Genomic DNA, 144,179 nt, shown 5'->3' on the forward strand with positions numbered 1-144,179 from the left:
ACCTGGCGAATTGAAGGAGTTGAAGGAGCAGTTAAAAGATTTGTTGGAGAAAGGTTACATCAGGCCCAGTACCTCACCTTGGGGTGCACCAGTACTATTTGTGCGGAAGAAAGACGGCTCGCTGAGGATGTGTATCAATTATAGGTAGCTGAACAAGGTAACTATTAAGAATAAGTATCCACTTCCAAGGATCGATGACTTGTTTGATCAGTTGCAGGGGGCTAGATGCTTTTCAAAGATAGATTTGAGGTCGGGGTACCACCAGGTCAGAGTTCGGGAAAAAGATATTCCGAAGACAGCCTTCAGGACCCGATATGGCCACTTCGAGTTCCTTGTCATGTCCTTCGGGTTGACTAATGCACCCGCTGTATTTATGGACTTGATGAATAGCCTATTCCGGCCATTTTTAGATCTGTTCGTGATAGTATTTATTGATGATATTCTGGTTTATTCCCGTTCAGAGGATGAGCATGCGGACCACCTGCGAGCGGTACTCCAAACCCTCGGTGATCGTAAGTTGTATGCTAAGTTTTCTAAATGTGAGTTCTGGTTGAAGTCTGTAGCATTCTTGGGGCATATTGTATCAGATGAAGGGATAAAGGTGGACACGCAGAAGATTGAGGCCGTGAAATCTTGGCCTAGACCTACCACTTCGACAGAGGTTCGTAGCTTTCTAGGCTTAGCAGGATACTATCGGAGGTTCGTAGAGGGTTTTTCTTCCCTTTCGGCACCATTGACGAAGTTGACGCAGAAATCAACTAAGTTTCAGTGGACGGAGTCTTGCGAGCGGAGTTTCCAAGAGCTTAAGAACAGGTTGACCTCAGCGCCAGTTTTAACACTTCCAGAGGGTCCAGAGAGTTATGTCGTGTATTGTGATGCCTCAGGTGTTGGGTTAGGATGTGTCCTGATGCAACATGGGAAGGTAATTGCTTATGCTTCAAGGTAGTTAAGGAAGCACGAGAAGAATTATCCAACCCACGATCTCGAGTTAGCTGCGGTTGTCCATGCACTTAAGATATGGCGGCATTATTTATATGGTGTTCATGTTGATGTATTTACTGATCATAAAAGCCTACAATATATCTTCAAGCAGAAAGAGTTGAATTTGCGACAAAGGCGATGGCTTGAGTTATTGAAAGATTACGATGTTAACATTCTCTACCATCCAGGGAAAGCTAATGTTGTAGCAGATGCCTTAAGTCGCCGATCTATGGGTAGCTTAGCACATGTAGAGCCCAAGAAAAGACAATTAGCTAGAGAGATTCATCAATTGGCTTCGTTGGGGGTTCGGTTAGTAGATTCTGAGGATGGTGGAGTTGTACTCCAAAACACTACAAAATCATCCCTCATAGCGGAAGTCAAGGAAAGGCAGTACGAGGACCCAGAGTTGGTCGAGCTGAGAGAGCGAGTTCCGCAGCAGAAGAAGCCACTGTTAGAGCTAAAGGGAGATGGGGTTCTCAGATATAGGGGTCGTTTGTGTGTTCCAGATGTAGTAGGGCTACGAGACATGATTATGTCAGAGGCACATTATTCATGGTATTCCATCCATCCTGGGTCGACAAAGATGTATCATGACATTAAGGATGTGTACTGGTGGAACAATATGAAAAAGAACATTGCTGAGTTTGTCGCCCAATGTACTAGTTGCTAGCAAGTGAAGGTAGAGCACCAGAAGCCTGGAGGGCTAATGCAGACTATAGAGATCCCGACATGGAAATGGGAGGCGATAAACATGGACTTTATCACGGGTTTACCTCGTTCTAATCATAAGTTCGATTCCATATGGGTGATAGTCGATAGGCTCACGAAATCAGCTCACTTCCTACCGGTCAGATCTACATATAAAGCAAAAGATTATGCAAAGTTATATATTAAGGAGATAGTGCGGCTACATGGAGTACCAGTTTCTATTATATCTGACCGTGGGGCTCAATTTACAGCACATTTTTGGAGGTCATTTCAGAGAGGTCTAGGGACTCAGGTGAATCTCAGCACAGCTTTTCATCCACAGACTGATGGACAAGCCGAGCGTACAATTCAGACGCTCGAGGATATGTTACGAGTATGTGTGTTGGATTTTAAAAGAAGTTGGGATGAACATCTACCTCTTATCGAGTTTGCATATAATAACAGTTACCACTCCAGTATTCAGATGGCTCAGTACGAGGCTTTGTATGGGCGTAAGTACAGATCTCCTATAGGGTGGTTTGATGTTGGGGAATCTGTGTTATATGGGCCAGACCTGGTTCAACAGGCCATAGAGAAAGTAAAGCTTATCCGGGAGCGACTGTTGACAGCTCAGAATCGTCAGAAGTCATATTCTGACGTGCGGCGACGAGACTTAGAGTTCAGGATTAACGATTGGGTATTCTTAAAGGTATCACCTATGAAGGGCGTGATGAGGTTTGGAAAGAAAGGCAAGCTTAGCCCACGGTATATTGGGCCTTATAGGATCATTCGGAGAGTGGGTCAAGTAGCTTATGAGTTAGAGTTGCCCTCAGAATTGGAGTCTATCCATCCGGTTTTTTACGTATCTATGCTACGGAAGTGCATTGGCGATCCTACCCGAGTGGTGCCCACGGATGATGTACAGATTACAGAGGACTTGTCATACGAGGAAATTCCAGTTGCCATCCTAGACCGACAAATCCACAAGCTACGAAATAAGGAGGTAGCTTCCGTGAAGGTTTTATGGAGGAGCAAGAATGTAGAAGAGATGACGTGGGAATCGGAGGGAGAAATGAAGTCTAAATACCCCCACCTATTTCAAACTGAAGATATGGCTCGAGATGGGATGCTACAACACACCTCTATTCAGGCTAGCAGGTCATCAGGTAAGCTTTTATTTTTAACTTTTAGTATTTATGATTTACGGTTGGTAAGGCAAAGTGTTGCTATTTATAAACATTGGCCATGTGTGGCATGCATAGTATGTTTTCTGGCTACGTGCAGGTTGGTTTTAACCTAGTGTACGAAGGATACTCTGGCAAAATTTTCCAAAGTCTCTAAGAGTAAACATTCGAGGACGAATGTTGCCAAGGGGGGAGTGATGTTACACCCTATATTTTCGTACGTAAAAATGCGTCGTAAGAAAACTAATGTAGGACCAAAAATGAGATAATATTTAAAAGTATATAAAGTAAGTTAATAATGTTACCTATGAGGTTACAAATATTGAAGATCATGAACAACAAGTACAAAGAGGGTTGGACAGTTCAGAAGCTAAAGCAATTGAATAAAATAATGTTTCGTCGAAAGTCGACAAGTTGGGAATGTTATAACATGTACCTTTGGGGTGAGACTATGGTTATTAACATGATAAAGAGATTATGTTATGATTTATATTAGTCGTATGACATCCGTGTGTTATGTTTTAATGTCAAGCGAGTTGTGGAACAAAAGTCGATGAAAGTCATCACAAGTTACATTCATAAGTTTTACTCAAACTTTAGGTCAAATGTAACTGCGATTTTCTCCCAATATACTTAGAGTTATGGGGTTTTCCACCCATCAAATTAAAGATCTATGAGTCTATTTTCCAATGTATTAAACCGTTTGTCAATAAGACATCGGAGTAGTGAGATATGGGCATTTTTGCGATACTGCGCAAGCTGCTAGGTGACAAGTAGGTGTGTCACCTACTTGCTTAAATGAAAGCCCAAAAATGGGCCATTTCGGGTCGTCCAAAGAGGCCTTTTAAAGGCCTATTTTCTTCATATATTAGACTTAAAATAGAGCATAATAACCAGACATAAGCTCTGCAAAGAATCCTCCCAAAAAATTCCCACAAACCCTAATTGATTTTCTCTCCCTTTCAAGTTCTAATTGGAGGTAAAACCTAGAGTTTGAAGAACCAAGATAGGAGCTGAGTTATCCAACAAATAAGGTGAGTTTACTGCTCTCTTTCATCCAGTTTTTCTTCTATAAATTCATGGTAAGTCGTTCTATACTTGTAAGAACTCGCGGGACGGTGATCAGAAGCCGTGAGTTCGAGTTATTCACTTGTAGCGGACAGTTTTGTGGACTGTTTTGTGTTGCTGTTGGGCTGCGTGTTTTACTACTGTTTTGTGGAGTTTTGGAGGAAGAAGGGGATGTAGAAACACCATATAAATGTAGGGTGGTTGGCTGGTCGTTCATCATAACATTTCCGGGTCGTTTGACACTACTACGGTGGTCGTTTTGTGTATGAAGAGATTGGGGTGTGTTGGGCTGTTTTGTAGTATTTGATGGCGTATATAGGGCTGGAAAATGATGTATATATGTTGTTATTGTTCTGTTCTTGTATTGTTGGTGTTATCTTGAATTTGGAGGAAGTAAGGATTATAGGGGAGATGCTGCCCGTTTTAATACAAAATAAGTTTGTCGTTCGTTGTGCGATAGTTGTAACTTTCGTAACTTAACGATAGTATTATCATCATTCTTGTAGATTAAGGTGCGAAGAGGTGAGTTCAACTTGGTGATTGGAAAGATTGTGATAAGGTATGTTAAGGCTAAGCCCTTCCTTCATTTTGGCATGATCTCGTAGCTACATGTGTTAATAATGAGACATAAAGAGAAGTTCGTATTCATGAATTTATTCACATTATTCTAGTCTCATAAGTTACAATATTATTCCTTATCGAGACTTCATATTCAGTTTAGTTTTGTCTTTATTCAGTCAAGAGAGCAGAGGGTCTATATATATATATATATTTCACTATTTTCACCACCATCGAGCTATAATCGGTGGGCAGGTCCCTATTGGGCAACCTCTGATCAGATGGTAAGTTATATATACCGAGCCTACTGTGGCCGAGCGCCTATGAGCGAGCCCAGGATGGCCGAGATACAGAGCCCAGTATGGCCGAGCACCTATGAGCGAGCCTACTACGGCCGAGCATTTACACGTACCGAGCCTTATAGGGCCGGACATTTATTTTACTTACTATATTGAAGGAGTTTAGTCACTATCAGCAGGTAAGTATATCTCCAGATCATCTTTGACTCCCAGTTACTTCCAGTTATTATATTATCAGTTCAGTTTTGATTTTCAGTTATGTTATTGCCTTACATACTCGGTACATTATTTCGTACTGATGTCCCTTTTTCGGGGACGCTGCATTTCATGCGTGCAGGTTCAGACAGACAGACGGGTAGACCTCCTTACTAGGTGTTTCCCGAGTTCAGCCTGATCGGTAAGCTCCATGTCTTTCGGAGTTGCCAGGTCTAGAGTTTTTATGTATATCTGTATATATGTTATGGGTAGGTCGGGGCCCTGTTTCGATCATAGTACATCTATCAGTAGAGGCTTGTAGACATATCCTGTTGGTTAGTGCAGTATGTTGGGTTTGTAGGCCTGGTATGTATATTTGATGGTTTGTCAGCTGTAGTAGCTATGACGACCTTGTCGGCCTAGCTTTATATTGATGTTTAGTTAGCGCTAGTTTCCATTCAGTTTTATATTTTGCTTCGCAAATTGTCTTGCAAGGTGGCCCCATGGCCAAAGTATGACATTATATGTTCAGAGTCCCTTAGTCGCAATTTGGTACGCCAGGTTAGGTGAGGCACCGGGTGCTTGTCTCGCTCCTAGGTTCGGGGCGTGACAACGAGGTGCCGTGGTTAAATGATGATGATATTGGCATGTGAGTTGTCTGTGCGGTTGTGGTAAAGAAATTGGCACGAGGTGTCGTGAAAATATGAAATTGGGCTTAGACCCGTACTTTATGATTTTGAAATGAGGTATCACAGGGTGACTTTTATTCGAAAGATACTTATTTGAAGGAATTATATTTTGAAAGATATTTATTGAAGGAATTCTATTCGAAAAAGATTTATTTAAAATAATTATATTTGAAAGATATTTAATTGAAGGGAGTATATTCAAAATATATTTATTAAAAAGTATTATATCCTGAAAAGTATTATTTGAGAAGCATATATGCGAAAGATTTATATTTGAAGGACTTGATTTAATTGGGTGTACTTGTATTTATTATTTTTTGAGCAATATTAATGGTGTTTTTATTGCCCTGTTGTGCATATCACTGGTTGATTAGTGTTGCCATTATTGTTATTTATTTTTTATTATTTTATATACTATATTACACAGGTTATTAGACTAGTGAGTGTCTTGACTGTACCTCATCACTATTCCACTGAGGTTAGTCTTGATACTTACTGGGTACCGACCGTGGTGTACTCATACTACACTTCTGCACATTTTTGTGCAGAGCCAGGTATTGGAGCTATCAGACTCGGACAGAGTTAAAATGTGATCACAAGGATTCAAGGTAGAGCTGCTTGGTCGTCACAGTTCCTTGGAGTCTTTCCATTTTATTGTACTGTTAATTATTATTCAAACAATATTGAGTATTCAATCCTTGAGATCATTTCATGTATTCAGTTAGAGTTCGTGACTCAATATTACCAGTCTTGGGAGGTTGTTTGTAACTATTTTCGCTGTTAGTTTCTATTTTTTTTTAAATGGCTTGAAATGTAATTGTAATCGACTTACCTAGTCTTAGAGACAAGTGTCATCACGACGCCAGTGGTGGGATTTTTGGGTCGTGACAAAACCTTTTCTCCAGTAGCCATGCTTAAATCCATTATGATTCTCTTATCCATTGCTGCTCATTACGATTATGAGATTTGGAAAATGGATGTCAAGACGGCTTTTCTTAATGGAAGTCTTGATGAGTGCATCTATATGTCACAACCAGTTGGTTTCATAAAAAGTGGCAATGAGCACATGTTGTGTAAATTAAAGAAATCCATTTATGGATTGAAACAAGCTTCTAGAGCATGTAATACTTGTTTTGACACATCGATTCAATGTGAAAATGAGTCTTGTGTCTATAAGATATGGGATAGAGATAAAATTATATTTTGGGTTTTGTACGTGGATGATATTTTGCTCATAGGAAATAATGTGAGCATGTTAAATTCAGTAAAGGAATGGTTGTCCTCACGTTTTGATATGAAATACTTGGGACAAGTGGCACATATCCTTGGGATCAAGCTTATGCGAGATCGAAAGTGAAGGATATTAGGCTTATCCCAAGCACTTTATATTGATACTATTCTCACCAGGTTTAGCATGTAAGATTCCAAGAAAGGCTTTCTCCCTTTTAGATATGGAATCTCTCTGTCAAAAGATCAGTCCCCAAAAATGACTGATGAGATAGAAAAGATGAAGGCAGTCCCTTATGCTTCTGTTGTAGGGAGTCTCATGTATGCTATGCTATGTACTAGACCTGATATCTACTTTGTTGTTGGCATGGTTAGTAGATTTTAGTCTAACTCTGGATGAGAACACTGGACTATCGTTAAACATATAATCAAGTACTTGAAAAGGACTAGGGATTATATGTTGGTGTATCACTCAGGTGATCTTGCACCCATTGGCTATACTGATTCAGATTTCCAGTCAGATAGAGATTCTAGAAAATCTACCTCAGGATATGATTTTACCTTAGGAGGTGGAGCCATAAGTTGGAGGAGCATCAAGCAATCATGTGTTGCTAATTCCACCATGGAAGCCGAATATGTGGATGCATCTGAGGCAGCTAAAGAGGCTGTTTGGCTCGGGAACTTTCTAAATGAGCTTAATGTAGTTCGTTCGATTTAAGCATTGATTGTACTTTATTGTGACAATAGTGGTGCAGTTGCAAACTCGAAAGAACCAAGAAGACATAAAAGGAGTAAGCATATTGAGCGTAATATCACTTAATTCGGGACATAACTTAGAGAGGTGATGCAAGAGTGTTGAAGATTGCGTCAGAGGACAATTTGGCAGACCCGTTTACAAAGAGCTTGCCACAAAAGACTTTTGACAAGCATGTAGAAGGAAGGGGTATTAGAGTTGTAGACGCATGGTTATGAGTCTAAGTGGGAGATTGTTGGGATATACTATTAACCATGCGGTTTAAACATAGTATTGTGTTTTATTATTTATAGAATAATTATTTATTTAATTTATTCAATTCAATAAAGTACTATTTTAAATAGATAATTTGTTACATGCATGTCCTTTAGTTATGTAGTAGACAATTTAGTGTATGGAGTCTTAGCTCATGCACAGAAGATTAAATTGCCGGTTCTCATAATTAATAAACTATGTTCATAATCGATGATATTATTAGGCAAAATATCTTGATGATTGTAAGCACAAGATTATAGTATAATTTGTCTTGATTATGGGAGTGGTTTTACTCCGACTTCTTGTGACAGTATAACAACAACAACAACCCAGTAAAATCTCACTAATGGGGTCTGGGGAGGGTAGTGTGTACGCAGACCTTACCCCTACACCGAAGGAGTAGAGAGGTTGTTTTCGAAAGACCCCCGGCTCAAGAAAACAAAAAGACAAAATGACAATAGAAGACAATATTAGTATCACCACAACAATCATAGGAAAAATAGGAACACCGTAAAATCTGGAAGAAAGATGCAAAGCAAAAGCGATAGCAAGTAAATAGGACCTGCACTGAAAAGCGAAATAGTAAGTCATAACATTGCCACTAGCTATCTTAGACAAAACCCCTACCTGGCTAGTCCTACAATGGTACGAAGTAAGGCAAGATTCAACTACCTCCTAACCTACAACCCTAATACTCGACCTCCACATCTTCCTATCAAGTGTCATGTCCTCGGAAATTTGGAGCATCGCCATATCCTGCCTGATCACCTCTTCCCAATACTTCTTAGGCCGCCCTCTACCTCTTCTCGTGCCCTCCACAACCAGTCGCTCACACCTCCGTATCGAAGCATCTAGGCTTCTCCTATGAATATGTCCGAACCATCTAAGCCTCACTTCCCGCATCTTGTCATCAATGGGAGCCGCGTGCACCTTCTCCCGACTTCTTGTGCCAGTATACTTAGTGTATATTGAACGGACCAAGTAGAGAAAAGATGTTTTTGTACTGAATATATATAAAATATTTTCTCTAATTCATTGAATGAGCTTATACTCCTAATCTTGATATAATTATTATGATCAATGTGATTTGTTTGTTGTTTTGATTTATCAAAAGTACAATTATATTCAGAGTTAGTGTATGCCTGATAGATTGGACAATAACGAATAATATTTGTGAAATAATAATTAGTTGATAGAATCCATGATTCGTTTTTGAGTTTGATGATACTCCTTTATGTAAGTGTAACGACCGACTAGTCGTTTTGAGTATTACAACCCCGTTCCTCCATTTACTGCTCAATTTATGCCTTACAGTTGATTTATGACTTATCGAGTTAGTTAGTTCGGGTCCGGAAGGATTTTCATTCGTTCAATTATTCACAAGTTATTGTAGTGGGGCATAATTTTGGTACAATATTCGTTCTCCTATCTTGTTTAAAGGTACACATGTCCTGCTGGATTGACAAAAACTACATTTATTTACAAGTTATGATGGCGGGATATAACTTTAGTATCAATCTTAATTCTTATATCTTATTAAATTGTTCACATATTTTGTCGGATTAGTAGAACATGCATGTATTTAATTCTCCACAAGTTTTGACAGCAAGGCTTAACTTTAATACAATCTTCATTCTCCTCAACAACGCAAAAATGGCCAGTAGATGCAAATCTCCTCAAATTAATTTCACTTGAAGGCTTGCTCCCACACTATAACTCCAAATAGATTAGAAACATTTTTGTTTATTCCCAAGGATTTTTGTTTTCCAATCCCCCAATTAACCAATAAAAAATTAAAGAAAAAAGAAAAAAAGTAACACTTTGAAAATGAAATGTGCTGTAATACCTACTACTCTTAGCTAGCGTTTGGCCATAGATTCCCAAATTTATTATGAAAAATCTGATTTGGGTGAAGTTTAGTTTGAAGATGAAAATGTGTTTGGACATCTGTTTTTGGTGAAGTTTGGTTTGGAAAAACATGAAACATGACTTATACCCACAAATTCTAAAAACTATCACAAATACCCAACAATATCATTATCAATAACATTCATTATACTATCGCAAACCATAGTCCTGAACATAAATTAATTTGATACAAAATTATCATTTTTAAAATGAACTACATGATACACTATCATATGACCGAGAAGACGAATCAACATCGTTACAAAATAATAAATGGTGGGCTCTTTTCTAAAATATAAAAGTTTGAGGCAATTTTTAAAAAATATAATAGTGATATTTTGGCCCAAAATCAGCTTAGGATTTGGAATTTGGCCAAAATGTAGGCAAAATCTATGGCCAAACATGTGTTTGTCAAATAAAACCCAAGTTTATTTTGGCAAAATCTATAGTCAAACGGGTCCTTAATGTTTGGGGATCTTTATAAAGATAGCCAACCAGATTCACTGTTTACTTTTTCTAGCCGTTATACATAAATTATACTGATTATACACATAGAGTATTATATATGAATTATACATATATTATATATTCATCGGTTGTTATTAATTTAAGTGGTTGCGTGTGCGGCATTCTTCCATTATTATGTTTGAGCTGCTCAGAAACATCCTTATTGGGCTTACAGATTTCTGGCCCAAAACGTATTCTTATTGGGCTTCAGTTTGCCCACTGCACCTTCCAAACAAGGCACTATAAATAACCACAAACTAGGGTTTTTCCACAAATCCTCATACGGTCGTCCGTCTTTCAGCTTCAGCAGCAGCAGCTCCATCTCCGAGGAGGAAGTCCCCAACCGTGAAAATGGTGAGATCTTGTTCCATAAGTTCCAGCATAAACATAGTAGCTCGAAAACTTCGTTTAATTTACCGATTTTGTTTATTTTATTTTGATCTTTTCTTATAATTTTGAGCAGCCGTCACACAAGACATTCATGATCAAGAAGAAGCTGGCGAAGAAGCAGAGGCAGAACAGGCCTATTCCTTATTGGATCCGAATGAGGACCGACAACACCATCAGGTATATTGATTTACCCTAATAATCTTACAAATTCATTGTCTTGTTTTATATAAAGTGTTTTTTTGTGGTCCGTCGGTAAATTCTGCCTTTTTTGCACATTTATCTTTCAATTACTCTTTAAAATGTGTATTTCTTGTTGCTTTATGTGTAGGAAACATGTTAAAGTTTGACTATTTTTAGAACTATATTATCGTATTACATTAAAAATCCTAATGTGTTTGTGAATATTCACAATATAATCTACTTGTTTCTTTTTGTGGTATAATAATACTCCATTTTTTGGTCTGTCGGTATATTCTACTTTTGTGCACGGTTAATGTTCAATTAGTTAAGATGTGTGTTTCAGGTCCCTTATGTGTTGGAAACATGTTAAGGTTAGACTATTTTTAGAATTATGGTATCCTAATACATGAGTAACAAAACGGTAGAACTGTAAAAAATCCTACTGCATTTGTGAATACTTCACAACCAAAAGGAGCAAAAGAGCACATTTCAATTAATTGAAGTGTTCAGTCGGTGTATACTGTTTCTTGTGCACAGTTAACTTTCAATTAGTTAAAAGTGTGTGTTTCTGGTCCCTTTATGTGTGTGGAAGCATGTTGTAGTTAGACTATTTTTTAGAACTTTATTATCCTGAAATTAAATGGTGAAATGGCTAAAAATCCTAATGCACATGTGAATATTCACAAGCTAAAGGATTAAAAGCGGCTGGAAAAAAGGATTAAAATCGCACATTTAAATCAATTGAAGCGTTTAGTTAGATATCGCGAGGACTAAAAGTTAGGAAGCATGTCTGAATTCGGTAAGTTTGAGTCTTCCCATACACTATGCCTGTTTTAAATGATTGCCATGCTGTATAAATAGGTTGTTCAAGTAATTAACCTCATAAGATGTTAACTTCTATGTATAGACCCTCATATTTCCTGTAATTGCATAAATTACTCAGGTAGTAATTGTCTTTTGCTTGTAATATATTTACCTTTGTCATCTGTAGTTAGAGTATTTTTAGAACCCTTAAATATGGAATAACAGTAAACTAAACGTAACCTTTGTCATCTGTAGTTAGAGTATTTTTAGAACCCTTAAATATGGAGTAACAGTAAACTAAACGTAACACATGAGTAATTAAATTGCAGAACGGTTAATAATTCTAGTAAACCGTGAATATTCACAAGCAAAAGGATCAAAAGCTCAGATTTCAGTTCATTGATGGTTAAATCTTTTTAGTCAGATATTATAAGGATTAAAGTTATAATTTACCATCTAGGAACCAAAAGTGTTATATTAGCCCTTTTTGTATTTTATCTTTCATTGATTGGGCTAAAATGTTGTGGTTGTGTTTTTTCAGGTACAATGCCAAGCGCAGGCACTGGAGACGTACCAAGTTAGGATTTTAAGGTGGAGGGCTCAAGTTTTGTTCAACATTTTATGGAAAACTTTCCGGGGTTCTGTTATTTTTGATTTTTGTTTACTAGGAGCTTATTCCGAAATGAAATCAAGTAGAGTTTTCTACTGATGTTTTGGTAAAAGTATTGGAGCTTGAATTTCCGCAGATATGTATTAAATGACTATTTTTGGATTTACTATGCTTTGTTGATCAATCTCTAGCATTTTAACTTGTGCATGGAACTCATATTAATGATCACAAAAGTGAAATTAGTTTTTTATGTCTGCACTTTTTCTTTTGGAAGGTTAGGGTTTATTTTATTGAAGGGCTTTAGAAAATTTCCTCTAAATTATTTTAGTCCTGTCTTCAACATTTGATATAGTTGTCAGCCATTAATACTAGAAAACGTTGTCAACATATGATTACCATAGGTCAAAATATTGTTCTTGTAAAACATCTTCGTACCTACTGAATATTGTTCTTGGAGATTCTTTTCGAACAAAAACCTGACTTGTGAATTTCTTGGTCTTGTGGTCCAAGTGATATTCTACTGAGTCTACATTTATGCATTTCTATCCAGCATTATACAATTGATATTTATGAGCTTAATTTCTACAGTCGTCAGTTTGAACATGGATATACGCCTGTTCTACTTGCAGTTTGAGAACTTTTAGTTTGGTGCTGGTGTTGTTTTGGCTCGCACCTTCTTCAAGTTAGGCATGAACTTATTTGCAATCTTCTGTTCTTATGGTCTTTATCAGTGCTTAACAATGCAATCTGCTTGCATTTTCATATAATTGTCGGTGTTTTTTGGATAATGATGTTTGAGCCAGCTTGGACTTAGCGCTTGGAATTCCATATCCAAAAAAAACTATGCGGTATATTTAGGAAAAAATTGAGTTCGTCCTTTGGTTCAAAATTTGGAAAAAATTAACTTGGTTATCTTTACAAAAGCTCTATTGCAATCTAACGTCAGACAGAAGAGTTATTCAATTTTTAGCAAACACAAAAGGAAGCATGCTCGACAGTCGGCAGAAAATCATGAATAGCGTTGAATGAAACATCAACACTAAAAACCAAACCAAACAGATCTGCCATTTTCCTACAGATACTGAAGAAAACCAACAACCTCCCCAGTATAATCCCACAAGATACTGAAGAAAACCAAACTCAGAAATTATGAATTGAACAGCAAGAAGCATTACAGGATTAAACTCTTATTCCCTGCAAATTAATGAGTCACCAATTACAGGTGGTGGATGCTATTCTTTGAAATATATCCTTTGAAAATGAATTCCAGTCCTAATAAGCAGATCTCAGAGAAACCCAAGGTAGTGTTGTTTGGGTCACCAGAAGCAAATATAAATTATTTCAATTGCATATTTGAAACAAGCATAAATTATGTCAAACCAATGCAAAAGTTGAATGTACATATGGACGAGCATGTTTAAAGATGGTCACAGATAGCATTTGTGAAGTCAGTAGTTGATGAAGTACCACCAAGATCACCTGTTCGGTACTTCCCCTCCGCAATTGTGTTTAGGACAGCACCTTGGATACGATCAGCTTTATCATGAAGCTCCAAATGCCGTAGCATGGTTACAGCACTCAAAAGCAAAGCAGTTGGATTTGCCAAGTTCTGCACAGAGAAAAGTTTGGTTGTCTAGTCAATGGAGAGCATTCAATAGGAAAAGATAAGCATGGCATGCCAACTGATAACAGATGAAGCAAATAGTGAACTAGATTAAGAACAAAACTCACTGAACAACTGGCATCTAAAATATTCCAAGCAACTATTTGGCAGAGGAATCTCTAGCAGCATATTATATAGTTGAAGGAGTGTCAAGCACATAATGGTTGCATCCTTATAGTCCAATTTATATCGGATGTCATCTTAGTCATTGACACCAATTTAGAAATAGGACCCTCTCAATTCCCAATGCAGTGTGTTTAAAAGCGAGAAGCGCAAAAGCAAAAGCAAAAGCAAAAGTCTCTCGAGCTATAAGCAAGAAATGAAGCACTACACTTATTTAATATTAGCCCAGAACTTACTAAAATATAAATGGCAATTCAGTACATACAATGTCAAAATTCCAAGTAACATCATTAATTTCAACATCCAATTTACAAAATGACAAATTCATCCCAACTCCTCAAATGAAGTATTATTATGTAACTTTCACTAGCCCAAGATAACTTAAATAGAAAATTTGATTTTTAGTTTTCAATTAATAAGCATAGGTTGTTTAATGTCATTTTAGAACGAAGAAGATGCCCGAAGAGTGGAGGTGGAGCACAATGGATCCTTTATACAAGAACAAGGGTGATATCCAAAATTGCAATAACTATCGGAGTATCAAGCTGCTTAGCCATACTATGAAAGTCTGGGAAAGGGTGGTAGAGCTAAGGGTGCGGAGGAGTGTGTCTATTTTCGAGAGCCAGTTCGGGTTTATGCCGGGGCGTTCGACTACAGAAGCCATTCACCTTGTTAGGATATTGATGGAGCAGTATAGGGAGAGGAAGAAGAACCTGCATATGGTGTTCATCGACTTAGAAAAGGCATACGATAAAGTCCCGAGGGAGGTTTTGTGATGTTTGGAGGCTAGAGATGTACCGGTTGCCTATGTTAGGGTGATTACGGACATGTATGATGGAGCAAAGACCCGAGTTAGGACGGTGGGAGGGGACTTAGACCATTTTCCGATCATGATGGGGTTGCATCAACGGTCGGCACTCCGCCCTTTTTTGTTTGCCTTGGCGATGGACGTATTGACGCGCCACATCCAAGGGGAGGTGCCGTAGTGCATGCTATTTGCAGATGATATTGTATTGGTTGACGAGACGCGAGGCGATGCAAACGCAAGGTTAGAGGTATGGAGGTAGACCCTGGAGTCTAAAGGTTTCAAGTTGAGCAGGACCAAGACAGAATACTTGGAGTATAAGTTCAGTGGTGAGACTCAGGGAGGGGAATGAGAGGTGAGGCTGGACTCGCAGGTCATCCCTAGGAGAGGAAATTTTAAGTACCTTGAGTCTATTCAGTGCTTTTGAGAGCGATAAGCGCAAAAAAGCGACAGGGGCTCGCCTCGCTTTTGCTCTTCATTGAAATGAAGCGCAATTCTTAAAAAACATAAAGTAAACCTTGCAAAGAGACAATATAAATAATCAAAAAGTTCAATATATATCCCTATTAAGATATACGAAAAACAAACATAATGATGTGTGTGTGTGTGTGTGTATATATATATATATATATATATATATATATATATATATATATATATATATATATATATATATATATATAACTGAAATCAGCAACACCTTAATTAAATTAAATTTAATAACTGAAATCAGTAACATTTCAAAGAAAAAGAAAAAAACTGAAAATAATAATAATAATTAAGTTTAATATAAGCAAAACAGCAACATTTCAAAATATAATAATTAAGTTTAAAAACTGAAATTCACACAAATTAATAAATAAAGGCAAAATAAGAAGAATAAAAGGGAAAAAAAAGGACCACTAGAACCCTAGAGTGGGCAATAGTGGACGCGGCGGGAAGAAGAAGAAAGAAGAGAGAAAAAAAGGAGAAGAAGAAGAAAGAAGAAAAAAAGAAGAAATTACCTGACTTCTGGAACCCTAGCAGCAGCAACAACGATGCTCGATGGAATGGAAGAAGAGAATGAAATGTCTTCACTTTGGGGTTTATGCTTTGTATAATAAAAAAAAGACCCAATCTTTTTTTAAAAAAGAAATTGACCCTTTTGACTGAAGCGATCGCTTTTTCACTTCTCGCTTCAGATGTTGAAGCGATCGCTTTTGAAAATCGCGTCGCCTCAACTTCAGACAAGTAATGCACTTTAGCTTCGCATCGCTTCTCGCTTAAAGCGATGAAGCGATCATTTTTTTAAACACTCGGTCTATTATACAGGGGGATGGGGAAATTGATGAAGATGTCACACATCGTATTGGGGCGGGATGGATGAAATGGAGAGTTGCTTCCGGTGTTTTGTGTGACAAGAAGTGCCACCGAAATTTAATCAGACCGACTATGCTGTACGGGGCTGAGTGTTGTCCAGTCAAGATCGCTCATGTCCAGAAGATGAAGGTAGCGGAGATGATGTTGAGACGGATGTGCGGGCACACCAGGTTAGATAGGATTAGGAATGAGATTATTCGCGACAAGGTGGGAGTTACCCCTATTGAGGACAAGATACAGGAAGCAAGGCTTAGGTGGTTTGGAGATGTGAGGAGGAGGAGCACAGACGCCTCGGTGAGGAGGTGTGAGAGGTTGACATTGGAGGGCCTACGGAGAGGTAGATATAGTAAGAAGTGGGGTGAGGTGACATTGGAGGGCAAGACATGGCGTAGCTTCAGCTGACCGAGGACATAACCCTTGATGGGAAGGTGTGGAGGTCGAGGATTAGAGTAGTAGGGCAGGTGGTCTAGATTGTTCATACCGATAGTATTGGTACACACTCTCGCATTCTATTGGTAGTAAATTTCTATGACTAACCGTTGTTTTCTTTCATTGTTGGTCATCTTACTACTTTGTTGTTTTTATTCTGCTTTTATATGGCTTTTTGGTGTTGTCCTTTCTTGTCTATATTTTCATTGATGTGGTGCTTATGCTTTCCTGAGCCGAGGGTCTATTGGAAACAACCTCTCTATCCTCACAAGTTAGGGGTAAGGTCTGCGTACACACTACGCTCCCCAGACCCCACGGTGTGGGATAATACTGGGTATGTTGTTGTAATTAATCAGCATAGGAAAGATTAATTTGCAACGCTAACTTTCATATTTAATTGCTTTAGGAACAGTACTAGTAGTTAGCTTTATCTGCAAGTATCATTTTTTATTCTCCTAACAAACAGTTCATAAACAAAGAAGGGGACAACACAAGATAGTGATCGCCTCTTGCTCAGATCGCTTCGGGCTTTGCCGTCTGAAACACACCATAGCTCCACTATACCTATGAGAAGCAAATGCCCCCTTACTTCACATCACTTTCTGCTTTAAGTGATGAAGCATTCGCTTTAACTAATACTGCCAAGACCTGAATATATTTTCCAGTTGTCTTCATTGTTCACGCTCAATGCTATATAGGGGAAAAATAGAGATCCAGCATGCAGAAAGGAAAAGAAATATTCTGAAAAAAATCCTACTTCAATACAAACCTTTCCAGCAATATCAGGTGCTGAACCATGCACAGCCTCAGCAAGAGCAATACCTCCCTCACCAATATTGCAACTGAGAAAAATCGTCTTCAGGAAAACCGAACAAAAACTCAAATGGGACATTAGAATTCAAAGGCAAAAAAGCACATACCTTGGAGTTAGGCCCAAACCACCAATCAGACCAGCACAAAGGTCACTGATAATGTCACCATAAAGGTTAGGCATCACCAAAACATCAAAAAGTGCTGGATTTTTCACAAGCTGTAAAAATTAAAAGGGAAGTAGGTCATGCACAACGAGATTTCCATATAGTAATGGACATTTAAAATGAGGTGTCATTTGAATAGTCTTGTAAAACTTATTCTAGGTATTTAAATAAGATGTAAAGACTAGAATGGCAATGAAGTGATTAGTCCTACCATCATACAACAATTGTCAATGACAACTTCCTCATACTTTATCTCAGGGTACTTCTCTGCTACCTCTCGGCAACACTTAAGGAAAAGACCATCAGTCTTTTGCATGATGTTAGCTTTGTGAATTGCAGACACTCTCTCTCTTCCATGAGCCTTGGCATAGTGAAACGCGTACTCCGCAACCCTTAAGCTTGCTTGACGAGTGATGATCTTGAGACTTTCAACCACACCCCTTACGACCTGATAACAAATGCAAATGAATTTGAAGATCTAAGCTATTTTTCTATATTTAAATAATTATAGAAAGAGACGACTTACTTGATGTTCCAGACCACTGTACTCTCCTTCAGTGTTTTCCCTGATAGTAATGAGATTGACATCATCGTAGCGAGTCTTGTATCCAGGTAGGCTGTAGCAAGGTCTAACATTGGCATATAGATTTAACTCTTTCCTCAATGTAAGGTTCAAGGAACGATGACCTTTCCCGATAGGTGTAGCCATTGGCCCTTTCAAACCAACCTTATTTCTTCTCACTGATTCAAGACTCTCCCATGTCAGAAAACTATTGGTTCTAGGGTCTATCTCCTTCCCTACATAGTGTTCTTCCCATTCAATTGGTACCTCAGCAGTCTTGAAAATCTGTACATATTAATAATTTACTTATTCCTCCATACATTTAATGAAGTAATAAAGAGCCTAAGAAGCAAGTTATAAACCACATCCAAATATGTTCAAATTTTGGTCTATTCTTTGCAATAAGTCTGACTATTACATGTCAAAAAGCAGGTTATAAACCAGATCCAAATAGGTTGACATTCATCAAATCAATTGGAAATCAAAATATATGAGAACAAGTTCGAACCGGACCTGTCTGACGGAGTCGGCGATCTCAGGGCCAATACCATCGCCGGGGAAAAGAGTAGCGCGGATCAAATTCGAATTGGACTCCGAACTGAAGCTCCGATCCAAATACCTAATCGACGAACTAGCGCGGCTACGTAGGAGTCTTCTCGCAATCTGAAAAGCCATTGTCTTTGATTCTTTGAATTGCTCTCAACTGACGCAACAATTGTAGAAAATGGTTGAAATTTTTCCAGTAAAAGTCCGAGAGAGGAATGATAAGGGCTTGGCGCTTGGGCCGTCTACTGTTTGTTGGGAATGTGAAGTCGGGCGAAGTGAAGCAATAGCCACTTTTAACCCAGCTATTTAAAAGATATTCATAATTTATAATATATTTAAAGATTAGTCAATTCACCCAAACTTTAGAACTAAGAGCCCGTTTGGACATAAGAAATTTTTCACTTTTTTCCGAAATCAGCATTTGTTCATAAAATTTTCAATTTTCACTTGAAGACGCATTTTGAAAATTTTTGAAAATTTAAAAAACTCCAAAAAATTATTTTTTAAAATTTTCACTCAAATGACTCACAAAACTTCAAAAACAACCCAAAATTATATTCATATCCAAACACAATTCTAAATTTCAAATACCATTTTCACTTTAAATTTTTTTTCCCTATTTTAAAATTTTACAATTCTTATGTCCAAACGCCCACTAAGAATCCTGAATTTGAAAATTCAGCACTTAGTGTCCTGAATTTTTGAGCTGCTAATTTAAAATTCAGGACTAAATGTCCTGAATTTCTGAACTATTAATTTAAAATTTAGGACATAAGATTCTAAATTCAGGACATAATTTTCAAATTTTAGGATACGATGTCCTGAAGTTTGAATTTTGAGATTTAAACTCTAGGACGCAGTATCCTGAAGTTTGAGCAAAATTGGCTAATCTTTAAATACATTGTAAATTGTGGGTATATTTTAAAGAGCATGCCTAAAAGTGGCTACATGGTGTCATTTCCACTGTGAAGTACGCTAACCAATAAAGGCCCACGATCCAATGATAAGGTTGTTGTTATACGAAGTGCAGCAATAGCCCCTTTAAAGCCCGCTATTATAATATATCCACAATTTATAATGTATTTAAAGATTAGTCAATTCATCCAAGACTAAGAATCCTTTTTGAGTTGTTAATCTAAAAATTCAGGACTAAGTGTCTTGAATTTCTGAACTACTAATTTAAAATTTAGGACATAAGATTTGAACTTTTGGATACAATTTTCGAACTTTAGGACACGAGATCCTGAAGTTTGAACTTTTAGGTTTAAACTCTAGGACGTTGTGTCCTGAAGTTTGAGAGAAATTGGTTAATCTTTAAATATACTATAAACTGTGGATATATTTTAAACAACATGCTTAAAAGTGACTACTTGGTGTCATTTCCACACTGTTGTTTAATGGCAAAATACAAAATTGACCGGTCAGCTGAAACTAATTGCATTTGCTAGACAGAATGTGTGTGTGTGTGTGTGTGTGTGTGTATATATATATATATATATATATATATATATATATAGTAACGAATTGTATTTTAGGACTCAGACATTATTTCATTTTTAACTTGTAGTACTTTTTATGTATTTTCTAAATGTGTAAATGTTATTTCAAAATACCTAAAAAAATCTATGTCTGAATTGACAAAAAAAAGTCATTTGGCCCTCTAACTCTGAAAAGGTTCAAACAAATTAAAACGAAAGGAGTGCAATTTATCGACTATTATTTTTTAGAGCCGTTGAAGGTATACATTTCTCTTGTTTAGTTGTATGTTAATATTGTAATACTCCTATATTTTATTTCATTGTTACTTTAAATACTTTATAGTTACAATTTATAGTATTGTAATACAAAGGGATTTGAAAGAAGTTTTCCTACTTTTCAAAGTACAAATGGAAAAGATATAACGATAAGCGCGCAGGGACTTCAAGATATTGTTATATACCGATAGTGTAAAAGATTCTTTTACCCTATCATGTCATCTAAATGATAATTATAGATAATAATCTATATATAATAAGTAAAATTAGTGACCTGAAAAATACGATAAATTACCTGTTACAACATATTAAAATCATTGATAGTGTGAAAAGTTCTTTACATTATTGTTGTATATGAATTAAATCCAAATTAAAACAAGTATTTTCCCTTTCTTCTAGGTAATATCAATTAGAGACCAAAAATAAAATATAAAATAGTATAGTAGTTATTTGTAGTGGAATAAATTGAGTCAAATTTTTTCCAAGAAAATAGTACAAAAAAAGAGCAAAATAAGAAATTGTTGTGAGGTGATCCAACTTTTAAGGGAAAAAAGGAATTCAGACATTCAAAGATTTATTGAATGGTATCTCCTTTTTTGTAGACATTTTCAAAGGTAACCATAGACCAAAATTATATGGTTGTATATAAATGAATGGTAGAGGTTTCAAATAAGCAAACATTAATAATTCTCTCTCTTTCAACACCCGAGCCTTATAAATATTTAAGGGGATTGAAAGAGGGAGATAGAAACCGACGTTTTTGTGTATTTGGAGATTCCAAGAAAAGTGAAAAAGTAAAATAAACAACAAAAAAATAAGGAGAGAGACAGAGCAATTCTGCAAATAAGTCTCTCTCCATTTATTTTTTTTAACAAGAAAGCTTTTTTAGTCTTTCTTGTTTTTTCTCATGTGTTGAAAAAAATATTAATTTTCCTTCTCTTGGTTCCTCTTATTAAATTATCATCATGACGTCTAATTTATCATTAGAAGATATAAAAAATGAGCAAGTTGACCTTGTAAGTTACATCTCTAATTCTCCTTATCTCTTTTTTCCCCTTGTATATTTTTCATTTTCTTGAATTTTTTTACTACATATACCTCGCATTAGGGGCACAAGCTAATTCAGTTTCTAGAGTTAATGAGTTTAAAATGAATTTGATCGTATATGTATATATTCTATTTTTTTTGTTGCATAAATATATACATAGTTCGAGTCGAAAGCAATAAGTTTAGTTAAACTGGCTCTAATAAGATGCATGTCATGGAGACCACATATTATACATGCACAAGCACTTACCTTTGGAAAGAGTACATCATGCATTAGGGGCATGTCACGTAGACCATATATTATACGTCGCGGACACCATGCATTAAGAGGCATGTCACGTAGACCATATATTATATGTCGCGGACACCATGCATCGGGGGCATGTCACGTAGACCATATATTATTCGTAGCGAACACCATGCATTAGGGGCATGTCACGTAGACCCTATATTATACGTCGCAGACACTTATAATGACAATGCAAATATTTTTTATATTATTAGTGTAATTTTAATATGTGATAACAGGTTAGTTATTTTTAATTAAGCAGTTGAAAATGATATATTGAATGAATGTGCAGGAAAACATTCCGGTGGAGGAAGTGTTTCAGCAGCTAAAATGTAGCAAAGAAGGATTATCATCTGAAGAGGGCCAAAAAAGGATCCAAATATTTGGCCCCAACAAACTTGAAGAGAAAAAGGTAGTCTTTTTTTGTTCATTAATAATCTTCATATTCTATTTTAATTAAATCTTGAATATTAGCATTAATAATTTATGTTTTTTTCTAATTGTAGGAGAACAAGCTTCTCAAATTCTTGGGGTTTATGTGGAATCCTCTCTCATGGGTTATGGAATCAGCTGCTATTATGGCCATTGTTTTGGCCAATGGAGGAGTAATTACAATATTAACTTATACAGTTATTTTTTATATTAATAAGGTTAATTAGTGCATAATTAGTAATGGAGAAATCTTCAAAAAAATGCAGGGCAAGCCACCGGATTGGCCAGATTTCGTTGGTATCACTGTATTGCTCATAATCAACTCTACTATCAGTTTTATTGAAGAAAATAATGCAGGAAATGCTGCAGCTTCCCTTATGGCTAATCTTGCTCCCAAAACTAAGGTATCCCATAATTCATTATCATACATGCTTTAGTGAGAGGTCAGAAGCGGTAAGATTCAGACTTAATGAGTTCAATCTTTATGTTTTCATCGCTGAACTCAGTGGACTTTTGCAATAATGGCTTCAAGATTTAATATTTGTTAAAATTTTAATGATTTTCACGTATATATCTATGATCCGTGTGAAATATGATGGTTCAGTTGAAGCCATTGAACCTATATTGCTTCCGCCTCTAGTTTAGTCCTCTACAGAGACGGATACAACATATTAACACCGTGTTCATCTGAATCCAATACTTTCAGTTTGGAGTATAAATTTATGTGTAAAAATTCACTAAAATTGCTATATATAGTAGGTCTGAACCCATAATTTTAGAAATATAATAGATTCAATGCTAAGAATCTTAAAGATTGAACCTATAGAGTTAGATTCTGGCTCCGCCTTTGGTCCTCTATCGATTTCTTAATGTGCTATGATGATATTGATCATAATCTTTGAAAAAATTTGTGACTTAATTCAGATTCTGAGAGATGGAAAATGGTCAGAGGAGGATGCCTCAATCTTGGTTCCAGGTGATCTTATTAGTATCAAGTTGGGAGATATTGTCCCAGCCGATGCTCGTCTTCTTGAGGGTGATCCCCTCAAGATTGATCAGGCTGCACTCACTGGTGAGTCCTTACCAGTGACAAAGTTCCCTGGTGCTGAGGTTTTCTCTGGTTCCACTGTCAAGCAAGGAGAAATCGAGGCAGTAGTCATCGCTACTGGTGTTCACACCTTCTTTGGAAAGGCTGCTCATCTTGTAGATAGCACAAACCAAGTTGGTCATTTCCAAAAGGTAAAAGAAAATAACTAATGATTTGTGGTCTGAAGTTAAAGATTCACTTAATTCTTGAAAAAACGATTGTGATTTGGGATTCTGAACTTTGGCTGGATTGCGATGATCAGGTATTGACTGCAATCGGAAACTTCTGTATCTGCTCTATTGCTGTGGGAATGGTGATTGAGATAGTGGTTATGTACCCAATCCAAAGGCGCAAATATAGAGATGGAATTGACAACTTGCTTGTGTTGCTTATCGGAGGTATCCCAATTGCCATGCCAACAGTCTTGTCTGTGACAATGGCTATTGGATCTCATAGGCTTGCACAACAAGGTGCCATTACAAAGAGAATGACTGCAATTGAGGAAATGGCCGGTATGGATGTCCTTTGCAGTGACAAGACCGGTACTCTCACCCTCAACAAGCTCACCGTTGACAAAAATTTGATTGAGGTTGGTAATCAGGACAACGTTGTACCTTTTTTCGTGATTATTATAGTTATATTTGAGGAAATATGAAGGCGAAAACGTTATCAATGTTTGGTGGTTGTAGGTTTTCCCTAAAGATGCGGACAAGGATACCGTTATGTTACTTGCTGCTAGGGCTTCCAGGGTTGAAAACCAAGATGCTATCGATGCTTGCATCGTTAACATGTTGGGTGATCCCAAGGAGGTAATATATTTTATCATGAGGTGATATTAGTAGTTTTTTCACTATTCCAAGAAATTGTAAAATGGCATTATATGCTTCTTGGAACTTTGCAGGCAAGATCAGGCATCCAAGAGGTTCATTTCTTACCTTTCAATCCGGTTGAAAAGCGCACAGCAATTACATATATTGATGACAAAGGAAACTGGCACAGGGCTAGCAAAGGAGCTCCTGAGCAAGTACGATAGTGTTTCTATATTTGCCTTCACTTCATGTATTTCCTGTGTTCGGCATCTCATCTGCCGTTACCCTTTGCCAGATTATTGAACTTTGTGAGCTCAAAGGAGATATCAGGAAGAAGTCCTTAGATATCATCGACAGCTATGCCAACCGTGGTCTTCGTTCCTTGGCTGTGGCAAGACAGGTAAACTAACATACTGTTAGATAACTCTGTTTGGATAAGTGCATCATATTATTGATTGTCGTTAACTAAGCATGAATACATGATATTTATGCAGACTGTACCAGAAAAGAGCAAGGAAAGCGATGGTTCACCTTGGGAATTCGTTGGCCTTCTGCCCCTTTTTGATCCTCCAAGGCATGACAGTGCTGAAACAATCCGCAAAGCTCTTGATCTTGGTGTTAATGTTAAGATGATCACTGGTGACCAGCTCGCCATCGGTAAGGAAACTGCCCGTAGGCTTGGCATGGGAACCAACATGTATCCTTCTTCAGCTCTTCTTGGAGAGCACAAAGATGCAGCCATTGCTTCAATTCCTGTCGATGAGCTCATTGAAAAGGCAGATGGTTTTGCCGGAGTCTTCCCAGGTAAATATTAGTAGTACTATCATTGAACTACAATATAGAAAAGTTTAGGCAAAAGAACTAACATAAAAAGGTTTGATTTTGTGTAGAGCATAAATATGAGATTGTGAAGAAGCTCCAAGAAAGAAACCATATCTGCGGTATGACAGGAGATGGAGTGAACGATGCACCAGCACTAAAGAAGGCAGACATTGGTATTGCTGTCGATGATGCAACAGACGCTGCCAGGAGTGCATCTGATATCGTCTTGACTGAACCAGGTCTTAGTGTTATCGTGAGTGCTGTGTTGACAAGCAGAGCCATCTTCCAGAGGATGAAGAACTACACCATCTATGCAGTTTCCATCACAATCCGTGTCGTTATGGGATTCATGCTCATTGCCCTTATCTGGAAGTTCGACTTCTCGCCATTCATGGTCCTTATCATTGCCATACTCAATGATGGAACTATCATGACCATCTCTAAGGACAGGGTGAAACCATCTCCATTGCCCGATTCGTGGAAACTCAAAGAAATCTTTGCCACTGGTGTTGTACTCGGGACCTACCAAGCGATCATGACTGTTGTGTTCTTCTACCTTGCAGCTGACACTGATTTCTTCTCTGTATGTTATTCTCCCCCTAAACTTAAACAAAAATTGAAAACATAACATGAAATAAACTAACAAATTTTATCATATATGTGCAGGAAAACTTCCATGTTAGATCAATCAGAAACTCTCCAACTGAGCTTACAGCTGCACTATACCTTCAAGTGAGCATTATTAGTCAAGCTCTCATCTTTGTGACCAGATCAAGAAGCTGGTCATTCGTCGAACGCCCTGGCCTTATGCTTGTTGCTGCCTTCTTTGCCGCCCAATTGGTAAGGATCTTGAAAAATGAATTACTTGACTTGGTTTTTAATGTGTTGTTCTATCGGAAACAGCCTCTCTACCTTCTCGAAGGTAGGGGAAGGTCTGCGTACACCCCCCGACTCCACATTATGGGATTACACTGGGTTTGTTGTTGTTGGTTTTCAATATGTGGCTACCTGAAATTCATAATTTTCTCCTATTTTTTCCAGGTTGCTACCGTGCTCGCTGTATATGCAAACTGGGAATTTGCCAGGATCAAGGGAGTTGGTTGGGGATGGGCAGCAGTTATCTGGATCTACACTATTATTACCTATATCCCTCTTGATATTCTTAAATTCATCATCCGTTTCGCTTTGAGTGGAAGGGCATGGGATTCAATGATCCAGAACAAGGTAAAAGAAGCAACAAAAATTGACATAACATGAACATTTCCATTGAATTCTATTCTTGACTAATTAGTAATATCATTTCTTGAATATATTAGACTGCCTTCACAACCAAGAAGGACTATGGAAGGGGTGAAAGGGAAGCACAATGGGCTTTAGCTCAACGTACACTTCACGGTCTCCAGACACCAGAAAACACTGGCCTATTCAATGACAAGAACTACAGGGAATTGTCCGAGATTGCCGAGCAGGCTAAACGTCGTGCTGAAGTTGCAAGGTATATGAACAATATCATAGATGCTAAATTAAAAAGGGCAGTCAGGTGCACAAAACATCTTGCATTCATGCAGGGTCCAGGGAAGGGCCGCACCCCAAGAGAGTGTGATGTAGGCAGCCTAATGCAAGCATCAGTGGCTGATTCCACGGCTCGAACCCCTGACCTATAGGTCACACGGAGACAATTTAACTGTTGCTCCAAGGACAGCCCGGTGCACAAAGTATCTCACATGCACACAGGGTCCAGGGAAGGGTCGCACCCCAAGAGGGTGTGATGTAAGCAGCCTAATGCAAGCATCAGTGGCTGATTTCACGGGTCGAACTCCTGAGCTATAGGTCACACGGAGACAACTTGACTGTTGCTCCAAGGACAGCCCCGTGCACAAAGTATCCCACATTCACGAAGGGTCCAAGTAAGGGCCGCACCCCAATAGGGTGTGATGTAGGCAGCCTAATGCAAGCAACAATGACTGATTCCACGGCTCGAACCCCTGACCTATAGGTCACACGAACACAACTTGACCGCTGCTCCAAGGACCTATTGATGTGAAATTACTATGATAAATTGTTTTGAGTGACACAAACCTATACTTACAAGAACTATGTTATTGCAGGTTGAGAGAGCTACACACTCTAAAGGGACATGTTGAATCAGTGGTCAAGCTAAAGGGACTAGATATTGAAACCATCCAACAACACTATACTGTCTAAAGAAGCTGCAAATCAAATCAACTTTCTTTTTTTCCCATATAAGGATGGACATTTTTCAGCTGGCATTATGTTGGATGAGGATATTGTTTTGTTGAACAACAAAGGGATAGCTGTTCATTTAAAAAAAAATCTTGAGTATTAACAGTTATCTATAGAAAAAAATAGAAAATAAAAGAAAAAAATTGTAACTAGTAGTTATTTTGTATAGTAATTTATCCTATCTATATGTTGTATGTTATTTTATTTGCTTAGAACAAATCTCTGTCTCCACAATTTTTTGAATTACTTTTTGTTGCAAATGGAGTTCCTCTATAGCAATGTTGCTTTTTTTTGTGTGTGTGTGTGGCTGCAAACCAATTAATGAGAGGTGATGGAGATAAAGGGAGTAGATTGACAAGAAAAGCAATGAAAAAACATGTGGTTAGGTATAAGTAGTAGGATTGAAAATGATAATGTAATAATGTAGTTTGTAAGGTTATTGTGAATACTAATATAGAAATAACCTACTTATAATAATACTATTTATAGCTTCAATGTGCATGTTGTCATGCATAATTTTGCTTGCTTTTTTCAACTAAAAGAACAAGGAAATACAGCAAAGAGAAGGGGGGAGGAAAGAATTTCCTTTTTTTTTAAAGTAGAATAAAATAAAGATGAAGAATATTATAAATAAATCTTGTAAAGAAAATTAAAGAAGCCTGCAATTTATGGCCTCACTTGCACAAAAAGAAAAGATTAATTAACCAATCAACTCTATCTGGATCCCAAATTATTTGAAGCAAGTTGTTAATAAAAGCAATTAATTTTGGTTCCAAGGCTTTCTAAGAAAACAAAGACATCCATTTTTTTTTTCAATTCACAAACTTATGTTTAAATTCTATTATTCCTGGTTATTATCAAACTTTATTAAGGGTGAAGAACTCATAGTTGACATGTAATATAGATCAAAACATTCTCTCTTATATGACTAACTAGTGGCAGTTAGCCCTTGCTTAGCACCGGCCCAATCCAAAACTTGAACTAATTTACATTGTTCTGTGAAAATGTAAAGTTTGGCACACTAATTAATACTTCCTCATGCTCCCTTTAATTAATTTTTTAATCTTTTTTTATAGTCCACAATATTTGATTTTTCAGATATCAAGAAAGGATTAATTTATTTATTTTAAGTTGGCCTTGGAATAAAAAGCCTAGGAGTATTTGTTATATTTTCAATGAGTAAATTAAGGTTAATATGGTCATATTGTTAATTAATGCTAAAAGGTGAATTCCATAATATATGAAAACAAACAAAAATTAAATTAAAGTAGACCGGAGGAGTATGTGGTTTTCGTGGCATATAAACAACTTCAATTACATGTGTTTCCTTATTAATTATCTCAATTAATATCGCCCTTTTAAGTAACCCCAAATAATAGTGAATACTACTTCCATTTTAATATGATCATATTGAGTGCATATGAAGTTGTAGGCCCAAATTCAACATAAATCTTTAATTTAATTTGGATGAACTTCATTTTAGTAATTTTGTAGATTCTTTTTTACTTACCAATTCTACGTATTTGCTGAGAAATAAAAAAAAATAAGATAACCAAGAATTTCAATTGCACTCCACATTGTGGAATTCTTGTTAAATCAAGTTATTTAAGATGGAAAATTGAGATTTTAAATTGATAGAACAAAAATATTTTCACAGTCCAGATTATGTGATTCTTCTTACCAATTTCATATTAAGTTTCTCATTTCTGCTACATATACAAAGAATAGTAAATAACATATTTCAACAACACAATAGTAACAACCACAACTTACATTTAAATGTAAGGTCATACCTGAATTTATAAGTACACTAATAAAAATATTATTTGGTCCTTCCGTAGAAATAATATTATTTTTATAATGCACTAATTAATTTTTTTTCACAAGGGCTTCCCACTACAGTCAAAGCTATGGGTGCTCCCGAATAACTAATGTATAAAGATGTCGTGTATTAGAGAAAAATATACACAATCATAACTTGTCAAAGAAGCGAATTATTTCATTTAAGATAAAGTTTACTAATCATAACTTGACAAGAGTGAGTTGCTCTAGTGGTAAGCACCATCCACTTTCAACCAAGAGGTTATGAGTTCGAGTCATCCCAAGAGCAGGGTGAAGAGTTCTTGGAGGGATGGAGCCGAGGGTCTATCGGAAATAGCCTCTCTACCTCAGGGTAGGGGTAAGGTCTGCGTAAACTCCACTAGTGGGATTATACTGTTGTTGTTGTTGCATTAGAGAAAAATATACACAATCATAACTTGTCAAAGATGCGAATTATTTCATTTAAGATAAAGTTTACAAATATGATACACATGGCATTTCTTGCTATTTCCAAAATACTTGATACTCTATGAAAGAAAGAAAAAATAGTAGTTCGTTCTTTTATTCACTTCAACTTAATCTTCTCAACAACCATTCATAAGCGATGATATATTATTTTGTTCGTCATTTTACAGCCTGCTCTTCAAAAAGTAATTTTGTTAACTCATGATTTGTAAGAAAGGATACTCCACTAACATACTTAAAATATGAGAAATACATCACATAAGCATAAGGTGAGCTACCTATTATTGGCAATACAATCTAAACCATTCCTGAAATATTTGTAAAGTTCTTTGCTTCTTTTTGTGTTGTATGTTAGAAATTTCTTATGACATTCTAAAGTACCAAATAATTAGTGTAGATTTTCAAATAGGATCAATTCTAATAGCAAAAGAAAATAAAGTCTTAGTGTTATTCTCCACTTTGCACAAGAAATTTTCGAAGAGAATAAAAATTAAGCTCAAATATTTTATTGATTTAGTCAAACCAAGTAAACTCAATTAACCTTAAAATAATTGTCCACCTTCTTTTCTCTAAGAAATAAATTAAATCAAAGTTAAAGCGGAGAAAATACAAATTCAAAAAGGCTAAGGATAGAATTCAAAAGGCTTTCAATTTTAGAAAGCTAGGCACATATATCAAAAACCCAAAAGCTTAATGAAGGAACTGTATATTGCTAGTTACATAAATACCCTATAGGCCCAGGTTACAAAGTCAGCATATAATTGGCATTTTAACTAAGATCCTGATTTTTTCTGTCATTAGCCATGTTGACCCGAAGCTCCTTAAACTGTGCCTTATTAATAGTAGGAATGTACTGCTGATCTTCAAAAATAAAAATAAAAATAAAAATAAAAAACTTCTGTTTTACTTGCTAAAAAGCCTTCTGACTTAACACATAAAAACTACTACACTACATCATTGTTAAAAGTTCTGAACTTTAGTTACATCTTTTGTGCTTTTGCACAATACAATAATGACTGCGCCTCAATTCCAAGCAAATTAGATGTGACTAATAAGATTACACAACCAGAAACAAAACCAGATATGCTTTTGCACCATACAAAACATAAAGTAATTAGTTTTCTCTATTCTTTTAGCAACCCAACAACCTACCATTACATTAATATACATTTACATTAAAAAATTTGTTGTTACAATAATAGAGCAAGACTATCATTTCCCACTAGAAAGGAAGTGAAGTTGTTGGAGAGACCGCTAGCCACAACAGCAACTACTACGCCTCAATTCAAGTAAGTTTCTGGTCAATTATATGATTTCTCACTATCCATATCGCTCCATTAAGAACTACTACAACGCTCAATCCCAAGCAGGTTTGGGGTCGGCTATATGAATCATCATTGTCCATGTCGCTCCATTTAAGCCCATTCTGGTCCAATATTATTATAAGAAAAATAATGAGGACATTTGACGTTCTCTTCTCCTACTGCTTCACTCTATGTTTCCATGAAGTTAGTTCAGAAGGGATCAAGTCTTCATTACATGAAAGAACAGCCTTTGCCATTAGTTTTCCAAGCCAAGCATGGTAGAACAAACCCCTGGAACCAAGGCCTGTAAATAACCAGTACTTACACTTGCTCCGACAACCAATGAATTCATCTATACAACCCAAGAGTGGAGGTGATCCTTCTGCAGTGAGTGGTGGCATTGCCCTTAGCCCTGCACATGCTCCTGTTACGGTCCAATCTTTTATTGCTGGATATACAGCAGATGCCTTTGGCAGTAACTCTTCAAGAGCTTTAGAAGCTTCTTCTTCTGGGACATGTCTGGAATAATTCCTCGATTTCCATTCCCACGTTGACCCCAAGTACAACGTTCGAGGTCCCTGAATAGCAAGCCATGCATCTGAAAGAATGGAAGGACTGTGCTCTGGATACTCCTCTCTGAAGTTTATCATTCAGAAAAACTTCTAATAAGTTGCATGTTGGAAGCAATGAATGTTAAAATAATTTCAACCAATAACTTTGTGCCTTAGATACTCGACATAGAAGAAAATAGCAGAGGACACATCAAAAAAGGTTTTTTTTTTTTGTTGGGGGGGGGGAAGAGGAGGGTAGGTTGAAAATTGAACTAGGCAACAAATCCCTCATGCTAGAAATCAGAACCAACTAAACTCAATCTTCTCAAATAAATATTACTGTATACAGATATTCTGTTATCCAGAAAGAAGAATAAAGGGACACAAGGAGCTGGAATAGCTTCATGAAGCAACAACAACAAGAAGCCCAGTAATTTCCCACAGGTCCGAAATAGCAGTTTTTCACCCATTGGCAGTTTTTAGCTGTGGATTACCTTTTGGGGTAATTGTCTAAATTGTGACCATGCTTTTGAAAAACCCGTGTAAACAGCTCATTTGACACGCCTTGCTCTATGGAATGAAATGCAAGGTATGAAAACGGGAAAGTAATTACAATTAGCCTATCACAATCATGAGAGACTTATTGTCATCAAAGTCTGATGTACAATCAAGAAAGACTAATGTAAATACATCGACGTATTTAAAGATAGGATATTTCAGTATTCCCCATAAAAATGTCACTTCATTGCTAAAGAATATATTCATGATATATGGGAAAATTACAAAAGTCATTCAATGTCATATTTTCTTTATAATATTTAGCAAATAAAGTATGGATAAAAATGAGGATATCAAGAAAATGGAGATATCTGATGGACACTGTAGATATATCCATGTAAGAGATGTATAAACTATAAAGATATCAAGACACCCCAGTTCTCAAGGTTTGAACTCATCTTCTTGAGACAAGAGTGGGTTGGCATAGTGGAAAGAACCTTCCACCTTCAATCTATGAGATTAGGGGGTTTGAATCATCTGGGGGGGGGGGCACTGTTTGGCCCTGGGGGTGGGGGAGAGAGGAAGAGGCATGTGGTTGGGGTTTGGCATATTTGAAAGGAAATAGAAAAAGGAAATTCTGCTTGATATGGGAATTACACACATGTACCTGATGTGATCAGGGAGCTGCAAGTGAGCAATAACACCTCTACATGTCCTCAAAGGAAGCCTTCCAGAGAACTCAGGAAGAAAAGCTGCTCTAGCACCTAGACATACGATGACTGCATCATATTCACCTGAAAAGAATATGCAAATCACTAAAATTGACAAGATCATGAAACAATAAAATCACCTAAAGTCATTGATCAGTCTGCTGTCATATTCACCTGAAAAGAACATGCTAATCACTAGAATTAGACAGGACCGCCAAAAAATAGAAAATCGCCTAAATAATTGATCGGTTTGCTTTAAACACTAGCACATTCTGCCCAAAGAAACCTATAATAGGTAAAAAAATCCAACTCCGACCTAGTCTAGACTCTTCACAAAATAAAGGTATTCACCGTTAGAAGTCTAAGTCTTAACAGTACCTTTGAGGAGTACAAAGAGAAGCAGCAAAGTTAATTCCCTTATTTGTTTAGGAAAAGCGGATGATAATGCAATCGTCCCAGTTAGCTTATTAACCCCTTCACTTTGGACAAAAGAGAAGAAATTGAATTAATTTTACCCTCATTCTGTTGTATGAAGCAAGTAAACAGTTCACCTAGAGAGTGGAGGTTGCAAGCTCTTGAATTTATTATCAACAAGATTTTTCTTTTTAAGAAAAGAAAAAACAAATGAAAGGAGAAATGTTTGTTTTGCTACTTCACTTGTATATGAGAAACCACTTCTTGACTACATTTTTTCTGGTGATACAAAGCTACAGTTGGAATCCAAGGAAGCTAAGGTGATTCAATAAAATACCTGCTAATTCTTGAAGATTATGAACTGATTTCTTGTGCAGATATAACTCTTTACATGAAATGCCTGAACTGCACTTGGATTCCACAAAAGTTCTGCATGCTAAGTAGAGAGCCTGAGAGATAATCAACAGTAAAAACACCTTAACGAAATAAAGGAATAGGGACTAGTTCAGAGTTCTATAGTTATTAGGACTTCTCCCTCCAGACCTCAAGATAATTCTGAGGATGAACATTCACAGCTTCACGCATATGGAACGCCAAGTCCAGGGGCACACACAAACCAGGTACCAGCTTCTGTGCAGCATCCTTGTGAATTGACTTTATTCTGCAGCTGGCAATGCAGTTTTGAGCATTCTACTCAAGGACAAGAAGACACATTCCCATAATCATGAAATTACATATAAGTTTCTTATTCCATGTAATAATTTGATGTACTCACATCATTCATCATGTCCATTTTCTTCACAGAGAGTGCTGGTCTCACGATTCCACTGTTAATCATTCAAACCAATTTGCTTAGACACTAAAAAGATGGATACACCTCTTCCGTATAATACAAAGAAAATAGAAGCTCAATGAAGGAATAAAAGATCTTGAGTCTAGGGCATTGGGTCGACTAAAGTGTACATATCAGTTTTCCAACTAATGGTAGTGAAAATATTTAAAGAAAGAAAAGGTTCACTTATACGCTCAGCTAAACTGCTTCAGTTCAATCATGAGTACATAGTAAATTGGCAGATAATACTAAGTACAAACTACACCAACGAGGGATTTGTTAATGGAATATGCTTAATGTGATGCTAAAGACAAATTGGATTCACAAGGAAAGCAAGTTAAAAACAGGATGCAACAGTGAATATCTTCCCCCCTTCTTTACTTTTCTTGTTGGAAGTAAAATTATTTGGACTTACTTTTCTTTCGGTCAGTGATTTAAACTAAAACGCTTAAAATCAAAGAAAAATGTATCACCTTTTTTTTTTTTACATTTTTTAAAATTCGAACTCATTTCCATTATACCCAAAAGCATATATCAAGACATCTTCTTAGCAGCTTATATATAACATGCTTTACACTGCTAACCTTCTCCTGACTATAAAGCCACCTTCTTTTGCTACAGTTTCTGGATTTGATCGAGCATCTTCAGCAATATTTAGAAGCTTTAAACTTTCTTTCCAGCATTCTTCTCCCCGCCACAGAAGCTTAACTGCAAATTTTGAGTTAAATCTCAAAAAGGAATAACAGTAAAAATAAATTCTAAATCTTTAAGCAAATGTTGAGAGACAGTGTAAGGAATTAATTTGAAGGAAGAACTCTGAACCCAACTAGTAAAAGCGTTCACAACAACCTTTGGGAGAGTAGGGATGAAGGAGTCCACCAGACATTCCAGATGCACCTCCACCAACACCAACTTCATCATATATATCTATACGTAAATTCAATTCCTCAGAACTTTGCTGCAAAACATAAATAAAAGATGCAGCTGTAAGCCTATGACAATTGAACTAAAAAGGAGCAAGTAACTTAGCATTATGACTCATAGATAAAATAAGTTGTCAACGGATTTAAGTTATACAAGCTCAAAGATTTGGTAGACAGCTAGGGTACTTTAACTTGTTGTTGCAATTTACTTGTATTATTTAACACTATAGACTCAGATAAAATGAATTTGCTAAAAGAAGAAAACAATTGTAAAAGGATCTAAATATACTCCATCCATTCCAATTTGTTTGGTATAGTTTGACTCGACACAAAGACTTTTAAAACTTGTGGTCTTAAACTTGTGGCTATAAAAGTTTCTTAAAATGGGAAGTTTAAAAATAATTGTTTTCAAATACATAAATGTATCAATCTTTTTGGAACGGACTGATAAGAAAATATTGTCAAGCACATTGGAACGAAGGGAATATATAAATACACTGTAAATATTTTTTACATGGTGCTTACCTTATTTCCCAGGTTAGCAACACACTTATTATAGACAGTAGCGTGTAATTAGCTAACATATAACCTCAATTATAAATAACTTAAACCCATTGTAAAATCTGACTTTATGAACAGGATTAACTATTGTGAACTCAGCTAAGAAAGTGTAACACATACTGCATAATACCTGCAACAAATGCCAAGCAACAGACAGCCCGGCAAATCCAGCACCAAGAACTGCATATCTGAATATAAAATCCAAACAAAACCCAATTGAGAAGAGAAAAAAAAAAGAAAAAAAAATTAAAAAGACAGTGTAATGTACACTCTCCCCATTGGCTTACTAACTAACCGGAGGGGCCTTTGTGAAACAGCAGAATAGCAACGGACAGAGAAAAGGGAAGAAGAAGAAGAAGAAGACACAATTTTGGGAGAAGAATGTAAAAGGCCAAAACTTGCTGATAATTTCATTGAAAATACAGCTGGGTTTTGGATTATAAGCACCATTGTTAACCTCTAGTAGAGGTATTGGTAATAGTGTCTGGTTGCAGGTTTCTAAGGTTTAAGAAAACCCGTTAACCCGAATTTGTGTTTCAGCATATCGGGTTATAAAAACGGATAATTCATTTAAGCTCCTTGAAGTTTCTAAAGATTTTGATATATCCCCTCAACTTGTATAGATATTCTTTTTACACACCTTTTCTTTTGTCATACGCCTTAAGTTGAAAATTGTTTATATGACATACTATATTTACTAGTCCACTCAAAAAAAAAAATACATTTCTATCTTTTGGAAATAATTTAATTTCAAACCTTTTATTTTATCTATTATAAAAGGTTTTATAATAACACAAATGTTATTGATCCCACAAAGCTTTTATTCATTAAACTTTTAGGATCACAAATTTCAAAAGTTCTTTTTTCTTATTAAATTCTATGACAATTGCTATAAAAAAACTCACACCTTAACACCAAAGATTGTTTGTCCATCTGATAATCTATGGATTTTTTAATTGACCTGAATCATTTTTGGATATGCTTTCCAAATCCATCTGAATTAAGAACTCTTTTTGGATTAAGGATGAAATTAAACTTTATGATTTCATTTTGTACTGTGAAGATCTCTTTGAATGTGAAATGATAACTTTGCTTTGAATCATCTGTATCCATATAAGAGTCCATAGCAAGTTACCAAATATTCAAACAGTAGGTGAAATGTAACCATAATTCTCTTATCTTTTCACGTTGTGTTTTACATTGTGAACTGTTGAGCTCCGACTTCCAAATTACAGAAAAGAAGGTAATCTTGATACCACGATACAAAATGTTGAAGCGAAGAGCAAATTTGGTACTAAACATTTGACTCTTAGGTTTAGAGTTTACAAGATAACCAAATTACATAAATATCCACTTCTAAATTCTGTTGAAATTGCAGAAAGTGCAGAATTCTTAAGCATTCTGGAGTCACACGGATAAATTACATTAGATGGCTCAAAGTAACTCAAACCATTTGACACGAGTGGACGTGCATTCCTACCTTGGACACTGCAGTTATCAGTAGACTAATGCAGAGGTGTTATCACAACACTAATTCCGAAAATTAAATATTTCTGCTTGATTTGCTGAAAGCATTAAAATCATCAAATTACATGTGATTTGATGACCAGTTGACTGGAGATAGTGTCCTTGTGATGTGAACTTGCTGAAAGTGCTTTAGAAGGCCAAGTAGAGCACATCATTAGGCTTTTCGGACTATGATTCTCCGTTCTCGTTTGTACTCCACTTCATCCCTTTGATGCATAATTATCAGCGCTCTCCTTACCTGACAATTTTTTAGCACTTGCATCAATACAAGGTGGCCTAGGAATATTGTTCTGGTATAATTTAGGAGGCTTCTACTGGTTTACTATCAAAGAAAGTCAATCAGATAGCACCAGAAATACAAATAAATGGAGAAACTAGGTGAATATTGATGACTAAATGGTATATAAGTGAAGCAGTGGAAGGACTCTTACAATTGATTCATTCATGCCCATCCTGGTCAGTTCATCAATTAGCCGTCTCTCTGATATATGGCTACCAATACCCATTCTTCTCTTAATTTGGGCTTCCGCTTGCTATTCATCGAGAAAAAAGTAACTTCATCAAAACAGTGACTAGAAGGACATATAACTGGAATATGAGTATTGATTGCCCAAGAGTCAAACCTTTATCTCATGTGCCATCTCAGGAGTAAGATTTATATGTTGATTGATTCCAGATCGTGCTGCATCCATTGTGGAATTTTGGAAGAGCCTAATTGCTTCCGTGACGTGATTCTCATTTGCAATTTGGGCGCTAAAATCATGATAAGAAAGAGGCAGATTATTGATCAAAGAACTGTTTATATAGGCGAATCTTATAAAAGGACAAAGAAAACAGTGAAAAGAAACACATGGAAAAAAGGAGGTTTCCTAAACAGTCTTAAATTGCATAGTTAATAGCAGGATGATTCAAGTCCCTGAAGCTTGATCCTATGCAAGAGACAAAGAAACTACTTATAATCGTGGTTACTTACAGTCTCATTCTTGCAAGAGCTTCACTCAACCTCACTATAGCCTCTAGTTGCCGCACAGTAATTGGTATTGCTGCTGCCTCCCCATTATCATTTGATTGCCGCCTCATTTGCTGCAGCAGATAACAGAAGAAGCAAATATCAGTGAGATGATGTACAACATTTTCACAGTCAAGAAAGGTTTTGGTAAAATGTTGCAGAAACGGGAAATCTAAGTTTTGAACAACTCCCCTAGTGAATCCCAAGTTTTTCAGACGGCCATTTGCAAGAGGTATACTTTTCTGTTATCATCCTAAAACAACTTAAACCTTTTATTAGAGGTATGGAGCATATAAATGACTAGAAAGTTAGCAAACTTCCCCACTTGAGAGCAATCCACCAGAACTGCGTACTTGAACAAAATAAACCAAAAAGTACCCACTTCTAATTTCAGTTTCAGTATTTGAAATTTCTTGATACATCCCATAAGCACTTTTTCAATAAATAGGTTGGTGATCCAGCAGACTGAGCATCAGGAGCCCAATGATGTAATTACCTGCCTAATTTTGACATAACTCTCTTGTAACATTGAGGCTGCAGCGGGTGATAGTCGTGGATGGCAATTGGTCCGACAATATTGTATATACCTGCACGAGGAACTCAATTGCTTCAACATCCAGACCTTGAAAATTACAACAATAGTGTAGTGCTTAACTTAAAGCCAGGTTAGAAACCAACCTCTTCAACCAATTATACTCCTTAGAAGTTCTAGTGTCATCCCTAGATGCCTCAGCCGATGCATGGACCTTGATGATATGGCTAGCAATACTCTGTAGTGAAAAAAATACTCAGTAAGTGGAAGCACAAAGAAATATATATCATCTTTAGATGACATAGAAATTTCATTGCTAGCATCAAGTAGACGCAAGAAGATAGTACAAGGGTACTACAATTGAGCTCACAAGGATATTTTGAAAATTAATTACCCATTTATTTGCGTATTCATGCCCAGCATACTAAGCATACTATCTAGATGCCTAGTAGCTAGATTAAAATGAAGTCTACCATACAAATTTTCATTTCACCCACAGACTTGGGAGAGAATCTTTCTCTTACCTTGTCCTGACTACCCATTTATTCGTGTATTCATGCCCAGCATACTAAGCATACTACCTAGATGCCTAGTAGCTATATTAAAATGAAGTCTGTACCCACACAAATTTTCATTTCACCCAGACTTGGGAAAGAGAATTTTTTCTTACCTTGTCCTGACTGAACATCCTAATGTCTTTCACAATGAATATCAAATCGAATCTTGAAAGAATTGTTGTCTGCAAGTCAATGTTATCTTGTGCAGTCTGCAATGCAAACAGCACATCAACTCCTGTTCTATTGCCAACACAAGCTGCAGAAAATTGTAAAAACATTAAAACAATTGAAAGGAATTATATTGACCTTGAGATCATCATAGCGTCCAGATGGAGGATTAGCCGCTGCAAGCACGGAGGTTCTTGAATTAAGGACTGTTGTTATTCCTGCCTTAGCAATGGAAATTGTTTGCTGCTCCATAGCTTCATGAATAGCAACCCTAGGCACCAGTAAGAAGCTCTTTAGAAGAGCTCATGATAGAGTAGACAAGAGTATGATGTTCTAACTAAAATCTACCTATCTTCTGCCCTCATTTTGTCAAACTCATCTATACAGACAACTCCTCCATCTGCCAAGACCATGGCTCCTCCTTCTAGGTAAAATTCACGCTGAATTGTTTCATAAAGAAACTCATCATTTCAAGATATATTGAAAATGACACATTTATCTGAAATGGCTTCTAGACTAGGGAAAATATGGAAACTTACAGAGCTATTATCCCTGATGACAGAAGCTGTGAGACCAGCAGCTGAAGATCCTTTGCCAGAAGTGTATACGGCTACTGGGGCCGTCTTTTCCACAAATTTTAGAAACTAACAGGTAAAAATAAATAATTCAGACTCTCATTTGCATTGGAAATAAAAACTAGGATGAGTAACAAAAGAAAACTTTTGAACCAAATGCCAACTTAAATGGCTCCCTCATGAAGATGAAATTTCAATATTAACAGCAAACTGCCACCATTGTATTCAGTGAAGTAAAACTGACCTGTGATTTAGCAGTTGAGGGATCCCCCAAGAGTAATACATTGATATCACCTCTTAATCTTACACCATCGGGCAAGAACTGCACAAATAGAGTTAGAAATAAACCAATAAATAAACAAAGAGCATTTAACATTGAAGGCAAAATGACATACCTTCCTTGACCCTCCAAATAAAAGGCATGCTACAGCTTTCTTTACATCAACATGCCCAAATATTGAGGGAGCAATCTTTGAGCATATCTTTTCATAAGCATCCTTATCGGATGCAAATTTCTGAAATTCTTCTTTCTGCAAAAAGGAAGGCCATGAGAACTGATACATACAGGAAAATCCAAACAGAGTAAAACAATGACCAAATTGGAAACTAATGCTGTCCAAACAGTACAGGAACGTCATCGGCGTACTATTAGCAAACTGTTATATCCTCTAACTGCAAGGCATATTCATTAAGTACTTGATCTGCTACAAAGAGGTAAACCCTCCCCCCAGTCCATAGCTTGACCGACATTACTTAATCTTCCCCATCCTTTCTCCACTCTATGTTCATGCTTCTTTGCATGTTTTTCTACTGCGACTTGTGGAGATATGTAGGTGGAGACAATTATCTGTATGCAGTCCACTCACTTGAAAGCATGTTGCTAGCTGTAGTTCAAATCTCTCAATTAGCACATTCTATTGATAATTTAGAAATTACCTCATCTACTGTGAAGTTGGCTGACCCTCGAGAATTGGCCTCATTCGTTTCTTCCATTCCAACAACTCTAATATAAGGCTGCCTAACAGCAACAGCTCCTTTGTGACTGCATCCCAGTTCAGAACATAGATCCCGGAAGTTAAAAGAAGATAACAAAGTGACAACACTACAAAAACAATTAAAGTTCATTTATCACTTGGTAGACTCTTACGATGTTGATGAATTTGAAGCCTGAAAAACACTGTAGATCCCCATTATAGTCAGCCTTGTACCAGGCACTATTGTTTGAACAAGATGGCGATCTATAGACAGAAGCATATTTCTTGGAAGCTCTCCCGTAGGGACATCCTACAATTACCCCAACAGAAAACACAAATGAAATGAGAGTATGATTATAAAGAAAGCCAGCAGTCAAGCTTCTATTCTGGAACTAAATGTTCCCTCACCTCAGGGTTTTCCTGCAATTTGAGCGTCTGCTGGTCAACATACTTACTTTTATCTGGAACCACTACCCATGGATCAATAGGACATGGGTCTTCCCCCACCTGGAAAAAATCCTACCATTAGAATGTCATCCAAATTACAACCTCAAATAAAGAGTTTCAAATTATTATTTTATTCCATCAAACCTGAGGAACATGATCACAAGAACGTGGTACAATAGCTCCTCCAAGCCCTGGGCGACATGGAACGATCTTCACATTTTTGCAGTTCTTACATAGCAAGGTTACATAAGTTGCTTTTGCCTTGGTCCTTGATGCAGCAATAACGATCCCAGATACCTTGACCAGCTTTGATATATATTGTGCCTAAACAAGACAAATAGGATTATAAAAATAGGGGGATAAGTAGATCAATTAGAGCAAAACTTAAGATAATAAAGAAAATGAAAAAGTTCAAACAGAAAACTAACCCCAAGGGAACGCATTGACATTGGATCCTGCTCTGACCTTAAGAGTATTTGTACTTCACCAATCTCTGGCTCCTCCATTTCTCCACTCTCACCAGCTACCCTCGATCTCAAACTAGCCAGAACTTCAGCTGCTGCAGTTTCAAACTAGATAACCCCGAGACCATCCAGTAGAGGACACAAGAAAACCAAATGTTATTCAGTAGTAGGTTCTTAAAAGCTTCCACATTAAAGAAACTACAGTATTTCATGCAATTGAAGACAATGATGCACTATCTAAAACACACTGATCTTAAGTGTACTTTTCACTTACAAAAAGCGTTTTAGTTCAACAGTGAATAAAGGACACAGCCACTACCTTCAGTTGTAACAACATACACACAAAAACTATGCCTCAATCCCAAACTAGTTGAGGTTGAATAGTATATGCCCCCTTCTACAACTATTCCGTAACCCAAAAATGCAACTACAGGGACATCCTGTAAAATGCATATACATTTACCTTTATGAAAATTCAAATTTGTCTAGAAACTCAACCCATTTGGTAAGCATGGAGTAAATGAGGCTATAGCATACATCAGTACAAAAACCATCATTCACTCATTTGCCTCACCAAACATAACTCTAACTATATAAACCTCAAGTGCAGAAAGCTATATACACAAACTACAATAACATGAACCATAATTTGCATCAACCGTATCGTTTTCCCTAATCAACGCAATCATAATCCATCGTAATCATTCATTCCAGCAAATCCGGATATAATTTCAAGAAAAAAAAACATGTTACAACTAAGCAGAGCCTTGTGTTTTTAATAAACAATTGCTACTCCCTATACAACTACAAAGAATCAAGCATTCTAATTGGATTAAATTAATATCAAGTGGATCCTTTATGCGTCAACCATTGATGATAAATAACTACAAGTTCAATTCTCTATTAAGCTCTATAGTCCATCAATCACAAATTCACATCAACATATGCCACATATGGCTAACAACGCAGAGAAATGTAATTAGTGCATATTTAATATTTGTGTATCTTTTGTAGATTTCTTAACACGTATCTAGGATCTCCAAAGCTACTATTACCTTTGTACATCCACCCTTGTCAAAGGGTCATAGTACAACATAATCATACATTTCAACAAATCCAAATGTAATTACAAACAAACAAACAAAAAAACTAAATATCCATGGATCCTTTATCAGTCATTTATTGAATTATAACTAACTACCAAAAAATGCTAGGTGATTTATTTCTATTTGCCTAACCCTTGGTGGGCAGAGTATAACTACAAGTGCATCAGCCACAAATTCACATCCACATACGGCTAAAAACGCAGAGAAATGTAATTAAATTGGTTTCATACCAGAGGAAGGTAATCGGCAGGGTTCTGGCGGAGGAGTTCGGGTAGGGTTTGGTCCCGCTCGTACGAAAGGAGGTCTGAAAGGTTAATAATTAGGTAATTTTGGTTCGCGAGAAGTGCTTCTCTGTAAGGGAATACATTCGGCTGAGTTTTGTCGGGGAAGTTTCGTATGAACTCCTTGAATTTCCGGAGGATGACGTGGCGGCTCGCCACTCCATTTTCATTATCTCCGGTTGCTCCGCCGCCGCCGTGTGGAAACTGAGCTTGGTCGCTGTAGTATACTGCTCCTTCGTCCCAGCCTGACATCTCTCTTTCTCTCTCTAAAAGTTCTTCTCTCTTTCTCTCTCTGTTTAACTCACTTTCAGTTTCAGATCTCTCTCTCTTTGTGGCTTCAGCTTCTGACTTTGCGGAGGGTTTTAGAGGGAGTATGATTTTGGCGGGAACCACTTGGCGGGAAAATATGCACGTGAGTAGTGCGTGCGTGTAAAGAGGGGGCTCCTGTTCAAATATATAAAACTTGCGAGTCATAAAGAAAAATAGTGAACAATACACATTGAATGAGTGAAAATCATCTCCGCCTCCCAACTTTTTTTTTTTTATACAATATACATTCTTCCCCCTCCTAACTTACGTAATATTTATTTTGCCCGTTGACATTTCCAATTCGCATTGTATGTAATACTTTTTAAAAAAATTATATATAATATTTATTTTACCCTAGATGATATTACTTATTATTTAGATTATTTTATATTTTATTATGAATTGATATGAGTTCAATAAAACTAAAAATACAATAGTTCTTTTATAAATTTTGTTACTGTATCTACCGCTAATTTTTATGATTATTATTTTAATATTATGCGCGCTACGTATATATATTTAAGTTCTACATTCTCTTACTGATGAAATATTTTCTAAATGTAACTTAAATTTCTCTGAAAGTATAAATAGATAATCACTAAAAATGCATTATCAAATCTATCTCTATTTATTTTTTGTATTACCTGCATTAAGTGTATGTAAGGGTTGACAAACGGGCGGGACGGGGCGGATATGTGTGGGTCGAAAATAGGTATGCAAAAACGAATAAACTATTTGACCCATCTATATTTAACATGGATAGAAAATAGGTTAATCGATGGATAATATGAATACTTGTGTTATTCATGACTTCTTGAATGTGATCACTTTTGGGGAAATTTCTAGTCTTCCAAATTTAAGGGACTCCCGATTTGAGTATTTGCAAATGTAACACATTGGTTATCCGTTGAGTATTTATTTTCTAAATGGATAATATAGATTTTATACATATTTGATTCATTTTTAAAAAGTTCATTATCCAACCTATTTTTAGTGGATAATATGGATGGATAATTTGCTTTTTTATCCATTTGTATGTATAAATGTGATGACCCGATATGTCATTTTTAATTTTAACCTTTATTTCTGTATTCCGAGACCTTAAATAGCTCCGTTTAGCCTTCCTCGATTTTGCGTGCACTCCATATCTCTTTTCTGAAAAAATTTAATGTGAAAAACTAAAGAAAATGTGAAATTCTGTCTTACAAACTCATTGAGTTGACTTCGGTCAACGTTTTGTGTAAATATACCCGGATCAGTATTTTGACGGTCCTGATTAGTCCGTATCGTTATTTGGGACTTGGGCATATGCCCGGAATCGAATTCAGAAGTCCCTAGCTTGATTTAACGCCATTTGTCGAAAACTATAAATTTAAAGGTTTAAAGAATTCCTAAGTTTGACCGTAAATTGACTTTGTTCATGTCGGGTTCGGATTATGATTCCGAGAGTTAGAGTAGCTCTATTATATCATTTGGTACTTACATGCAAAATTTGAGATTATTCTGAATTGATTTGACATGTTCCCGCGCGAGTTATAGAATTGAAAATTCCATAAATTCATTAAGTTCGAATCGAGGTGTGATTTGTAGTTTTGACGTTGTTTGATGTGATCTAAGACCTCAAGTAAGTCCGTGTTATATTACGGGACATGTTGGAATATTCAGACGGGGACCCGAGGGGCTCAGATGAGTTTCGGATCGTTTGGATCATTCTTGGTTAAGTTGGGCAGGTCTATTGTGGTGTGTCCGCATCTACGAGGGCTGGTCCCAGATGCGAGCCCGCAGATGCGGCACATTGATCGCAGAAGGGGAAACATACTAGGCTTGGGGACCATCGCATATGCGGAGAAATGAAGTGCACCTGCGTGCGCTTCGAAGCAAGAAACTGGCGCAGTAGCGGCCTTGCATATGCGGACCTATTGTCGCACCTGCAATGCCGCACCAGCGGATAGTTTTCTGCAAGTGCGAGAGCCATTTCTCCAATGACCTTCCGCAGAAAGCGGAACTTCTCTCGCACAAGCGACGCCGCATATGCGGCCAATATGTCGCAGGGGCGAACATGTCTCGACAGAAACACATATTTCGGGGTTTGGTATTTTTATCATTTTTGAGTTTGAAGCCTCGGCTTTGAGCGATTTCAGAGGGATTTTTCACGAGTATGAGGTGGGTAAGTGTTCTTTATCCGAAATTGATTATATTTCGTGATTTCATAACTATTTTATATCATTAGTGTCACGACCCAAACTCCCTATGTATAACATCGTGATGACACCTAGTCTCTACGACTAGGTAAGCCTAACAAAATGCGAAAAATAACAAAACGAAAGTAAAATTTGGCAACTAACAACACTGGATAATTGAATAACTAGTAACAATATCGCTCGACATGTACAATAACCAATACTCTATAAATACACAGTCTTCCCAAAATCTGGAACATCGTAAGTCACAAGCTACAGAAGAAAAATAGCATTTCTATACAGCAGAGTCTAATAAAAGGAATACAGGAAGTGTTTGACATAGGGGATGAGGTACCGCCTTGTAGTGTCAAAAGTAAATGTGCAGGGAGAACTCATGAGGAACCGCTTCGTAGTCTCAAAAGTAAATGTGCAGGGAGAACTCATGAGGAACCGCCACGTAGTCTCAAAAGTAATTTTACAGGGAGAACTCCCAAGGAACCGTCTCGTAGTCTCAAAAGTAAACACACAACTCAAACTGATAAATACAACAGTTAACAACAAGATTTCTATAGTTAATACTGATAAAGAACAAGGAAAAACAGAAAATCAACTAGGCATGCTTCACAGAGTTCAAATAAGCAGTTAAAGATTGTAGACATGCGATATTAGACTAAACAGGATAACTACACATATTGGTATAACGCAAATAAGAATGAAAAGCAAATTACTACTTAGAAAATGGTATAACCCAAATTAAAAGGAAAACAGGTTGCTACTTAGTAAAATCAGGTTTTACAACAAATAGCTCATATACGTACTCGTCACCTCGCGTACATGGCGCTCACATATCACAACAGTACCAAATCCTAAGGGGATTTCCCCCGCACAAGGTTAGGCAAGCCACTTACCTCGCACCAAGCTCAATCAATCAGTAAGAATGCCCTTTCCTCAATTATCCGACTCTGAATGGCCCAATTCTAGCCAAAACAATTTCATACCATGAATACAACTATAATAGACTAATTTAATTTATGAAATCAAGACTTTAACAAGAATTTCGAAAATCGCCCTAAAAAGCCTCCCCGGGCCCACATTTCGAAATCGGGTAAAAGTCAAAAAATATGAACACCCATTCACTCACGAGTCCACTCGTACCAAAATTATCCAAATATGATATCAAAATATCAATCAAAACCCAAAATCTTAGTGGAAAAACTTCTTCCCATTTTCCCTAAATTTTCCACCCAAATTCGAAATTAAAAGATGAAATTAGTGATAGATTAGTGGGATATAAACAAAATCAAGGGAAAAATCGTTACCCAATTGATGTCTCTGAAAATCCCTAAAAATCTCGCCCAAATCCGAGCTCTCAAACTCAAGTTTTGATAAAAATATCCAACCCTCGATTTTGGAAACTTTAACAGGCATTTCCTTAGCTTCTTCGCGAACGCGACCACACCCTCGCGTTCGCGAAGCACAAATTTACTTCGGCCCAAAATCTTCCATTGCAAACGCGATGTCCTTGTCGCGAATGCGAAGACCACTCAGCTCGACCCTACACGAATGCGGGACCAACGTCGCGAACGCGTAGGCAAAAAGGGCATGGGGACCCAGTTGGCCAATACCTCCACGCGAACGCGGGACCTCCGTCGCGAACGCGTAGACCAAGTACCTCAGTGCTTCGCGAACGCGAGACCTTCATCGCGAACGCGAAGCACAAAAATTTTGCCTGCCTCCAGTTCCTCTTCGAGAACGCGAGACTCCCCTCGCGAACGCGAAGAAGGAAACAAGAACTAAAGAAAACCAAAAATCAGCAATCTCTCCTAAGTCCAAAATGATCCGTTAACCACCCGAAATCAACACGAGGCCCCCGAGACCTCAACCAAATATACCTACAAGTTCTAAAACACTATACGAACTTAGTCGAACCTTCAAATCACATCAAACAACGCTAAAAACACGAATCACCCTCCAATTCACACTTAATGAACTTTGAAACTTCAACTTCTACAACTGATGCCGAAACATATCAAATCACGTTCGATTAACCTTAAATTTTGCACACAGGTCATAATTGACATTACGGACCTACTCCAACTTCCGGAATCGGAATCCGACCCCGATATCAAAAAGTCCACTACCGGTCAAAATCTCCAAAAATTCGACTTTCGCCAATTCAACCCAAAATCAGCTACATACCTCCAAAACACAATCCAGACACGCTCCTAAGTTCAAAATCACCCAACGGAGCTAACGGAACCGACGAAACTTCATTTCAGAGTCGTCTTCACATAGTCCGACTACGGTCAAAATGCTAAGACTTAAGCTTCCATTTTAGGGACTAAGTATCCCAAAACACTCCGAAACCAAAAACGGAACCTCCCAAATCACATAAGCATAAAAAGATACGGGGAATGCAGTAAATAGGGGATCTGGGCTAATACACTCAAAACGACTGGTTGGGTCGTTACAATTAAATGGAAGAAATGAGAATTTTTGTAAAATCTTTCAAGAATTTAAAATGAGGATTTGAAGGGCGATCCGATATCAGAATTTGTTAATTTTGGTATGGTTGGACTCGTATCGGAACGAGTGTTCGGGCTTTGTGAATTTTATTAGGTTTCGAGATGCGGGCCCGGGGGAGGGGGAATGGGGTTGACTTTCGTTAAATTTTTCGAAAATGATCTAAATTGGACCTCTTTAAAATTTGTGAGTAGTTTCTAAAGCTTAATTTGAATTGTTGGCCGATTAATTGCTAGGTTTGGTTGGTTTGGAGGCTTGTTCAAAAGGCAAGGCCGTGGTTGAGTGATTGCTTGAATTGTGGAGCGAGGTAAGTGTTGTGGTTAACCTTGACTTGAGGGATTATGACTTGTTTGCCGATTTGCTACATAATTAACGTGTGGGTACAACGTATATACGAGGTGACGAGCATTTATGTATTGTTGTGGGATAAAGCATGCGGGTGAAATTTGTTTCCTTGTGATTTATTGCCTTTTTATTTATGATATCCATGCCTAGGTTACATTATTACTTAATTGATCATTTCTCCCATTATTATTGCTTAATTAGTAATGGTGGAGTATTTTGGAAGTTGAGGTTTGGTATCGTGGCATCATATTTGACATAAAACATATTCACTATGCTATTTTATCTTCCGAATTTATATTATTTTTACTAAGGGAGAGTGTTAAAGCACGAAGGGTGATGCCGTGCCATCTTTATACCGTATGTTGTCCGTCTTTATTGGTTGATAATTTATTTGGCTATCTTGTGATGTCATACCTGTTGCAGTTATCGTATCTCTTTCCCCTTTGGCATGTCCCTTCCCAATTATACATTGTTAAATCTCTATTTTGTTGCTGTTTACGTACATATATATATATATATATATATATATATATATATATGTTTGTACAGGTTTATTTACGTGAGTGTCCTATCATAGCCTCGTCACTACCTCGTCAAGGTTAGGCTCGACACTTACGGGGTACATTGGGTCGGTTGTACTCATATTACACTCTCCACTTCTTGTGCAGATTTTGGTACTGGACCTAACTATACGTGAGGTGCGCCAACTCGAATTATCGCATACGGAGGCTTGAGGTAGATATATTGACGTGCGCAAACCTTGAAGTCCCCTTCTACCTTATCCTAGCTGTTTATTTCATTTCAGACAGTTTTACTTTCATTCAGACCATTATTTATATTATTCTAGTCGTTCGTGCACTTGTCACACCAATTCTAGGATGGTATTTAGACATCATTGTTAATTTTTGGTTTACTCATTCTATTCTAGATTTATTTCGATTATATTGGTTTCTTTATTATTATTCAATTTGAAGTGTTAAAAATGGCTAAAATTATTCTAACGTTGGCTTGCCTAACAAGTAAAATGTTAGGCGCCATCACATCACGTTATTCTAACGTTGGCTTGCTTAGAATTGTATTTTCTACTATTATACCTTGAAAGAAAAAGAAGTGCCTATCATTTTCTTGTTAAATTAACGTTATATCATAAGAAACAATTAAGTAAAACTGATAATAGAAAATGACAGACTTGGTACAAATTAGCAAGTTCCTACATACTCTGTAAGGTAATCTTTTCCCTCATTTACACTCAACGGCAATAGCACAGGAATTTCAAGTAGCAGGCATCTGTGAGACTGTGACTGGTTTAATCAAGAAGAAAGCGAACAAAAAAATGAAGAAAAAAGAGAATTGAAATAAAAACACCAAGAATGGGATACTTTTTTTCCCACCAAGAATGGGATGACCTCCAAAAAATGGCAGGCCTGATATGATTTCAATGCCTAAAGCAATTTGCCAAGTACAACTAATTACATCATTTAGCACCTATTCTATTTGCAGCGACACCAGGAGTGAGTGAGAAAGACCCCTTTATCACCTGGTTAATATACAAATTATATACCTGTATACATATAGGATAGACATACAGCCGTATTATCGTTGCGCTAAAGATCATACATACATTTTTTGTTACTTTTAATTAAGTCAGTATTCAGAGGGTAAGCACTCTCAGTTATCGAACATGTATCCTTCGTGCTTCAAGAACCAAAGTGCCCCTTCCGCTGCATCCTCAGCTGCATCTTTCTTTTTCGCCCGAGGAGCTCCACAAGACTCTATAACTCTCGAGGTTTCTTCAATTTCCACCACCACCCGAAAAGTAAACCTGAAGACGATTTTGTAAAATTAAAGAGGGGACATAATGTATGCAGTTTGGAGAACATGGGGGGGGGGGGGGTTGGGCACAACATAAGCTATTTACTTTAACACCTCTCCCTCCATCCCTCCCTCTCACAATAAAGGTAGGTGCCATAGGCTATAAAATGTCAAGGATTTTCAGTGCACAGAAATAATCAAGAAATTGAGGATGATGTTAGTGGTTTTTACCTTTTCTGGTTAGATCAGATGACAAACTTAAAGACATGGATTCCCAAGGACAGCATTAAACCACATAACCAGCAAGGATTTTCTTTATGTTAATAGGTTCCAAGAATTAAACTTGAGAACTACAAGTGCAAAATAAAAATTTAAACAATCAAATAGTGCAGAAATTAACCAGATACAAAGTATGATTGCATATATCCTCCCATCTCAAGCTGAACTTTTCTTCTATATGGTGCATTGATTTCTACTTGGTAGATTCCCCACATCGGTTGTGGATGGAGTAATTGGTCTCCTTATATGGTCTTGGCCAATCTTCACCTTTTGAGCTAACTTTTCGGGTTGAATTAGGCTCAAGGTCCATTATCTTTGTAACACCCCGTACATTTGGACTAGGTGTGGATATGTTAAATGGGTATTAATTTGATATTTTAGACATATGAAGTCCCATCAGGATGAGTATCAGTGGAAATAGTTGTTTTGGAATCAAGATGGAGAGTGAGGTGCATAAGATTCAATAAAATCGACTAAGTTTATGGAAGGTACTGCCTTCTAGAAGAATGTCGTAAATTTATAGCCCTTTGAAATAGCTTTCCAACGATATATTATGGAGCCCAAACGTATCTCTGTGCAAAACGTTACGTGTGTTTTACAGAGCAGTGCACAATATGCGCGGCCAGGTGCGCGCCCAGAGGGTCACGTGCGCGGCCGCGCACTTGAGGCAGTGCTACTACCATTTTGCGTAGTCAGGCCTTCAGGTGCGTGGGGGGGGTCATTTTTAAAGCCCTACTTCGTCCCCCCCACCCCAAAACACAAAAATTTGCTCTAGAAAGGGAAGCTCTCAAGAAGCTCTCCCAAGGTCCCTCCACCATCCAAGGTAAGTTCGAATGGTGATTCTAAGTTGATTTCAATTCCTCAATACCTTATTAACATGGGTAAACCCTCCAAATTGTTAGATATTCGATTGGGGCATCATTGTTGAGAGAAGGAACCCTAGAACTCGAATTCAAGAGGATTGAACTTCAAAAAGGTAATGTCTTCACTCTCTAATTGATTATACCATTGATTATAGACTCTATGTTCATGAGATATGAGTTGATGAGTTTAATAGAAAAGCATGAACGGTTATAGGTTTGGGTTATTGATTGTTGATTATTGGTTAAAGGGTGTTGTTTATCTTACGAGTGATGAAGAATGGTATTGATTATAACAATTTGAGATTTTAATATTATCTAGGAGCAAAAGAATGGGTTGTTGGGTGTAGAAACATCATTAATAAGGACTATGAAGCTTTATGCCTACCAAGTGTTTGATAAAAGGCCTAAGCGGCCAAAACATAAGTATTATTGCTAATATGGAATCCCTTTGACTTGTATTGATATAGATTAAAGTTGAAAGGGTTGGCCGAATGTTGTATTACGCTCAAGAGAAGGAAGTTAAGGTATGCGAGGCTAACTCTCTACGTTTGGGAATGTTAATGATTCTCCCTACGTCTCATTCTTATGACTATTACAAATTTCCTCAGAAAGTAATTATGCCTCAGTTCCATGAATAGTTGTAGACGTTACTAATTGCCTCAGAAATATAGTTAAGCCTAGTTCCCTGAATAATTGCAGAACTTCTATTCTCTAGCTTCATAATTCGTTCATGACTTTCATTCCGAACGTTGTGGGCTTAGTGCGTAATCAATATAGACTTGTGTTAACTCCCATGAGTCTCAGCCTAAATTACCAGCATGCCATAAATAGTTGAAACATAAGTCCTCATAATCAGTTCATGAATACATGTCTTAGTTCAATTCTATTCATCATTCAAGTATCATGTAACTCAATATCGTTCAGTATCATGTATTACAGTACGATTCTCAGTTCATGTTTTTAAATCCCTGAATGTTGAACACCTGTATTTGGGCCTGAGGCCGTAGTTTATGCTTTATGCATGTTTGGGCCTGAGGCCGTAGTTGATGCTTTATACATTTTTGGGCCTGAGGCCGTAGCTTGTGCACATATATATTGGGCTCGAGGCCGTAGTTTATTCAGATAAACAGGTTGTTCATCATTCAGAAGAGGGAATATTCATATCCTTACTTCCTTTGTTCAGTTATCATTTCAGTTATCAATTCTCAGTTATCAGCTTAGTTTCAGTTTCAGCATTTATAATTCTTTCTTTCAGTTGCTTTACATACCAGTGCAATTCAAATGTACTCACGTCCCTTTTGCCCGGGGCCTGCATCTCACGATACAGGTAATGATCTACAGGTTGATGATTCAGAGCGCTAGGATTCTCGTACCAGCTATTTGGTGATCCCTAGTTCTTTCGGGGCATTATCATCACTTTGCAATCTTTCAGTATTTATAGATAGTCAGTATTTTCAGTACTTCATTAGAGGCTTCATAGACTAGAGTAACAGTTAGACAGAGTCACACACTTTTCATGTTAAGCAATGTTGGCTACAAATACGTTTCAGATTTATGTTAGTATTTCCGCACTTGATTTATATCATTCAGACTTTCAGTATATCATCATGTGTTAATTTATCTTCCGTATTCAGTATGGGCCCATATTATATTTACACTCCAAATGTCCAGTTCTGAGCTTGTGTGTCGGTGTGTGTGCGTAGGGAGGGGGTGTTAGAGACCTACATCAGTTGTGGATGAGACTCTTGGTCTCCTTACATGGTCTTGGAAAATCCTTACCTCATGAGCTAACTATTGGGGTTGAGTTAGGCCCAAGTTCCATTTCTTATCGGTACTTGTTGGAGGCATAAGTTTCCTAGGCTTCATTCATGAATGTCAAATAAGAGTGGCAAGTGGGCCGGGCCCATGGGCTAAGTGGGCTAAACGGACTGGGACTGTTAGGCCTGCTAGAGGTGGACCGGTTCTTAGCTAGGAACCGTTAGGACCGGGCCCGTTTGACCCGCCAAGAGACCGGGACCGGATCGGTCCCTTGGCGGGTCCAACGAATATTTTATTTTTAAAAAAAGAGCCGTTTGTTGTTTGAAAAAAAAGAGCTGTTGAGGGTTTAAAAAATAGCCATTTAACTCCCCCAACTTAGTTTTAACCCCAAACTTTTTATTATTACACTTTTTCCCTATTTTCTACTATAAATACCCTCTCATTCTTTCATTTTCTTACAAAATCAATATCAATCTATCTAAATCTCTCTCTAATTTTGTTCTATATTTGCTACAATTGTTTACTTTATCAAAACAAAATAGTGAAAAAATTGTGAGGTTGCTACTATTACTTACTTTATTCCAAAAAATAGTAAAACAATATTAAGGTTGTTACAATTTGGTTCTAGTAGTAATTATTTTTCACAACTAAATGAGCTTGAAGTTTATATGTCGCAGCAACTTGAGGAAGTGAATCCCGATGGCACCTTTAATATTTTGCAATGGTGGAAGGACAAAGAAAATACTTTTCAGTTCTTTCAAGGATGACCCGAGACATTTTAACTATTCAAGCTTCAATCGTGGCATCAGAGAGCGCTTTCAGTCAAGCAAGACTTCAAATCTGTGATTATAGAGCGTCTATGAGGGAGAACTTGGAAAATCAGTACTTTTCAGAGATTGGATCCGTTCGGAAAGAAGAAATTTTGGACTTGGCTGAATTACAACCAGAGGTAGACGAAGCTTACGAAGAAATGCTAGCTGAACTTGCTGAGGATGCTGCTTCGCCCGACAATGGAAGCGGCGATGACCAAGCTACTTTTCCGCCACCACCTACGGAACTTCCTCCGAACCTTGAAGGATTTATGAAGTTTGTAAAAAATATCATGTAACTTGTATGAACAAAAAATAGTATGTATTATGTAACTTGTATTTTGGCACATCTTGATTGGTTCCTTTTTCTTCTCAATGGTGTTATTAGCACCTTGTTGTGCTCATTCCACGGGGGGGGGGGGGGGAGGGGGGAGGAAGACTAAGAAAGATATTGCCATATTTTTTATTGCTATAATAAAATTACAAGGCATTGCTTTGAATATCTTTTTACAATATTTTTGTCTTTAAATTTGAATTAAAAAATTAGGTCACAATTCTATAATAAATTTACAAGGCATTGCCTTAGATATTTTTTTAACATCTTTTTGTCTCTAATTTCTATTTAATTTTTTTTTTAAAATCACAACTTAGCCGTGGGCCCATTTAGCCCGTTGGGACCACGACCCCAGCCCGTTTAGCCCGGGACCATGAGCTCGTGAGCTCGGTCCCTGGCCGGTTCCTACAAAAAGCACGTTTAGCTCGGGACCGTTTAGCCTGTTTATTTAAGACCCGGGACCGGCCCACTTGTCACCCCTAATGTCAAATGTTATTTTCCAGTACAACTTGTCATTTTACAATTTTGGGCCATTTCATGAAACTCGATATTTTACAATGCTGAATAATTACTTTGAGATGAGTAATTAGTTAATGCATTTTGTTCATTACGGTTTAGTTTACGTTTTCATGATTGCAGGAATCTGCTCAAAATTCTGGAATGAAAATAAAAGCTACTTTTTACTAGTTCACTACATACTCTTTCAAGTGGCTTGGCCCTGTCTCCTTGCAACATTCAAATCTAGGAGGTTTCCAGCAGTTGGCAGCACAAACTTCATGCAAAATTGACTTTGCCGATCCATTTATTGCACCACCTGAATTATTTTGGAGTAAGAGAATGACAACATGGATAAATAAGCAGATAGAGATCCTTGTTATTGATACCTGTAGCTTTTGAATCTGAATTAGAACCATTAGGCATGATGGTCTGCTCAGAATTGCATTGTACAGCTGCCTCTGGGGCCAACTTTCTCGCAGGCTTTAACTTGAAATTGCAATTTCTTGCAAGTTCTTCACTAATAGGGAATACTATCAAGTCACGATCACTTTCAGATGCTTCGTTCTTCTCCACGTCATTGCACCTAGCAGTAAGAACACAGGGTGTTTCATCATATCCTATCAGTTTAGCTTCCATCTTTTTAGCTGTTTTTACCACTTGCTCCAGTGATTTAGACTTGCGCCTATAGCCTTGAGCCTGCACATTGGAAGACATTACTGAACTGCAAAATAGCTATATAAGAGAAGTCCGATAAGGGAGGTACTAAGATTGGAATACTAAAATGGAAATCAAACTGCAGAAACAATGATAAAATCAGATAAGAAGAGCTGACATCTATAGTAACGACGCCTGATCAGCATGCAACTGCTGAGAGAAGCAAAGAACAAAAGTAGCATAAGTGTTGTCACTGTCTCACTGACCAGAGAGACATTTGAAGAAGAGAAGTAAAAATAGAAGGCAAAAGGAACATCGAAGCATACTTGATATTATGTAAACCAGTCAATAAATTATTTGCCAAAACTAGGTAATTTATCAACTAAAGTGAGAAACTTGCGAAGTTCTGCGAGAAATGTTATAGGTTTTAGTGATAAATCATTATCCGTATGCATAGCATAGTGATGCATTTCTCTACTCTGAATGCTCATAAGGCAATGTAAACTGATCCATGAAACTTGTCCCCATTTCCCATTACGACCTTGAACATTGTGAGGGTCCTAGTACCCCCCTAAAAAACTTTCAAGTGGAATTAATGCCCCCTTTCTCAGTCACCTGGCATAGAAAGTGTTCATCATTCTCTCTTTAAGAGTGTGAGGGACCAAAAAGAAGTTTTATAATTTGTTTTTGCAAGATAATTTTTTGTTAAATGCATGGCGAAGGTACATAGTTGCTCCTGAACTATGAGAAATGGTTTACTTTTATAAGAAGTTGGGGTTGAAACTACCCCTGTTGTTACCAAAATGGTCTACACTTGCCCTTTTCTACTAATGGAAAATGATTAGCACCACAAATCGCCACGTGTTGAAGCTTAAAATTAAACCACAATAATTGATTTGAATTAAAGGACATGAATGATCCATTTCACATAGTTTAGGGGTAAAATGACAAAAAGTTTTTAAAATGAAATTGACACGTGGAAGCAAGAATTGCATGCTAAGCACTTCCTTTCCTTAAAACAGGGGTTGGCCAACAAAGGGGGTACTAATACCACTTAGAAGTTGTTCAGGGAGTAATACGACCCCTGCAAAGTTTAAGGTTGTAAGGGGAAATTTGGGACAAGTTTGAGGGGTCCTTATGTATTATCCAAAATTATATACATCAGCTTATGCCTTGTTTTATTCGGCAGGGGGGGGGGGGTATTTCTGAAGCACAAATTAAGGGGTGCTGAGAAGTTCTTCCCCAAGGAGTTGAACAATTTTTATTACTTTTGAAGGTCTAGAAACGAAAATGGAGCAAGAAAGTTGGCTCCCTGAACTAATGGATAAAGCTATAGTCACTAAGTGCTTGAACAGCCTCTTTTGAGCTCTGTATCTGATGACTACCTACTGTCATAATCCTTTAGGCAAGACTCATCACTAGTACAGAGCGTGAATGCAATGAGAACATTCTCTGCAACTTGATCCACTACAAAGACCAAATATAACTTTGTAACACCACGGTGGTATCACATAAATGAAGAAAGCTGTGAGAGCAAGCAGTTCAGTGATCTCAATCATGCTCCTCCAGCAAAACCGCTGAAGAGATTATCAACATAAAGCAGCAACCTGATGTTGGGGTGAGTAAAGACTTGAATGATGGAATCAACAAGAAAGTCTGTGCTACAAGAACAGTGATGTCACGAGAAGAAATCAATTTGAGCAATAAGCCACCAAAATCGATGTTTTCGTACTATTTTATTGTATGAGGAGAAAGTTCGTTCATAACGAAGAAGAGCACAACAGCAGGATTACAATATTTTGGAGCTAAAAATAATTATTAAAGTTACAGAGATCTCAAAATTCTTTAAGGATTAGTCAACAGAACACCATGGGAGAGGCCTGCAACCATGCACCAAATTATTGCAAAAAAAACCACTCTTTCTCATACATGGCATTTGAAAGAAGGTGATCATGACATGGTCTAGGTTTGCACCCAAATTCAGCATAGTACAGCCACCAAAGCCCCTCACTGTAGGACCTTAGCATTCTAGCTAGTTGCTACAACCAATACCCAAATACCCTAAGGTTAAAATCTCACTAACAATCCACGCAGCATCAAAGGTTTTCCTGAGCAAGCCAAGTGATTCAAGTCATCAGTGACTTGGCGAGTACTTGGTATGAAAGGAAAATGTTTTCCACGGAAAATTTTTCCTGAAAAATAAGTGGTTTTCTTACTTATTTTCTGGTATTTCGTTAGTAAGCAAAAAATATTATCTCAAGAGCATTTATAACCTAGACAGACATTATGGGGGTGGTTTTTTTTTTGGGTGGTGGTGGTGGTTGGGGGGTGGGATGGGTCATGCGGTTAGGGTGTGTGGGGGGTTTGGGCGGGGGGGTTGGAGCGGAGTTTTTGGGGGAGTGGTGGTTTTGGGAGGGGGGTTGGGGTGGGCAAGGGACGGGGTGGAGTGGGGGGAGACATTCATTTTGATCATGTAACATACAGGAAAAGAGCTCCAACAAGAAGAAATAACAGCACAGGAACTAGTAAGATGCATACCGTCAAGCTTGAAAGTACTTGCTGGGCAGCCATTCTTTTGGCAGCTTTTTTATTGATATTGGGAGCAGAAGCCGCTTCAGAAACATTCTTCCCACTCACATTGGCCTCAACTAGATATTTGCTATCTTTTTTTGAAACCAGGAACTTTAGATGCCAGCCATGAAACTGGCAAAGTTCATGGAGTTCTCTTTTTGGATTATGCTGCAACCTGGTAAAGCTCATGACGGGCTTTAAGAAGGAGAGCATTATATGCCAAGCACGGTTCAAGTCAAACCCTGTGTCAAGCAGGATTGCACCCATACAAGACTCCACCAGGTCGCCAAGGGCCTGAACCAACCAGTAAACATGAGAGCACAATGAGGATTCATCTTTCAAAGGTTCAGCAAAAAAAATGATTGAACAATTTTCTTTACTGCTCAGGGGAGAGGGGAGAAGCAATCAACCCCGGTATTACTTGATATATACAAATGCTTCAGCAAAAGAAATGATTGAACAATTTTCCTTACTGCTCAGGAGAGAAGCAATCAACCCCAGTATTATTTGATATATACAAATGCTTCCATGTATACCATCAGAACCCAATTTACTTGACTAACATTCCTTTTCAGTAGCCCTAATCTCTTTGCTTTTTTACTGGACAACAAACTCTCTTTTAAACAAGGAGGTGCAATGATGCAAGAGACAACTTAAGAAAGAACATGAAAACATCTGCTTTTAGTAAGTTTGTGGCCCAACCTTTCAAGGATGCTTATGGTATAGGTTCAAATCTTATTTTAGGTTACGTTACCTGCTAACCATGTCTATTACCCTATCAATATCTTTATCTTGATAGGGTTAAATTTTTTAACCTAGGATTTGCAGTTCATCGATTTATAATAAATAGCACATTATTTAGTTAACGTCACCTGAATAATTCAATGATTCTCATTTTCTTTGGAGCCCTACCCATCCAAGAAGCTAAAATGCAGAAGTTCCCATATTGTTTAGTAGGAATGCGGGTAAACATCTTGCATGTAGTACATAGAATTTCATAATGTTCTACAAATAGAGGCAAGAACAACTCCATATTGTTCTGTACGTAGCCCATGGAACAACTCCATATTCTTTTATATTAATGGTTGGAAAATGCCTATGGCTTTGGCGAATCTTCTGTGGCTTCTCGGTGCTTTATGCATTACATTATCAGGACTCTTCATTTGTCCAGATGCACACCTGTCAATTGGGCACGGCATGGGCATTGTACCTCGTAAGAATCCTTCCATGTAAGGTTAAGGTATATCTAAAATTGCATGCACCTGAGTTAGATAAAAACATATATCTGATGCTCATGTTCAAGTACCTGACTCTGATTGCTTCTTCTTCTATTTCTCACTATTCTTTTACTCCAATAGACTCGCAATACCAAGGTATTCTTCATCTTTCTTCTTAATGCTTTAGCAAAGATACTGTCATGAACTATTAACAGGACCAGAGCATCCCTGAATTACAATGCTAGAGCCCAAAGCCTCCACTGCTTTACCCATTAATGAACTATTAACATCCACCTTTTCTCCTCACTATTTCAGCTCTAAATATACTGCTGCAAGGTTAGGCAATAAAGCTCCTTTCTCACCTACCTAGGAAAAGAAAAAAAGACTATGCTCAATTCTAAACTGGTTGCAGTCGACTGTATGAATCCTTTATATATCATTCCGCTCTAGTTGGGTGCATTCATTCAAATACTCAATAATTTATCTTTTATTACAACTTACAGATTCTCTAAAACTAGAGGTTCACTAAACCTTACCCTACACGGGTGTACAAATTTTTACACAAACTAAAAGACACTGGCAAACATTGGAGTCAAATTAGGTATACCAACACAACTAAGATTTATTTCCAACTAGTTGGTCTTGCATATATCAAAAGCTACTACACCTAATTTATGTTTTTTTCTAGAATGGACTTTAGGACTTTCCCTACTCTAGCACAGGATCTTTATTGCTGGTAAGCCTCGATAAAACGCTAATTGTTCAGTCGAGGCTTACCAGCAATAACAATCCTGTGGGAATGCAGCCTCAACCTGCTGGAAAAGCATTTAACTGGAGTCGTCTATTCCTGATCCAACAAAGGAAAGAAGCCTTGATCCCAATACTAGCTGTGGATTGGAATGTTATTTTATCCAACTGACTCTAATCATGATTATTACTCTAAACAACTGGATTGGATTTTCCAACTCTCTTTATAAATAGACTGCTTTCAATTTCACTTGCCCTAGAACCTCTTTTTATTGATATTGATCTAGAATCAGCTTATCCTAGTTTCTTTATTATTCAACACCAGAAGCTATTGTCACGACTTGAACACATGACCTTCATAAAAGAAATGAAATAATAAATTTGTTTTCCAGGCAAGATTTGGTGATTTGGGACATTCCAGGTAAAAAGGTAGTGCATGTCAGAATATAGTCCATTTAGTAATGTCAGACTATTTTAGCTTAGCTAGGTTCGTCTTTTGAGACTTCTTTCAGTTACATCGCTATTCTGGCAAGGCCAATGTCAGAAAGCTGGAGCAGGAATAGAGTTTAGGACCTAAACTGGAAAACAATCAACTCCTGTGTGCAACAATATCAAACAATTTTGCGAGAAATAAGAGAAAAGGAGAATGACAGAGACATACGCCTTACACCTGAAACCTTTCACATCACTTTACAAAGTACATTCTTACCCTTATTTGTGGAGACAATGTCGTTTTGCCTAATACACAATCTGCTCCTCTAGCAATAATATCAAATGATTTGAAGACTCAAATGTCTTATACCTGGATTCTTTTATAGGAAAACTTACAATGACAATTCTTACTGTTAGTTTACAGATATGTATAGTGTGATTGTCCCACATTGGAAGAGGAGTAATATCTCCTTGTAGTGTATCGCTATAAATAGGGACCTCTTGTATTGTATTTTTTTTTATAACCGTGGTGTCCGGGCCAGCTTGCGTGCACCTCGACTAATTCCACGGGATACCTGCCACCTCCCACTAGCAACAGGTACCAGGTAACTCTATCCACCAAGGCTTGGATAGATGGGAAGAAATCACCTAGTATTTGCTTCCGCTGGGATTTGAACCTGAGACCTCATGGTTCTCACCCACTTCATTGACCACTAGGCCACACCTTTGGGTTTGTATTGTATTTATCATCCAATATCAATAACATATTTTCTCCCGTGCCTTCTCACATGGTATCAGAGCATTAGTGAGAAAAGATCGCTGTGCGTCATTCCAACGTTAACCGGGAAGAAAGAACTTAGTCATCGTGCAATTTTTCCGGTGACCTAAGGCTTGTCTAAGTGAAAGTCACTTTCTGTCGGTGTTGTGCTAAAACCAACATCACCACGAGGTAGATCACCCTCCGACGACCAACCCCTGAAATTTTATCCGGCAAAAAAGGCGCCACGCTCCTCCACGCGCCGGCAACAACAACTTTTCCGGCGAGGGTTCCGGCCACTTTCCGGCCATTTTTTTGCGAAGCTTCTTCAGGACAGTGTGCTCTCCTCAAAATTCCGAGCTTACCCATCTAATTCAAATCAAATTCCGATCACTTTTATATTTTTCCGGCGTGAACAGTGACCTTTGCGGCCATTTTTTGAAAACATTTCTTCAGGACAGCTTGCTCGCAAAGGAATTCCGAGTCTATCCATCATGGTTTCGACAAATTCCGACAACTTTGGAATTTTCTGGCGAGCTACAGTGTTTCCGGCAAAGAACATTGTTCTGTTTTCCTGCTGTAAACAGTGTTTTTCAAGCTATTTCTTCAGTTTTCTAACAGGAGTTACTTATTTCCACTATTTCAAGTTAATCCTACTACTACAAATTGTAGCGACATGGGAACCGATGCTTTGAATAGTCGGATGGTTTCTTTAGCAGAGTATATTGAGTTCCTTCAGTATAAAGCATGTAAGCAGACATCTTCTGAGATAGCTTCTGTTGTTCAAATAGGTAATAACGTGACTTGTTTCTCCCAATCTTCATCCGCTGAGTCTTGGGTCATTGATTCAGGTGCATCAGATCATATTTCTGGTAACAAATCTCTTTTCACTACTATTTGGTATTCTCAATCTCTTCCAAAAGTCACAATGGCCAATGGGTCTCAAACCATGGCAACTGCAATAGGTCAAGCAAGCCCACTTCCTTCGTTACCTTTAGATTCAGTCCTTTATGTTCCCAATAGTCCTTTTAATCTCATAGCTGTTAGTCGCTTAGCCAAATCACTTAAATGCGCTGTTTTATTTCTTGATGACCATGTTTTTATACAGGAACGTAGTATAGGGCGGATCATTGGTACCGGGCGTGAATCAAACGGACTTTATTACCTTATCCTTGCTAAATCACATGGACTCACATCTTGTTTTCCTTCTACAACTTGTTCTGTTACTGATTCACCAAATTTATTACATAAACGGTTGGGACATCCCATTTTGTCAAAACTTCAGAAAATGGTATCTGGTTTATCTCACTTGTCAGCTCTAGAGTGTGAGTCATGTCAGCTCGGTAAGCATACCCGCTCCCATTTCCCTCGGCGTCTTGATAATCGAGCAGAGTCACCTTTTACTTTAGTCCATTCAGATGTTTGGGGTCCTAGTCGGGTCAGTTCCACATTGGGATTCCGCTACTTTGTCAGTTTCATTGATGATTATTCCAGGTGCACTTGGATATTTTTGATAAAAAATCGATCTGAGCTGTTTTCTATTTTCCAGACATTCCACGCTAAAATTCAAAATCAATTTGGGGTTTCTATTCGCGCATTTCGTAGTGATAATGCCCGAGAGTATTTGTCTTCCCAATTTCAGCAGTTTATGAAATCTCATGGGATTATTCATCAAACATCTTGTCCGTACTCATCTCAACAAAATGGGGTAGCTGAAAGAAAGAATAGACATCTTATTGAAACTGCTCATACCTTACTCATACAATCTCATGCTCCATTGCGTTTTTGGGGGATGCAGTTCTTACATCTTGCTATCTTATTAATCGTATGTCATCTTCAGCTATCCAGAACCAAGTTCCATTCTCTGTCATGTTTCCCCACTTACCTTTGTTCTCTCTTCCACCCCGTATCTTTGGAAGCACTTGTTTTGTCCATAACCTTACTCCAGGAACAGATAAGTTAGCTCCTCGTGCTCTTAAGTGCGTATTTCTGGGTTTCTCGAGAACACAAAAGGAGTATCGATGCTACTCTCATGACCTCCAACGGTACCTTATGTCCGTTGATGTTACCTTCTTTGAAACCCAATCATACTTCACAGGTTCAAGTCATCACGTAGATATTTCTGAGGTACTACCAGTTTCATCTTTTGGAGATTCAGTCACTCCAGCTCTACCACCTACAGCTCCAGTTGTAGCTCCACCACCTATAGCTCCAGTTCCTCCACATAATCCAGTTCAACCTTCTGCAGCTTCACCACTCTTGACTTATCATCGTCGTCTACTTCCAGCATCAGGCCCAGATGATTCACGCCCCGCATAAGATTCTGCACCTACTGCAGACTTGTCTCCTCTTAGTCAACCAATTGCACTCCGCAAAGGTGTACGATCCACACTTAATCCTAATCCCCACTATGTCGGTTTAAGTTATCATCGTCTGTCGTCACCTCATTATGCTTTTATATCTTCTTTGTCCACTGTTTCTATCCCTAAGTCTACAGGTGAGGCACTATCTCATCCAGGAAGGCGACATGCTATGATTGACGAGATGTCTGCTTTACATGCCAGTGACACTTGGGAGCTTGTTCCTCTTCCTGCAAGTAAGTCTACTGTTGGTTGTCGTTGGGTTTATGCAGTCAAAGTCGGTCCGGATGGCCAGGTTGATCGGCTTAAGGCTCGTCTTGTTGCAAAAGGATATACTCAGATTTTTGGGCTTGATTATAGTGATACTTTCTCTCCCGTGGCTAAAGTAGCATCTGTTCGTCTCTTTTTGTCCATCCATGGCTGTTGTACGTCATTGGTCTCTTTATCAGTTAGACATTAAGAATGCTTTTCTCCACGGTGATCTTGAGGAATAAGTTTATATGGAGCAACCACCTGGTTTTATTGCTCAGGGGGAGTTTAATGGTTGTGTGTGCAGATTGCGCAGGTCACTATATGGTTTGAAACAGTCCCCTCGAGCTTGGTTTGGTAAGTTCAGCACAATTATTCAGGAGTTCGGCATGGCTCATAGTGAGGCTGATCACTCTGTGTTTTATCGGCATTCCGCTTCTAATCTGTGTATTTATCTAGTGGTTTATGTTGATGATATTGTTATTACTGATAATGATCAGGATGGTATTACTAATCTGAAGCAACATCTTTTTCAGCGCTTCCAGACTAAGGATCTGGGCACATTGAAGTATGTTCTAGGTATTGAGGTTGCTCAGTCTAGCTCAAGTATTGTTATTTCACAGCGGAAGTATGCCTTAGACATTCTTGAGGAGACTGGAATGATGGGTTGCAGACCTATTGACTCTCCTATGGATCCGAATGCTAAGCTTCTGCCTGGACATGGGGAGCTTCTTAGAGACTCTACGACATATAGGAGGTTGGTTGGCAAATTGAATTACCTCACAGTAACTAGACTTGACATTTCTTTTCCGGTGAGTGTTGTAAGTCAGTTTATGGATTTTCCCTGTGATAGTCACTGGGATACAGTTATTCGCATTCTTCGGTAGATAAAGTCAGCTCCAGGCAAAGGATTACTATTCGAGGATCGAGGCCACGAGCAGATTGTTGGGTACACAGATGCTGATTGGGCAGGATCACCTTTTGATAGACGTTCTACGTCTGGATATTGTGTTCTAGTAGAAGGTAATTTGGTCTCGTGGAAGAGCAAGAAACATAATGTAGTTGCTAGATCTAGCGCCGAAGCCGAATATCGGGCCATGGCTATGGCGACGTGTGAGTTAGTTTGGGTCAAGCAGTTGCTCAAGGAGTTAAAGTTCGGAGAAATCAACAAGATGGAACTAGTGTGTAATAACCAAGCTGCTCTTCATATTGCGTCAAATCCGGTGTTCCATGAGAGGACTAAACACATTGAGATCGACTGTCACTTTGTCAGAGAAGAAATACTTTCAGGAGATATTGTTACAAAGTTTGTAAAGTCGAATGATCAACTAGCAGATATTTTCACTAAGTATCTTTCTGGTTCTCGTATTAGTTACATGTGTAACAAGCTCGGTACATATGATGTGTATGCACCGGCTTGAGGGGGAGTGTTAGTTTACAGATATGTATAGTTTAGTCTTGTCCCATATTGGAAGAGGAGTAATATCTCCTTGTAGTGTATAACTATAAATAGGGACCTCTTGTATTGTATTTATCATCCAATATCAATAACATATTTTCTCCCGTGCCTTCTCACACTTACATTTATTTGATGAAGGGCAAATACTCCATACTATAATAAGTGTAAACACAAACTATTATAAACTCTGTATAAGAAACTTCATGAATCCATCAATATTGAAGATTTCATCAACTCGTAAATAATGAATACCTTTGGACAAGATGGCTCTTCAGCCAGCCTTTTCATAGAATCTGGTCTTCCAATGAAATTGACATATCTAGTAATTGACTCACGGAGGTCACTAGAATCACAGAGTATACGGCTGTGGAAGCTTTGATGTACTGCAACAACTGCGAAGGTGTTGTTGTTTACAGAAACTGATCTCAGATCAGTCAACTGCCCAGGCTTCAGATCTGGGTACACAGAGTATAGATAGGATGTGATCAAATAATCGAGGACAGCATCTCCGAGAAACTCCAGTCTCTGCTAAAGGAATCAAATGTTCAAAGAAAGAAGTTGCTGCAAAGTACTAAAAATCGCCTACGCAACAACCAGAAAGTTACAGAAAAGTAGGCTATTGAAAAAGAGAAATTCCATACCTGATAGCAACCTCCTCCGTGGTTGTTATATGATGGATGGATGAAGGCCTGAATGAGCAAACCCTTATGGACGAATGGATAACCTAATAAATTTTCAATGGCAGGAATATCTATTTCATCAGCAAGTGGCATAAAGACTTTGCTTGCAGCGCAAATACTCTTTACTTGTGATTCTTCGAAATCTGTATAGATACCAATACATTTAAGAAATGCAATTGCTGCTTTGAAGCCACTGTCAACTACAAAAGCGCCAACAAGGGCTTCAACTATATCAGCAATTGTTTTCTTACGCAACCACTGATGACATTTGCTACACCTAACTTCAGTCTTTGCACCATCGGTTACACTACCACATTGACCGTGTATGCTTTTTTCTGTTTGTTTGTTACAGATTACAGGGCACGGACGGCCTACTACATAAAAGTGGTTGGGATCAAATGATTGATCACGAATAAATGCCTGGCACAAAGAAAAACTTAGAGATTCAATCAAATCAATTGACTTAGAGTATAAACATCTTAAAAGGAGAAAGCTCATAAATATATATATTTATATATAAACACGTAATCAAAACATATTTACACACATACAGTCACATTAATGTATATTCCATGACCTCCTCCCTCATAGGAAATCACAATTGCCTCTGATTTCTAAAAATTCATTAGAGATATGCGGTTTCATCTTATATTCATATTTATGTTCAATTATTGAGATACAGAATGCTAGCTGTCTTATTTATCACACAAAAAGAAAAATGCAGAACTGTCTAACTCGAGAATCCAACAACATAGCTCATTAGAAATTGAGGAAGTCATTTTAGTATGGTGAGTATGTTCATTTTATGTTTATGGCTTGCTCTTGACAACATTCGGATATTTGTGCAGCGGACAGCATACTCGTGACAATCAGAGTAAAACATTTCCTCATACTAGGAAAAGAAAATGTCAGCTACTACTGAATATTAAGGTGTATCAAGACAACATCAAACAAACGTAGTAGGACTAATTTTTCCAATGATGCCACAAAAAAAACATTCATTATCAGCTAATCAAATATCACTATCTTTAACATGTTAAATGTATGTATAGAAAAAAGTTTACTGTTCCAGACACAGAGGATATCCCCTCTTTTACTTGGTTGGATAGGAGATCATCAAATCTTATAGCTCTCTTAATCCCAATTTATACGGTAGTCTTTCTATTTAATATCTTGAAATGTTTTAACCCATACCATGTTTATACAATTTTTCACATTTTCAATACCTTGAATTCATTGTCATTGTATCAAATAATAGGTTACTCATGAATGTATCAGATATTTATTACTCCCTTCGTCCCATTCTACTTTATGGTTATCGACTAGGTATAAAGTTTTATTAGTAAATTTAACTTGGTTATTATATTAGTTTAGTGGAGATAATATTAAAGTTATTTGATACAATGACAAATTATTCGAGGCCTCATATTAATCAACACAGATGAATTTCTTTTTTTCCTGATAAGTTTCAACAAGATATATTCTATTTCTGCTCTTTTATTTGTTTTTGGGGCCATGTGAGATAAAAGAGAGCCACACGTGCATCTGAGTTTGTGTTAAGCAATGGCAGTGTTTGCACTTTCTCACAATGAAATAATGTAAAATTTGCAAAAATTCAAAAGCCATGTTTTGAAACAAGAAAAAGCACGCATTCTCTTATCTGAACATAAAAGATGTGCTGTCATATCACTGAAAACCTGTCCATATCTAGCATTTAGAGTTTTCAGCAACACCATGTACCTGTAAATTGTTTCTGACTGCTATCGTGTACAGATAGGAATTGTTCACAATGTTTGAGCGCCTTCTAGTTAACTGTCCTTCGTCAAAGGCATCGTATGTAAGAAAGACATGCCTCCCAACTGCAAACTTGAGAAATGCATCACCAAGCACTTCAAGCCTTTCAAGAGAAAAAGGTTCATTGCATTTCTCTGTAGTAAGTGCTTCAAGAACCTGGTCCAGTTCTAGGCAATTAATAGTAAACTAGGTACTGTATCTGGCATGATTCATATGCTATGAACAAGTGAAAGATGTAAAACAGATGTGTTTGATTGAGAAATACTACTAAGCTATGTTGCTCGGACTCTCCCAAAGTGTCGTCGGTGTGGGTCAAATTCTCCAAAGTAGTGCATTTTAAGATCCGACACGGGTGCGGCAGCATTTTGGAGAGTCCGCGCAACATAGCTACTGAGGATGGAAGAATTCCTTACATGATCTATTGTTACTTCCCTTCCCTCAGGGAAAGAAGCAGATAGCCAGCCCTTAAGTTCAATAGCGACAAGTAAGCTTTCAAGACGATGCATGATCGATGGCAACAGTGATAATGAGCTCCCAATATCTTTGGAAAATCCAATTATCATGAGCTGGCAAATTTCAGCAGGTAGTTCAACAAAGTGCTCCTCTTTATCACGCAACTCTGTGTAGAGGGCCAGAGGAAAGTCATTCATTGCAAAATAATACACCACTTAAGTTACTGTGTTTCTCAGAATAATAGGCATAATAAAAATTGAACTTATTTTCAGGAGGGAATAACAAGCTGACATTCTGAAAATCTGGCAAGTTAAATAAAGAAGAAAGCTTATCATTTTCTCATGTCATTTCTTGGTGAAGCTAGTCCCAAATGACTTACTGAAGTTTTAGAAGAAAATATAGACCCTTCACCCTTGGAGCTGCTCGGCACATTATGCCAGTGCAGATATCCTCTAAAACCAAATATCCTTTTTTTTCAATAAATAATAACTATTAAAACCATGTATCTCCCCTCCATTATCCATTCTCCTGTCAAATCCCGGGGTTTTTATAAGTTTTGAGCCAGGAAACAGGCCTCAGCATTATTCACCCAAGAAAAATTCTACGCAACTGGACTTTTCACTGTAATATACTAGGTGGCGATTTTATTATCTTCTACCACTATTCCTATTGCTTTCACCGAAAGAGGTTACAACACAATTTGCCTGATGAAAAGCTGATGTTGAAGCAAAGAGAAAAAAACCAATGTTCAGAGACTATGGAAGCAGCAATGATACTGTTCAAAGAAGTAGTGTAGCAAACCCTTTAAGCAATCTCTTGCAATTTGCACTTTAGTTAGTTTCATATTTATTTCATATAAATCTTTCAACTTATCTTACTTAGTTGATTTAGCAACCATTTGATGTCATTTTTTTTAAGTAGTTCCTTCATCGAATTTAGAACTAGGGTTCTTTTTTTCTTTTTGATGACCGTGGTGTCTGAGCTACCTTTAGCGAACCTCGACTAATTCCACGAGGTACCTGCTACCTCCCACTAGCATAGGACCGGGTAACTCTGTCCACATCTCCATTTTGATTTGAACCTAAAACCTTGTGATTCTCAACCCACGTCATTGACCACTAGGCTGTCCTTTGGGTGCCATTTAGAACTAGGTTTTTTGGATGCTCTTTCTCACAGATAAATAGAACTAGATAGAACTTTATCAGCACTCAATAGTCTAATGTCAATGATTTTGCCTCTGACTTTCAAGTTCTATAGTAGAGTTTGTGGTTTATTTGCATTCATAGCAGATGCCCATTAGTTTAATCAATATGCTTCAACATGTATCGGAGTAAAACCCTTTCTTTCAATCCCCCCTCCCTTGCATCACAAGTCTTAACGAGTTTTGCAATAGAAACCGCTCAACTATGCAGCTTGAATAATAAGCAATTACCTGAATAGCCTTTCTTTCGTAGTAAGTTGTCCAAACAGAAGAGTTGTTTTGCTTTTATTAGTGGTTGCTCAGGGTACGAAAGATGGATACCAAAACTGTAACAGAAATCTCTCACCCATTAGAATATACATGATATAAAGTAATGTAGCTCTAAACAAGAAGAGCACGCCAGTCCCTTTAGAGGCCAGTTAGGGTAACCCAGAAAACAAGCAGAGTTACACAATTGCAATGAAAAGAAGTCTCTCTTTCCCAAACTAAAGCAGGTTGTCTGCTTCCTAAACAAGTAAAGATACATCAATAACGGGAAGTTTCCCAAACAAGCTAGTATACGGGAGTTATCCCACATTAATTAAATTATTTACCTTATCAAAAAGGGAAAAGGAAGTTACATCAAGAAATTCTGTTAGTACTCAAGGCTCGCAAAAAGTATAAAATAGACATATAGTGACTGACCATAATAAAAAAATTCCAGAAGAAAAAAAAGAACTTCCAAATACATGTGAGGAAATTGTTTAATTGGTTCTCCAGCAGCAAGCGGTTAAATGCTAATCGACCTCATCAAAAACTCTTTTAACTGCCATTCTCTTTGCATCTAATTTGTAAATTTTCTCCCCTTTTGGCCACACCAGACCAAGGGCTCATTTCCACTTTATTAATACTTGAACTCCTATTCTGGTTTACAGTAGACAGAAAAAAATATCTGCGCATGCGTATGCTAGAATCAACAAAAGAACAGGGAACCAAGCTGGTAAGCAAAGAACAAAAATAAAGTCATTTACTTACGTATCATAATAGTGTTTGACATGGTTTTTTGAATCTTTATATATGCTGTATGCATTGCTTTCTTTGACAACATCAGATATGAAGAAAAATGTATCCTTGCATGGAACATATACCAAACTATTGGCAACATCATGTACGCTTTTGGAACCATTGGCAAGTTGCAACTGCTCATCAAATTTGGATATCTCACTATTGCCTGCATATACTGAAGTCCCAAAAATTGGTGATGACAAGCATCTTCTGACAAGCTCCCAGTCTATGGAAATTTTATTGTGTCCACATAAATTGACGGGAAGAAGTAGGTAAAATTTTGAAGCTGAGTCAACAGAATCTTGTTTTTCCAAAGATACAAATTCTGAAATGAACTCAGAGCGGTCAAGAATGATCTTGAGGAACATTCTCTGGAATTTCTCTGCTAGTTGTACCTGCTAAGAGAAAGTAGTCAAAATATTGAAGAGAGCCTTTCTGTTTATACTAGAAGAGGGTCAAATAGTTTACCTCATTGTTCTCAAAATTAGTAGCTCCTGATGGAATAAGCTCTGTCTCTACAGATCTACCTCGAGCCAAGTTGAGATCAAGTTTCATTCTCTCAGCCTCTTGGGGAAGAGGTGCTTTCAGAAATAGGCCAAACTTTTTATAAACCCTATCAATTGGACAAGGTGAAAAGTTAATGTAGTACGAGTTAAGGCAAACAGGACTCTCTGTCTCAGTCCATGGTTCTTTAAAGGCAGCGGGAACAATCATCTCATGGAGCTCTTCTCGTGCATCTTCGCCTATGACATCAACATTACAATGATGACAACAAGCACCAAAATAACACAAAGCATATTGAAAATGCTTTTATTAGAATAATTTTGCCTAACCATCTGAGCTTTCTGAGTCAGAAAAACCATGAATCAGGTCTTCATCTTCATCTGCTTGATCCGGCAAAAGATAGTCAGTGAGTGCTCCAAGTTCATGCAAGCTCTTGCAGGCTCTTAAACAGGCATCTTTCTTAGCTGCTTCTATAGAAGATTGAGGAGCACTCACGATTTGATGCATTGGAGCATTTGAAGGTAAAACTAATTTGCAAATAGTTCCATCTATGTCATCAAAGTAGAAGAACTGCGGCTTGGGGCAGAAAAACCTACAAAAGAAGCAAAACGAACAGAAAGAAATCGTGTTAACCCATGAAGATATGAGTTCCGAAAGCAAAATCCACCCATAAGTGATACAGAACAGAATAAACTTTAATTAGAAAAAGAGAAACAGAAATAACAAGTGAAATTCAGTAAAAGATCATACTCGTCACGTGGAAGCTTGGAACAATAATGGTGAAGCAACGAAATGCTTGATGCAGAACTGATGGTTGCACCAGTCATATCTACTTTGTATATATTTTCCTGAAAATCTATAACTGTCGTGCAAGATTTCCTGGAAGAAATCTCATCATTCATCCGAGCTTCATTTCTTGAAAAATGCTCGATCAAATTAAGCTCCCTTTGGTTATCACTGCCAAGAGGTTTGTGTCAGAGATATTGCTCTGATGAACTTGACAGGTAATAAGGTACAGAAAGCATAAACTTTGGAGATACCTATCAACCAAAAATGCATATTCAGACTTTGGCATGCGGGCACGCCCTCTAGACTGTATAAAACTGGCAACAGTTTCAGGAAGATCAAATCGTATAACGAGGCAGCATGTCTGGATATCAAGTCCTTCCTCGCCAACTTTGGTGGCAACCAATAAGTTGAGCTGTTAAATTGAGCAATGGATATGCGATCAATCTCACCCAAACTATCAGATGGAGACTCAAACATAAACATGGAGTTACCCTCCCAGAGGTCCTCTGGCTAAGAGAATCAAGCGAGCAGAGAAAGAATCTAACAAAGAACCAATACCTCACCAGAACGGAACTTATTGAGAATGATATCTGTATTTTTTCGTGACATACTCTTCAATCCCGAGTGCACTCCTACAAGAAACCCACACTTCCAAGAAGATAAAACTTTCAGATGCTGAAGCATATATGAAAGAGATCTCGCAGTCACGATCCTATTGACAAAAATTATGCACTTCATATCTGGTTGTACCCTGAAAATAAAGAGAGGGAGATACCAAAATGCAGAATATGAAGTTGAGTCTCGAATTCCTTAGCGACTGAACTCACTAAGAAGAAGAAATATACATCCATGATATCAAACAAAACGAAGCATTTATTATACGTATTGGGTAAAGGTATGGTATGAAAGCAAGAAACATACATCAATGACTTCAAACAATATTCTTATTATTTATATCGGGTAAAGGTACATTATGAAGGCGAAAGATCACGCTGAAGAATAAACTTTTAGGGGAAGAAATGTGGTTATCAACTAAGTTCACTGCCAATACTCCTTCGGTTGATTTTATTATAATCGGATACAATGACCCATAAGAACACCCCTCAAAGTGGAATTGCCTATTTTGTTTCCAGCTACTTATAAATCCTGAATAAGTTGCAGAGAACAGGAACAGGAAATTATTCATTTAGCTACATAATGACTAACCCGAAGTTGGAAAGGATTCCAATTAGACGTAAAAGCTTTTTGGAGAAATAAGGCTCCTTCAGAACTTCCACAATTGCCAAATCAGGATTCATACCATCTGCATGATAAAGCATATGTTAGACTTGTAATGTACAGAGGAAAACAACAAGAATATACTCGAGCCGCAACACAAGACATTCTTAAAATCAAAGGTTTTTTGATATTTCTGTTGGAACAGATCATTCTTTTAAGCCTACATTTGCAGGAGTTGACTTTTATCATATGCCCTTAGTCTTCATTAAAAGACCCTAAAGCACAGCAAATAAAATTCGAAATCAAGTCTAACTTTACACAGAGGTAAAAAAGAGGTGTGGAAAGATTTCTGTTAGTCTGAAACTTGATTCATCATACTTGTTCAGTCACAACATGATTCCCATCTAGTTGTCAAGCCTTTTTTCTTTGAAATGCTAACATCGCACTGAAAACTAAGGCAGCTTATATTCTTGCTTCATTGGTAAATTGAACATCAAATGATAACTTTCTTCCATGCATAAAACTTCTTGCTTTAGTTTCTCCATTCTTTTATTTATTGCAATAGCGATTGTGAAAAGTTACAAATTATGTGGGGGAATAAACTCTATTAAGGAGACTTTTCCTATTTTTGATAAATATCGCATCTTCCTATCCTCTCCAGTCTCTTAGCATTTTTTTCACCTCTTATAATGGAATTAATTCCAAATTTGTAATATGGATGTGTAGCCCAATTGTGTTTGAACCCCCAAGTGTTCTACATAAGAAATGGATGTCTCCGTTTGGATCAACAAGATTAAAGTGCCATATGCAAACAATAGATGTGCGACATATTCCATGTCATGCTCTCCTCCAACAACCCGAAATTACACTAAGAATTCACTAGCTACAGATTATAACACTAGCTCTCTATTATAAACAATAATAACAACGGCAACATAGGTCTTCCTGCCGAATAACTTTTTGCTCACAATAACCCCCACCCAACAACACACACACACACACACACACATGCAATGGGTATGCACTAGTTCTCCACTTTCTACAACTTTCCCCAAGAAACCATTCTGGATAACGACTAATCTAAAATAAAATAAAAAATCAATTGGCAAGGTCACATGCCTTCTCATGTCTAGTTTAACTAGAATTCCCAACTTTCCACAGATCAATACAGAATTCGTCAGTTCGTTTGAGATCACAGGAGCATCCATACCCTTCAACCAGTGAAAGCATCTTTTTTTTTGAAATGATAACAGGTTTCATTGATATATAGATAAATCTCAGCGCCAAGATAGTGCTGAGCGAAACGGTCCCTAGTTACAAGACTTCCAAAAACTAAGAGATTGATGAACAAAAACAAGTGGTGAAAAACTAGTCTTGTGGCATTTACAAGGACCCGATGAGATCAACTAGGGAATCTGCATCTTGTACTAAAGCTTCTTTACACCAAAAGTGAAATAAAAATATACAATTCATTTTAATCTTCTGTTCAGGGTTTGCTGAGTCTTCAAAACATCTGGAGTTCCTTTCCAGCCAGATAGTCCACCAAATGCATGCTGGAATGAGACTCCACCACCTCTCCTGGCTGCTTCCTGTAGCTAAAAAGTCCCAACTAGACAGCAAGTCCATAGTCACTCTAGGCATCACCCAGCTTAAGCTTTTCATACTTATGAAAAGCTGCCACAATCTATTGGACACCTCACAATGAAGAAATAGATGATTGTAGGTTTCGATGGCCCTTCCGCACAGAAAACATCTGGAGCACAGAGGCATTCCTCTCTTCATTAAGCTCTCGTGTGTCAGAACAGCCTGTTTGACCACTAGCCAGCAAAACACATTAACTTTTAAAGGGACCTTCAACCTCCATATGTGCTTCCATATCCAAGCCTCTTGTTGCTGCGAACTTCTGTTTAAAACCTCATATACAGATTTCACAGTGAAAACTCCTTTGCTATTGTTTTTCCATAACAGTTTGTCCACTTGCTCAGTTGGACCTTTGAAGTTTTCCAAAAGTTTCAGAAGCTCAATTACTCTGATCACCTCCCAATCATTCAGAAATCTTCTGAATCTTAAATTCCAGCCTTGCTGATTCCAGGTATCAGCAATAGAAGCATCTGGCTGTTGCGCTAAAGAGTATAGATCAGGGAAACTGTCTTTTAGTGGAGTATTCCCTATCCAAACATCCATCCAGAAAGAGAGTTTTTGCACCATTGCCCACCTTTATGCATGAATTGCTAATTAGGTTTTGCCAGAGAGATCTAATAGATCTCCACACACTCTGGATACAATGCTATTCACCACAAATCTCAATCTCATTAACAACACATTTACCATTGTTCAGTTTCCAGCCAAATTGATAGGTCCGAAGTCCTTATTTATTATCTGTTGCTTTCCTCTTCGGAATTAGAATAAAGAACAAAGAATTTAAATATCTCTTAAGGGACCAAACCGATGAAAATGACGCACGCACTATAAACATTGTAGTTTACCACTTTCCATTAGTGTTTAAAAGAGGCAAGAGTGAAACCTTCAAATCCAGTGCCTTGTCTCCTAAACAACTCTTCATCCCCTACTCCACTCTTTCAGCTTCAAATGGTTTCTCTAGCTCCTCTATTTTCCTGCTGTCGAATTTCTAGAAAATAATACCACCAAATCCTGACATGTGTGCCCTTTCTTTAATGAAATTTATTACTTCATCAAAAAAACTACCATCAAATCCTGACCCCTACTCATCATATTTCTCATAACGACAGATATACCTGCAAAATCTACTCTTTATTTTCATTTTCCTTGGAGTACCTAGTCATCTATTTGCATCTTCTCAATGAGATTACATCTTCCATGTCCACTATGTGCATTGGCAGGTGAAAAGAATTTGGTCTTGTTATCACCATTATTCAGCTGAAGGAAATTTGGTAGTAGTGTCACCCAAGCCTATCTTTAACTTCCTCCCTCAAAATCTCAACATCATTAAAAGCAAACTATAAGACAGTTAAGTGTAAAATTTGCTATGCAAATATAGTTATAATCAATGTAATATAGCATTAGTGACCACAAGTGGGTAAATATAGCTATATGTGTTGATAGTAAATGATGACCATAAAAGGATTCAGGCATAAGATATTTGATTTCATGTGTTCCCTCCATTCTCTTATTTCTCGCATAAACCATCACCTTCGACCAACTGCAATGTATGTACTCCTGTAATAACTCTGTAATGTTTGTTTCCACTCTGCCAGATATCTCCATGTTTCATTTCTTGAGGTTTCTTCTACTTATGAGCTTCTTGGCTACCTAAAATGTGGTTTCCTCTCGTGTACTTAACTATCCCACTGTCTTAACCATCTCTTTAAATCCTTCATGCTGAAGCCATATGTTCTCAGATTTGATGGAGATGGTCCTTTTATAACCACCAGTTCTTTAAGTGAATAGGACAATGATCCAACACTAATCCGTACGCCAAATGGGTAGAGTGACAAAAAGAATTCCCTCCCATTCAGTCGATACCAAGATCAATCCTGGAAATCGTCCTTCTATTCCTCCAAGTGAATCTTGTCCCAAGTGATGGCAAGTCGATGACCACAGTTGAAGATAAAGCCAGAGAATTCCTCTGGAACTTTACCACCAATGGTGTAAACACTATTCCTTCCTTGGCAAAATCAGCGGCAATCACCTATGTGTATTTGCCGTTTCATCTAACCTCAATAATTCCTCCTACAGTGTCCCCATTCCATTTATACAGTCCCCATACAGCGTTAAGAAGATCCGCGTAAATCTGGATTTAAATTTCATTTACTTGTTTTAGGTGTACTAGTTCTCCTCACTTACCATTTTTGGACAAAGACACATTAATTAGAGATACTGAAAGAAGCAAATGGATATTTGCACCAGTGTTTAAAAAAGCGCTCGCTTCATCGCTTTAAGCGAGAAGCGAGGCGAAGCGTGAAAGGCAGCGCTTCAGCTTGCTGAAGCGACTCAGGTAGGTAAAAGCGACCGCTTCTCTGTAAAAAGCGAGAAGTGGGAAAAGCGAAGCGAAGCGAAGAAGCGTCCGCTTCTCTATATTAAAATACCCAATCCTATTTTTTTAAAAACAAGTTTTTTTGGATTAAACACTGATCTTCAACAACAACGACTAGTATTCTTCAACTTCCAACAGCAACGACTTCTTCTTCATCACTTCTGATTTCTGAAAGAATCTCAAATCATCAACTAGGGTTGTTCTTCTTCTTCTTCAACTTCAAGTTCAAGACTTTAAGACTTCAACAGGTATGTTCTGAACTTCTGATTTCCATTCTTCTTCTTCTTCTTCTTCTTATTCTTTTTCTTTCTAAACGTCCAAAAAGCAGCGAAATTCTGGCGAAATTTTTCCAGAATTTTACTGCCCAATTTTTTCAGTTATTAACAGAGAATTCCTATGATTTTTTATATCCTTTATAGTTTATTCTTAGTTCTTATTGCCTTTCTTATGTGTTATGTAGTTGTTCTTTTAATGGCGCCAAAAGAAGATAGGAAAGATCCGGCTTGGGCTTACTCTGAAAGAGTTTGCGAGACCAACAAGATGGCAATTAGATGTCTTTTTTGTGACAAGATTTCAAATGGAGGAATCTATCGTCAAAAAGCGCATCTAATCAGTGGTGATCCAAATGTCGCATCTTGTCCTAAAGTTCCGTCGCATGTGAAGGAAGATTTGAAAGCATTCCTTCATAAAAAGAGAGAGTTAAAGACTTAACTGATTCATGAACAAGAACTGTATAATCTTGATGACGATGATGAAACAGAAGAAGGTGACGATGCTTCGTCGCTTCCACCAAAATCACAAAAGCGGGGAAGGATGCAACCAATGTCTTCTAGTTGTGGATCTACTGGCAAGACCAAAGGTCCTATGGATTGTTACTTCTCGCAAAAATCTGGAGATAAGGAAGGAAAAAGTGGTAATCCTCAAATTGATGCCAAAACGATTTTGAGGGATCGTGCAATTACAATGTTTGCGCGGTGGATGTATGATGCAGGTCTTCCTTTTAATTGTGTTAATTATACCGACACTTTTTCTGCTTTTATTGAGGCCGTAGGCCAATATGGTCCAGGAATGAAGCCTCCAACATATCATGAAGTTAGAGGGCCATATCTAAAAAAAGAGGTGGCAGAGGTGAACAAAATCGTGGAGGAGCACAAAGTAGAATGGAACAAGTTTGGTTGTTCCATTATGATGGATAAGTGGACGGCGAGAAATGGAAAAATGATCATCAATATCTTGGTGAATTCTCCTAAGGGAAGCCTGTTTCTTGAGTCCGTTGATGCAAGCGACTCTTCGACTGATTCAACCAAAATGTACTCCTTGTTCAAGAGTACAATAGACTCTATTAGAGCAGAAAATGTTGTTCAAGTTGTCACGGACAACGCCAGTGAAAATGTTAAAGCTGGCGATTTGATGTCTGCTGGGTACCCGCATATTTATTGGACTCCGTGTGCAGCACATTCCATTAATTTGATCTTCGGTGACATTTTCAAGGAAAGACCCTTTAGTTCAATCTTTAATCAGGCAATTAGAGTGCATTCCTATATTGTTCAAAGGCCTTTGTTATTGAATATGATGAAGAGATTCACTAAACAAAGAAGCTTGGTGAAACCCGCAAAGACAAGATTTGCTACTGCTTTCTTGACTTTGCATAGGATGTATGAGCAAAAAAGCAATTTGAAGAAGTTGTTTGTTTCAGATGAGTACACTAACAGTGCCTATGGAAGGGAAGCTCGAGGGAGAGAATCAGCAGATATTATACTTTCTCCTTCATTCTGGAACAATGTGGTTCATGCATTGAAGATTGGTGGTCCTTTAGTTAAAGTGCTTCATTTGGTGGATGGGGAGCAAAGGCCACCAATGGGCTACCTGTACGAAGCAATGGATAGGGCAAAAGAGGCTATTCAAGTCTCGTTTAGTGATCAAAGAAAATACAAAAGAGTCTTTGAGATCATAGATAAAAGGTGGGATAGTAAGCTTCATAGCCCTTTGCATGCAGCTGGACTTGTTTTGAACCCGGAACTGTTTTATGACGATGAAGAAAGGATTCTAGGAGATGAACCTTTGTGGAATGGATACTATGAATGTATTGAGAAGTTGATACCCGAAGAATCCGTGCAAGATAAAATAACAGAGCAGTTTAGTATTTATAGGAATGCTAAGCAACTTTTTGGAAAAAACATGGCAATTAGACAAAGAAAGACGAAGTCACCAGGTGAGCGAGTGCTTATATGTTGTTTTATAGTTAATAAGTTATTTCTTTATCAATATTATGTTTTGAAAATTTGTTCTACTTCTACAGTTGAATGGTGGAAGCAATATGGCCATTCCACTCCGGATTTACAAAAGTTTTCCATCAAGGTTCTAAGTCTAACATGTAGCTCATCCGGGTGTGAAAGGAATTGGAGCGTGTTTGAACATGTAAGAACTAAGAAGAAAGATTTAGTATATTGAGATAATTAAATTATATCTCAATTGTCCTAAACTTACTAATTACTTATTATTTGCAGATTCATACCAAAAAAAGAAACAAACTAACCTTGAAGCGTCTCAATGATCTAGTATTCATTAAGTACAATAGAGCATTGAGGCGTCGTTACAACGCTCGCAATGTAATTGATCCAATTAGTTTGGACAACATCGATGATGCTAATGAATGGCTAACTGGAGTCCCGGAAGATCATGCAGATGAACAAGTATTTGAGGAAACTTCTGATTTCACTTGGGGTGATGTTGCGGAAGCGCGTGGAATTGGGGAGAGGATTTATGGTTTGAGGGGGAGTACCTCAACTTCAAGTTCACAGAGGAAGGGAAAAGAGGCAGCTACTTTGTCCCTAGATGATGAAGAAGAAGAAGTTGAAGAAGATGACGAGCAATATAATAATGATAGTGGAATACAAGAATTTGACAATCTTGTAGAAGAATAGGATGCTCATTTTGTGCTTTGATTGATGCTACTATTTAGTTTTTACATTGAAGAATTGAACATTTGCTTACAATTACATGTGTTGTCTATGCAATATATATATATATATATATATATTTTAAATTTTGCTTCACTTCAAAAAAGCGAGCGCTTCGCTTCTCGCTTCTCGCTTTAAGCGAAATGAGGTTTGTCGCTTTTTCTCGCTTCACGCTCTTCACAACACTGGCAAAGGAACACCCTGCTTAATCAGCGGAATGCTATAAATTGATTCAAACTTCCAAAGCTAAACTTGGCTTCTTGAACCAAGTAATCCATGATCAGGCCAGTAAGAATAGAATTCTTGTTCAAGCTAGAACTCATAAGAATACTTGTAATGATGGAAAGAATACAAATAGCTATAGAACAGGAATTTACAATAGAATAAAACATACCATTAGCACAACCAGAAGTAAACACTGCAGCGACCTGACTCAGATATCTGTCACACAAAGAGTCATCACTAGCATTAACATCAGCTTCCACCATTTGATGGCGCTCATAGTGATCCCCCTTTAAGAGGATGCAACTAGCCTTCACCAAAACAAGGGTGCAACTTAGAATTGAATTTTCCAACTGTAAGTCTTAAAACTAATAAATAGAAAATAGATCGTGATGTCTTCCCTGTAAATTAATAGTGCTTAAATCATGCTAAGCATAACTAGGGAACCAACAAGATTCTGGAGTGCATACTCTACTGAAAATAATGTCTAAACTAGGGTAATGCATGTGAACTCTCCAGCTGAAGTGCTTTAACAATACACACAAAATAAAATCTGAAGTGCCTACAGCTCTAAAGATATGCTTTCCATCTTTCCTTCTTTGAGGACAAGGAAGATTTCAACGGGGGAGAACTGATATGCAGTCAAAAAGAAGAAGCTTAGAGAGTTGTACAGTGAGCTTGCGGAGTTGTAACTAGCCGTTAGGATTAGTTAAAAGACGGGAGTTTATAGTTTTGAGGGTGTGACACTTTAGTCCCTCTTATAGTTTATTTAATACTTTTGTGTGTTTACAATTGGACCCATGTAATTAGCCTTTAGCATTACTTTTGGTCCTATAGAGTTGGTTAGCTAGTTTTGTCTTTTAGTGAGAGTGGAGTATATATTCCTGTACCTTTTGGTCATCAATCAAAGAATTATTTTTTTGATAAGAGGGAAACCCGCAGCCGCTACACTTGGTGCGCGCTGGGTAAACCTCCCCTTGTGTAATAGTCTGCAAACCACACAAGGGAGGTAAACCGCACTAGGCAAGCCATGTGCAACAGGCTCAACCCAGAAGGCATTGAGGGGGATTCGATCCCAGGTCATCCGTATGGATGACTGCCCTCCAAACCAACAGGGCAATTACACAGGTCATCCGTATCAAAGAATTATTCTCTTACCCTAATTTTATTCCTTTTTAGCTTAGTTTTCTATTCCTTCTTTTACTGTTCCATTGACGGCTGCAACAGTGGTATCAGAGCACGACCTCGGCTCTGTGGATTAATGGCGGAATTGAATGAAGTAATGAAAATGTTACACCAAATTTCTACAGAGATGACAGGGTTTACAGTTAGGCAAGATCAGCTTGAAGCTGGCCATGAACAATCTTGCAGAAATCAGGAGGAAGCCTTGAATGAAATCAGAGAAGTGTTGAACGAGGTCATCCATGGCGGAAAGAGACCTGAGAGAGACAAGGACCTCAACCATAGTGGAGAGGAGCTGTATTCGCCAAGTGATAAACCACTCGACCTAGGTAAGGTAGCTACTCCTTCTGTTGGTGTTAACAGCTCAATTCCTCTAGGAACAAGTAATAACACTGTTCCATTGACTGTGAGCAACCAAATTCCCAACTCTCAGTTACCTCCACCTGTTATTCCTGTTAATTTCAACCCTCTCCCACTTCCTGTGAACACCATCTCTCAACCCCAAGCTCCTATGACACTAGGCCGAGCTGCCATAACTCAGTTCAACCAGCTCCAAACTCAACCAACGCAGCAAAGCTTCTCTCCCCAACCTAGATTTACCACTGTCCAACCCCAACCATTTCTTACTCCTCAAGGTGCCAATAGACCCTACTACTCTGCCCAGAACATGCCAATGTCATATGGCCCTTACCCACCAACATATTACCCACAACCTACACACATTTCACCATCCCTGTACCACCAAACACCCTATATCCAGACACCTCTTCAGCCTACCCCTGCACATATACCCTACCAAAACAATCCCATGTATACAAACCAGCCAAACACACAAAATGTAGCCTATCCTAACCTGCCTTTTACTAAGAACACCAAGGTTGAATTCCCTAAGTTTGATGGTGAAGATTTGAGAACTTGGTTGTATAAGGTGGAGCAATTCTTTGCTGAAGAGGAAGTCACCATCCAACAGAAAATGAAGCTAGTATCTCTTCACTTTGAAGGTGATGCCCTTCAGTGGCACTTGGGATATATGAGGAGCAGGGGACAATCACCTCTTCCTACTTGGGAGGAGTATATCTGGGCCTTGTGTGATACTTTTGGGACTGAATACACTGATCCAATGACTGAGATCATGAACATCAAACACACAGGGACAGTGAAGGATTACCAAAGAGCTTTTATCAATGTTATGACTAGGCTCAACATATCTGTAGAACATGCTATCAGCATATTCTTAAACAACCTCAAGCCAGAACTTAGCCATGCTGTGAGAATTGGGAATCATTGTACATTGCCCCAGGCTTTCTACTTAGCTAGGCTACATGAATCCAGCTTTGCAGCTCAGAGTAAGGCTATGAAAATGGGCAACTCTGTGTCATCTGTGAATAGAGGGAACATGAGTCATGGTCAGAACAATTGGCCCAGGAGCAACTTGAATGCACTCAAGAAACCAATCACAGCTAAATTTGATAACAATAGAAAAAGGAGGTTGAGTCCAACAGAAATGGATGAGAAGAGGGCTCAAGGATTGTGTTTCTTTTGTGATGAGAAGTTTGTGCCTGGTCACAAATGCCAGGCTAAGAGGCAATTGTTTTCCCTAGAACTGGAAGCAGGTGAGGTACCAATAGAGGAGGAGGAAGAGATCCAAATAGAAGAAGAAGGAGAAGAGATAGCTAAGGAACTCCCTGAGAACTGTGCTATTTCCCTACAGGCTTTAAATGGAACCTTAGGTTATCAAACCTTGAGGTTGAGAGGGTTCACAGAGCAAAGACCCCTGGAAATCTTCATTGATTGTGGCTCTACACACAACTTCATAGATGAAGGAACAACAAAAAGGTTGGGGTGCCAAATAAGCAAGACTAAACCTCAGCTGGTACAAGTTGCTGATGGTAGGGAAGTGCCCACAGATAGTATATGTAAGGGGTTTCAATGGTTAATGCAAGGGGCTGTGTTCCAGGATGACTTTCTGGTATTTCCAATTGGCAAAAGTGATATAGTATTGGGAATACAATGGCTCTACCCCTTAGAGGATATTAAGTTCAATTTTAGGAAGCTCATGATTGAATTTGAGTATGAAGGGCTGCTGCTCACTTTGCAAGGGATTCAGCCTAAATTCAAAACAGTCCAAGCAAAAGCAATGAACAAAATGGCCATCGAAGGATCCCAGTTCTTCATGGTCAAGGTAAGAGAGGCAGAATGCAAGGAAGTGGAGGTGACAGAACTTGAAAAAGCTTAGGAATCTAGGGAACTCAAGCAGGTTCTTGATGAGTAAGCAGGGATATTTGGAGAACCTACACAGTTACCCCCCTCAAGAGGGGCGTTTGATCACCATATTCCCTTGATGGAGGGCAATTTACCAGTTAACTCAAGACCTTTATAGGTACTCAGCAGTCAACAAACGGTCTCAATATTTGACAATTAGACCCTTCATTGTTAAAACAGACCAAAGGGCCCTAAAATTCCTTTTAGAACAGAAGCTTCACACTGGAACCCAGCCCAAATGGATCACTAAGTTGATGCAATATGACTTTGAAATTGAATATAAGAAAGGAAAGGAAAACAAGGCAGCAGATGCCTTATCTAGGATTCCACTGATCCAACTTGCTGCTATGACCTTATCTACTGTGAGGACTGATCTGCTAGAAATGATTATGCAAAGCTGGGAGCTAGATGAAGAACTGAAGGCAGTCGTTCAATCAATACAACAGGGAGAAGCTGATGCAAAGGGATACACTTTTATACATGGCCAACTCAGAAAGAAAGGAAAGATAGTAGTTGGACCTAATCTTCAACTTAGGAAGGATATCTTGCAATTGTGGCTTAGTTCAACAGTAGGAGGGCGCTCAGGGATAGAGAACACCTACAGGAAGGTAGCTGCTCTTTTCTATTGGAAGAACATGAAGCAGGAAGTTCAAGAACTGGTCAAGGCATGTGATGTTTGCAGGGGCACAAGTACGACAATGCTCCTTATCCTGGGTTGCTGCAACCACTCAAAATACCAGTAGCAGCATGGAGTAGTATTAGCATGGATTTCATAGATGGCTTGCCTAAATCTAAAGAAAAACAGTGATTTGGGTGGTGGTGGATCGACTAACCAAATATGCTCATTTCATAGCCCTTTCCCATCCTTATTCTGCCAATGATGTTGCAAAACTTTTTATGGAAAACATATACAAGTTACATGGAGTACCTGAGGATATCATTAGTGACAGGGATCCAATCTTTACCAGTAAAGTTTGGCAAGAATTGTTCTCTATGATGGGAGTAACACTCAATACCTCTACTGCCTATCACCCTCAAACAGATGGACAGACAGAGGTAGTGAACAGGTGCCTAGAGACCTACCTAAGGTGCTTCTGCTCAGACTCACAATCATGGTCCCAATTCTTAGCCTCTGCAGAGTGGTGGGACAATACAACCTTCCACACTTCTATACAGAGCACACCATATGAAGCTCTGTATGGACAACCACCCCGCTACATTTACCCTACATGGCTGGAGATTCTCAAGTAGAGGAAGTGGACAGAAGCCTATTGACTAGAGAATTCAAGACACAATTGCTGAAGTATCACCTCAAAAGAGCCCAACAGAGTATGGAAGAACAAGCCAACAAACATAGATCCGACAGACAATTCAAGGAGGGAGATTGGGTTTACCTCAAAATCCAACCATACAGGCAACTATCCATGTCAGGCAGGCACTTTACTAAGTTATCAGCAAGGTACTATGGCCCTTACCAGGTGTTACAGAAGATAGGACCAGTGGCATACAAGTTGTCCCTTCCTGCCCAGCTCTTGTTGCACCCAACCTTTCATGTTTCCCAGCTTAAGATCTGTCATGAGTTACCCCCTACTATAACACACCCTCCTGTCATCGAGTTGTCTAGCCCTTATTGCCCACAACCAGAGAAAATAATGGATAGAAGACTGATTCAAAAGGGAAACAAGGCAGTGGCACATGTGTTGGTTAAATGGAAGGAGTTACCATCAGAATTGGCAACATGGGAGGACTATTCAGCTCTAAAGATACGCTTTCCATCTTTCCTTCCTTGAGGACAAGGAAGATTTCAACAGGGGAGAACTGATATGCAGTCAAAAAGAAGAAGCTTAGAGAGTTGTACAGTGAGCTTGCGGAGTTGTAACTAGCCGTTAGGATTAGTTAAAAGACTGGAGTTTATAGTTTTGAGGGTGTGACACTTTAGTCCTTCTTATAGTTTATTTAATACTTTTGTGTGTTTACAATTGGACCCATGTAATTAGCCTTTAGCATTACTTTTGGTCCTATAGAGTTGGTTAGCTAGTTTTGTCTTTTAGTGAGAGTGGAGTATATATTCCTGTACCTCTGCAGATTTGGTCATCAATCAAAGAATTATTCTCTTACCCTAATTTTATTCCTTTTTAGCTTAGTTTTCTATTCCTTCTTTTACTGTTCCATTGATGGCTGCAACTCTGCCAAAAACTCTATGCCAGGTCAAGAGAGTCGATTAAACTGCACAAGCTTTTCAAACCAGTCTGCACTAGCTTTTCAAACCAGTCTGCACTCTCTTGTTTTAGAAGAGAGCTAGGAGTCTGGTCAGGTCTTGATCCTAAATCATGGGTTCCATATGGTACGCAAGTTTCTCCTTTTTAATGAAATTCTAAATGATACTCAAGTAAAAAGACCATTTATAAAGTTTGCTTGTTGGAGGTGACGGCAAGGCGGGGCAGGTCTTCCCCTGCTAATTTTTTTCTAATATAATTGGGAACACAACAACAACAACAACAAACCCAGTTTGATCTCATAAATGGGATCTGGGGAGGGTAGTGTGTACGCATACCTTACCCCTACCTCATAGAGATAGAGAGGTTGTTTCCGATAGACCCTTGGCTCAAGGAACAGACCTACATCAATCTATTAATATAAAAAAAACTTATAGAAAGAATAAATTCTACCCCCTAAACAAAACTCCCTAAAAGACTATATTGTGGACGCTATGTTGTTGTCCTTGTTACGAGAAGAAAACGTCAATTTATAGAAGTACAAAATTTCTCCTCCAAGAAAACGATAAGGCATATGAAAGAGATTTAACCCTTTTAGGAGTCTTTTTCCTTTCCTTCAAGAAAGAGAGTCCTAATAGAATAGAAATTCAGGGCAAAATCCTAACAATTAGATCTCCTGGTAGTGCTTCAGATAACTTTACTTCACTAATCTTTCAATTTCGGTTTTGCCATTTCCCCCTATCTCTACTTCTTATGAAGCTTCAGCCCATAGAATTCGTAATGTTTGAGACAATGGAATGTGCGTACTATAAGATAGGTTGTTAATCCAATGGAGAGAAGTGATAAAGAGATAAATAGAAGAAAGCTCAAAAATGCAGCAGGAAAATACCTTGCATCCGCAAGAGAACTGAACATATATTGGAGTAAAATTTTCGCATCCCCCATTTAACACGAATAAAATATTAAATGTGAGCAATAAAATATCTGATAACCTAAGAGTCATGAAAGATCAGGGCTTGTGAAAACGGATTAGGGGACAAACAAGAAGAAGTGCAACAAAACCTGTAATGCCCCAAAGACACCTAGGTTTTCCAGAGAAAAAATTAGATGTCCATGCAGTCTCTTGAGCATCTTTTTTGTGTTCCTGAGAGTGCTATGATCAGCTGCTTTCTTGTGAAGCACCATCACACACTGTCAAATCATGAGAACACCAGGGAGTATTTAGTCGAAGACTAATTAGAAAATAGCCATCTCAATTACTGACCAGATAATACCTGGCTTTTAATCTCTTCAAGCTTCTGAAAGTAAGCTTTAGTTAGGCACGCGGTGCCAGGACCATAGTAGTATACATTCACCTTAGGTGATGCAACAAACTGTTCCAGTTCATCCTTGTCTTCAACAGAATACACCTGTGATCATACATAGACAGAAATTAAATATAGAAATATTAATGTTCCTATTTCCTTCTACGCTTCTACAACAGTATGGGTATGAACCAAGGTTAGCAGTCCAGCTCAGCCCAGACAGGTAAAATGCCGCCAAGCTAGTCATTTGTTACCTAACAATGAAACACCCACAGCAAGAGACCCAGGATACAAAATGATATCTAGGAAATTGGAGTCGCAATCTTATGACAGTTCTTAACAACTCCAAGAACTAATAAACCAAATGACAGAAACCCATCCTTCACAAGTAACTGTTTTTGGACTTTATTGTTCCCATAATAATGATGTGAGGAAACTGTAATCTTTTATAGTCATCCTTTTTTTTTTTTCTTTTTTTCTTTAGAAAAATAATTTATTGATGATGGAAAAAAAGGCTTATGTGTACAATAGTAGCACCTTAGAGCGAAGTAAGGTCTCAAGGCCTTCAACAGTAGCACCTGCAATAGTAAGAAGACAACATAATATCTGAGAGTTGAGGAGCATCCAAAAACAAATGTAGCTTAAAGGAAAGATACATCAGTTTCGCCTGGCAGAATGATTAGTATTGAAAGCAAAGATAAGATAGCAAGAACTATCAATCTGTCACAGCAATTGACCAATGCATGTCATGGCAAGCAGATTTCTTTCCAAAAAGGCACAGACCCCAGAGATCAGATGAGTTTTTTAATACAACTACAATAGACCCAGTGTAATCCCACAAGTGGGTCTGGGGACGGTAGTATGTACGCAGACCTTACCCTTACCTTCAAGAAGGCAGAGAGGTTGTTCAGATTAGTTTTTTTTATAAGTCCAAAAATCAGATAACTTGAAGGCATTTTCAGATTTATTTTCTGATAATACTCCTGTAACTTCTGTTGGTCCAATTTCTAAATAGAATTCATACAGGTCATGACTTTCTCTAGAAGAATCAACTACGTAACGAAGATACATATATTGTCATGCATAAGGAGGTAAAATTCCACATATGCAGATGAGAGACACTTAAAGAAAAAGGAGGTAAAAAGGGTGCGCAGGGACATTTTCCCAGTCATACAAGGCTATATTAGACAGCCAATGATGTTTGATCATTAACATAGACAAAGAAATATCATAACAACAATTCCTCTGCTTCTCCAGTCAGTTTTCAATCAGTTTGACCAATTTTACATGGATAGGAGACGGGGATAAATTCATCATTTCGAAGTAATAATTAAAGATTTACAGATCTCACAAGATGGAAAAACTTTTTCGTTTGTAACAAGTAAGAAGTTGTCCAGAGAATTGACCCCTGGAAACCCAAGAAAGAGACACAAATTATCAAGTAACCTCAAGTGTCAGTTCCATGTCAATCCCATGTGACATTATATCATTCTGCCGAAAATTACTGTGTTGAATCTCATAACAGTTACATTCCATGACAATCCCTAAGCATCTTACAAGCACTGTGAAGTACTATTTGTCAATTTTCCCTAGATTAATAACTATATTTACATTATAAAAAACGTGAAGGGTTGTGAGGCTGGACCAGGTACGAAGAATGAATCTATATCTGTGCACGGAAATTGCTGGCACTAGCTAGCGCCTTCCTTATACTAATATAAAACGTTGGGCCTCTTCCCCTTATTTATTAATATTAGGCAAGTTGCTCGAAAATTGTCAAGTTTAAAACACGAAGGTAACATATGAAATTACTGATGAGCTATCTGATTGGATCCAGCTAGTTGGAGAAAGTTACAACATATTGTCACCGGGTGAATCCATCCCAAAAAAGCAACAATACGCATGAAGAGTACAGCACAATATATTACCTTTTCCTGATATTGGAGATGCAGTCATGCCAAATATACGGGGCAGTTTTACTACATCAGGTTTGTAAAATATCTGTTAAAAATAATATACATGAATAAGAAGGCTACTACATACAAAACAAAGCATGTTTCCCAGCGTATAACACCAGCTCAGCTAATTACCTTCATAATCTCAGCATAAGGATGATCACTCTCAACTTGTGCATAGTGGCACTCATCAAAGATCAGAAGAGCAATAAATTCAATCCTGATATAGCAGTGGGAAAGATTATGTAATAGTATTTGAGGGGTCATAACAAGGACCTGAACAAACAAAGTGCAAATTTGTTGGTCAAAACATTCACATAGTGTCAACAAAAAAATAATTTACAGTATAACAGTCAGTCATCACCAATATCCACACTCATGCACAGTCCAAAAAAGGGCCTAAGATGAGAAGACCACAGTATATAACACATAACATGGTTCAGTCAATCTACTACATATAGTTAACAGAAACCATGTTGATTCCTTTTTTTATTCTTAGTGACTATAAAGGATAATTTAAATTAATAAAACAAAACAAGCAAGTGTTGACGTCAACATTTACGAAAGAGAGAACAAAAAATTGTAGGTCCCTACCAAAAAGTGAAAGGATCCAACAAACTCCATCAAACCATCTATGTCATGTATAGATGTACAATGACACTAAGCTAAGTGCTGTAAACAAAAAAAAATCCAAAATGTGTAGACTTTCTATTTCTTTCAAAGTATCCGTGACACCCTCGAAATAACCCATGTAACACAGGAATTCCAACCCGTACTTGTGGCTCTTCTCAGAATCTCCCTTTCTCAAGCACATAAGCATCATCCACTATCTTCAAAAAGGCTCAGAAAATTATGTAAGATTTCAATTGTAATTGGACAAGATAAGAATACATTAATTTAGTTGAAATCAGTAATTCAGGTTATTTTTATCCCTAACATCAGTTATTCAAGTTTCAAAGAATATTTGCATTAAAATCTGTAATTGGAAGTTTGCATACCAAGAATGCCCAAGGTTCTGTCTCAGACAAATAACATTCAGGAGACGATGCCCATCACTAACAAAAAAAGGTCATGCAGACTTACCTCATACTGTTCCATTTCTTTTTCCCAGTCTTCGTGGCTCTTCAAATGCTTGGATTTCCCGCAGTATGTCCCAACTTTGAAGTCGACAGAGTCTTCTATGACCTTGGCTTGCTATTCCAATTTCAAAAGCACATGAAAAAGAAAATAACTTTTATGCCCATGCTTTATCAAGTTTCAGACACACTTTTTAATTCCCCACGCTGCCCCAAGTTGTAAGAGTACACTCAGAAAACGGAATGGGTTTAATAGGAGTAATAAGATTCTAACGAAGAGAAAATTAGTTAAACATAACAAATGACATTCTGAATTGAAGAGCGCTTTCTTGTTCTCTACGAGATGTAAGACTATAGGCCTTTTCATGCTAATCATAGACCAATTTTCAGCAAAATCGAAAAACTCTATATACTTAATTATTTTGTCTAGACTGAAACAATTAGTCTTCGATTATTTAATAAAATTCCTTTCGTCATATATGCGAAGAATATTGCTTACATACTAGCCACAAAATCAATAAAAATTTCGATGGACAAATACGACAAGTAAAGAGATAAGTTGAAAACTCATTAATATGATGAATACAAAGCTGGAACAGCCACTGGACAAAAGGAGCGATGCCATCAGAACAGTAGCCGCAAAGATATGTGGTGCCTTTGAAGCAGCAGAAAGCGCAACGGCATCAAAGTGGTCACCCAAAAGAAGGGCTTTGATTGGGCCGGTGACATAAGAGAATAAAATTGTCACTTCTATTTTAGTGTCCCCATGAATCAACAAAATTATTGCTTTATCAAAAAAGAGACTCAATTGAAAGGAGAAAAGACAAAAAGGGAATTGTGTAAAATAGCTGGCGGAAACATGCTTAAAGCTCTCATATACCACCTCAATAGCAAGGAAGATATTTGATATTTCAGCCATCTGATTTCATGTAAATTAGTTTTCATCTTTGATATCATAAAATTTAAAAGTTTGAGCAAAAGCCAAAAAAAAAATAAAAAATAAGGAAACCTGTTGCACCAACGCCACAGTGGGAGCAAGAAACACGCAAATGCTCTTCTGGGGTTTCCTTATCAGCTGTCCCATCTCATAGATAAGCAAGACGGCAATATGAGTTTTCCCACAGCCCGTTCCCAGATATACAACAACATTCTCCTCTAATGCTTTTTTACAAAGATCCATCTGATACCTGATAAGAAATAAAATCAGCAAAGTCTTGCTATAAAATCATCAAAGCACCTATCTCATTGTTTTTGCCATTACTTAAACATCATTATTCAGTAAAATAGAGTAGTTAAATTCTGCAAGCGTTTGATAATTATAAAGAACTTCAGCTGTTTGAAAGTTCAAAGGTTTTATTGTAACAACACCTTAGCAAAAAAAAGTTCTTTTTTTTATAAGAAAATGTAGAGATTTTATTAATGAGTAACAAGAAGAGAGAGTACAGAAGGAATGAGCTTTTCCTCCTAAATATTGAAGGAATATATCAGATCGTGAGAAATAATACACTGGAAAATATTATGTTATTGATGTCCCCTAACTATAATACAAGTACCCCTATTATAACAATATACAATACCTACGCTACTCCTATTCCATGTAAGACTACGCTTATTTACATAACAACTAACTAACTAACAAAATAGTGAAGCAAAATCAGTTACATCTTTCTTACACCACAAATAGAGAATATTTGAACACCTAGACTCTAAATGAGAAATGAATTCTTTTTTTCCGGGGAACCATTTCTCTCTAACCAGGTGTTCCAGAAAAATACAACTAGACACTGCATTCCAGTAGAATCTGCTTCCCATCACTAAAGTCTTATTATACCAGCTATTTAAGGCATGTATTGTGCTTCTGCATGACAATTTATTCTCAGAAATAAACATAGACCAAATCTGCTTGATGAAAATGCAATGGAACAGTAAGTGATCAACAGATTCAGCCTCCTTCACAAAATACTGCATATAGTAAAGCCCCTATTTTGTAGGTTTTCATGAGTGAGATAGGCACCATGATTTGCAGTCCAGGTGAAGAGGCAACCTGGGGCTGCGACAGTCATTCAAATTATCCTCCATGGCTAATTTACATGGCTTCCTCCAATTTTTAGCAAAAGAGTTTTGTTGATAAGAATGGACCTTGGGCCTAACTTAACCCCAAAAGCTAGCTTATGAGGTGAGAATTGCCCAATACCATATAAGGAGACCAAGACACCCATTACCCACCGATGTGGGACACAACTCAGCAATCCCCCCCCCATGCCCAGGCCTGCAACTAGAGCGTGGTCAATATAAATGGGGGCCCAACATCGGTACAATAAATTAGGATGGGCCTAGCTTTGATACCATGATAAGAATGGACCTTGGGCCTAACCCAGCCCCAAAAACTAGCTTGTGAGGTGAGGATTGGCCAAGACTATATAAGGAGACCAAGACACCCATTACCCACTGATGTAGGACACAACTCAACAGTAGCATGCCCTGACAGAAAATGTCTTGCCCTTCCAGAGTACAGAATTTGCTATATGTTCATCAATCCTTACAGTTTCAAACTTTAAATTAGTTCCTTTACATGCTCAAACTCCCAATCATTGAGATTTCTTCTCAATATTATTTTTTATAAGGTAGATTTTTTCTCAATATAATATCAATAAACCAGAAGAATAGCAGTCAACAATAGTGCAATTCTTGTGGGTAATTACATATGGTCAGGTAATTGCTCACGTAGAGGAGTATCACCAAAGCACTTCTCGGCCACATTTTAACTCTCTTGCTATTTCTAACTTTTTACTAAACATTATCAAAGAATCATCCCATAGCTTTCTAGTATATTTCCACATAGAAACTCCATATACACCATTTGCACTATCAGTGCACCACTCTTCGGTCTTCCTATATTTAACAATAACAAGATTCTTCCACAAATCATTTTTGTCATCATTGAACCTCCGGTGCCATTTCATCAGCAGGCTTTTGTTTTGAAGTTCTAAAATCTTTGAGTCCAAGTCTCCAAATTTCTTATCCCAGCAAACTGTACCCAACTTGATCAAATGAATTCTCCGTTGTCTTGACATCCTTCCCACAAGAAATTGCTTCTCAACATGTCCAAATTGCCTTTCCACTTTTGAGGCATGGGAAATAAACACATATATGAGTAGGAATCTCATCCAACACGTTATTTATTAATGTTAATCACCCTCCAAAGGATATATACAAATTCTTCCAGGGTGCCAATTTCTTTTCACATTTTCAATCACATTTGTCATATATTAACATCCGTTCCTTTAGCACCCAAGGGTATACCCCAAATATGCGGTAGGAAAGCATCCAATTTTGTAGCCAAAGACATCTGCTAGCATGTGTATAACATGGTCAAAATTGACAGATATAGCTTGTGCATTACATGTAACCCAGCTCCTAGTCAAAAATATGTAACCCAGCTATAGCTTCAAAGGTTAGATGTGGCAAATGACTGCCTACCGATAATCGCCAAAATAAACTCTTGAAGTGGTCACATTAAGAAATATCTCTGACTTGGGAAATGTGCCTACTTTTTCATTCACCTTCCGGCACCCTTCCGGTGGAATTTCACTCCTTTTCCGGTGAATTTCCTCCTTCGCATAACATGGGGGAAAAGCTTTTCTTTATTTCAGGTGACAAGTCCTATGAGCTTATCGACATCAGTGAAGACAATGAAAGGTGGTTCTTATGGATCGAAAGGGGCAGTAGATTTACAAGTAAAATTAAGATTGATGAGGACAACATCAGATGGGTATGTGAGCAAATGTACCAAGCTTCACGGGGCGCCGGGAATCTTTACAAAAGGTGGGGGAGAAAGATACAAACCTATTTATACAGGGGGTATCAAAATTACAATGTCTATGGCAGATTCATCAGAATTGAAACTTGGGTTGGAGACAGGAAATTTGCAATCATAATACCAGAAAACGACTACAACAGGGGGTGGGGAGATATAGCAGGAAGAATATTACAATTTTTGGGGAAGCCTGCCAACTACAAGTTCAAAAAGTTTGCAGATGTGCAAAAGAGATCCTTTCTAGTGGCTGCAAAGATTCACCACACAAGTCAACGAGCAAGAAGATGTAGTGGCTGCTACTGGAGATGTTGCTGCTGCCGATGAAAGCTCCCAGTTTCTATCCAAGTGCCTGATTGGTTGCTTCAACGACCCTTTCAATCAAAGCCCCAAAGCTGAAGTCATCCAAAAATGGTTTATCACAAGGTGGAAAGTAACAGCAGGTCTCATGGTCACTCCGATGGCCCATAATTTGTTCCTCTTCGAACTACCATCTAGACAGGAAGCAGCTAGGGTAAAAGCAGGGGATTGGTTCTGGAATGGTAGACACTTACTCTTGAGTGGTGGTTGCCGGAATCTGGGTCATCTTCAACCAAAGGTGTAATGGGACAGAAGTGGATCAAAGCCTTTGGAATCCCTCTGCATGGCTGGACATCAAAAACCTTCAGTTTCATAAGAGATAAGTTCGGAGGATTCATAGGCACCGATGAGGACATGAAAAACAGGGCACATATGTTCTGGGCCAGAATCTGTGTAAAAGAAAAAGAGATGAGTTACCCAGGGATCGTCTAGTTAAAAATAGGCAACTTGAGCTACAAGATTTCAGTTTTGGAGGACGTACTCACAAAATCTGCAATTTTCGGCGAGGTTTCAGTCGCCGTCAGAGTAGAGAAGGCGGCAGTCTCTGATAAGCCCTAATCGAGTCAAGCGAAGGAACCAACGAACAACCCAGTAGTCTTTAACCAAAATAGACCCATCATCTTTAATTCAAAAGAGGCTGACGTGGCTGCCTCAAACTCGGGGCATACGTACAGGATGCCAGTTGGAGGCACATTAAATCAAACGGTGGGGTCAAAGAGAGGACTCAAAATTTGGGCCTCTTAGTGGACCGTGAATATTACAAAAAGGGCCTAAAAGGCAAGCATGCACAGAGGGGAAAATTAACAAAGCAAAAGCAAATCTGGAGAGCAACTGGGCCTAAAATTGACCCATGTGTTTTGAATCCCAACCCCTACATCTCTGTAAATTATTTTGACCCACTAATGATAGAACTAGAAGCCTCCTTCTCAGAAGGGCCCAGTGTTAAACCTTCTTCAATGACGCACTGCGACTCAGAGGCAGATGATGAAGGAGAAAAGGTTCTGCAAAATATTTGCAGGAAAATGCCACAACCAACTGAAGCTGTAGACAGTTCAGATGTCGAGCTCTCTTCTTGCGACACACTTACCCTCCCATGGTATGAACAAGGCTCTTCAAACATGCAAGTAATCGATACCCCAAATATCTACAAGCATACAAGATGGACAAAGGTTGTGATGTTAAAGGCATGCAAGGCTTTTGGGGTTAACGTAGAAGGGTTTGAGCATGAGATTATGGGCATCATCCTCCGGATGGATCAAAAGAGGCAAATGCAGTTGCAGAAACAAAAGTCACCTTCCGGAGAAAAAAAAAAAAGGGTAAGAAGAAGCAAGAAACAGAACTGGAAAGACTAAAATGGGGCCTAAATTACGAGGGTAAAAGGAAAGGGGATATGGACAGGTTTTACAAAGCTTTTTCTGGATGAATGTTAAAATATTAAGCTGGAACGTGCGGGGATTGAATGAAGCAGATAAAAGGACTACAACTTCATCACTGATTAAGAAGTGGAAGCCAGATATTGTTTGTTTACAAGAAACAAAAATAGAAGAATTCCCAGCATCATGGATCAGACAAATATGGGGCAATCGTTGGGTAGAGTGGGCAGAGTTGAAATCTGTAGGGAACAGTGGAGGTATTATCATCTTATGGGACAAAAGGCAATGGGCAAACAGGGATACTCATCAAGGTTAGTAAACTCTTTCTCGCATGTTAGAAAGCTTGCATGAACAGTTCAGATGGTGTTTTACAGGAGTGTACGGGCCACACACAAATCCTGAAAGAGAGGAACTATGGTTAGAACTTGCAGCAATCAGATCTCTCTGAAATGAGCAATGGGTTATAGGGGGTGATTTCAATGTTTGTAGGTATGAAAATGAAAGATACAATTGTGTTAGAAGGTCCAGGGCCATGGTGTCCTTCTCAGACATCATCCAAGACCTAGGAATTATAGACTTGCCTCTACAAGGAGCTTATTATACCTGGTTCAGAGGTGAAGACTCATTGCAAGTTTCGAGAATAGACAGGTTCTTAATTTCCCCTGAATGGTGCGACAGTTTCAAAGCTATCAAGCAGCTAGCCCTCCCAAGAGTGATCTCTGATCATAGGCCCCTACTCCTTGAGTGTGGTGACTGGGAAGCCACCCCCCTTTTTTATTGATAAGGTAAATTGTATTAATCAAAAGGGAGTGAACTCACGTATACACGAAGTATACCAAAGACGTAGAGAATTTACATCAGAACATGATTCTCTACAAAAGACGCTCAATCTTCTATACAAGTATGGGCTAAATGAGTGCACAAAAAAGCGACCAAAGATAAAAGACTATTCATAAGATGTGAAAAAGGAGATTCAATCTCCTCAAAAGCTTTCCTATTTCTCTCCCCCCATACTACCCACATGAGAGCTAATGGGGCGAACTACCACGCCTTTTGCTTTCTTCTTCTACAAAAACCGCCCCAACTATATAACATTTCCTTTACAGTGCTAGGCATCATCCATTGAACACCAAAAAGATTCAGGATTGCCCTCCACAAAGCAGAGGACACAGGACAATGCAACATAAGGTGATCAACTTCTTCCCCTGAGATTTTACACATGTAGCACCAACTAACAAGTGTAATTTCTCTCTTTCGGAGATTTTCAGCAGTCAAGATCACTCTCCTCGCCGCTAGCCATGCAAAAAAGCACACCTTCGTGGGCGCCCAAGGAATCCAGATCGAGGAGTATGGAAAAGTGGTCTCCTCTCTCACCAACATACTCTGGTAAAAGGACTTTACGGTGAACAAACCATCGCCACGCAAGCCCCATCTCCAAGAGTCGCAGGATGGCTGGAGCCTGTCTTGCCCGTATAGCAGTGCCAACAAAACTTGGAGCTCCGCAATCTCCCAATGTTGCATGTTCCTTCTGAATGAGAGGTCCCATACTACCCCCTTCATACTCCTTGCGAATCTGTTGGACCATCAGTTCTTCTGGTTTGAAACTCTGAAGACGTGGGGGAAGGAGACCCTCAGAGTATCCTCTCCACACCACCTATGATTTTAAAAGCTGATTCTCCTTCCATCTCGCACCCTGTAAGTGATGTTGCCACTGAATGCTTCCCAATTTTTCATGATGCTCCTCCACAAGCCACACCCGAAAGGCGTTGTGATCGCCTTGGTCCTCCAACCCCCTCCCGTTGAATCGTACTTTTCTACTATGACCTCACTCCATAGAGCATGCTCTTCTACCTCGAATCTCCACAGCCACTTTCCCATTAAAGCTCTGTTAAATACCCTAAGATCTTTCACTCCAAGTCAACTCCACTTCTTTGGGGAAGTGACTGTCTGCCAATTCAATAGATGAAACTTTCTAGTTCCATCTGCCGCATCCCATAGAAAGTTCCTTTGAAGTCGCTCCAGTTTTTCTGTGATGCTCACCGGTGCTTGCAACAGGGATAAGTAATAGGTGGGCATACTCGATAAAGTGTTTTTGATAAGCACCTCCTTACCTCCTTTTGACAAATACCGTTTCTGCCACCCTGCTAATCTTTTTTCAACCCGCTTGATCACTAGATTCCAAACCGTAGTATCCTTATATGAAGCGCCCAAAGGGAGGCCCAGGTAAGTAATGGGAAGGGAGCCCACATTGCATCTGAGAACACAAGACAAGGCATCAATATTAGTAACCTCACCTACCGGGAAAATCTCACACTTGCCGATGTTGATTTTGAGTCCTAATACTAACTGAAACCACTACAGGACCTGCTTCAGGTAGGTCAACTGATCTATATCGGCATCATAGAAAACCAGTGTGTCATCCGCAAAAAGCAAATGTGAGACTCTTCGGGCACTGAGCACCCCAATCGGAGCTGAGAATCCTCTCAAAAAACCTCTGTCCGCCGCACGATACATCATTTTGCTCAGAGCATCCATCACTAGAATGAATAACATGGGGATAGGGGGTCACCTTGCCTGAGACCCCTGGAACTGCCAAAGAAACCACACGGGCTACCATTAACCAGGACAGAGAATCTGACTGAGGAAATGCAGAACTTGATCCATCCCCTCCATCTTTCCCCAAACCCCATCTGCATCATAATGAAGTCCAGGAACTCCCAATTGACATGGTCGAAAGCCTTCTCAAGGTCCAACTTGCATAGTAAGCCGGGTTCTCTATTTTTCCTTCTGGAGTCTACAAGTTCATTTGCCACCAAGGCAGCATCCAGGATATGCCTACCTTCCACAAACGCATTCTGGGAGGACGAAACAGTCATGTCAAGAACCTTCTTAAGTCTATTGGAAAGCACTTTAGAAATAATCTTGTAAATGCTCCCCACGAGACTAATAGGCTTGTAGTCTCTGATACAAGATGCACCTTCTTTCTTAGGCACAATAGTAATAAAGGAAGCATTGATACTTCTCTCGAAAACACCATTCGCATGGAAGTATTCAATGGCTTCCATCAACTCCCCATTGATGGTGGCCCGGGGGCCTTATCACCAGCACAACTCGACACAGCCTCGTGCACCCCCTCTTATTTCAAGTTCGAAAATATGTGGCTACAGGCAGAGGGTTTCATTGATAAGGTTAAAAACTGGTGGCAGAGCTATGTGATAGGAGGCAACCCAGATTTTATACTTGTGCAGAAACTGAGAAGGCTCAAGGCAGACATCACTAATTGGAACAGAGAGGAGTGTGGCAGACTGGAAACACAAAAGACTAAACTACTGGAGGAGCTAGCAATGCTGGAGCAAACAACAGAGAACAGGGCCCAAACACAGGTTGAAAAGGAGAAACTAATGCAGATAATAGTGGAGTTACAGAAAATAGCAAAGGTTGAGGAGGTCTCATGGAGACAAAAATCAAGATGTCTATGGCTTAAAGCAGGTGATAGAAACACTAAGTTCTTTCAAAAAATGGCTAACTCCCACAGAAGGAACAATTATATTAACAGATTGAAGATAGGGGAGGAAATTACTGAGGACCAAGAAGCCATCAAAACTGAAATCCTAAGCTTTTATCGGGGGTTATATTCAGAGAGTGAGCAATGGAGGCCTAGTGTCAACTTTGAAAACTTAGCCAGGATCTCGATGGAGGAAGAAGTATGGTTGGAAAGAGCTTTTGAAGAAGAAGAAGTGATGGCAGCCATCAATTCTTGTGCACCAGATAAAGCCCTAGGGCCCGATGGCTACACAATGGCTTTTTACCAAAAAACTTGAGAATTTATCAAGCCGAACATCATGGCAGCAATCAACTATTTCCACCATAACTGTCATATGGTAAAGTCCAGCAATGCCTCCTTCATTGCACTGGTCCCCAAGAAAAAAGGTGCAGTAGAGCTCAAGGATTTTAGACCAATAAGCCTTATTGGAAATGTGTATAAGATAGTGGCTAAACTTCTGCAGAAAGAATGAAGACAGTGATGGGGAAGCTAATCTCAGGGGAACAGAATGCATTCCTAAAAGATAGGCAGATAACTGATGCATCACTTATTGCAAATGAACTGCTAGATGAGAGACTTAAAAGTGGAGTCCCTGGAATTCTATGTAAACTAGACATAGAGAAGGCATTTGATCAAGTCAACTGGTCCTATCTTCTGTCTACTCTAAGGGGAATGGGATTTGGTGAAAGATGGATAAGGTGGATCAAGTTCAGTCTAACCACTGTCAAATACTCGGTCCTCATCAACAGATCTCCAGTTGGCTTTTTCTCCCCTCAGAAAGGGATTAGACAGGGAGACCCTCTCTCACCTTTTCTCTTCATCATAGCAATGGAAGGTTTGAGCAAAATGCTTGATAAAGCAAGGCAATTGGAATGGATTGAAGGGTTCAAGATAAGCAACAACTCAGGGATTTCAATCTCAATCTCCCATCTGCTATACGCAGATGACACACTAATCTTCTGTGGGGCTGAGAGACTGCAGCTGCAGTACCTTAATCTAACCCTTCTTATTTTTGAATCTATTTCAGGTCTACGTATGATATATCCTGTCAATGTGGTACCTGACTTAGATGAGCCGGTAGGTATAATGAGTTGTGGCATTGGCTCATTTCCTACTACCTACCTTGGACTACCCTTGGGAGCAAAACATAAGTCAGTGGAGGTGTGGAATGGTGTGATTGAGAAAGTGGAGAAAAGGTTAGCAACTTGGCAGATGCAATATCTCTCAATGGGTGGAAGGGTGACTCTGATCAATAGTGTCTTGGACAGCATACCAACCTACATCATGTCCCTCTTCCCTATGCCAAGTAAAGTCCAAAAGCAGCTGGACAAATTGAGAAGATCCTTTTTATGGAAAGGTAACAGTGAAGGTCACAAATTCCATTTGGTGAAGTGGGCAACTGTAACTCAACCAAAGTCACTAGGTGGTCTGGGCATTAGAGATCTTTCAAAACACAACAAGAGTTTGCTAATGAAGTGGCATTAGATATATGGGCAAGAAGGCACAAGCTTATGGAAAGAAACAGTGAAAGCCAAATATGGTCACCTGAATAATTGGAGTACCAGAACCACAAGAGCTCCTCATGGGGTTGGGCCCTGGAAGCACATTAACAGCCTAAAGGAAGTCTTCCAACAAGAAGTATCCTTCAAAGTTGGTAATGGAGCACATGTGAAATTTTGCAAGGATAAGTGGCTAGGGAACTTCACACTTCAAGAAACCTACTCCACTCTTTTCCACCTAGCTACTGATCCTAACTCAACAGTTGCACAGAATAGATCCAACAACACTTGGGAGGTCCTTTTCAGGAGAAACATCCAAGACTGGGAGATAGACGAAGTGCTTGATCTACTTGGAAAGTTAGCAAATTGTACAACGAGTATCCAGCACACAGATAAGCTAAGATGGAGCACTTCTAAGGAAGGGGCATATACAGTGAAGGCAGGTTACAATAAACTTTGTGCTTTGAATGAAGTTATTGACATGTGGCCTTGGAAGCTAATCCGGAAAACCAAACTGCCTACAAAGGTCAGCTGTTTTGTATGGACTACTCTTAAAGGTGCTATTTTGACACAAGACAATCTCTGTAGGAGGAGCTTCCAGATTGTGAATAGATGCCACATGTGTAAGCTAAACTCAAAATCAATCAATCACTTATTTTTGCATTGCACAGTGGCTACTGATCTTTGGCACATGTTCTTCTCAATTTTTGGTATCAGCTGGACAATACCTCAGAACATTAAGGAAGCAGTTGAAAGCTGGAGCTTTTGGAAAGTCAGCAAGGCCATCAAAAGTATCTGGAAAATGGTCCCTGGTTGCATATTTTGGTGTCTTTGGACAGAAAGGAATCGAAGATGTTTTGATAGCATTTCAACTCCTATTCACTTTTTGAAAGCTAGATGTCTAGTGTATCTTTTTAGTTGGAGTAATACCTCCCCTGTAAATAATGTTATTCCCTTTCTAGACTTAATTGGCTCAATGAGCCTAGCCTGATGGCCCATTTTTTTGTGGTTAGCTCCCTATGATTAGAATAGCACATGATGTACTGGAGCTAACATCCCTTCTTTTGTACTTATTGCATCTTCCTGATGCCAGCAATACAACACACCAGCAATACAACACCTTACTTCATCAATAAAAGGTTAGACAGATAGCTTTCAGATGCAGCAATAGGTCTTCATCAGCCTCACATAATCAGCGTGTCATCTGCATATAGAATATGTGACACTTCAACACTGCAGAGGAGCATGCATTTGGAAGGTGGTAGCACAGAAATATGACACCATGGAAAGGAGGTGGATAGCCAAAAACATCATTGTTCCTTTTGAGTGCGGCCTTTTTAAGGAATATTAAGAAAACATATATTTAGTGGTTGTATCTCATTTAAGGTAAGAGAGAAACAGGACTTTTAGGGGACAGGTAGTCCAGGGACAACAGGCTGAGGATCATTTTTCCAAACATCTGTAGAGATTCATGCCATCTACAGATGACAGTCCAACAAGTCTGGATATAACATGAGGGAAGTGTATTTGGGATCTTAGATTAAAAAGGAACCTTCTAAGATGGAAAGACGACAAATGTTGAAAATCTACTTGAAATGCTCTATAAAAAGACTTTACTGCTAGACAACCAAGATTACTGGAGGTCGGAGTTAGGGGGTGGTCAAAGGTTAGAGTCGGATATCCGTAAAGAGCTACTATTGTAAGTTTCTTGCTAGACAAAAGTTGGGTTTCCCTCGTTTTCCAGTTTGGATCCCAAGGACTCCAAGAAATGTGCGCTTTTTTTGAATGGTTGGTGGCTAAAAGAGCGATTTTGAGAACCGAAAATTTGAAGAAGAGGAGAATCACATGTCAGTTGGTATTTCATGTGCAAAGATTCTGGAGATGACATGGATCATATCCTACTGCATTGCCAGGTAGCATTACGTTAGTGGTAGAGTATTAAGATGGTTCGAGATACAATGAACCGTGCTGGATAATGTGAAGGCTGGTTCTAGTTAGTTGGGTCTAACACGGGGCATGGAATGTTGCTCTATTAGCACTTATATGGGTAACATGGAGAGAGAAAGAGCAGAGCTCTTAAAGGACAAAGCTTGCTTGGTACGTTTAAGGAATAGCCTCTTGTTTTTAATGTGTTTTTGGTATACCAATGAGATTCCTTGTTTTATAGAAGAAGATTGGTGTCTTTCCTAAATAATCACATCTTTATATAGATTCTCTATTTTTTACTTCCTTTGGCATTAAAAAAGGCAGCCCGGTGCACTAAGCTCCCGTTATGCGCGGGGTCCGGGGAAGGGCCGGAACCACAAGGGTCTATTATACGCAGCCTTACCCTGCATTTCTACAAGAGGTTGTTTCCTTTTGCATATGGGAGCTTTTTCCTTTTTCGTAAAATTACACTTTACTTGATAATTAAATAATATACCCAAGGGAATGGTTTAGTGGCCAATGAAGTGGGAGGAGAATCATGAGGTCTCGGGTTCAAATCTCAATGGAGGCAAAAAAAACTAGGTGATTTCTTGCCATCTGCCTAAATTTTGGAAGATAGAGTTACTAAATGTTTGTGCTGGAGGTACCAACTATCCCATAAATTAGTTGAGGTGCACGTAACTTGGTCCGGACACCACCGGAATAAAAAAAATAAAGATAAAAATAACAATAATAGTAATATTATAAAATAGTATGAGATAAGGCGAAGATCCTATATTCAAGCTATGTTCCTCAGACTCTTTACAAAATATTGTCGGGTGCGTATTGGATCCTCCAAAGTAGTGCATTTTCGGAGGATCCGAAACGGATGCAACAGTATTTTGGAGAGTCCGAGCAACATAGAATTCAAGTCAATACACCCTTATAAACAAGAATTTTCACGTGTTTGATCCCAAAAAAAGGTGCTTTAGCCTGCTCGCCTTCCAATCAAAGAGGCTGAGAGACTCGAAAGCTTCACTTCATTCGCTTCTCGGAAGCTGCACAACTCTGCACGTGACAAATGCTGAGTCTCATTGTCACTTGTTATCAAAAACAATTTCCTTGTGTTCAATCCCCTGAAGAAAAAGGGCGCAAGCCCGCAGTGAGGAAACATTAATGTGTCCCTTCTTTAACAAGCTTACACTTTTTGAGTTGGTCAAACTATTCAACATCATCCACCTCGCCTTTGAATGATATATACACTTGAAAAACCTTTATTTAATATATATTACTATAAATTTCACACAAACCACCGCACAGCTCAACTATATGCGTACACACAAATAATTATTTATATACACAAATAATCTATAAAATATTTCTTTATCTATTTTGACGAGGAGCTTTAGCTCAACGATAAAAGTTGTTGCCACGTCACTGGAAGGTTGCGGGTTCAAACTACTGAAACAACCTCTTGTGAAAATGCACTGTAAGCAGGGGCGACTCTAAAGGCTCGGGCAGTGAGGTCGTTGCCTTAGGCCCCAAGAATTTGAAGGCCCCAAATTTATTTTAAATTATTATTATTATTACTCTATATTATATAATTTATATAAATAATTACTATAAAGAAAAGTGTTACAGTATATTTTTTCATTATTAGATTGAGGTTATTTTATACCAATAAATTTATAAATTATGATAATTTTCTTGTCAGTTAGGGGTAGGTATAAACCTTCATTCACTGATTAATTAGTATATTTGTTTCATTCTTCAATTTTAATTTTATCCTTTTTATATATGAACTAAGTTATATATATCGACAACATAATAAATATTTTTTACAATGTTCTCTAAAACTACATGAATACAAAAGTATTCATGGACCGTCTTTTTAGAGTAATTCGACATATTATATTAGGTTGTTTACAATCTATTTTAAATATTCACCAATAAGTGCTACTTAATAGAATGAAGTATAATTATTGCTTAATTGATCAGAAGGAGTAAATATTTTTGACACCGTTAATGCTCAAAATTTAAGATATTACGTTATGTACGTTTATTTCTTTTTCTTGTTTGTGATGATAGCCAAATCAAAATTTGTGCACCAGTCCACCACTTTATTTTTTGTGCTCTTCTTCCTATTTTGTTGTTTAAAAAGCAAATTTTATTGTTAGTGTAAATATGGCAGCCTATTTCTCTAAATTTTTAAGTTGGGCAAACTATTTAACATCACCACAAAGTTTTAGTTGATAGTGTATGATTCTATAAAATCTCACAAACCATGACACAACAAAAATATATGTACAAAAATAATCTTCAAAATATACATTTAGCAATTTTGCACCCACAAGAGCAAAGAACTTACTTTCTAGCAATTTTTCTGGGGTCTTTCTCTGGTTTCTGAACTGAAACAGGGGAATCTGTGTCGCCATTGAGAGACAGAGCAGAAAGCTGCTCAGTGATCGGTGAAGTTGCAGCACTTCGTGGACTCTCAGTGTCGTTCTCAAAATCGCCGCCTTCCATGACGGTGGCAGTGGCGGTGGCGGTGGCGGAAGTACCGGTAGTGTGTCGGCGGCAGAAAAAAAGGTGATTGACTTTCAGTTGACTGGGAGAAGTGAATGTTTTCTTTTTGTTTAGCTTACTTGGAGAAGTGGGTTTCTTCAGGTGCGCCTTTTGAAAAAGAAAAAATGCTGACACTGTTCAATGATGTATCAAACGCATCTCACTTCCTACCAAACTCCTCACCTTTTTTATTTTGGTTTTTGTCTATTTTTTTTTAATTTAAGTATAAAGTCACCATAATATAATTTTTGTTACGTGGTGAGGCTTTGGATTTTCGAGAACATGACTTTTGATAGGAAGTTATGAAGATTGAGTATTAGGATTGTAGGTTAGGAGGTAGTTGAGTGTACCTTACTTCGTACCTTTGTGAGACTAGTATGGTAGGGTTTTTTACCGATGTCAGCTAGTGGCAACGTTGTGTCTTACTACTCTTTTATTTTCCATAGTGTCGCGTCTATGTACTGTCTATCACGTTTACTTTGCATCTACTTTCTCATTTCCATGATGTTATTTTTTCATATTGTCTCTTTTAGGCTTCTTGAGCCGAGGGTCTTTCGGAAACAGTCTCTCTACTCCCTCGGGGTAAGGGTAAGGTCTGCGTACACACTACCCTCCCCAAACCCCACTAGTGAGATTTCACTGGGTTGTTGTTGTTGTAACTTCTTCATCCAAGGTTCAAAACTTTAAGCCATCTATTCCATCCATTATCTTTTTCCGGCCTCCTCCAACAAACACCAATTATCTAAATTCACTATTCTCATTAAGTACAAAAACCACTTCCCGGTGCACTTGATTTTTAATACATGAATAATCATGTATAAAGATGTAATTGTTTTTTCAAAACCTTTTTCAAATTCTTTCTAACGTTTTTTGAGGGTATCTTTGTAAACAAATAATTTTTAAAAAATAATAATGTGATGCATGTTATTTTTAATACATCAAACCAAACACTCGATAAGAAATAATCCCAACATACCTAATCCAGCACTACTTATACGTTATATTCAATACTATTCTTATATACCCTAACAAACGACCCTTAGTGTAACTCTATTTCACTTATAACCTATTTGGCCAAGGTTCTTTTTGCCCCATTTTTTTTTTTTTTTTTTTTTACCAAAAGTGTATTTTTCAAAGTTAAGGTATTTGACCAAGCTTTTAGAATTTTTTTTTTTTTTTGATTAGAAGTACAAATAACTTTTGATAGGTAGAAAAAATATTTTATTTTCAAACGTACTTTTCTAAAAATCACTTTTGAGAAAAATACAATTAAAATTACTTTTGAAAAATTGGCAAAATACTAATTGCTTCTTAAAATTGCTTGTAAAATTAATTAGCCAAACACAAACTGTTTTTTTACCAAAATAAATTTATTTTTGTAACTTCATACATTATTCATGTGTATTTTTGTTTTTTATTTTGAGGGGGGAGGAACCTGCATACCAATTGTAATTTGATATACCAATGGAGCCCACTTTTACCTATTAAAAGTTCAACTCACATATCATGCTAAGCATTCAAATCAAACTAAACAAACATGAAAGAGTTGTATGTGCTTCAATTTTTGTCGACTATATCACAACATTTTTATTTCATAACATACTTTTTCTGGTTTACCTATATAGTTTCATCTTGCTGCTCAAAGGATGATATCTGGTTTACCTATGTAGGTCACTTCAGAATGGGCTAAAAGATTTGCGGCCATATGCACTGGACTAAGTGGGCGTTTGGACGTAAGAACTGTAAAATTTCAAAAAAATGTGAAAATGGTATTTGAAATTTAGAGTTGTGTTTGGACATGAATGTAATTTTGGGCTGTTTTTGAAGTTTTGTGAATAATTTGAGTGAAAATTTTGAAAAACAGTTTTTTGGAGTTTTTCAAATTTTTGAAAATTTACAAAATGCATTTTCAAGTGAAAATTGAAAATTTTATGAACAAACGTTTATTTCGGAAAAAAGTGAAAATATTTTAAAAAAAAGAAAAAAAATTCTTATGTCCAAACGGGCTCTAAAAAAGAGGTAATCCCTTTTCTATTCAAGAAAATGAAAAGAATGAAATGATGCTAAAACATGAAGCAAAAAATGAAATGAAAAATTCTTTCATCTATCTTCCTTTTGTGGGTTATGAACCTACATCAGTCTATATTTTTTTTGTTTTCATTAGGTACCCTTACCAAATAGTTCAAATTACACGTCAAGATTTGGAAGGAGAAGGCCTAGAAACCTGTTGTATTCAACAACTAATCTAAGATATAATATCACTTTAGAATCAATCCCAAATGAAGTGGGGGATTTGCATATATACCCATTTTTGGGCCACAATTAAATTTATATCCGTATTGCACAAAATTTTGTAAAGTGTACCCGCTCGGATCTGAAACAGTTCAATCTTTCCAATGCAATGTGAGAAATCAAGTCAATCTTTCCAATTTATGACAATATTCTGAAGGATAACTTTCAGTTACTCAGTAGCATAAAGTACCACTTTAGCATCAGTACCATATGAATATGGGAATAGTTACTCTATAATAGTATTTCATTCTCAAGAATAAAGCACATCCAAAAAAAGATAAAATAGCAGACCTTATATTGCTGAGGACAGAACATACTTACATTCCTCTACTTTACATAAAAAAACACTCTATTGAAATCAACTGAAAATAACAAAGATACTTTACAATATACTTATGCTTCAGAGTTATCTAATCATGTCTAAATATTGGCCTTTGGCCTTCTAGTTAAAGAGCATTATTACCCTTGTTTCTTCAATCCAGAGAGCTGTTTTAGCGCTTCTTCCATTGATGGCCGATCTGAGGGTCTATTTCTGGTGCAAAGCGAAGCGACTTCAAGAACCAATTTTATTTCCTCTTGGACCGAGTTCGATGGAGCAACATCATTCTCATACAAAACCTCTCTCAAAAGAGCCTCTTTGGAGGTATTCTGTAGGCTCGTCGCTGCATTTGACAGCTTTCCGTTTGTTAAGATTTCAAGAATGACCTCACCAAAGTTGTATATGTCCCTGTAAAGTTCTTCCTTTATAGCTCGGTCAATTTCACCTGTTCGATACAATTAAACACGATTTACAACAAGAATACAGGCTAATAACTTATGTCATCATTCAAATTAAGATCATTAAACACTTTTTATGGTAAATAAAGGGCAACCCGGTGCACTAAGCTCCCGCTATGCACGGGTCCGGAAAAGGGCCGGACCACAAGGGTATATTGTACGTAGCCTTACCTTGCATTTCTGCAAGAGGCTATTTCCATGGTTCGAACCCGTGACCTGCTGATCACATGACAACAACTTTTCCAATTACGCCAAGGCTCCTCTTCGCTTTTCAACAAAAAAAGCTTATGGTAACTACTTAACAAAAACATTTACTGCAGACGGCATCTTCTAATAGAAAGTATAAGTGCATACCTGTTTCATTTCCAGCTCTTGCTAGAAATGGACCATTATTTAGCTGATTCAAGAATGTAACACCGAACTCGGTCAAATGTGGTTCCATGTTTTCATCAAAGACAATGTTATTTGCCTTTAAATCCCCATGAGGGATCGCAGGGTAGCAATTGTGATGCAGGAAACACAATCCCCTAGCAATTCCCACAATGGTTTTATACTTGGTCGCCCAATCTCTCTTCGTTCGGATCCTTTCGACCAAATTTCCATTAGGCAAGTAATCATACAACAAGTAAGCCATTTGCTTGTTGTAGCAAAATCCTAGCAATCTTGTCAAATTCTTGTGCCTTGCGCTGCCCATCCTCGATATCAAGTCCAACATAGCATTCATTCTTTCGGGTCTCCATTCGATCTTCTTCACCAAAACGGTAATTCCTGTTGGCAGAACAGCTTTGCAATCAGAACCTGCCAACGGCGGCACCAAATCTGTAACTTCTTCAACAGAACTGAAGCTCCTCAAAACATCATTCGCTGTAAACCGAGGAAGTCCACTAAAAGAAACCATTTTCCACTTCCCTTTACCTCGTCTTCTGAAGTGAAGCACGCCAAAAACAGCAGCTGTAATAGCCAATACTACGACTCCACAAGTTATAAGAACCCAAGCCAACTTCTGTGTCCTTCTACTTCCTAACTCTAGTCCATTCGGTCCGTGGCGACAAGGCCTCAACGGTTCCCCACAAAGCTTAGGATTACCCCAAAAGGCACTACTATCCATCACCTTAAAACTCTTCTCAATTGGGATCGAACCCGATAGATTATTGAACGACACATTAAGAAGTTTTAAGCTAGAAGAGCTTCCAAACTTAGCAGGAATTGAACCGCTAAAACCATTGTGTGACAAGTCTACAACACTAATACTAGGAAGACTAGCAAGTTCAACAGGTATATGACCAGTTAAGTCATTGTTGGCCAAATCTATACTCACAAGACTTTGGCAATTGCTGATACTTTGTGGCATAATACCTGAAACATTGTTCATACTCAACTCGAGAACGAGTAAAGATTTGCATGGTCCAAAAGGAGGAAAATCTCCTGAAATACTACAATTAGTAGCTGAGAAATTCTGTAGTGACAAAGACAATGCCTTTTCTGGTATTATACCTCCAAGATTTGGATTATTAGACACATTGAAGTATTGAAGCTTTGAAACTAAGGCAATATTAGCAGGAATCCCTCCACCAAACCTATTTCTAGACATATCAACATATGACAAATCAGGAAAATTGCCAAAGTTCAAGGAAATATCACCTGAGAATGAATTATCTTCGATTCGGATTCGAACAAGAGAGGAACAATTGGACAATGATGGAGAAACTCCACCACTGAAATTGTTAGAAAAAAGGATCAATTTTAATAACACCCCATTTGAACATATATCTGGTGGAATGTTACCAACAAAATAGTTTGTTGAAACATCTAAATATTTCAACTTTGAATACTTTCCTAAGTCTTTTGGTAGTGACCCTGAAAAGAAATTGTCCCAAATAAGAAGAGTATCAAGCAATGGAAGCTTAGCAATACCTTTAGGAATAGTTCCACTCAAGTCATTATACATAACACTAAGAAGTTTTAGATTTTTCAACTCAGAAAAACTCTCAGGAATAGACCCTAAAAGCAAATTATCAGAAAGATCCAAACTTGATAAAGATATGATTTTTCCAAACTCAAATGGGATTTTTCCATTAAGTTGATTTCTGAACAAGAAAAGTGATTCAAGATTTGTCAAATTACTTAGCTCTTTTGGTATTGAACCAGATAAATTTGCACCAGCAATATCAAGATACTGAAGCTTACTCATATTCCCTAATTCCCAAGGAATACTTCCTTCATATGTATTATAACCAATTTCCATATGAGTAACTGTTTTCAACATTCCTAATTCTGATGGTATTTTACCACTTAGTGAATTTCCAGCTAAGTGAATAAAATCAAGATTCTTGAATGAACCAAATTCAGAAGGGATTTGACCACTGAAATAACTACCTGCAAAATTCAGTACTTTGAGTGACTCAATTTGTGAAACATCTTTAGGTAAAGGACCTGAGAAACTGTTACTAAAAGCATCAAGAATCACTAGATTAACAAGATTTGATATTCCACTAGGAAAATGACCAGAAAAATTGTTTCTACTTATATCCAAACTTTTCAGCTTTGTGAGGTTGAAAATCCCAACAGGAAGTTTCTCAGAAAATGAGTTGTGACTCAAATTCAGATCAACAAGGTCAGTAAAATGATTGAATTGACCTTCTGAAAAAAATCCACCAAGATTTTTCACTGAAAGATCCAAACCAATGATCAAAGAGGAATTTTCGTTGCATTTTACACCAGACCAAGAACATGCAAATATTTTATCAGTAGGACTAGTGACTCCAGAATCAGAAGGCAAGATCCAGTCACTTATACTGTTTGAATGATCAAGAATTTCAGATTTTAAGCTCAAGAGTGCTTCTGTAAAAGGATCAACAGCTAAAACTGGGACACAAATTAGAGAAAGGAAAATCAAGAAAGTAGTAGTAGTGATGTACAAAGGCTGATAAAGTATCCCCATTGGGACTTGCATTAGTAGTAGAAGTGAAGAATAAGGGAAAGAAGAAGAAAAAAACCAACACTACGAAAATAACCAAAACTGTGTCACAGCTTATGTTATACTCTAGTACTAGTATTCCACAAGTTTTTTTTTGTTGCATTGGGACTAGAGAATGATTGATAAAAGAGGAGAATGAATTAAATTAAATTTTCATTAAGGGGCAAGTAAGGACACAACGGTACACTAAGTTTCTGCTATGCGCGAAGCAGGGTCTAAGAAAGGGCCGGACAACAAGTATCTATGGAAATAATACGTAGTCTTACCATATATTTCTGCAAGATATTATTTTCACGGTTCGAACTCATGACCTTCTAATAATATGACAGCAATTTTATCAGTTATGCCAACACTCTTTCTTAATTTTTATTTTTATTAAGGGGTGATTAGTTGAAATGAGAATATGATTGAGTTTGCTTTTTGAGAAACAAATAGGGGACCATTTGAGGGAATAATTTAGTTTATTAGAATTGTGTTTGCCATTAAAGAATAAATTGAAGAACTTTTTCCTGTACGTGGGCATCTTTTTATCTACCTTTTTATTAATTCATCCAAATCCATGCACAAACGGTTATTAATCCAACTTTTCTTGGAATTTTGCGGTGCAATTATTTTGGTCAATAACTGAGAAAATAGTAAAACACTATTTTTGAGGTAATTAATGATGTGACACTCAAACAAAAGGTTTCTTGGTTTTTGAATATTAAAACTTTTTATGTACTTCATTACTTACAAGTTGTGAGTTGTCCATAAACTAGATAAATCACAAAGGTCAATGCTAAGAAAGGGTAATTTTGGAATGACAACGTTCAACTCACATAGGTGTATTAACTTATGCTCCCTCCCTCCGTCTCATATTATCTATTCGTGATTTTAAAAAATAATTATCTTAAACTATTTATCAATTTAGATAAGATGAAATTAATTATTTTTGCTCATTTTACCCTTAGTAGTAATTGTTCATGAAAATGAAGATGACTCATAAATAAAATAAATATTTAATGAACATAGAATATATTTTAAAACATAAATAAATATAAAATAGTCAAAAATCCCTTCTAATTAATATTTTTTAAGGGTCTTGTAAAAGAAAAATATGATAAATAATTTGAGATGGAAGGAGTATAGATTAGAGGGTAACGAAATTTTGGATTACTGAATAGTTTATTAGCTGTAAAAGATTATTTTGTTTCCTCATAATATTAATATATAATTGCTATAAATAATTATTAGTAGTTGACTTTAGGTGGTATAAGATGAGCTTAAAATAAATTGACATAGTTAGTGAGAATTTATATTGTTCGAAGCGTGGCTATTGTTGTCGCGGACTCTTAAAAGGAGTACTATATAAAGCTCAAGGATATGGCTAAATGTGTTATGAATTTGGTGAAACCAATTCTACATTCCAGTAGAAAAAATAAGGTCGTAAATGATTTTTTCTCGTATATATATATATATATATATATATATATATATATATATATATATATATATATATATATATATATATATATATATATATATATATATATATATATATATATATATATATATATATATATATATATATATATATATATATATATATATATATATATATATATATATATATATATATATATATATATATATATATATATATATATATATATATATGTGTGTGTGTGTGTGTGTGTGTGTGTGTGTGTGTTAGCTGATCGGACTTAGCAACTTAGTAATAATTGTTATTCAAGAACATAATTAGTAGTACTATTAAGGAATATATGCAATGATTACTAGGTCATACCTAGATAAAACCTAGTTCCTTTAATTTGTTCTCTTTTGTTTTAAATCTTGCTCCTCCAATGGGTTACAAATGATAATTTTTTTAATTTATAGTTTTCTGTTATCATGCACTCATTTTAAGATTCGATTCATTTGTATTTGCAAGGCTTAATAAATGAAAAATGCTCTTCACCAGAATTTTTTTCATTTCTAGAATTCAAATCCGAAATTTTTAGTTAAAAGTGAAAGAATTTTATTCATGTCACTACAATATTTTTTCTTTTCTTCATATTTTAACAAGGAAAGAGAAGAGGCTAAACTATAGGTTATAAATGGTGAGGAAACCATTGCAATTGAACTTGTGACACTAAACTTCAAATTGTGACATTGACTACTGAAGTATCTCAGCAACAACGACATTGTGCTTTTCTGTGCTTGTGTTTTTTCCTACGTTTTAAGTGAAATTGGATATTTATCGATAATTATATAATTTCACATAAAAATATATTCTTTTACACACATAAAACGAAAACGTGAGACGAAATTCCTACTCATATATATCCACTTGCAAGTAGAGGTGTTCATCAATCAGTTCAATGTAATTTTAACACAATTCGGTTCAATTTTTTAATTATTTTTTAAAATTATAAATTGAAATTGTAATAATTTTCAGTTATAAAATTTTAACTTTTTCCTGAATAAAAGTATATATGTCCAAATAATTCAACTTTCAATTCAATTTATATTTATATTTTTTAACGTCAATCAAATAATATTCAGGGGCCAATCGGCATATGCAGTCTACCGATTACGGGTTAATTTGAACTTATAAATTTCGATAATGGAGTATAAATATATATGTAAACTTAGTAAAATCTTAACAAATATTATAATTGAGCCCATAATTTTAATAGTAAAATAAGTTTAATGCTGAAAATTTTAAAAATTAAACACATTAAATTTAAATCTTGAGTCTGACTCTCATAACATCCGTAACGGATTCATTTAATGAATCATGAACATGCTTGCTTACAAGAAACTAAAATGGAACACGAGGGATAGCAAAGAGGGAGGTCAAAAGAGTGAGTAAAAAAGGATTACAATTATGACAAAAGCAACTCTCTTTCCCCACTTGCTTTCAAAAAATAGTTATTCTCATGCCTTTATCCTTTCGTGTCATTGAAGCTATGTGTAATACTCTCCGATCCATATTTAGTTTTTGATATATCCCCTAAGAAAATCCGAACTCTTAGAGAAAAAAAATATATTCATAAAATTACTTTTAATTAATTGTTACTTTGACATATTGGGATATGTAAATAAGGATAAATTTTGAAAAGATAAAATTAATTTTTTCTTGATTATGTAAAAAAACACTTATTTTGGACCAAAATAAAAAGGCCAAAAAATCAATTATTATGGACAGAAGAGAGTATTACTTTTTTTTCTCGAATATTCGGTATTCGCTTTGGGATTTTGATTAAATCTAATTCGTGCCATGCAAGGTTTATTAAAAAGAAATGCTTCATACCAAATCCCGAAGTCAAAATATTTAATTAAGGATGAATAAATCTTTTCTATCTTCTCTCTAAGATAGTGCCTAGATCATTATGCCTTTCGTGCATGTCGAAACTTACTCGACAAAAAAATTTGCTACCTTATGGTTGTTATAGTTACGGTCGCCGTTCATCAAAAGTTTCGTCGCCAACTCTTTTATTATCATGTCACCAACTTTCTTGACCTTCCGGCGCTGAGTAGCTTCCATACATGATCTTACGAGTTTGCGGATTATACAAAAACTAAAGACCCTCGAGATTACCCTTTGGACCTTGCCATGCATGCATTGATGTTGACCACTGCATGCTACTTTGTGACCCTTTTACATTAATTGCTCTACTATTTGACCCTACTGCCCTACTACGTAGGGTTAGTTAAGTAAGCCACTGCCTATGTTTTTTCTGAATTAAGAAAAGAGGAAAAGTTTGTGGAAAAAGAAAAATGATAAATATTTATTAATCTTTTAGACAAGTTTAATTAATTATTATGCTCAATTAGAAGTGAAATATATGAGTTTTTGTTATATTTGATCACAATTAAACTACTTTTAAACTAAAAAGAAACTACTAGTATTATAGTAGGTGTCAATCTACCATAACTATTCTTCTTTATCCAGATTTGAAATGGAACTTAGACGTGGAGGTAATTAGTGAAATAAAATATAACCTGATTATCACCTGTAGGTTAATTGGAATAATTCTATATAAAGCAAAGTTAAATAATTAATCTATATAAAATTCTTTAATTAGTAAAATTTTGTTACATCTAAAAAATTCTGTGACAAATGGAATATCTTATTTAACTATTTTTTGACCTTCGAGACTATGGGTCACCAGAAATTACGCCGCTTTTAAATGCCAAAGCCATTTTAATATGATATAATTTGTCGTGATTTTTCATACAGTAAAAGTCAATTTTTTTGAAGTAAATTATTTCTCTTTTCCCTATAAAAGAAGAGAAGGTTTAGAGAGGAGAAGAAAACAAAGTTACTTTTGGAGTGACAAAATACAAGCCATAGTTAGAGAAGGTGGTTTTAAATAATCCAAAAATATTTGCGTATAATAGGACAAGAAAAAGGAACCTCTTTTTTTGTATACATCAATTACATGCAATTGCACTCGAAATTGGTGAGGAGTTTGTCATTATTATTCACAGTATCTATAGAGTTCTGAATTGCATTTACTGAATGTGTACATTTTTCACGGGTTCTATACACAATTTGATGTACGAAATTAGAAGAAAGAATTGTTACTTTCAAGCGTGAACCAGGTCGGGCGGACACATGCGGATTAGTGTCCGAGCCAATTATTCAATTCGGCCGCGCAAATACTTAGTTAGACTCCTTAACCTTGATAAGAAAGTGATTATTTCATTGCTTTTTTCCCAATTGAAAATTTTGTATGAATTAGGGAACGAAGGTGGATTAATAATGTGAAGTTTATGTATTTTTATAGCGTTTTTAAGTTCATACATAATAATAATTAAATTTATGATCAAATATTTAATAGAATTTCTTTTAATATATACTGATATGAGATCTTAACAAATATACTTGTTTGACAAAAAAATATAGATCTTTGTTCAAATAATTAAATTTATATAAATAGGGGTTAATCTTAGCTAACAATAATATCCCTAGATGGAGTTCTTAAATAAGCAACAGATACTACATAGATACCGCCGGACAGTGACAGAGGCATACAATAAATATTCTAGAAATCATAGGCAATAATGTAGCATTCAATATCAGTGAATAGAAATAAATGACATTTAAGAAAATATAATGAATGAGTCACCCAAGAAAAGATGGAATAAGTGGATGTTCTTTCTCACAATGATAAATGATAGGCAATCCCTTGAATATTTGAGTTATTCTCGGATCTTGTGGAAAAATATGAACAAGAATTTCAGCGAAAAGGTGTTGTTCGTCTCTTAGCAGATGAGATCTGATTCTCTTTCTCAAGTCAAAGTGTGTTTTTTTACAAATGAATATCACATGTTCCCTATCATAGTGTCTTTTTCTATTTATAGGGAACATGCTCCTTAAAAATCATAATAATACAAGTGCAGAGAATATCCACTAGAATATTCTCTGTAATATCCTATCTTGAAACTAGCCGTTATAACTTCGCCAAAAGTACTTGGCCTCTGCCTTGACCCTTGTTGACTCCCCGACTTCGTCCCTTGTTGACTCTTCAACCACAAGCTTCGCTTCTTCTTGGGCCATTTCAGCAAACGACGACTTGGGAACTCTTCCCCTAGTACTATCTTGGCTTAAATATTCTAAGGATAGATTTGACACATACAGTTAGTCCCTTCGCTTATTGAGGCCGGCTTCAGGCGGGTTCGATGGGCGAATTTTGTTCTTTGTGGTCGAAACAATTGACCGAGCTATGCAGGTCATGGTGGTTACGGCGAACTGGCAGCGTGGCCTTACGTGGGCCGCACATTTCAAATGCTTCAGTTTTCCCACGCGATTTGCTGGAATTATGCTGTAAGTACCAAATTTCCTTGTTTGTAGGTATCTGATTTTTCTCATGTGCTTGGTCGTGGGATTTGACCTCTTGTCCTCTTCTCATGCAGCCAAAACCTCGCCTCCTCTTTTGGTCGGTCTCATTTCTGATTGGGTCAATCGGCTTCTCCCTCACATCGCTGGGATTTATGAGTGGCCAAGTTTCTTCAGGAAGTTTGGGCTTTCTCTCCCTTCGACTTGTAAGTCCCTTTTACCATAGGTGTCTTAGTTTTTTTTTTGTTTACCTTTGATGACGTTTCCCTTTCCTTGTATTTTTTTAGCTTCGGCCAAGGGATCTTCGAGGAGGCCGAGAGCTCTTGCACCCTCGTTCCAGAAAAGGAAAGCTATTACGTACTCGGCTACTGCCCCTTCTTCGACTGCGACTGATGCTGCTTTTGTCCCGGTCCCTCTCGTTGCCACGTCAGAATCTATCCCTCTTTCAGCCATGGAGACTTCGGTTGTGGAGACCTCGATTGTGAAGACCTCAATTTCTCCCTTATACGCTCTTATAGACGAGGATGACGAACATTTGCCCAGTGATGGAGATTTGATGCCTCGTAAGATGAGGGTCGTGAACGTCGGGGGATAGGGGTCGGTGACCGCCGATGTAGCATACTGCGGTTTTATCCTTCGGGAGACGGCAACAGTGCATATCGGGAAAAGTCTAGAGGCTAGTTCCAAGGCCATTTGCTTGGAGGATACAGATATATAGCCTACGGGGGATGTGGTCGAAGGCATGGTGGGCAGTGGCAGCCCTTTTCTTCCCAGATGCGATGAGGCCTCGTCTTCGTCGGTTGCAGCGGACGTACCCTCTTCGACTGATGATAGAGGTAAGGTTGTTGCTGAGGAGGATATTGGATCCGATTCCGACATAGATGTAGACGAGCTGAGGATGATCGACGATGGGCTTACTTAGTTTGAAGTGAGGTACGAGGACTATTACGATCCCGATGGACCATAATCTTCTCGTGGATACCGAGAGGATTATCCCCTCCCTTGTTCCTCTTAGTTCTGAAGTTGAGGGTATTACCCTCAAGACTATGAATGGTAGCGACCTATCGAATAACATTGTCGGCCTCGCCCTTCGGGTAAGTACATTTGCTGTTAGTGATTTCCCTTTGGTTTTGTTCTTTCATGGTCTCTAACTTCCTTTGTTCGTTTTGTAGACTGTCGTCTTGGAAATTGAGAGTGCTCATAATGAGCATAGGCGTAAAGATATCTATGTGAAGTTGAAGGACAAGTACTTTAGAGTCCTCGAGAAGTATTGGGAGCTCCGGTGTTGGCTTCGTGAAGGCGGCGATGTGCGCCAACTGAGGGAGGACTTAAAGGCCAGAGAGGAGGAGCCGATGCAGATGGTGGGGAAGTGCAGCATCATGGAGGGGACGTTGAGGAGCAATGATGAAGAGCTCGAGCTCAGCAAGGGGGTCGAAGCCTAGTGCAGTGATCTCCAAGCTCAAGTGGTTTTGCTGCGAGCCCAGCTTGAGGAATGTCAATTTAGGGCGCAGGGTCTTAGTGGCAAGGTCGCCGAGAAGACGGAGGAGTTAGAGAAGGCGGAGTCTGCTTGGTCGGAGGCTTTGAGGAAGGCAGAGTCTCTTGAGGTGGTGATCCAGACTCTCCGTTCCGAGAGCGAAAATGACTTAACAACGTCCAGGCTTAAAGAAGAGCGACTCGATGGGAGGATTGGAGAGTTGGAGAAAGAGACTTCTGGCCTCTACAATCGAGTTGCTGGTTTAGAGGCCGAGAAGGCCCGATTACTGGCACATCCATCCTCTTCCCGTACATCAGATTTTCCTAATGTTACTCAGGAGTTATATGAGGAAAGGATTCATGCCGAGGCACAATTGGATACCTTTCGAGATTTGCATACAACGGAATCCGTTTATGGGGTTCCTCGAAGATGTTCGTGTTAAGGATCATGAAGTTCGAGTCGTTTGTGGGTATGATCCCGCTAAGCCTGAGGCCGGTGAGGAAGAGGGGGATGAGGGTGTAGATCGACTCGAGGAGAATGCCTGGTATGGTGCCGCATATCCTGAAGGCAAAGTTGGCGATGGTAAAGGTATTAATGGTCAAATATAACTTTTCATTAAATCGCGGCCGAGAGGTGGTAGGTGTTTGTTCGATCGTAATCGAACATAACCTTTCATTAAATCATGGACGAGGGTCGGTAGGTGTTTGTTCGAGCTTGGTCGAACATAATCTTTCTTTAAATTGCGTTCGAGGGCTGGTAGGTGTTTGTTCCAGCTTAGTAGAACATAACCTTTCATTAAATCGCGGTCGAAGGCCGGTAGGTGTTTTTTCGAGCTTAGTCAAACATAACCTTTTGTTAAATCGCGGTCGATGGCCGGTAGGTATTTGTTCGAGCTTAGTCAAACATAACCTTTCATTAAATTGTGGTCGAGGGCCGGCAAGTGTTTGTTCAAGCGGGGTCGAACATAACCTTTTATTAAATCGCGGTTGAGGGCTGGTAGGTCTAACATAACCTTAACACGGAAAAGGTGTGCTAATAAGTGTAAGTTTCTTATTGCTTTGACATTGTTGCTTTGGATACGTACTTGGAGAAATTTTCAGATTTTTGGGTGTTGGATGGCGTTTCAGTCCCAGTCCCAGTCTATCCGGTCCCTTTATTTGTTGACCTGGAGAGTATTGAGAGGTTGAGCAATGGAATAGTAACCACGACCCTACCTTTGCGTGCTTCGACTTGAAGCGTTCCCTTCACCACCTCGTTAAAAAACCTTCTTGAGAAAACCCAAATGGGATAAAACTCTAAAGTGAGGGAAAAAGAGTACGACTTGGGGGATGCTTTTTCTCTCAGAAGTTGAAGTATTTGGGGTGGATGATATTCTAGTTGTTTGGTAGTATTTCCATTGTCTCTAGTTGGAATGAACCCTTCATTTCTTTGGCTGTGATTTTGTACGGAAAATCCAGTTTGTTCCCAACATGCCTTCTCGGGGATCTTTGCTCGTTTGAGTTTTGTCTTTCAGTATATAGTCCCCGACTTTAAGCGGCTGGACCTTTGCTTTCTTGTTGTAATAACATTCTACTTATTGTTCTTGGGCGACCATTCTTATGTAGGCAATGTCTCTTCATTCGTCAATTTCGTCGAGTTCCTGCATTCTGCTCTCGTCGTTGCTCGTGCCGCTTTCATGGGAGTACCTTAGGCTGGATTCTCCGACCCCGACTGGTATTACTGCCTCAGTCCCATAATCCAAAAAGTAGGGTGTCTCTTCTATGCTCGTCTTCGGAGTTGTTCGATAGGCCCATAATACTTCTGATAGCATTTTCGGCCATTGTACCTTGGTGTATTTGAGATTTTTATTCATGATGTTTAGGATAGACATATTGGATGACTCTACTTGCCTCTTACTCGCTAAATGGTATGGGGTTGAGAGTATCTTCTTGATATGCCATTTCTCAAAAAACTCGGCGGTTTTCTTCCCAGTAAACTGTGGTTCGTTGTAACTACTGATTTCCTTAGGTGGGCCAAATTGGCATATGATGTTTCTCCATATAAAGTTGATTACCTCATATTCCCGTATTTGGGCGAATGCTCCTGCTTCTACCAATTTAGAGAAATAGTTAGGTAAAACCAAAAGGAATCGTACATTACCTCGCCCTGCTGGGAGGGCCCCACGATATCCATTGCTCATTTGATGAATGACCTAGGAGAGGTGACCGGGTGGAGGTGTTCGCTTGCTTGGAGAGTCTTTGAGGTGTACTTTTGGCACTGTTCGCATTTCCTCACGAAGTCTGCGACATCCTTTTTCATGGTGGGCCAGTAGTAACCCACCTGAATGAGGCATCTGACCAGTGCTCGATAGCAGGAATGAGCTCTGCAATGGACTTCGTGGACTTCTTCGAGGACGCGCAGGGTTTGGTTCAGCCCTAAGCACCTCGACAGAGGGCCGCCGTATGTCTTCTTGTATAGGTCGCTATGAAGGAGACTATATCTGGCCATTTGCATTCTTTGTTTCTTGTCCTCTTTTTTGTAGCCTGGGGCTGGGAGAGTGTCGTCCTGCAAATATACGATAATGTGATTGCGCCCGTCCCAAGTTAAGTTTATGGTTCTTACCCCGATCTGGTCTAGTGATCAGTTGAGGAGGTGGACTACGCTTTTATATCCGGTTGCGATGCTTTTGGTAGCTGCGACTAGTTTGGCGAGGCCATCTTGACTTTTGTTCCGAGTTTCTCAAGAGCGTATAATTATGAGCAGGTAATAAAGGAGGAATGCCCCTTTCATCCCGATGAGTCCTTGTCCTTGGTCTGGACAGGCCTTCTTTATAGCGGAGGGAGGGTGCGGCGGCCGCCCTGACATATGGTTGGTACCGTTCTCTGTTAGGTCACGGAATCGGATGATATCTTTTGGTACTGTCTCTTCGTTCTTTTCTGGATTCGGCTTGTACCGAGGTTAGCCAGTGAGTTGGTCCATTGAGATCGTCCTCGTCTGCCCATACCTCGGCATAATAAGCATTGTGCATTTCGTCCCAAGTGGTTGGAGGATACTTCATCAATCGGCTCAATAGTTTTCTAGTTGCTCTTGTGTTACATCCCGTACTTTAATATTAGGATGAGTCGTAGTAATCCATATGAGCTTGAAGGGATTAAGACCATTCATGAGGTTATAGAGGATTAGTGACTATGTTATTGTAAGACCCCGTAAGTTTAACAATATTGATATTGTTATATACATATGATATGTTATTTTGAGTGGAACATTTTTGTAAAAAGTTTGAAAATTATGATGTTATATAGTTATTAATATTACTACTTCCGAATATGCTTTAAATTATACACATAATATGAGGAAGTTTATGAGATATTCTTTATTGTAAAGATTGAAATTATTTTCTCACAAGACAAGAAGGTTATCTTTTTACCATTTTAAGAATTAAGCGTACAAAAATTTATACACTTTATATGAGATTAGAAAAATTAGAAGTTGATAAAATATATGTATTTTTATATGGATGTTTTAATGAAATAATAGTGTATGCATTAATTTTATATGATACCATAATTTATTAATATTGTAATATTTTAATAGTAGTACTTTAGGATGAGGACAAGACTATTTTCGAGGTTATAAGTATTTATGATATGTCAAACAAGTGATAAGTAAGTGTTATAAAGGTAAGAGGGTAAACTAATAGAAGAAATTGAGTATTGGCGAAGTTCATCAATTTGTTGATAAATATTTAAGTTAGATTTTTGGATAATGATTAAAGAGGCAACATCCACGTGGGATTATAGGAATTTGGCAACAAATTGTCAACTATTTATGTGCTAAGGAGGTGGTGGCAATGTTTAAAGACATTTGCACCTTTATCTCACTTTGTTAAGAATTTTATTAAGAAGACAAACATTATACGGTGCTAGATTTCTTTTCTTATAGTAGCAACGTCCCATTCTTAGCATCAATAAAATTTGAAATATAGAAACTCTATTCCACACGAAATATTGCTCCTAAGTTTCAAAGTGAATCGGAATTACTTCTTAGTGTTGTAAATTAACGTGAAGCTATCAAGAACGCAACCCAAAGTTTGATCCAACGTTTATGACCTTCAACGAGTTCGCATGAGCATTCGAGGTTAGATGTTATCAAAAGGATTTACTAGTCGTAGTCATCAAAAAATAGAATTGAGGTATGTTAAGGCTATCATTCCTTTTCTTTTGGCATGATCCAAGTAACGATACGTAAACGTAATGTTATTCCATAAGTAGTTATAGTCTTAGCAGTTAAGGATGTCTATGTTATTCATTCCCGTAAAGTTATATTTAAGTATGTCTAAGTACGTTCCTAAGTCTCTATTGAGGTATAAAGATATTAATGTTTATAATATAGTGATACATACATCTTCATACATTTACCACCGTGCTACAGCCGTTGGGCAGACATGCATATTCATTTACCATCGTTCTACGGTCGGTTGGGTAGTTACACATTTACCATCGAGCTATGGTCGGTCGGGCAGTCATGCATTTACCACCGATCTATGACCAGTTGGACAGTTACACATTTACCACCGAGCTACAGTCAGTTTGGCAATTACCATTGATCAGTTGGGCAGTCATGCATCATACGATATCGATCGGGTGTCTTCATTCAAGCGACGGTACAGAAGAAGAACGAAACGAAGTGAGAGGCCGGGGGGCAGGGAAAAGAGTCGAGTCGATCAGGCTCGACGATCGGGAGAAGCAAAACGAAATCAGGATTTGGCCGAAAAAGAAGCAAGGCTATGGATACCATGACCGATCACCATCGATAAAGAAGAATCTTTCTAAATCACTTCGTGTCAGCGGGGCCTTCAAGCATCCGAAATACGCCCTGATCAGTTGGGCAATCATGCATCATATGATATGGATAATAGAAATAGTATCAAAGAAACATTATATATGTAAGTATAATAAGTATGCATATACGGTGGCACTTCAGAGATTCAGGTTGATTCTTATATGTCTTTAATTAATGTTGACTTATTGTTATGTTTCAGTTCCGCCTTACATACTCGGTACATTATTCGTACTGACGTCCTTTTGTTGGGGATGCTGCCTTCATGCCTACATATATATATAATCAGTTTGACGAGTCCTGATAGTAGACGAGGTTAGCATTTATCGAAGGATCGGTAAGACCCCGCCTCATTCAGAGTGCAGTCGAGCCTATGAGTCATTGTGTCAGAGTTTTGCTACAGACTTATGGGTAAGCCGGTACCGTGTCCCATTTGATGTCAAATAATCTTAGAGGCTTTGTAGACAGAAGTTCATTTTGTACAGTATGTCAGAGGCCTTGACGACCCATATGTATTCATGTTTTAAGAATAATGGTTCATTGATACAGAGTTTGCCCACTTATAGTTATACATTACGAGTCGTGGCCATGTTGGCCCATGATAGTTACAGAAGAAAAAAAAGAGTTAAATAGTGGTTCGCTCGGGCCATTACGGAACAGGTTCTAGCCACGCCTTCGTAGGTTTGGGGCGTGACATTTTGAACCCTCTCTACTCAGCCCGTTTTGAAAAGCTACGACCGCCATCCCTTCAGATACGTTTGGCAGAGTCATCCTTACTTTGTTGAACCGGGCGAGGAAGTCCCTTAGTCCCTCTCTCAGGGACTGCTTAATAGAAAATATGTCGTTTACTCTCGCCTCATCTTTCATATATACGACATGGGTTGTTACGAACTTATCGGCCATTTCTTCATAAATTTCTATGGAGTGTGCTGGTAGTTGCGAATACCATGCTAATGCCCCTCCCATGAGGATCTCGCCAAAGTTCTTCAACAAAATGTAGGACACTTGTTCCTTGGCGAGGTCGTTGCCTTTCACGACGGTGATGTAGTGAGTCACGTGATCTTCAGGATTAGTTCTTCTGTCGTATATCCTGAGGTAGGGCGGTATTTTGAAGGTCTTCGTTATGGCATGTGGGGTTGCATCATCGTTGTACGGCTGCTCTACGAACCTATCGGCGTCCCTTTTCGGCAGCAACTTAGGATCACCTGGTATCTTTTCAACTCATTCTTGGTGTTATTTCATCTGGTCCCGGAGTTCCTTATTTTTATTCTCTATATCTTCCATCCTCTTTAGAATGACGGCAATGGCATTGTCACATGCACTATCAGTAACGTTGTGAATTATACATGTCGTTGGAGGGAGAGGTTAGATGCACTGCTCGTTTGTTTGTTGTATTATGCTAGCCTTTGCAGTTTCTGCAGTCATTCCTAGAGCGGGTGTTAAGGACGTTTGCTAGCATGTCGGTCAGCCATGTCTTGAGGAGCTTTTCACAGTTAGGGGCGTCCCTTCCTCTGTAGACATGGAGGCCCCTTTTCCGATGGGTTTTGTTATGCTGCAATGTGGGGGTGGCGATCTCTCTCGCCTAGGGGACGCGTTGGGCGTCGTGTCCTCACCTATTATTTTACAGATTTCGTTGATGACATTCATAAGGTTGGTTGGGAAGTCACTTATTATTTTTGTCCTTATGAGGTTGGTTGGGAAGTCACTTGTTATTTTTATCTGTTCTCATTGGTTAACTGTCATGTAGGGTTATGTATACACAAAGAAAGGAGATCTCGGATTTTTTCGACGTTACTGACTTGCGTTAATTATAAATCCATAGGAAACTAAAAATTTAACGAAGAAGTCTCCATAGACGATACCAAATTATTTTACAAAAAAAATATAGATCTTGGTTCAAATAATTAAATTTATATATGTAAGGGTTAATCTTAGCTAACAATAATATCCTTAGATGGAGATCTTAAAGAAGCAACATATACTATATAGATAACGTCGGACAATGGCAGAGGCATACAATAAATATTTTAAAAATCAGAGGCAATAATGTAGCATTCAATGTCAGTGAATAACAATAAATGACATTTAAGTAAATAAAATGAATGACTCACCCAAGAAAGGATGGAATAAGTGGATGTTCTTTTTGACAATGATGAATAATAGGCAATTTCGTGAATATTTGAGTTATTCTCGGATCTAGTGAAAAAGTATGGACAAGAATCCCAGTGAAAAGGTGATGTTTGTGTCTTAGGAGAAGAGATCTCATTCTCTTTCTCAAGTCAAAGTGTGTTTTTACAAATGAATATCACATGTCCCATATCATAGCGTCTTTTTCTATTTATAGGGAACAACAACAACAACAACAATAACCCAGTATAATCCCACTAGTAGGGTCTGGGGGGGTAGTGTGTACACAGACCTTACCCCTACCCTATGGTAGAGAGGCTGTTTCCGATAGACCTTCGGCTCCCTCCCTCCAAGAACTCCCCACCTTGCTCTTGGGGTGACTCGAACTCACAACCTCTTGGTTGGAAGTGAAAGGTGTTTATCTCTATAGCAACCCACTCTAGTCTATTTATAGGGCACATGCTCCTAAAAAGCCTAATAGTACAAGTGCAGAGAATATCCACTAGAATATTTTCTGTAATATCCTATCTTGAAAGTAACCGTTATAACTTCGCCAAAAGTACTCGACCTCGACCTCGACCCTTGTTGACTCTTCGATCACATGCTTCGTCACTTCTTGGGCTGTTTCGACAAACGACGATTTGGAAACTCATACCCTAGTACTATCTTGGTTTAAATATTCTGAGGATTGATTTGACCCCATACACTAATGAATTAATGTGTTCATAATTAACATTGAGAATCCGCCCCTTCGAGGGAAAAGGACATTAGGTGTCAAGTTCACATACCTTGTATGATAAATTTCTACTCTTTCATGCAAAGGACGAATGTTGAATTGAATGTCTAACATTTAAAGAAGTAACAAATATATAAATTATTATAATAACAAACTTTGTCATTTTTTATGTTGTTGTACCAAATAAAATATTTTCAAAGCTAGATAATTTATGGAACTTTAGAATTCTTTTAATTAAAAAAAATCATTCTTTTTCCAATGCGGAATTTTATGAGACTCACAATGAGTAATAAGTGTCCCACAAATTAATGCGTAGTGATTGGACGGCTAGTTTACGTTAAATACTTTCCAATTGAATTTATCATAAAGTGCGTCTTGGTTCTTTGGTTTCATATTTTCTAAATCAAATAAAATCATTAGTCAGTGCTTCTTTACATATAAAAGTTGGTTTACAGTAGTAAATTTCATAGACGTTTGAAATTTAATTTTTTTGTGACAAGTCGGTATTTCAGAAAATGATCAAGAAATGAAATAGGACATTTTAAAAGACGTCTAACATAATCTTATTATTATGATTATTGCAAAGGGGGTTAATAATTTCTCCCAAAATTATTATACTAGTTGGTAATCGGCCGATAATTCATTTTTAATTTACCAACTAACTCTTTCCGTTGGTAAAACATTTTTTTCATACTATTTTATTGAAAGCAGAAAGGAGAAGTTTAAACAAGATTATTACAAACAGGAACTCGTCTATTTGAAATTGACACAGTCCCTGCTAATTCAGTTCGGAAAGTAAACTAATCATGTAAAGGTGAAAGATCCCAAAATAAAGTCTATCGTTCCAAGCCATTTATAGATCTTGATCTTCCAAAAAGAGCCAGAGCATCTGTGATCTTATTCGCCTCCCTATAAACGTGTTGTATGTGCGAAAAATTAATCGTATATAGTAGAAATCTGCAATCATTTAACATACATAAAAGTAATGCTACGTGCATCACAGTTAGAAGCGCTTTCCTATTTAACGAGCCTTAAGTTGCACGAATTAAAATTAATAAGATTCTAACACAAATATTAAAGTTTGAATACCGAGCGCAAAAACAAAAAACAAAGTTGCATATTTCATTATCAACTGCATGAGCATGACACCAAATAAATAGAACACAAAAAACAGTTTAATTTTTTTGAAATGAAGCTAGCTAAAGTGTAAACAGGTATCAAAAATTTCAAAATCACCTGTGCTATGTTTAACAAATGTTATATAATTTGCATTAACCAAAACCAAAAAGCAAGAGTCATAGGGTAAAAAGGGGGACAAGAATTCTACAAAATGAGCTTCCCTAGACAAATTGGAATTGGAATGAAAAAGATAATCGAATTTCACTTCCTCCGTGTGGATTTGTAGTTGGATAAGTACACGTCTTTTTAGGAAAAAAAGGGAAAGTAAAGTAACTGAATTCGATTCCCATAAATATATAGGCGCACTACTATCCGAGACACGGAACCCAGAATTCTAAATTTTAGATTTGAATATTAATAATCGAATTCAAAATTTAATATTTGAAAATAGAAAATAAATGTTTTAATAGAAATACATTGTTCGAATAAAATTATTTAATTCGTCCGAGCACATACCCGAACTTCTAGTTCTGCCCCTGAGACAAGTGATAGTTGCTCAATTGGTAAAACACCTTCACTCACGAACGTTAGGTCTTAAGTTCGAGTCACGCTGTAGAAAAAGAATGAAAACATAATAGATTCTCCTAATTTTAGAAGTAAAAAAAAAAAGTTACGCCCCTGACCACTATGACCTTTTATTCAGGTTTGATGCCAGCAACACCAGTGTCCAAACTTCTAAACAAACTGCTCCTGAAACGAAGGCCATTACTCTTTTTCTGTTACAAAGAATATAAAACAACATAAGTATAATGGGTTCTAGATAAATTGGAGTCGACTAAATAATTTTTACTGACAAAATGTGTGTCTAGATGAGCATTTTATGTTGGTTTACCAAAACATACTCACTAGACCAGTGGTTGCGCTCATGGCATATAACGTTAGGATCGGGAATTCGAGTAGTGCGGAATTTAGTCAAACAATGATATAATGACAATAACAAAGACAATTAGATTATACGGTTAAAATTGGGCCCCCCCAATTTTACTATTTGACCGAGACCGGGAGTTTGCATCGAAGGATGGCCTCGTAACAGAATAGGCCATATCACGAGGATAAGGTACCGAGTTCAGAACCGAGGTACATGTCAAGATAGAGGCTAGTAGCGATCGAATCCAAATGAGACAGACATCGAGCAAGATCGAAGATAACATAATAACAGAAAGACAAGATATCCGTGGCTGGTCGAGGATCATGGCGTAAATCTCAGAACGGATCAAATCAGAAACAATTCATTAGCTAATCATGGAGTTTCTTTCTATAATTAGAATTATACCATAAGTAAAACTCTTCATACTATATAACCGGGGGGGGGGGGGTCTAATCATTTGTAACACACTGTTGACACACATAAAAAGCAATATAATTCTCTTTCTCGTTCTCACCATTGTTCATCAGCTTGTTATACTTTCATAGTTCTTGCATCAACCAGTTCGAGGGTGTCCAAACTCGAGGGCTGAGTTTCATTGTAACACTGATTTGTTTTACTTTATTGTTAATTTCTATTACTCATCCTCACATTTATTAATTGGTATTAGGTGAAATCACGTGTCCTTAGAACCATATTATAGGTTTAATTGTTATCCAATTTTAAGGGTAAATAGTTTGGTGCCCACCGTGGGGCTAAGAATAATAGTGATTGCTTAATATTGATTCCGATAACACACACTACTTTACACTTGTTCTCGTAAGAATCTTTATTTTCAGGATAAACATGTCAAACTCACAAGCAGCGCCTACACATGGTGACAACGACCTAGGATTTCACGGGAAAAATGATAATATAGCCGCCCTAGGGATCGAGGTGCCTCAGGCTGATCTCGAGGAAGCACTAATTACAAATCCCGTCGATGTCAGTTCACATGTCTCCTTAAACGCAAATTTGGGCGTTGATCTCGAAGGTAGCATACACAGAGAATTTCGATCAGGTGGTCGAGGTACGCAGGGTGGAGAAGATGGTGGAGTTAGCCTCCAATTGATATTCGAAATATTATAAGCTCAACAAGCCGCTATAGCAAAACTACAAAATCAGCACCGAACACCGAGTAGGATCGAACCAGAAGTCGTTTACAGGACCGAGCCTATGCCAGAAAGGTCGAATGCCAACGAATCGGGGACTGACCCCGCCATTATGAAAATGCTCGAGGAGCTCACTAAACGGATTGACTCGGGAGAAAAGAAAATCGAGGCTAATGACAAGAAAGTGGAGACATACAACTACCGGGGGCACCACCGATCCTAAAAGGTATGGATTCAAAAAAAATTGTACAAAAGCCTTTCCCTCCAAGTGTGGCTCTAAAACCCATTCCGAAGAAGTTCCGAATGCTAGAAATTCCTAAGTACAACGACACCACCGACCCTAATGAACATGTCACTTCTTATACATGTGCAATAAAAGGAAACGACTTGGAAGACGATGAGATTGAATCTATTCTATTGAAGAAATTCAGAGAAACCTTGTCGAAAAGAGCAATAATATGGTACCACAATTTTCCGCCTAATTCCATCGATTCCTTCGCCATGCTTTCTGACTCATTCGTAAAGGCACATGCCGGAGCAATAAAGGTTGTGACTAGAAAATCGAACCTCTTCAAAGTGAAACAAAAAGACAACGGAATGTTGAGGGAATTCGTATATCGGTTCCAGATAGAACGCTTGGAACTACCACCGGTCACAGACGATTGGGCTGTTCAGGCCTTTACTCAAGGTTTGAACGAACAAAGTTCGGTAGCATCACGACAGCTAAAGCAGAATTTAATTGAATATCTAGCGGTAACCTGGGCCGATGTACATATTTGGTACCAGTCAAATATCAGGGTCGAGGATAATCAATTGGGGACCCCTTCCGGTTCCGCTTATCCAAACAGGCCCGTCGGCAGAACTCAAAGGGATATCGAGAGAGAACCCCGGTTGAGCAGAGATCGATATCTACCATACAACGCAGATCATAGAAACATCAGCCCAGGACGCAATTCCATCCAAAATGACCGAAGGAACGATCGAAGACAGAGCTCTCGAGGGCTCATGAGCAAAAATGATTTCGATAAACATGCCAATCCCACAGAAGCACCACAATTATCAGAATACAACTTCAGCATCAACGCATCAGGTATTGTGTCAACCATTGGGAGAATCAAAGATACTAGATGGCCCATACCCGATCCATCCCAAAGGAACCCCAATCAAACATGCAAACACCATGGTACACATGGTCATAAAACCGAAGAATGCAGACAACTAAGGGAGGACATGGCACGTCTATTCAACGAGGGTCACCTTCGAGAATTATTGAGCGACCAAGCTAAAAACCATTTCTGAGACAGAGATGCAAACTAGAAAAATGAGCAGGAAGAACCACAACACGTGATTCACATGATCGTTGGTGGGGTCGATATTCCACAAGGGTCCGTGTTCAAATGCACTAAAGTATCAATCACTAGAGAAAAACGAACTTGAGACTATGTGCTATAAGGCGCTTTATCATTCAATGATGAGGAAGAAGAAGGGATCTCACAACCCTACAATGATGCTTTGGTAATCTCTATCCTTATGAATAAAATTTAGGTTAAATGTGTTTTGATTGATCCAGGAAGTTCAGCTAATATTATTCGATCGAGGGTCGTGGAGCAGCTCGGCCTTCGAGATCTGATCGTACCCGCAACTCAAATTCTCAACGGCTTTAACATGGCAAGGGAAACGACTAAAGGTGAAATCATCATACCAATAAATGTAGCCGGATCTATTCAAGAAACAAATTTCTATGTGATCGAAGGCAATATGAGATACAACGCACTACTCGGAAGACCCTGGATTCACAATATGAGGGCGGTCCCCTCAACCCTTCACCAAATGTTGAAGTTCCCAACATCGAATGGAGTAAAAATGGTGTATGGGGAACAACGTGCTGCCTAAGAGATGTTCACGGTCGACGAAGTGATACCGGTATCGGCGCTTTCATCAACAAAAGGATCGGAGCCCAAAGGAAAATAGGAATCTAAATAGTAACCACAACTACTAGCCTCGACTCAATCGGAGAAGTAGGGAACGGACGAGGACGATGACTACTGGATCCCTTGATCCTTCATAATCCCCGAGGACTCCGACGCCATCAAATAGACAGTCGAGGAGTTGGAACAAGTCGTACTGATCGAGCATCTAACCGATCGAAAGGTATACCCGGGTACGGGGTTAACCCCCGAGCTCAGGAAAAAACTCATTAAATTTCTTATCAATAATATGGATTGTTTTGTTTGGTCCCACCTAGATATCACAGGGATCCCGCCGGAAATCGCTACATATCGACTGCGAAGTTCTGCCCAGTAAAACAAAAGAGAAGACCCCAGTCCGAGGTAAAACATGCATTCATCAAGGACGAGGTAACCAAACTTCTCAAAATATGATCCATTCGGGAGGTAAAATATCCTAAATGGTTAGCAAACGTAGTTGTAGTCTCTAAAAAGGGAAATACACTTAGAATGTGCGTAGACTATAAAGATTTAAACAAATCATGTCCTAAAGACTTTTTTCCTCTGCCAAATATCGATCGCATGATCGATGCCACGGCCGGCCACGAGATCCTTAGTTTTATAGATGCCTACTCCGGGTACAATCAAATACAAATGAACCCGAAGGATCAGGAAAAAACTTCGTTCATCACTAAGTACGACACCTATTGTTATAATGTAATGCCGTTTGGACTAAAAAATACTGGTGCCACTTATCAATGCTTAGTAAATCGAATGTTTTAAGAACTAGGTAAGTCAATGAAAGTTTATATTGACGATATGATAGTTAAGTCCCTACGAGTAGAGGATCATTTGACACATTTGCAGGAGACTTTCGATATACTAAGAAAATACAACATGAAACTCAACCCGGAGAAATGTGCATTCGGGGTCGGCTCGGGCAAGTTCCTCGGCTTTATGGTATCAAATCAGGGTATCGAAATCAACCCCGATAAGATCAAGGTGATCGTAGACATCACAGTCGTGGATAATGTTAATGCCGTACAAAAATTAACAGGGCGCATAGCCGCCCTAGGCCGATTCATCTCGAGGTCTTCAGATAGAAGTCACAGGTTCTTCTCACTGCTCAAAAAGAAGAACAGTTTTGCATGGACCCCGAAATGCCAACAAGTATTGGAAGAATTAAAGCGGTACCTCTCGATCCCTCCAATGCTTCATGCTCCGAAAGCGGGGAGCAACTCTACTTGTACTTAGCAGTCTCAGAAATAAGTGGAGTCCTAGTTCGAGAAGAGAAAGGTACGCAATTTTCTGTTTACTATGTTAGTCAAACTCTAGGTGAGGTCAAGACCCGGTATCCACACTTAGAAAAATTAGCGCTTGCCCTAATAAGCGCCTATAGAAAATTAAAACCATATTTTCAGTCTCACCCGATTTGTGTGGTAACTACTTATCCCCTTTGCAATATTTTGCATAAACCCGAACTTTCGGGCCGATTGGCCAAATGGGCCGTCGAGATCAGTGGGTATGATATCGAGTATCGATCCCGAACGACCATCAAGTCTCAAGTCTTAGCGGACTTTGTGGCCGACTTTACACCAGCCCTCATACCCGAGGTCGAAAAGGAACTGTTATTAAAGTCGGGTACATCATCGGGGGTGTGGACCCTCTTCACAGACGGTGCTTCGAATGTGAAGGGGTCCGGGCTAGGCATCGTTTTGAAGCCGCCCACGGGTAATACAATTAGACAAGCTATCAAAACTTCCAAGTTAACTAACAATGAGGCCATGTATGAGGCCATAATTACAGGTCTCGAGCTAGCTAAAGGTTTGGGAGCAAAAGTCATCGAGGCCAAATGTGACTCCCTGCTCGTGGTAAACCAAGTCAACAGAACTTTCGAGGTTCGAGAGATCGAATGCAGAGGTACTTGGACAAATTACAGGTGACTCTACATCGGTTTAAAGAATCGACCTTACATCATGTGCCTCGAGAACAAAGCAGCGAGGCCGATGCCCTTGCAAATTTGTGGTCATCAGTCGAAGACGGTGAGATTAGCTCGGGGACTGTCGTACAACTTTCAAGGTCAGTAATCGAAGAAGACCATACCGAAATCAACTCCACAAGTCTGACCTGGGATTGGAGGAACAAATATATCGAGTACCTAAAGAATGGGAAGCTTCCATCGGATGCTAAAAAAATCGAGGACTCTATTTACGAAGGCCGTACGATTCACATTGGCCGAAGACAGAACACTTTATAGAAGGATGTTCGATGGACCATTGGCAATATGTTTGGGACCAGGAGATACCGACTACGTCCTACGAGAAATCCATGAGGGCACCTACGGAAATCATTTAGGTGCCGAATCATTGGTTCACAAAGTCATCAGAGCAGGATACTATTGGGCCGATATGGAAAAAGATACAAAAGAGTTTGTTCGAAAGTGCGACAAATGTCAAAGGTATGTGCAATGACCCGGACAGTCATTTCGAGAGTTATAGCCCCATTTTTCCCATTTCTACTTCTTTTTGTGTCATTCAGCTATATTATATTGTATCGGGTTAGTTGGTTCGGGTCCGGAAGGAACTCGGAGTGAAATGAGACACTTAGTCTCATAATTGAAAAACATTAAGTTAGAAAAGTAGACCGGATATGGACCTATGTGTAAACGACCTCATATTAGAATTTTGATAATTGCAATAGCTCCATATGGTAATTTTGGGCTTAGGAACGTGTCCGGAATATTATTTGGCGGTCCGTGGTAGAATTAGGCTTGAATTGGCAAAATTGGTAATTTTACGATTTCAGTCGGCAGTGGAAAATTTGATATCAGGGTCGGAATGGAATTCCGGAAGTTGGAGTAGGTTTGTAGTGTCATTTGTGATATGTGTGCAAAATTTGAGGTCATTCGGACGTGGTTTGGTTGGTTTCGGCATCGGTTGCCGAATTTGGAAATTTAGAAGTTCTTAGGCTTGAATCCGAGGGTAATTTGGTGATTTGATGTTGTTTTGAGTGATTCGAAGGTTTGCCTAAGTTGGTATGTTGATATATAACTTGTTGGTATTTTTGGTTGAGGTCCCGAGGGCCTCGGGGTGATTCCGGGTGGTTAACTTATTTGTTGAAGTTGGAAATTGCAGTTAGAGCTGCTGCTTATGCTATTTCCGCACCTGCGGAAGAAAGGGTCACAGTTGCGAGGCCGCTGGTGCGCAGGTGCGGGAGACGCTGTGCCAAGGCTGGGAACGCAGGTGCGAAGAATTGACCGCATCTGCGAGCCCGCAGGTGCGAAGCCTTGAGTGGAGATGCGGAGATGAGGAGTGTGGACTGGTTTCGAAGATGCGCAGCTGGGACTGCAGATGCGAGTCCGCAGGTGCGAGGAAGTGGTTCGCAGGTGCAGAATCTGGGTGATTAAGTGAGTTGAGCAGGTGCGGCTTCTTGGACCGCATGTGCGGTCGCGCGGGTGCGAGAAAATGGCAGTAGGTACGAAAAACCTAGGCAGAAACCATAAATAGAACCCTTCGCGAATTTTGGTCATTCTTCACAATTGCAACTCGATTTTTGAAGCTTTTGGGAGGGATTTGAAGAGGGAATCAAGGGGATTTCATTGAGGCAAGTTACTTGAGCCCTAATACTTGTATATATAGTGATTTTCTATTGTTTAATCATGGTAATTAGTGGAAATGAGGGGTTAGGGCTTGGAATTTTTGGAAAGTAATTTAAGGATTTGAAGGACCAAACGATGTTGGATTTTGATGAATTTGGTATGGTTAGACTCGTGAGTGAATGACCTTTCTAGTTTTGTAATTTTTTTTGAATTTCGAGATGTGGGCCCAGGGGCTGGGTTTGAGCCAATTTCGGGTTTTGGTCTAATTTTGTAGTTTTTCTTGTGGAATTCATCCCATTAGCACGTATTGATGGTATTCTACTGATTGTGAATAGATTCGGAGCATTTGGAGGCCGAGTCCAGAGGCAAGATCATTGCGGGTTAGAGATTTTACCGGTTTGAGGTAAGTAACGATTGTAAATCTAGTCCTGAGGGTATGAAACCCTAGATTTTGTATCATTCTATTATTTTGAAGTGACGCACATGCTAGGTGATGGGCGTGTGGGCGTGAACTGTTGGAGATTTGTTACTTGGTCCGTCCCGTAGCAACTGTAAAGTTGCATACTTTGTTGAAACTATTTGATACGTATATGTTTTAGAAAGAATTTCTGTAAATTGGGCTGAATGCCATGTTTGGGCCTTGTGCCAATGCTGTTTGGACCCTTAGGGGCTGTTTCTTACCATCCTCTCATTATTTTCGATTGAAAATATATACTTAGTCATGTTTATACTTGTTTACCGCATAACTCAGTTTTATGACTCTATTTTGATGCATATAAATGTTTTGGGCCGAATGCCCTATTTTACTGAAATGCCCGAGTGGCTTGAGAGATTTATGACTGAGTGAGGCCGAGGGCCTGATTGTGAGGATGAGTGTGGATCGGGGCTGCCCGCCTGCAGCATATTTATGACTGAGTGAGGCCGAGGGCCTCATTGTGAGGATGAGTGTGGATCGGGGCTGCCCGCCTGCAGCATACTTTATTATTACAACACATGAGTTGTCCGTGCAGATTATAGCGCTTGGGCTTAAAGAGCCCCTCCGGAGTCTGTACACACCCCAGTGAGCGCAGGTACCTACTGAGTGCGAGTGCCGAGTGCCGAGTGCTGAGTGATTGGGAGGCATGAGTGATTGTGAGGTATGCCCGAGTGGCAAGAGTGATTGTGAGGTATGCTCGAGTGGCACGAGTGACTGTGAGGTTTTCCCGAGGGGTTGTATATGAGTGATGTTTTGCCCGAGTGGTTGTTTATGATTTCACCATTTTTTCTCACCTTTGCATTGAGCCTTTGTTTGAAAAATTGTTGGAAAAATGTCTTTAAATGATTTTTACTAGAACTGGGTTTAAACGAGATGTTTGATTCAAATCCTGATTTTTAAAAGCATGTGGTTTTTTACTGAGATTTCCTGATATGAACATTATATGCTTTATTGCTCGTCACTAATGCTCAGTCTTTATTTATTGTTATTACTTACTGAGTTGGCGTACTCACGTTACTCCCTGCATCTTGTGTGCAGATTCAGGTGTAGCTGGACACGGTAGCGATTATTGAGTGTTCCGGTTGCAGATTTTCTTGGAGATAGCAAGGTAGCTGTTTGGCGATCGCAGCCCCTGCTCTTCTCCCTCTTATCTTCCTCTAGTTGTATTTAGCTATTTTCCAGGCTGAGATAGCCTTGATATTATTAGACAGATTGTAGCAGATGTTCATGACTAGTGACACCCCGATGTCCGGCTTTTCTTTTCCACACTTCTGTTTTTCTTTGATTTGAACTCTTTAAATGGAGGTTTTATGTTAAATAACCTTGAAATTATCTTCGAAATGAATAAATCGATTTGTTTTGTAAATGAGTCGGCTTGCCTAGTTCCACGATAGGCACCATCACGACAGGGGTTAGTTTTGGGTCGTGACAGATTGGTATCAGAGCCTAGTAAACTCCACATTCTTGAATTCTTGTCGTGCAAATCTATTTATTCTTGTAACTAAACATCTGTTGTTTCATTCTCTCACAGATGGTGAGGACTCGTACTACCGGTCAGGAAGACCATCCACCAGTACCACTAGCCAGGGCCGCGAGAGGCCGAGGCTGCGGTAGAGGCCGTGGTAGGGGCAGAGGTGCAGCTCGTACAATAGTTGGAGCAGTACCTACAGATCCACCGGTTGTCCCAGATCAGGACCAAGTTCCAGTTGTTGATGCACCAGCTCAGACACCACCTGTGCCTATCGTGATTCCAGGCCTTTAGGATGCCCTAGCTCAGATTCTAACAGCGTGTACTCTCCTTGCTCAGGCAGTTTCTATTTTGACGGCCGCATCCATTTCTTAGGCCATGAGAGGCACTCAGACTCCCGTCGCTCGCACACCTAAGCAGGTTATTCAGGGACTTCAGACACCAGAGGCACCACCAGCCCAGACGATTGCTGTTGCTCAGGATTATGTGGTTCATGCTATGCCTGAGGATGATCAGCGTAGGTTGGAGAGGTTTGGGAGACTTCAGCCACCACCTTTCAGTGGTATAGAGAGAGAGAGAGAGGATGCTCATGACTTTTTGGACAGGTGTCATAGGATACTCCATACTGCTGGTATTTTGGAGACTTGTGGGGTCTCATTCACTACCTTTCAGTTTTCTGGGGCTGCACTCAGATGGTGGGAGACTTACGAGAGGCGTAGGCCTGTTGGCGCAGCACCCCTTATTTGGCAGCAGTTCTCCGTGGTCTTTTTGGAGAAGTTCGTGCCTCGATCCTGCAGAGAAGAGCTGCGTAGACAGTTTGAGCAGCTCCGCCAGGGTGATATGTCTGTGATGCAGTATGAGATGCGATTCTCCAAGTTGGCCCGTCATGCTATCTGGTTGGTTCCCACGGACAGAGAGAGGATCATGAGGTTTATTGATGGCCTCACTTATCAGCTATAGTTGCTCATGACCAGGGAGCGGGTTTCGGGTGCTACCTTTGATGAGGTTATCGACATTGCTCGGCAGATTGAGATGGTTCGCGGTCAGGAGAGGGTTGAGTGGGAGGCCAAGAGGCCTCGTGGTCAGGGTGGATTCAGCGGTGCTCCTTTTGGGGGTCAGTTCCAGCATAATAGAGGTCGTCATTTCAGACAGGCTCAGTCAGCTCGGCCATTTCATCGGGGTGCATCATCTGGCCATGGTTCTCACAGTTCTCATCAGGGCCACTCATCACTTAGTGCCCTTCCAGTTCAGAGTTCGTCCCGTGCTCCACCTATTCAGGGTTCTTCCATGCCAGGGTCTTCTACCAGTCATCCCGGTACTAGGGGTTCCCTTCAGTTTCTGCCGCCAGCACTAGGGAGTTATTTTGAGTAAGGGGAGCTGGGGCATATTTGGAGGCAGTGTCCTCATCGTCATGGAGGTCTATCTCAGCAGATGAGTCAGCCTCCGACTACAGCACCAGTTACCTCACCACCCGCCCAGTCAGCTCGGGGTGGAGGTCAGTCAGCTAGGGGTCGCCCTAGAGGGGATGGCAGATCAGGGGGTGGCCAGGCCCATTTCTATGCCCTCCCTGCCAGACCAGATGCTATTGTTTCAGATGCTGTGATTACAAGTATTGTCTTAGTTTGTCACAGAGATGCCTCAGTATTATTTGACCCTGGTTCCATGTATTCATATGTTTACTTGTATTTTGCCCATTTTCTAGATATGCCTTGTGAGTCCTTAGTTTCATCTATACATGTATCTACTCCTGTGGGCGATACTATTATTGTGGACCGTGTATATCAGTCATGTGTGGTGACTATTGGGGGTCTGGAGACCCGAGTGGATCTATTGTTGCTCGTATGGTTGACTTTGATGTGATATTGGGTATGGATTGGTTATATCCATGTCATGCTGTTCTAGATTGTCACGCTAAGATGGTGACATTGGCTATGCCGGGAATTCCGAGGGTTGAGTGGAGCGGTTATGTAGATTATGTACCAAGTAGGGTGATTTCATATTTGAAGGCTCAGCGCATGGTTGAGAAGGGTTGCCTATCTTATTTGGCTTTTGTGAGGGATGTTAGTGTAGAGACTCTTGTCATTTATTCTGTTCCGGTGGTACGTGATTTTCCAGATGTGTTTCCTGCAGACCTACCGGGCATGCCGCCTGACAGGGATATTGACTTTGGTATTGATTTGGTGCCGGGCACTTAGCCCATTTCTATTCCTCCATATCGTATGGCACCGGCGGAGTTGAAGGAATTGAAAGAACAACTTCAGGAACTCCTCGATAAGGGGTTTATTCGGCCTAGCGTGTCACCTTGGGGTGCACCGGTTCTATTTGTGAAGAAGAAGGATGGTTCTATGAGAATGTGTATTGGTTACAGGCAGTTGAACAAGGTCACAGTCAAGAACAAGTATCCTTTGCCTCGTATTGATGATTTATTCGACCAGCTTTAGGGAGCGAGGGTGTTCTCCAAGATCGATTTGAGGTTCGGTTATCACCAGCTGAAGATTCGGGATTCAGATATTCTTAAAACAGCTTTTAGGACCCGATATGGCCATTATAAGTTCTTGGTGATGTCTTTTGGGCTGACCAATTCCCCAACATCGTTCATGAATTTGATGAACAGTGTATTCCAGCCCTATTTGGACTCATTCGTCGTTGTATTCATTGATGACATCCTGGTGTACTCTCGTAGCCAGGAGGAGCACGCTCAGCATTTGAAGATTGTATTACAGATATTGAGGGAGGAGAAGCTTTATGCGAAGTTCTCCAAATGTGAGTTTTGGCTCAATTTAGTAGCATTCTTAGGGCACGTGGTGTCCAATGAGGGTATTCAGGTGGACCCGAAGAAGATAGAGGCGGTGCAGAGTTGGCCCAGACCGTCCTCAGCCACAGAGATTAGGAGTTTTCGTGGTTTGGCGGGTTACTACCGTCGTTTTGTGGAGGGATTTTCATCTATTGCATCTCCCTTGACCAAATTGACCCAAAAGGGTGCTCCATTCAGGTGGTCGTATGAATGTGAGGAGAGCTTTCAGAAGCTCAAGACTGCTTTGACCACAACTCCAGTGTTAGTTCTGCCATCAACTTCAGGTTCTTACACCGTGTATTGTGATGCCTCGAGGATAGGCATTGGTTGTGTTTTGATACAGGAGGGTAGGGTGATTGCCTATGCCTCGCGCCAGTTAAAGACCCATGAGAAGAACTATCCTGTCCATGATCTTGAGTTAGCAGCCATTGTTCACGATTTGGCATCATTATTTGTATGGGGTTCATTGTGAGATCTATACTGATCACCGGAGTCTGCAGTATCTATACTGATCACCGAGTGCTGAGTGACTGGGAGGCATGAGTGATTGTGAGGTATGCCCGAGTGGCAAGAGTGATTGTGAGGTATGCTCGAGTGGCACGAGTGACTGTGAGGTTTTCCCGAGGGGCTGTATATGATTGATGTTTTTCCCGAGGGGCTGTTTATGATTTCACCATTTTTGCTCACCTTTGCATTGAGCCTTTGTTTGAAAAATTGTTGGAAAAAGGTTTTTAAATGATTTTTACTGGAACTGGGTTTAAACGAAATGTTTGATTCAAATCCTGAATTTTAAAAGCATGTGGTATTTTACTGAGATTTTCTTATATGAACGTTATATGCTTTATTGCTCGTCACTACTGCTCAGTCTTTATTTATTATTGTTACTTACTGAGTTGGCATACTCACGTTACTCCCTGCACCTTGTGTGCAGATTCAGGTATAGCTAAATACGGTAGCGGTTATTGAGTGTTCTGGTTGTAGATCTTTTTGGAGATAGCAAGGTAGCTGTTTGGCGATCGCAGCCCCTGCTCTTCTCCCTCTTATCTTCCTCTAGTTGTATTTAGATATTTTCCAGGTTGAGTTTGCCTTGACATTGTTAGACAGATTGTAGCAGATGCTCATGACTAGTGACACCCCGATGTCGTGCTTTTCTTTTCCGCACTTCTATTTTTCTTTGATTTGAACTCTTTAAATAGAGGTTTTATGTTAAATAACCTTGAAATTATCTTCGAAATGAAAAAATCAGTTTGTTTTGGAAATGAGTTAGCTTGCCTAGTTCCACGATAGGCGCCATCACGACAGGGGTTAGTTTTGGGTCGTGACAGTATGCACCGATGATTCACCGGCCCGGAGAGCAACTCCACTCAGTCTTATTCCCATGGACACTCATGAAGTGGGGAATGGATATCGTCGGCCCTCTACCATCGGCCCCAAATAAATCTAAATTTATTTTGTTTATGACTGACTATTTTTCTAAGTGGGTTGAAGCACAGGATTTCGAGAAAATTAGAGAGAAAGAAGTCATAGACTTCATTTGGGACCACATTATATACCGATTCGGGATGCCCGCCCAGATCGTATGCGACAATGGAAAGCAATTCGTCGGAGACAAAGTGACAAAATTTGTCGAAGATCACAAAATAAAGAGGGTCCTATTGATGCCATATCATCCTAGTGGGTACGGACATGCCGAATCGACAAACAAAACATCCATTCAAAATCTAGAGAAAAGGTTGAACGACGCTAAGGGAAAATGGAGAGAAATATTGCCCGAAGTTCTTTGGGCGTATCGAACAACGTCAAAATCCAGTACGGGGGCAACGCCGTTTTCTTTAGTATACGGCGTCGAAGCTTTGATCCCGGTTGAAGTCGGGTAACCCAACATCAGGTTTTTATATACAACGAAAGAGTCAAATCACAAGGCTATGAATACAAGCCTCGAATTGCTAGATGAAAAATGGGAAGTCTCCCTCGTTTGAATGGCCGCACAGAAACAACGGATCGAAAGATACTACAATCGAAGATCTAATCTTCGACACTTCAAAATCGAGGACTTAGTTCTGCCCGAACTGGGAGGGACCGTACCAGGTCCTTGAAATCATCAGAATGGGATCCTACAAACTTGGCACGATGAACGACGAACAATTACCAAATAATTGGAACATATCACTCCTCAAACTATATTACTGCTAAGGTACGGCCTTCTCCATTTTCATTTATATTTATTACTAACCATTTGCAGGTGCTTGATTGAAGTCATCGAAGGATTCTTCAAACACAAAGTCCTTAGGTCTGATAGCACACATTGCATTTTTTTTTCCTTAGACCGGGTTTTTGTCCCAAATAAGTTTTTCCGGCGAGGTTTTTAACGAGGCAACCATTGTTCGTGCTAACTTAGAGCAATTCAACAGTATCCGAGGCTCCTTTACAATCAACCTCGAATACTGGGGGACATCACCCTCAGATAGTTAAAAGAAAAATACTTCGTGTCAACAGGGTCTCGATAGGTAAATTTTGTAGAGGACCAAACGGTCAAATGAACCGTGTCCATGTAGATTACTCGAACCCTAATGGAAAAACATGTACGCATGTATAATCTATTGAAAGAAGCATTTTTCCTTGCCAAATGTTCCATGCCTTAGAAAAATTTATACTTTACAATTTCATACTTATGATCTATTGTGGAAACTAGCTTAAGGGCCGATCACAACTGAAGTTCAAACAATTTACCCTATACTCGGGGACTGCCGTCGATCGAATTACTAAATCTCGAAATCGTAAGACCTTAAAAAGTCAATCCTCGATTTTATAGGCCACGGCCACGGCCACCCCACTCAGGGACTGATACTTCGAACAAGTTCGAAGTATAAAAGGGGAACAAGCCCAAAAGGCGAAGCCCAAGTTTAAGGCTACGACCAAATTAACACGGTTCAGAGACGACCGATTTCCGTTATAAAACAGGCCTTCAAATAATTTCACAAACCAGTTAAAAAGGCTACCCTCGGCTAAATTACTAAGGGTCTCGATAATATCGACCCTCAAAAATCCTAATGGGTACAAATTCATTCGAACTCTCGAACAAATTCTTTATTTTATACTAAGGCACAACAGATTTTATATGATTAAACAACAAACTTTTCGAGCCGAAAAAGGGGAGAAACCCATTCTTTTTACTATGGTCGTATGAGCCTAATTCAAGAGCCTAAAGGGCCATTTTATTTTTGAGTTCGAGAAATCATTCTCACTCAATTAAAACCTAAGGATCAACCTACTCCGAGTTCGAGCAAGTACTCACTTAATTATAAAAACTACACTAGTCCGGCTTCGATCAAATTGCCTAAGCCTCGAACTTATGAACAAAATTTTCATAAGGTATAAATGAAACAAAATTTTTACAAGGCAGAAAATGAAATAAAGACAAGTAGGAAAGGAAAAAGATCTTTATATATATGAGAATATTTACAAGGTCCGATCAGGATCCTAAACAAAAGATCAAAAGTGAAAAATACTAAGGTTCCTGATTTTCTCCGGGAGAAGCTTCTTCTCCATTGTGGTCCTCCCCATTTTCGGACCCGCTCTTGCTGCCATCATCATCATCATCGTTGGAAGAGGTCAGCACTCCACCTTCAGCTTCGTGCTCTCTTGCCTTTACTATCTCGTTGGTAAGATCAAACCCGAGTTTGGATCTCCTCGAGGGGTTCCCTCCTAGATTGGCATTTGGCGAGTATAGCAATCCAATATGCTCGAGTTTGACGGGTCTCGGCTGCCTCTCTTTCTTGGACTTGAGCGGCTTCAGCATCGGCCTGGTACACGGCCACGATCGCATCTGCCTTGTCCTTTGCCTTTTCGGCTTCAGATTTGGCCTTGGCAAGTTCGGAAGCAACCCGAGCCTCCAGCTCCTCTATTTTCCTTGCTTGAGCCGAGATCTTCTCCTTCATACCTTGAAGCTGACTTTCAAAAGATGATAATTGGGCTCGAGCAGTCTCTTTTTCTACAGCAAAGCGGCCCATACCTTCCTCCCCCCCCAAGGACTCCGCCTTTATCGTGTTGACCTCCTCGCGAAACTGCTCGATCCTCTCGACCTTCTACTGTAGCTGTGAGATTGAAATGTTAGCCACCATTCCCGAATCGAGCCCATGAGCTTTTAAGATTTTTATTACCTACTCGATCAGGTCAGTCTGATCTTTGTGAGTCGTGGCCAATTCGGCTCGGAGGTCCTTGATATGTTTTTCTTTTTGAGGACATTCCTCTCCTCGGTAAACCTTGAATGTCGGCCTCGTACCGACTCAGCTCGGCTCGAGACCGAGAAAATGATTCTCGGTGAAGCGTTGAGGCCTACGCAGAAAGAAGAAAAGAAGTTAGACAAAAAGAGAAAAATGAACACAAGGGTAATATCAACAAGGGGAGTTAAGGCTTATCCGATTTACAGCTTGTTACGCTTTATTGAAAACGCTCGATGCCTTGCCCAAGTCCTTTCTCGAGACCTCCAAGTCACTCAGGTTGGTAGCATCTTCGACCCCAGTGAAGTAATCACGGAAGGGGTCCTCCCTTCCGTGGGCTCCTTCTATGGAAATGGTCTTCAAGGCTCGAGCCTCTTGAATCATCTCCTCAGAAAATGAGG

At 38.5% G+C, this 144,179-nt stretch overlaps 7 protein-coding genes and 1 long non-coding RNA gene across 9 annotated transcripts; 2 read left to right on the forward strand and 6 right to left on the reverse strand.

Annotated features, from left to right (window-relative positions):
* Positions 1 to 6,571: 6,571 nt before the first annotated feature.
* LOC107814522 (retrovirus-related Pol polyprotein from transposon TNT 1-94) lies at positions 6,572 to 12,930 on the forward strand. The gene is made up of 7 exons (XM_075236022.1): positions 6,572 to 7,014; positions 7,111 to 7,258; positions 7,322 to 7,588; positions 7,726 to 7,831; positions 10,776 to 10,879; positions 11,744 to 11,752; positions 12,847 to 12,930. Exons 1-7 carry the CDS (start codon positions 6,572 to 6,574, stop codon positions 12,928 to 12,930), a joined length of 1,161 nt encoding a protein of 386 aa, XP_075092123.1.
* A 516-nt stretch (positions 12,931 to 13,446) lies between these two features.
* Positions 13,447 to 18,995, reverse strand: LOC107814521 (3-isopropylmalate dehydrogenase, chloroplastic). Its single transcript, NM_001325926.1, is given in 6 exon segments — positions 13,447 to 13,905; positions 17,445 to 17,517; positions 17,596 to 17,705; positions 17,864 to 18,100; positions 18,179 to 18,499; positions 18,728 to 18,995. Coding segments are annotated over 6 exon segments (1,095 nt in total). The 5' UTR covers positions 18,890 to 18,995; the 3' UTR covers positions 13,447 to 13,713.
* A 2,333-nt stretch (positions 18,996 to 21,328) lies between these two features.
* Positions 21,329 to 27,443, forward strand: LOC107804769 (ATPase 9, plasma membrane-type). The gene is made up of 15 exons (XM_016628700.2): positions 21,329 to 21,530; positions 22,143 to 22,262; positions 22,357 to 22,455; positions 22,549 to 22,686; positions 23,207 to 23,521; positions 23,632 to 23,958; positions 24,059 to 24,178; positions 24,271 to 24,393; positions 24,474 to 24,578; positions 24,673 to 24,982; positions 25,069 to 25,583; positions 25,667 to 25,840; positions 26,042 to 26,224; positions 26,317 to 26,495; positions 27,109 to 27,443. Exons 1-15 carry the CDS (start codon positions 21,480 to 21,482, stop codon positions 27,203 to 27,205), a joined length of 2,856 nt encoding a protein of 951 aa, XP_016484186.1. The 5' UTR covers positions 21,329 to 21,479; the 3' UTR covers positions 27,206 to 27,443.
* A 3,157-nt stretch (positions 27,444 to 30,600) lies between these two features.
* On the reverse strand, positions 30,601 to 35,836 carry LOC107804765 (uncharacterized). The gene is made up of 9 exons (XM_016628695.2): positions 35,619 to 35,836; positions 35,454 to 35,511; positions 34,689 to 34,797; positions 34,424 to 34,547; positions 33,783 to 33,834; positions 33,551 to 33,697; positions 33,345 to 33,456; positions 32,551 to 32,677; positions 30,601 to 31,470 (listed from the first exon to the last, which is right to left on the reverse strand). The coding sequence occupies exons 1-9, from the start codon at positions 35,771 to 35,773 to the stop codon at positions 31,011 to 31,013; spliced, it is 1,344 nt and encodes a 447-aa protein (XP_016484181.1). The 5' UTR covers positions 35,774 to 35,836; the 3' UTR covers positions 30,601 to 31,010.
* Positions 35,837 to 36,593: 757 nt separating this feature from the next.
* Positions 36,594 to 43,307, reverse strand: LOC107804766 (DNA replication licensing factor MCM5). The gene is made up of 18 exons (XM_016628696.2): positions 42,913 to 43,307; positions 41,541 to 41,684; positions 41,257 to 41,436; positions 41,074 to 41,172; positions 40,839 to 40,975; positions 40,628 to 40,733; positions 40,087 to 40,221; positions 39,936 to 40,013; positions 39,656 to 39,760; positions 39,465 to 39,556; positions 39,255 to 39,387; positions 39,062 to 39,157; positions 38,538 to 38,629; positions 38,356 to 38,446; positions 37,824 to 37,933; positions 37,474 to 37,603; positions 37,282 to 37,383; positions 36,594 to 37,088 (listed from the first exon to the last, which is right to left on the reverse strand). The coding sequence occupies exons 1-18, from the start codon at positions 43,213 to 43,215 to the stop codon at positions 37,005 to 37,007; spliced, it is 2,217 nt and encodes a 738-aa protein (XP_016484182.2). The 5' UTR covers positions 43,216 to 43,307; the 3' UTR covers positions 36,594 to 37,004.
* Positions 43,308 to 49,670: 6,363 nt separating this feature from the next.
* Positions 49,671 to 105,216, reverse strand: LOC107804767 (dicer-like protein 4). Of its 2 annotated transcripts, none has more exons than XM_075236611.1 (25): positions 104,858 to 105,216; positions 91,004 to 91,181; positions 90,002 to 90,112; positions 89,054 to 89,194; positions 88,892 to 88,964; positions 87,501 to 87,541; positions 86,934 to 87,068; positions 86,722 to 86,850; positions 80,172 to 80,310; positions 72,791 to 72,887; positions 72,143 to 72,335; positions 71,836 to 71,996; positions 71,546 to 71,752; positions 71,125 to 71,387; positions 70,760 to 71,034; positions 70,262 to 70,686; positions 69,479 to 69,573; positions 68,007 to 68,212; positions 67,540 to 67,749; positions 65,761 to 66,219; positions 65,372 to 65,644; positions 57,866 to 58,192; positions 55,060 to 55,369; positions 54,875 to 54,989; positions 49,671 to 50,142 (listed from the first exon to the last, which is right to left on the reverse strand). In XM_075236611.1, exons 1-25 carry the CDS (start codon positions 105,013 to 105,015, stop codon positions 49,989 to 49,991), a joined length of 4,875 nt encoding a protein of 1,624 aa, XP_075092712.1. In that variant the 5' UTR covers positions 105,016 to 105,216; the 3' UTR covers positions 49,671 to 49,988. The 2 variants fall into 2 exon arrangements, with proteins under 2 accessions (XP_075092712.1, XP_075092711.1); XM_075236610.1 differs by having other exon boundaries at positions 70,262 to 70,689.
* Positions 93,831 to 96,964, reverse strand: LOC142172867 (uncharacterized). The gene is made up of 2 exons (XR_012701892.1): positions 94,650 to 96,964; positions 93,831 to 94,557 (listed from the first exon to the last, which is right to left on the reverse strand). It is a non-coding gene; the product is annotated as an uncharacterized LOC142172867 (long non-coding RNA).
* A 2,403-nt stretch (positions 105,217 to 107,619) lies between the features above and the next one.
* Positions 107,620 to 111,199, reverse strand: LOC107776166 (uncharacterized). The gene is made up of 2 exons (XM_016596017.2): positions 108,478 to 111,199; positions 107,620 to 108,110 (listed from the first exon to the last, which is right to left on the reverse strand). Exons 1-2 carry the CDS (start codon positions 111,074 to 111,076, stop codon positions 107,806 to 107,808), a joined length of 2,904 nt encoding a protein of 967 aa, XP_016451503.2. The 5' UTR covers positions 111,077 to 111,199; the 3' UTR covers positions 107,620 to 107,805.
* Positions 111,200 to 144,179: the final 32,980 nt, after the last annotated feature.

This window comes from Nicotiana tabacum, chromosome 18 (assembly GCF_000715075.1).
Source record: "Nicotiana tabacum cultivar K326 chromosome 18, ASM71507v2, whole genome shotgun sequence".
Taxonomy (NCBI): Eukaryota; Viridiplantae; Streptophyta; class Magnoliopsida; order Solanales; family Solanaceae; genus Nicotiana; species Nicotiana tabacum.

What these genes read in the sequence shown, in the direction of transcription:
- LOC107776166 (XM_016596017.2), bottom strand. Translation starts at nt 111,076, where the DNA reads ATGCAAGTCCCAATGGGGATACTTTATCAGCCTTTGTACATCACTACT. An exon ending in AAGAGCTGGAAATGAAACAG is followed by an intron (nt 108,111 to 108,477) that starts GTATGCACTTAT and finishes TGTATCGAACAG; the next exon opens with GTGAAATTGACCGAGCTATA.
- LOC107804769 (XM_016628700.2), top strand. Translation starts at nt 21,480, where the DNA reads ATGACGTCTAATTTATCATTAGAAGATATAAAAAATGAGCAAGTTGAC. An exon ending in TTTTGCCGGAGTCTTCCCAG is followed by an intron (nt 24,983 to 25,068) that starts GTAAATATTAGT and finishes GATTTTGTGTAG; the next exon opens with AGCATAAATATGAGATTGTG. An exon ending in CGTCGTGCTGAAGTTGCAAG is followed by an intron (nt 26,496 to 27,108) that starts GTATATGAACAA and finishes ATGTTATTGCAG; the next exon opens with GTTGAGAGAGCTACACACTC.
- LOC107804765 (XM_016628695.2), bottom strand. Translation starts at nt 35,773, where the DNA reads ATGGTGCTTATAATCCAAAACCCAGCTGTATTTTCAATGAAATTATCA. An exon ending in TCATCCCTACTCTCCCAAAG is followed by an intron (nt 34,548 to 34,688) that starts GTTGTTGTGAAC and finishes CAAAATTTGCAG; the next exon opens with TTAAGCTTCTGTGGCGGGGA. An exon ending in TAATCTTCAAGAATTAGCAG is followed by an intron (nt 32,678 to 33,344) that starts GTATTTTATTGA and finishes TATTCTTTTCAG; the next exon opens with GTGAATATGATGCAGTCATC.
- LOC107804767 (XM_075236610.1), bottom strand. Translation starts at nt 105,015, where the DNA reads ATGGAAGGCGGCGATTTTGAGAACGACACTGAGAGTCCACGAAGTGCT. An exon ending in TGACTCAGAAAGCTCAGATG is followed by an intron (nt 71,035 to 71,124) that starts GTTAGGCAAAAT and finishes TTGATGTCATAG; the next exon opens with GCGAAGATGCACGAGAAGAG. An exon ending in CAGTCAGAAACAATTTACAG is followed by an intron (nt 66,220 to 67,539) that starts GTACATGGTGTT and finishes TCTTTGTGCCAG; the next exon opens with GCATTTATTCGTGATCAATC.
- LOC107814522 (XM_075236022.1), top strand. Translation starts at nt 6,572, where the DNA reads ATGCTTAAATCCATTATGATTCTCTTATCCATTGCTGCTCATTACGAT. An exon ending in AAGCTTATGCGAGATCGAAA is followed by an intron (nt 7,015 to 7,110) that starts GTGAAGGATATT and finishes TCTCCCTTTTAG; the next exon opens with ATATGGAATCTCTCTGTCAA. An exon ending in CAAGCATGTAGAAGGAAGGG is followed by an intron (nt 7,832 to 10,775) that starts GTATTAGAGTTG and finishes AATTTTGAGCAG; the next exon opens with CCGTCACACAAGACATTCAT.
- LOC107804766 (XM_016628696.2), bottom strand. Translation starts at nt 43,215, where the DNA reads ATGTCAGGCTGGGACGAAGGAGCAGTATACTACAGCGACCAAGCTCAG. An exon ending in CTTGTGATCATGTTCCTCAG is followed by an intron (nt 41,173 to 41,256) that starts GTTTGATGGAAT and finishes GATTTTTTCCAG; the next exon opens with GTGGGGGAAGACCCATGTCC. An exon ending in TGGGCATGAATGAATCAATT is followed by an intron (nt 37,089 to 37,281) that starts GTAAGAGTCCTT and finishes AAAAATTGTCAG; the next exon opens with GTAAGGAGAGCGCTGATAAT.